This window comes from Spermophilus citellus, assembly GCF_964194105.1.
Source record: "Spermophilus citellus genome assembly, chromosome: 10".
In the NCBI taxonomy this organism is placed as follows: domain Eukaryota; kingdom Metazoa; phylum Chordata; class Mammalia; order Rodentia; family Sciuridae; genus Spermophilus; species Spermophilus citellus.
The window spans coordinates 2,098,878-2,243,056 of NC_138197.1; the positions used below are offsets into that span (position 1 = coordinate 2,098,878).

The 144,179-nt window shown below is 37.0% G+C and overlaps 1 pseudogene across 1 annotated transcript; it reads left to right on the forward strand.

Annotated features, from left to right (window-relative positions):
• The first annotated feature begins 141,121 nt into the window (after positions 1-141,121).
• Positions 141,122-142,312, forward strand: LOC308658610 (N-acetyllactosaminide beta-1,3-N-acetylglucosaminyltransferase 2-like; annotated as a pseudogene). Its single transcript has one exon. The product of its transcript is annotated as an N-acetyllactosaminide beta-1,3-N-acetylglucosaminyltransferase 2-like (transcript).
• The last annotated feature ends 1,867 nt before the right edge of the window (positions 142,313-144,179 follow it).

The window sequence follows — 144,179 nt, forward strand, 5'->3', positions numbered from 1 at the left end:
AAGCCTCTTATTTTCTTTCTTCAAAGCATCAGTGGTGTTCGACCTCAGCCACCCAATTTCACAATCCTTATAATTACCATTTTACCTATTACTACTCAACTGTCCAAGGCAGTGCACAAGTAGGAGCACATCTTTCTACCTGCATCCCATCCAGTTGACTACAGGTGAGAGTCTTTCTAACTACCGTATACCACAGACCATCAGTACCCGACCCACCACTAGTGACGGCTCCTTCTTCCACAGTAGGTTCTAAGTGACCCACCTCTAGAAGTCCACCCTTAGAGTCAACTTCTTTGGATTACTTTTGATACTAATTGTCTTAGCTTAAGTTTTCTAGAAGTAGAGCCTGAGACAGAGGGTCATGTACCCTTATTTACTGAGAGAATGCACTTGAGGAAAGCACTTGTAAGTGCATGAAAGTGCATTCTGCACTTGTAAGTGCAGAATGGCACAAGAAGAGTTAAGACAGAATGTGACTCCAAGTAAAGTCCAGTGTTGGTCTGTTCTTTGAGAGCACTAGAGTGTTATCTAACTCAGAGCACTGTCCAATTTTGAGGTAATTGAGCTGCACTTAACAGGTTATTTGTTGAAGACCACTGATAGAGAAGAGGAAATCTTTTTTCTTTGCATACAAAAGAAGAACAAATACTAGCTAGAAGAAAGTCTTTTTGGGTGGCCCATGGTATGGGTTGAAGTAGATAATAAATTAAGACCAAAAAGACAAACACAAAATCAGTCCTTTCTACTACAGACACCATAACGTCTGGCATGGTATTTGTGATGTCAACTATGAACCCCATCACTTGCTAGCTGTATGACTCTGAGCATATTATTTAGCTTTCCTGAGCCTTCGTTTCATCAAATGAAAACTTACAGATGAGAAAGATATATTATTGCAATGAAATTATATAAACAAAACATGTGAAGGGTTTCAAAAATCAATATCATTGTCACTATTTTTCAAGTCAATTTTGAAGTAAAAAAAAATGTTTTCTCTAAGAAGGAAAAACACATGAAAACTAACTTCTTTCTTCATAATCCTTTGCAAATAAAGAAAAACTTCTAAAGAAGGTAGATAGAGGAGTTAGATTTGTTAATATGAATCAACTAACTCAACTGATCAATTCTTTTTAACTAATTCCTATGAAAACTGATATCTAATACTCATGAATTTTTCTGGAAGGTTGGTTTCAGAACCCTATAGAAAATGTGTGTCTGAGTTCTGGCTATGAAATTTGATTGACTTCACATATGATGGATGCTCAAGCTAAAGAAAACTAGCTTCATATTCTCTGAGACAAGATATCCAGCAGCTAAAAGAAATGGTGAAATTCCTGTTGACACACTGCAATAAGTTAAGAGCTAGAAGAAGAAGCAGATGTGGATGTGGTAAAATGGGAAAATCACTGGGCAGAAATCCAGTAGACCTGGGATCTAGGTTCCAACCTAGCCACATTGAGGCCCTACGATACATGGAATATGGCGGACGGGGGATGTTGAAGTTAGACATACCTGGGATTGAATCCTAGGTAGACTACTTTATAGCTGCATTACTTAGGAAAAGTCCAATCTAATTGTTCTGTGCCTCAGAGCCTTCATCTTGAAAATGAAGGAGATGGGATAATTCTCAATCTTGACTCTACATTATAATCAGCAAGGATTTTTTTTATTTTAAATTTTTATATGTGTTTTAGAAATACTGGCCCTACTCCAGACCAACTGAATCAGAATTGCTGGGGTGATATCTGGGCATCTGTTTAACTAAAGAAAGTAGATGATAAAGAATTTGTTAATATGAATTATATATTAGATATTAGATAAAAGTAGATATTAGATTTGTTAATATGAATCAACGAATTCAACTGATCAACTGTTTTTTTAAACTAATTTCTGTGAAAACTGATATCTACTACTCATGAATTTTTCCAGAAGGTTGGTTTCAGATTCCTATAGAAAATGAGTGTCTGAGTTCTGGCTATGAATTTTGATTGACTTCAAATGGGATTCAGATGCATAATGAAGGCAGAGATCCACTGGCCAGATCATCTCCCACTACTGACCCTGCTGCCTGCAACACCTTGTCCTAGGCTTCAAAATGGGTAATTGTACTGTGGGATCCATCCCCCAAACAAGGACAGAAAAAGTTTACCCTCTGAATTATTTTATGCTTTCAGTGGCATGATCACATCCCTGAGTTCACACGCGAGGGAAATAAAGAAGTCTTTGCAGCTGATTGGAAAACAGTATTATTCTGTCTTAGATAGAAGGTTGACAGGGCCAGTGGAATTTTTCTTATGATCTTTGCCATGTGTACATTATAGGAAGATGCTCAGCTGATTTCAAAACAGAAAACTCACTTGAAGTTTTTTATCTCAGAATGAAGACCACAGAGTGCCTGTTTCCAGGGTGCTAGGATTTCTTTTCTCTCTTCCTCTCCCACTTTCTTTCCTTCTCTCTCTCTCTCTTTCTCTCTCTCTCTCTCTCTCTCTCTCTCTCTCTCTCTCTCTTTCTTTTTCTTTCCTCCCTGAAATTATTTCCTCAAAACTACTATCATTTGTCTATGTGTGACCATTTGGAAAAGGTAGACAGCCGTATATTCTTTTATATCTTCCTAACTTCCTACCCATCTGGTAGTGGACTTTTTTCTGCTTAAGAAGAGAATCTTCAACTCTGACCAAGAAAACTGGGTGCCAGGAGACCCTTCTACTCATGGCCTATGGAGCACCCATCCACCAAGTTATCTATAACATATCTCAGGGTTTTAAGCTAACAACACGAGCTGTAACGGGTGATAAAGTCAAAGAAATGCTCGAAATAGCAGCACTGGAAATCTTGACAAATTAATTTTCTGAGGACATCTACTTGGAGAGAAAACAGTATGAATTCCAAAGCTATTTTTAATGAGAATAATTTTGACTTCTTCTTTTTTTTTTTACTCAAAATATAAGTAACTTTGAAACTCTACCATAAGGAGTCATGGTTTAGATGAAACTTCCAAGATGGTTCTGTCTTACAGTTATTTTTATTTGAGTAAATAAGAGTCTCTTTAAATGAGTCAACAAAACTGCTTACAGGGCTTGGTTTAGCATCCAAGTTGCTTCTCTATTTTGACTTTTCCTCTCTCTGGCTAAAAAAAAAAAAAAAAAATTCTTACAAAAGGCTAGAAGGCAGGTAAAGTGTTTTAGGAAGAGACAGCCTAAGCAGAAAAGAAAGCTAAAATTAGCTCAATTTAGTTAATATTTAACACTTTGCATTTTCATGCAGCAGGTTGAAAATTTAACATCCATCCATGGTTAGGAAAACCAACAATTTTTGTTTAATATTTTAGTGTCTGAAACCACTTAGCAGTAAGGGAAAGGCCTGTTATGAAATGTGTTTAGTTATAAAAGACGAGGCCAAATTTCCACTCTTAAGAAAAGCAGTCACTCACTGGTCATTCACAGAGACACAAGTGCAAGCCACCAGCCCCAGAAGGTCATTGTGAAACTTCTAGGGGTAAGGATTATTTCCCTTGCCCTTTCCTTTATTGACCTTATTTTCAGTAAAGGGGCTCCCAGTTCCTACAAGCTGTTCCCTCGTGAAGCCTGAATCTCCTCTCTGAGGCCCTGATGGATGAGGATGGATATTTGGGAGGCCTAGGACTGGCCCTCACAGCACCTGTCCAAGTCCTTGTCTAGGTGACTGCTCTGATCTGCAACTCAGCCCACCGGTCTTAGCTCTAGCACCTGCTCTGCTATCTCCTAGACTTCCACCTAACACATGATTTCTTAATTTGGGAGTTTAGATATGTGAATGGATGGAATTACTTAGCTCGTAAGCCCTCCCAAAGGGTCTGCTTTAAGCCCCAAAATGGACACTTTAAGAGCTCATTCTTCTTTCTGCTTCATTTTGTCTTTCCTCATATTTGCTTTTTGTCCTTGATTCCTGCCCTAAAGCTCCTAAAACCCCTGGAATTTTCTGAGTGGCAGAGTGTCTTTTGTTATACCCAAGGGGCCCCTTTTAACCATAGCTCAGTTTATGTTAGTGAAGTGATTCATGGAAGGGCCTGGGCGAAGGCTATTATCTTTAGGATGGAGATTGTTTACCAGAATAAAACAATAACTACCATGATTAAAGAGTTAAAGCTATCAGCTCCTCTCCCTTGGGGGATAGAACTAGAGATTGAGCACCATCAATATCAATAACCAATAATCAATCAATCATGTCTACGGAACTAACCCTTGATTTAAAAACTCAGAATGACAAAGTTTGTGGAGCTTCCTGGTCAGTGTGGTTAAACCTATTATTCATCAAGGATACATTCCAAGAACCCCTGTGGATGCCTGAAACTAGAGATAGTACCGAATCCTATATATCATGTTTTATTCCCTAAATGTATACATACCTACCAATGATAGAGTTTAGTTTAGAAATCAGACACAGTAAAAGCTCAATAATTATAATGGAGTAGAACAAGTATAACAATTGTAAAGTTATGTGAATGTGGTCTGTCTCTTTCAAAATACCTCAGTATGTTGTAATCACCCTTCTTTTGTGATCATGTGAACTGATTTAGAGGGAACAATTTTCTGCTTCTCTTTGGCATATCTGAATTGTCAACATCACCATTATTGTGCTTTGAGGCTATTATTAATTAAAATTGGGATTACTTTAATACAAGTCAAGCAATACTGTGGCAATCAATCTGATAACCAAGATAGCTAAATGTCTTACAGGCAAGTAGCATATACAATGTGGATACACTGGACCAAACAATGATTTATGTCCCAGGATGGATGGGATAGGATAGAGAATTATATAAAATATGATCAATTTAAGTCTCATGAGTTGTTTATTTCTGGAAGTTTCCATTTAATACTTTTGAACTGACATTGACCACAGGACTGAAACTGCAGATTAAGTGGGAGTACTGCAGTTACGTTAAAGTTCTGGGAGAATGGGATCCCAAAGAGGGCACGGAAGCCCTATACCATCTTTCTCTCAATATCTTCCCTTGTGCATCTCTTTTATTTGGCTATTGATGAGCTCTATCCTTTACAATAAACCTGTAATAATAAGTAAAGCACTTTGCTGAGTTCTGTGAATTATTCTAATGAATTATTGAGTCTAAGTTTAGGGGTAAGAGTTGTAGAAAATCCTGATTTGTAGTCATCTAGGACAAAAGAGCAAGTAGCTTAAAGACCCCATTTGTTGCTGGCATGTAAAGTTAGGACAGTCTTGTGGAACTGAACTCTTTAATCTGTGGGGTCTTCACTAACTCTGGGTAGTATCAGAGATGAATTGAACAGTAGGACACCCAGTTACTGTCAGAGAATTGATGGTGGAAGGACTGGGAAGGTCTATCCAACTCACTGCCTTAGAGTTCATGTTATTGCTATGGAGTGAGCTAAGGAGAAATGGGATTTCCAGCGAACAATACAAGCTGTTTTGGCCACTTAAGTGAAAGCACACTTCAAAGTGTTGCTTGATCGATTCATTGCCTTGGAATATCTACTTTGTGAGAAACCGATGTGAGAACCAAGTCCCTGCCACGATGCCCACATTCTTGGCTTTGGGACAAAGAAAAAAATCATGCCTTGGAACAATGTCTAACATGTTGGGGCTGAGGCTAGTGAAGGCTTAGTTATGCCTTGAGGGCTCTGTCACCGCTTTGATGCTGTGATTCGTTCATTGGTCTTAGTCGGTTCCACTATTTATACACTAGTGTCAAAGTCACCAAGAATAACCACAAAGGCTTCCACCCTTCGTCCATAAGACAGACATTAGAAGGTCAAGTAAGACTCACTGGTGGTTTTTTTTTTTAATATAAGGAAAGAAAGACACAGGGACAATATGCTGCAGATTTATTGGGTCCCTTTGTCCCTCAGAGAGTGTGATAGGATAGGCATGACATGCCATGAATTCTGCATTCCCTGAAAGCTGATCACGTATTTTCCAGGGATTTATATATTCATAGTTGTTTTGCATCCAGCTCCTGATCCTCCTGATTTCTGTTTTAGTGTATATATCCAGATATAGAAATCAATTTCATTTTCTGTACCAGGCTGGGGGAATAAAGAAAAAAGTATTTGTTTTATTTTAGTGTTTCAAGTGCATATTTATGTCAGTTTCTTCTTACAGTAACAAATTATCTGCCACAGGATACTTATGAAATAAAGAGAGGTTTGCTTTGACTTAGTTTCAAAAGTGGACACCCCTATTGGTTTGGGCCTCTGGTAGGGATGGTGACAGCAATGGTGAGAGCAGCCAGGAAGCAGAGAGAGGATGGGTGGGTCCCGTAGTCCCATTGAAGGACACATCCTGAGTGACCTCAGTGCCTCTCATAAGGCCCCAGCTCTTAATCTACAGCACTTCCCAACACAGTCACATGAGGCTTTTTGGGAGACACTCAATTCATACCCAAATCAGAGTAATATTCTACTGAAATTATGGTGGTCCTGGGAAGGTGTTACATCATTTGCTTTTATCTCTTTTACATCTTTTTTTTATCATCACCCCCCTCCACTGTTCTCTCTCCGCCACACTCATTTCCTCCCAATTTGACCTCAGAGACTGTTTATATTACTATTATAAGGTAAATCAAAGAAATAATCAGTGACAAGAATTTTTTAAATGAAGTATGATATTATTCTGTAGTTTACATTTTAAAAATATTTTTGTATGTGGAATATAGCAAATGCATAATTGCCTTGGTGTCTTTGGGAATTGAGAGTATTTGTAGAGTCAAAAATCATGCAGATGTAAGATTAATACAGGTTCAATAAAAAACCTTATTGTTTAGCGCTTAAATGAGAAATATGGTTGTAAACTCATGATGCATTTTAGCCTAAAAATATGTTCCCTATCTCTGTCTAAATATGTTCCTTATCTCAGGACTACAAAAAAATGAAAAAAAAAAAAAAAACCATGAGGAACAAACACTCAAATGGAGGATTTTAAATATCTTTCCTAATAAGTGAAAAATAGATCATTTTACAACTGAGGTAGAAAAAATGCAATGCAAGCTTGATAGAGTTATTTCAGAAAGCAAGAAAGCTATCAAAACTATGAAGGATATGGCATAAAGATTCAGTCTGTAAGTTAGTCACAGTTGACCCAAAAAGTAGGAATGTCATAGCCAGAAAGTAAAGAACGGATGACAAGTTTTGAATGTCACAGTTTGTGTCACATAATAATTTAGTGATTCTAGATAAAGGGACAGCAAACATTTTCTGTCAAGAATGAGAAAGTAAATATTTTAGTCATTGTAAGGCATGCTACAGCTGGTCAACTCCATTTATAGTGCAAAAGCAGCCAATGAAAATATGTAAATTGTGGGTAGGGCCATGTTCCAATAAAACTTTATTTACCAAAACAAACAGTTGTCCAAACTTGCTTATTGGGTTTCTCCAACCTCGACTGAGGTCATGATTATCAGTGGCTGCTGACATCACCCAAAGGACATTAAGTCCCTCCTAATAGAAGCATATACAATCTTCTGTGAGTTAGAGTTGAGGAGGAGAAAATCAAATCTGAATTTAAATCTGTCTCTAAATCTAAATTCTAAATTTCATGGAATTCAATAGACATCTGTGTTACTTTGTTTTGCATTTCTACAACAAAGTACCTGAGCCTGGGTACTTTTAAAAATAGAACTCTATATATAGCTTATAATTCCTGAGGTTCAAGAGCATGGTGCCAAGGAAGAACCCCCAGCTCTGTCACAATGTGGCAAAGAGATAAAGGGAACTGACTGCATCCAGATGGGGCCAACTGCATGGGGTGTTCCAGCTTTATAACAACCCACTCTTGTGAGGCAAACCTAGTCCTGTGAGAGTTCAGACTCCCATGAGATAATGTTAATCCATTCAGGAGGTGGAACCCAATGATGTAATTACTTTCCACTAGGCCCTACCTCACACAACCTTGGGGGACAAAATCACACCCTATCCAAACTAGAGTGGTATTAAACACCACATGGATGCAACCCACAAGATATAAACTGAGGCAAGTCTCACAGGAAAAGAGGCCCAGCCTCCTCAACACATGCATTGGAGGAGAGAGAGAGAGAGAGAGAGAGAGAGAGAGAGAGAGAGAGAGAGAGAGAAGGGGAGAGAAAGGGAGAAGGATGATTTATAAATAAGAGTCTTCATAGCCCTAACAGTCAATAAAAATAAAATATAGAGTATTGCCCTTCAAAATTCTAAACTCTTGACTATTATGTGGAGCACTGTAACTAAAACAACTTCACTCCTAGTTATGACTACCAAAGAACACCAAAGTTCTTTTTCAGTGATGCTGCCTCCTCAATAGAAAGCAACTAGAAGATATAATTAATCCAGTTCCTTTAGAAAAGAAAAATTCCCCAGGAAGCAGCAAAGAGGTAAGTAATCCCAGAACACTCAGGAGGGTTAAACTCTGATTGCATTCTGTCATTAACATTCCACTGTTTGTTTTATTCAACACACATCTTCCTAATAGGATGCACAGAAAATAGCTTTATGGTCAGACAAAATGTAAATATCTTAACAATCTGTGTCAACAAATAAGAACACTGGAAATCATCTGAAAATGCTTTATTTTGTGGACAACATTTAGTAAACTGGTTACTTAATGATTACTTTCTCTTTGGCTATATTTCCACATAAAATAATCACTGTCTTGTAGAATGTATAATTGTTTTTTGAAGGATGCACAATTAGCAGGCTGTTAACCCCTTGAAAAAAAGTAGTTGCTAACATATACATTTTTTTTTCTTGTTTAGATTAATTTCTCACCAGAGAACCATAAAATACCCCCAATCAACTATGAATCTTAGTCTGTGGTAAACTGAACTATCCACAGCCATTCTCAAGCCTGAAATATATTTTAGTTTTCTGTAGATCAGAATTAAATTACTGTCTCAGTAATAAAAATAAATTTGTTAATTAGTTTACTTAATCAAATTGGATTGAACTCTGTCCCTAGGAAGCATACACCTGGAAACAGTCTGAAGACATTTGATGATTGGAGCTCATCACCTGAAGGCAACTTTTCCCACATTTTGTCAGGGAATAATTATTTAGGCTCTTCTTCAAACTTCAGAAGGGAGTCTCTGTGTAGTCCACAGCAATATGTTATAGAACTAGAAATCTAGAATGTTGTAATCAAAATTGGGCTGAACACTAGGCTGGGTCCAGCAACCAGATAAGAAGTTAGCAAAGTAATTGACCAGGGAGGAGAAATAAATAGACAAACTTATATGCTTCACTGGGTCTATGGAAAAAGGAATAAAAAGAATTGTTTAACCCTGACCAAAATGTGAGCTTAACTCTTTCCCATATTCCCCAGGTTGTGAGAGATGGTAGAAATTCTACCACTCTCCAATTTTATTACAATATGCACCCTTTTCTCTAACGGCACACTCCCCAAATAAAATTTTTGGGGTTTCTAGTCATATGTCTTCTCCCTCCATCTACAATGACTGGCTTCAAGTTTCAGATTTCCGCTTTCCCACATGCAAGCAAAAAAGCACCTTGTGCAGGAAGCATTGAAGAGAGATCAACCATGAGAAAGAAGTTGCCTCGATATTTAGTCTTCAGGGCTGTTGCTGAGATCCTGGATCTTCTGCTAAGACCCTATGCCTATATTGTCTCTAATTTGACCTGTGTGTTTTATTTTGTGTTTCTCAGCACTTTGGCTCAACTTCCTGCCTTTCTTTCTCCTGTTTTCTTGAGCTCTGATGCCTGACCTCTATGAACCACTGAACTTACACTTACCTAGAATGTGTCTGTTTCTCTTTCCTGAGCCTTTGTTGTGGAACTTGATACCCAGTGCTGAGATGCTTACTTGACCTTACCTGACTTAAGTGACCTCTCTAGACATTACCTTTCCCTGTCATTCATGCTTGTCAGTGATTGAATACCTGGAAAAAAGTATTGGGAAAAGATGAATCGACAGTTATTGACTCAACATTCAAGTTAAGCATAACAAAACAGCATGTTGGAGTCTGCTTTAAAATTAGCTTCTGCTGAATATGCATGGATATTATAATAAACTATAAAAGTTGGGGGGGTAATGCAGATACTCTTAGTCACCTTAAGTGAGCAAGTCTTGACAGAAACTCTGACAGAAGGACTATGGTGAAGGTGGTTTAGCAGATGAGCTATTAGATTGAAGAGATGGTTACTAAACGATTGTCTTTAGGTGTGGCTATATGTCAACCCAGTGACTTTGTGAGAGGTTATCTAGCTTCTCTAACCCTCAGTTTCCTTATCTGTAGAATGAGGATAAAGTTAGTATCCACCTGTGTTTTCAAAGAAAGATACTTGATCTTCTTCCCCAGTTCCTGGTTCAGAGCTCCTAAAACCCTGGGGATTTCCTGGTTGACAGGAGCATCTTGTTATAATGACATGATTCTCAGCAGAACCTGGATAGCGTCGGGCCTGTCTCCAGAAAGACCAAGCCTTTGTTAGAAACTTGGAACTTTTAGCTCAGCTTCCCTACTTCTGGGAAAGAGAGAGGGACTAGGAAGCTAATCATCAATGGCTAATTTTTTAATTGGTCATGTCTACATAATGAAACTTCTATTAAATCCTCTAAACAGTCCAGAGAGCTTCTGAGTTGGGAAACATTGAGGTATGATGAAGGTGATACACTCAGAGAGGACAAGAAAACTGTGACCTTTCTCCTATTCTTTGCCCCTTGCACTCTTCCATTTGGCTCCTTCTGAGTTGTATCCTTAATAATACACCAACAGTAATAAGTACAGTGAATCATTAACATAAATAGAGCCTGAGTTCTTTGAGTCATATTAGCAAATCATGGAACCTGGGGAGGGGTCTTTGGGAACCCTCAGAATTTATAATCTATTAGTTAGAAGTATAAGTGACAGCCTGGGACTTGTGGCTGGTGTCAGTGGAATATGACAAGATATGGCAGGACTGCCTATGCCCTTCATTTAGGGGATTTGATGCCACTGCTGGGTAAATATTGTCCTATTTGAATTGGATTTTAGGGCTCCCAGTTGGTGTTGAAGAGTTGGAGGAGTGGTGTTGGAAAAGACACTACACATTTGGTGTCAGAAGAACTTAAGTTCATTTCCAGCAACCAGATAATGCTCACAAACTGCTTAGAATAATGCCTGGGTCTTGGCAGTTACTGTATAAATTGTTAATGTTGTGCTACCGTTATTACTACTATTGAATGAGATTGACATGCCATTATGAAGATTAAAAAACTCAACCTGAACCAAGATGTGAATGCTTAGCTGCTCATATCTGCATGCAAATTTTCTTTAGGACTTTGGAGATTTGTTTGATCATTAGTTTATATTTTGGAATCAGAATATTTTCTAAATTACATACTCAATTGTTATTAAAAATACCATTAAACTTTATGCTTTATGACAATAGTCAAGAAAAATTTTAAAAATTCAGAAAAATACCTTTCAAGCTAGAAAATTTCTAGCACATATATTTTATTCACAAATCATGTATATATATCATGCCAACCACAAAACCTAATAGTAATAATTCCTGTCCAAATTATTTAGATATAAGGTAAAAAGAAGTTCTCCTTTCTTCTGTCATCTAAATATATTGTTTGGCATTCCATCTGGAGGGAGTGCATCCCATTTTCAGAACGCTATTAAGCCAAACAAGAGCCCTCGTCAGTGCTATGTGTGTATGTATGTGGGGGGAGGGGGTGGGTACATGACCTGGATGAGCCTGAGCTGACCTTCAGGGGCTAACACTCTCTGAACACCTAGACCACCAATCACTCTCAACGATCTGTATGAATGAGCTGATCTCTTTGGGAAGAGGTGACCTGCAAGGGGCAAATTTGTATTTGGTTTCTTGAAAAGAAGATAGAAAAACAGAGAGTAAAATGTGTGTCTATTAATATAACTCAAAGAAGTAGATGTCAGTCCTACAGGGAATGTTGAGAGATTTTCAATCTCCAGTAAGTCTCAGGGATCACAGGATACGGCTGAGCATGGGGGACCTAAGACAATATCCAAATAGAGACTTTGCATTCCTGAAGAAAGTAGAAGGACTAGAAAACTCACCAAGTGGTTCTAGGAGCAATTTACATGTACAAACAGAATGGAACAGGAGAACTTGTGAGTGTTTACCCAGTATGCATCCCAGAGAACTTCCAAAATGACTTGGTTGGAGATGGCCTTAAATTCCATGTTGGAGCAATGAAACATAATAAGAGAGCCAGATTTACATAGTCATTGAGATCCTAGTACCTCCTTCATTTTTCATTCTTATTCTCTAGCTTGGCTTCTAAGGCCAAGTCCTCAGGGTATAGTGGGTCGTCCATGGCTCAGACAAATGTGGATAGAAGCATCTGGAGTTACCAGGCTGGTAACTGTTTTCCAACCATGCAGCTTTCAAAGGGCAAATTTATATTCCACATGACCACAAACTTAAGGCACTCTTTCCTGTGCTAAGGAGAAATATCAGCGGTGATAAGTTTCTTAAATGGCCATACCTGAGGATGCAAACTGGACATATGTAGATGGCCATGAGTTGACCAACAGAGTGTTTTAAAATTTGAGTGGAAATATAGTTAGCCTCCTTTATCTATGAAGGATACATTCCAAGATGCCCAGTGTAAGCCTGAAACAGAGAATATTATTGGACACCATATACTATGTTCCTATACACACAAGTGTATGATAGAGTTTAATTTATAAATTAGATACAGTAAGAGATGAACAATAACTAATAACAAAATAGATCAATTATAACAATATCCTCTTTTAAAAAGTTATGCAAATGTGGTCTCCTACTGATTACTAAATGCAAAGTGGATGGGTAGCATATAAAATGTGGATACAGTGCATAAAGGGATGATCATGTCCTGGGTGATACGGAACAAGAAAGTATATGATACAATCTACTACTCAGAATAGTACACAATTTAAAACTTATGAATGATTCATGTCTGGAATTTCCCATTTATATTTTTGTACCATGGAACAAGTCACTCCAAATCTCTGAGTCTCAGTTTTTTCAAGAGTAAACTGAGAGAATCAAATTAGCTCTTCTTCTAAAAACACACCTCTCTGTTTTTCCTAATGTGCTGTTCTCTCAGACTTCTTGATGGTTGGTCAGTGGGCTCTTTGGCAAAATGCGAACCTGCTGATAGGAGTCAGGCCCTGGCTTTTCATTTCTGCTTTGCCACTTGTTTACAATGTGGCTTTGCACAAAAATGTTTTGCCTCTTACAAACTGTAAAGAAAATAAGGGGACTGTATTGGATGATCTACAAAGAACCTTCTGACTCTTTTCTTTCAGTGTTCCATTTTTCTACACGTAAGAGAAGCATTTTGTTAATGAGGACCACTGCATCTGAAGAGCATTACTCTTCCATGACACTGATCTGGAATTTATTCTGTGTACAGATCTTGAAATGCTTTAGTAGGATTTGTGCTATTTTTGTTTTCTGGCACAAGACTTTATACAAAAAGTAATTGCCTGTGAGAATTTACACAACCTATTCTTTATGTCTCCAGAAGCCTTGGAATTCAGGATCCTCCACAAAGTTAGGATAGAATCCTTTGAAATGAGATCTATTGTGACCCAATAAATGGGTGGTATCAGCAAAGAGGGAGTCCTTTAGAATGAGGTGAGGTGGCCAAGTGTGGATTCTCTTGATGAGCAGTTTGCAGAAAGACCTTGAAGAGGTTGTTACCCAGGCAATCCACACCATGTCCTCTTAATAGAGAATAGTGTGTTAGCTTCTTAACAGAGAATATTTTTTTCTTCTCTCTCCATCAAAATATCTGGTCCCTGAGGAAGCTAAGTATAATTTATGTAACTCTGACACACAATGTATAAGAAGCATGCCATGTGATAGGACAGTGGTAGGCTTTGGATATTATTTGTCCCTCAAGGGATCCTGTGTGGGAGGCTTGGTCCCCAGTGTGGTGTTAAGGTGGTAGAACCTTTGAGAGGCAGGGCCTAGCAGGAGGTGATTAGGTAACTGAGGGCATCAGCCTTGGAAGGGATTAATAGTGGTCTCTCAGAGTGAGTTAGTTCTTGAGAAAATTAGTAAATTGGTTGTTATAAAAATGTTAACTTGACTCCTGAATCTCTCTAAGCTCCTCTCTTGGATTCCCACTATAAGGCCATTTGCTATGTTGTTATGTAGCCAAAGGGGACTTTCACCAGAGCTGAGAAGAAGCCGATGTGTGCTCTTAAACTCCAGACTGTGACCTAAAGAGAGCTCTTTCATTTGTAATGTTTTCCAGGCCTCATGGATTTTGTTATAGCCACAAAATATGGACAAATATATCTGAGAACCCCGATTCCATAGTAAAAGTAATAAAAAAATAGATTTCCCCATATGGAAAACAAAGGTTTATCATGAGGACAAAGAGTGGCTATTACCAAAGTTATAGCATCATATATAATTACACACAATAACATGGCCTCTAGCTTTCTTATCATAAAGTGATGCTGAATCTCCAAGGGCACACTTCTCCCTAATTTATAAAAAAGATAGCCATCATCTCTGGGGTCCTCTCCTCAAGGCCTTACCTGTGGCCCATGTCACCTCTTTCCATGGACATGGAGAAACTTGAGCCACTCAGGAACTGCAACGATATTTATAAATTGAGAGCCAGGACCATAAGCCCAGCTTTGCCATAGCTGGGTAATCATGCTGAGGGCGGAACTGAGAATAAGGAAGAGGAATGGGATAGAGAAGAGAGAGCCAAAAGGAGGGACTCTGAATTCTCAATTGTCACTGTTAAGCTCTAAGAAGGCAATTCCAGGTAATGCACAGACTTCAACAATGAACCTGGAGCCTTTCTATGGAAGGAAGTAGGCTTAATGGGCAGGAGCAAGTACCTAAGAGTACAAGAACAGAAATGCAGACAAGGAAGGACAACTTATCAAGAGACAGGGGTTTAAGAAGAGCCTTCAGGCAGGTGGGTGGGGCCATTTATAGGATCTCGAGTTGCTCCAAGTGGGACCTAGTATGCTTCCCGATGCTTCCTGGTTAACCATTCCATCAGTCACATCAGCAATCAAATCCAAGCTTCATGCTTCATGCAGCAACTATTGACCAAGTGCATATAACATGTCAGGCCCTACTCTGGATTCTGGGGATAATGCAATACACAAGACGAACAATGCATTTGGTCTCAAGAACATTGCATTCTACCGATGATGTGAGAAAATAGAGGAAAAAAAGGAATACCCAGGATTGTTTAAAATCTCAGCATGTTTTGGGTGCAGTGGAACACACCCGTAATCCCAGTGACTTGGGAGGCTGAGACAAGAGGATCATAAGTTTGAGACCAGCCTCAGCAACCTAGAGAGGCCTAAAGAAACTTACTGAGCTCCTGTCTTAAAATAAAGTAAAAAAGGGCTGGGAATGTGGCTGGATTCAACCCCCGGTGCCATAAACAAACAAACCAAAATCTCAGCACGCCCTATGAAGATATAAAAATGTCATCATATACTGAAGAATGGCTAAGGGAGGATAAAAGCTTTTCTCCTGAGCACTAATGACATTTGCCAACTTCATAATATTAACAAACCACAGTCATCGCTCAGTATTCACAGGGGATTGGATACCACTGTGGATACCCAAACCCAGGGATGCTGAAGTCTCTTCTATAAAATGGCATGATGTCCGAATAACCTACAGAATTCTTCTGCATACTTTAAATAATCTCTCAATTACTTATCATATCTAATACAATAAATGTGACAGGAAAATTAGTTGTGATGATGTATTATTTAGGGAATAATGACAAGAAAAAATCTATGTTCAGTACAGATGCAAATATTTAAAATGATTTTGATCTGGAGTTGGTTGAATCTGTGCATGGAGAACACATGGATAAGGAGGGTCAACTCTACTTAACTCTGTGGGCCCATGGTCCTATCTGTAAAATAATATTCATAAATACCACATATCTCAAAGGGTTGATAGAGAAGATATGCTGAGAGGACATGTACTTAGCATAATGATGGGTCATGTCCCTAATCTCCATCATGTGGGATTAGGCCCCAACTTCCTTAATAAGACTCCTATAATGCAAGAATTAAAATCAAGAATCAATAAATGGGAAGGACTCAATCTAAAAAGTTTCTTCTCAGCAAAAGAAACAATCTGTGAGGTGAACAGAGAGCCTACATCCTGGGAGCAAATCTTTACCTCTCACACATCAGATAGAGCACTAATCTCTAGAGTATATAAAGAACTCAAAGAGCTGAACACACACACACACACACACACACACACACACACACACACACACACACAACATATAATCCAATCAATAAATGGACCAAGGACCTGAACAGACATTTCTCAGAAAAGGACATACAATCAATCAACAAATATATGAAAAAATGTTCATCATCGCTAGCAATTAGAGAAATGCAAATCAAAATCACTCTAAAATTTCATCTCACTCCAGTCAGAATGGCAGCTATTATGAACACAAACAATAATAAGTGTTAGTGAGGATGTTGGGGGGGGGGAAGGTACACTCATACACTGCTGGTAGGACTGCAAATTCATGCAGCCAATATGGAAAGCAGTACAGAGATTTCTTGGAAAATTGGAAATGGAACCACCATTTGACCCAGCTATCTCTCTCCTCGCTCTATATCCAAAGGACTTAAAAACACCATACTACAGGGACACAGTCACATCAATGTTTACAGCGGCACAATTCACAATAGCTAAACTGTGGAACCAAACTAGATGCCCTTCAATAGCTGAGTGGATAAAAAAAATGTGCCATATATACACAATGGAATATTACTCAGCAATAAAAGAGAATAAAATCATTGCACTTGCAGGTAAATGGATGGAATTGGAGAAGATAATGCTAAGTGAAGTTAGCCAATCCCCAAAAAACCAAATGCTGAATGTTTTCTCAGATATAAGGAGGCTGATTCATAGTGGGGTAGGGAGAGGGAACATAGGAGGAATAGATGAACTCTAGATAGGGCAGAGTAGTGGGATGGGAAGGGAGGGGGCATGGGGTTATAAATGGTGGTGGAATATCATGGTCATTATTATCCCAAGTACAATTTGCATGAAGACACAAATTGGTGTGAATATACTGTGTATACAACCAGAGACATGAAAAATTATGCTCTATATGTGTAATAAGAATTGTAATGCATTCCGCTGTCATATATAAATAATAATAATAAAAAAACAATGGGCCATGTCTCTGCAGCCCCAAGCTTACTGAAACTCTAGTCAAGCTTGACAGCGACCAGAAGGACAAACAGAAGTCATGCTGCTGATCTAAATCCTGTGCAGATTCCTGATCCTAAGAGATAATAACCCTAAGAGATAATAACCACTGTTGTCTTAAGCCACTGAGTCTAAGGTAATGCGTTATGTAGCGGCAAAAACCCTCCTGTTTAGAAAGAGCTTTCCTTTCATTAAATTTCCCAAGAAGAGTAAAACTCTTCCGGGAGGGTTTATTGCTAATACAGTGTATTAATAAATATATTAATAGAAAAATTGAGGACAAGTAAGGACAAGGGAGCAAAAGACTTCCATGAAAAGACAGATCATTGCAGCTCCTAAGAACATGGCATGCCTCACCATGTAGGGAAGGACCAAGGTGGGTTGGGAGACAGGGGACTAGGGAACTATGAGCTAGAGCCTTTGCTTTGGTTTCTGCAGGAAGCAACAGGTGAACAAGGATAAGCACACTTAGGATTGGCTAGTTTGAATAATTTCTGTGAGCTTTGGGGTAGAGTGGTAGAGGGCCTGTATCTATTTTTTTTTTTGGCTGGTGCCTGGTTCCAGGATGAGTAAGTTCAGGAAATGTTAGTCCTAACAGTAGGGCCATAAAGGAGCTGTTGGTGTGTAGGCTCTGGGTTGGCTGGTTTGCATTTGAAAAGTGGGCAAGCTATTTACTACTTCTAGGAATGGACTAGCTCTAAGAGGAATATTCTTTTCAGGGTCAGCAAGACCCAACTATCAAAGTATTGGGGTACAGAAAATTAAAGATACGGTTAATCTAGATCCTACCCCATATTCCAGAAGAAGGCATGTCTGAACCTCATGTTGCTGAGTTCCCATGTGTCTGGGACATGAATTCAGGATCCAACTGTGGCTTCTGGGATGTGAGGAGGAAAATATGCTAGAGAAAAGGGAACTCTGGTTCTGAGAGTGATTTTCTTCCCTTAAAAAAGAGAAGCTGGGTATAGTGACTCACACCTGTCATTTCAGCTACTCAGGAGGCTGAAGAGGAAGATTATCAATTTGAGGCCAGTCTCAGCAATTTAATGAGATCTTATCTGGGGGAAAAAAAGAGGGGGGTGGCGCTGGATATGTAGCTCAGTGGTAGAGCATCCCTGGGTTGAATTCCTAGTTATTCACACACACACACACACACACACACACACACACACACACACACACACAACTCTCCCCTCCCTTCCTGCTTTGAACAATGTCAGTTATCAGGTGAGGACTTCAAGTTTAGAGATGCCACCTTAATTTGCCACCACAAGAGGACAACCATGAGAATCATAAAGAAGTCAACCTGAAACCCCACATCATTGAGCTCCTGATAACTCTGGAATCCTGCTGTTTAAGCAAAATGTCTTCTTTTTCCTTGTTTGGTTACTTTCAGGCAAAATTCTACATTGGCCAGCAATCAATGGCACCCTGAGAAAAATCATGTGGCTTTAATTCCTAGGCTCCTCCGCTAACTACTGCGCTTGGAAGGGTAGGGGAGGTGGAGTTACTGAGTTACCTTGCCCCTACGGTAAAGAAATGACTTGAAACTTCATGGCTGAGAACTGCCAATTTGCAGAGCATGAGGAAGAGCTTAGGTAGGTGGGGGTTCAGTTAAGTAAAGAGAGACAGATGTGGAGCGACTAAGATGCTGGCAGCCCTGAAATCAAGAGTCTAATTCAATATGCTGCCTCGGGCAGGGGCTGCATGCTGGTATCCACGCCTGGTGTTCACTGTGCTGGGGCATATGGAAGCTGTGAGGACGTGTTTCATGTGGTCTATGGATGCATTGCACACAGCTCAGTGGGAACATATAGGATTCATATGGGAATGTTCTGAGGGTCCCCCGCAGCATTTGCTAGTGAAATGGAGGAGTCCAAGCAACATGAAATAGAAGGAACACAAAGACAGGGGATGTTTAATGTGTTATTTTAATTGGTGAAACAAGGACACGGGATGGATGATTTCAACCTCCTGAAAAGGGATGGGATGCCTGTTGCCTCAACCCCATAGGCTGTGTCGAGTGTGTGTTTGGATAGATCTCCAATCTCTTTATCACGTGCATTTATTTGAAGCTGTTATTTTGTGTAAAGTAAAATATTGTTATCTTGAAACTACAAACTGTCAGCAAAAAAAAAATTATTTTTTTATTTCCAGGAGAAGGGCAAATAAAAGCAGAATCAGATTAGAAAAAGAGAAAACAGGAAAAAAAAAGCAATATAATTCGGATGCCTATGTCTAGATCATGGTCACAATTCTGCCTGGACCAAGTCGTATGATCTTGATGGTTTTGTATGAAGGTGGTTGGGTGGTGAGATGTTTTTCCCACATGTTGGAGGATTTTCTTACCATTCTCCCTGTTGAAGCTGTTGGGTTATTTCCATCCTGTTTCTGTGTGTATGGACTCCCCACCTCTCTCTCTCTCACGTTACCCTTGATTACCTACCTCATTTATCCCTTCCTTCCTCATGCTTATTTGTTAATATGTGCCAGACACACGCAGAGGAAACACAGTAATAGATAAAACAGGCATCGTTTCCAATGTGAAGTGATGGTTTTGGTCCCACTTGACCCAATAATTTTTGCTGCTGTATCATAAACACAAACACAAAAAAACTACCATAATCACTATTCTAACTATAATTTCTTGGTAGTAGAACTCCCAGCCCCTCACCCCTCTCTACTTTCTGGGTACTGTACTTTCTGTTTCTACTTTGACTGGAAAGTTCTAGAAATGGAGGAGTTCAGATAACACTGGAATGCCACTGCACGATCTGTTAGTAAACACACCCACACAAACACACACATAGATGAAACTTTTAGTTTTTTAAAACTCCCTTCTCCCCATTACACACTATGCTTCTCTGCAGCCTTTTGGCCATATGTACCACATGATCTAGGAATCAGTGTTGGGTAAATGGCAGCTCAAACATGTGTCATGGACTTCCTATTGGAGAGGCAGAGTAAGTCCTCAGAAAGGGGTGGGTATCTGGACTATAGTGAGGGGGAGGGAGTAAAGACATAAAATGCCTTTTGATTTTTCTTCTTTCTCCCCAGGATGGAGCTTTGGGGGATGGGGAGGCAATGTGGAGGAAAAATCCACATAAGGAGTATGAGAATTCAACCTCCAAGGGGAAAGCCAGGGATAGCCATGGGGCTCAGGAGGAACCATGTGCTCTGCCAGCTGCCACACCCAACAGAGCATGGCTGTCAAAAGGGGAGGCTGAGGGTGAGGTGGAGGCCAGAAGTGGCACTTGCCACCTCTCTTCAGAGCTCATGCACTGGGTATGGAGAAACCCCTCTGCAACAATAGAACATCATCACGGAAGTCAGAAGACCCTGTAAAAGGTATAAGGATGCAGAAAGCAGAAAGGTAGAAGGCCAGCAGTCCTGTCATGGGGCCAACTTGGCTTGGTGCCTGGGGATCCAACTAAAGAAGCTGAGGGTGAACCTCCCAAACCAAAGAGTGGAGAGAAGAGCAGGTTCCTTGTCCTCAATGGAACAAAGGTGGACCTAAGTCATCCAGAAAGAACATAGACCCTGAAAATAAGACTGGGAATATATCATCTACCACACCCACCAAAGAGAGAGCCAGAGGCAATTCCATAGAGATGGAAACAGAGTCAGCTCCAGGACCGGGGTGTACGTGAGAATGTACACTCCACTGCTGTCACAGGGTGACTTGGGCCACCAAAGATACCCAGATGCCATCTGAGGAAAGAGTCCAAGGAGGAAGAAAGAAATATGAAATAGTAGATATTTATTTGAAAGAAACAAGGATCCTCTAAGAACTAAACTCAGAAGACACTAAAATGCTATTAAGTGGTAAGTCTGTCTTGCCATATGCACCACATGACCTAGGAATCAGTGTTGGGTAAATGGCAGCTCTTGAGTTCTGCCTTTAGACAATGGAGTAGACCTGAGGAGATCTCATGCTTTTTTTTTAATTGTCTGAGTAGAATGTTAAATTTCAATGATGCTTCACATAGAACGATGGTCCCAGACTTAGAAGAGTTGAACCCTGATTTTTCAACTCTACGCTGGGTGAAAGTGATACACATTTAGTAGAAATCGTACCTCAATTTTTGAAATGTTGATCTTTTCTGGGTTAGCAATATGGAGTGCCATACTCTCTCAAGATGTTGGGCAGGGCAGTGAGCCAAAGTCCCAGTGAGCCATGCAATCACAAGGGAAAATAACTAATTCTCTACAGTGTGTTCTGTTGCTAAGCTATGGTATTTGGTAGTTTGGGTATATTAAATGCATCCTCAACTTCCAATGAGTTTAGAGGACATAACCCCACCTTAAGTTGAGGATGGCCTGTAATCAGTGAATGCAAACTAACTAGAGTTGGGCACTTCAAGTGGTGACCTTGAGCAGCTTCCCGGTGATGCTGACATTGCTAAACAGGGGACCATACTTTGATGGTCACTTTCATAAAGCTTTTCAGCTGGGCCTGTTTCTAGAGATGAGAAGGCCTGCATTGGGCAGCCTGAAAGCAAGGCAGATCATCCCTCACCTGTGACTTCTCCAGAGATCACCTCTCCTATTAATTAGGCTCAACTGCAGAACTGAGGCATTAAGGACCCTTAAAGAGTTCAGTCTAGTTGCATTTCAACCCAGAATCTGTGACTAAAAATGGCAATGATGACAAATGACCTCCATCCTAAATTCCCAGGTCTGTTCTGCCTTTTCTATCCTACCAGTGTTGAAAAAATAAAGAAACCGGACTTGTGTCTTATCCATAAATACACAGAATACAAAAGTCACCTGATCTCCTCAAGTTCATTGTCCACTATGTCAGTTTTTCCTTTGTGGTAAGAATCAGAAATGTAGTTGTTTTTACCAGAACATGGTAAACGAGTTCGATTATTAATACCTCAAAGAAACGATGTTCTTTAGGATCATTGGATATCTGGGATGCCAGACTTTGGGGGAAGAATAAGACGCAGCTCACATCCCCGGATGTGAGAGGAGACAAGAGAGGGACTGCAGAACCCCCCATGTGCAGATGGGAGGGGGTGTCTTAGTCTATGTGTACCACAAAAACAGAATATCTCAAACTGGGTAATTCATAAAGAATGGAGATATTTTATTACTCACAGTCTGGAGCCTGGGAAGCCCGAGATCAAGGCACTGGTGGGTTTGATTGTCCAGTCTCTGCTTCCAAGATGGAACATTAAACTGGGGTTGGGGATAGAGGGAATCATCCATTACATTCATCCAGATCTGAAATTGGGCATGTATCTACTTAAACTGAAGAATAACTAAATCATTTAATGGAATTAATGAGGAGAGAAGATCTTTGGGAGCCAGATGATAATGATGTGCCTAGTTTCCTGGATACATAAGAAGGGGATGATTTACTCTGAAAGGATCAAGTAATTAGAAAAAGCTGTGTTAATTTCAGGCTCCCTTAGAAACACCAGGGGGTGAAGCCCATCAGTGGGTAGAATCAGGGGAAAACAAGGACATTGGTGGATAGAATGAGTGATAATGGAGAAATGTTAATTGATCTTACCTGGAGGCCCAGAGAAGAGAAAGTCTCAAATGGAGAGGCAATTTGTCAGAGAATGAAGGTAGCTGAGATGGTTGCTCATCTTTTTATTCTCTCATGTCTCGTGGACTCTTTTGTCCACGAAGGGACAGATTGAGGATAAGAGTCCATTTAAAGATGACACACCGATGGTTTTTAAAACATGAAATGCACCTGGTGCCATACTGGATCTGTCACTGGGGGAGAGAGGTAGGTATCCCATCAAAATAAAATAAAATAGTAAATAAAATAAAATAGTTCATGCATATACAGCAAGGAGAAGAAACTAACCACTCAAATAAAGTACACTGTGTTTTAAGTGGCAGTGCAGTTGAACATGAAGGCAATGGAGCATGTTGTTGATCAGTCTCCTCGTTCTAATCAATTAAGACAGTTGACGGAATCAAATTTGTCATCAGCCATTTGGTATGCTCATCACTTTATCCCATTGGATCCGTTCTTCATGAATCTGGTTAACTGTTCAGGACTCTACAAATAACTAAATAGATGCCCTGTCCTTCATTCAGTTTTTCACCTCTATATTCATCTCTATAAGAGAAAGTGGGTCTAACAAATTGCACAGAGCTGTGGAACATGGAGGAATATTTGGTAATGATGATTACCTCCACGAAGACTGCGGTAACATGTGTCCAGTCGTAATTATTATCATTAGCCCAGAAAAGTAATTTCAAGGTTAGGACCATCCATTAGGCTAAGAAAGAGTTTATCTAATGAGCCCTATCTTGTGAGAATGAGAAAAGCAGCCCTTGCGTGTGCAGCAGGCTGGCCTCTCGAGGCCTTGATCCTGTGAGGACCTCTCGTGGTAATAGGAATAGCCCAACTGACCCATCTGCAGGCCTACTCCTGGTGGTCTCTGACTGGAGGCTATTGACACTGGTTATATAGAAAATAAAGGAATAATTCATTCAAATGCCAAAACCCTTCTAAATAACTATTTAGGGCCACACTAGGGAAAAAACATCTGGATTCGTGAATGAATGTTTGCTTCTGTGTCAGGCTCGAGAGGAGTGGCTGCCCTTTCCCACTCCTTCGGATTCTGTAGCCATGTTTGTAGAAGCTTCTACTTACCTATCCACATTTGTATAGCTTGTCGTAAATGCGGTGCAGTTCAACAGAAATAGTTGGTTTGTGATTTTATTCTAGTGTTGGCTTCACAGACACCCTACTGAGCTTCTCCATGCTCAGACTCCAAACTTGAGAGAGATCCTTTCCATGTATGTTATGTGTACATTGAAATACTCACCACCCACCCCTTTAGCAAATTCTGTCTTGAAAGTATACCCCCAAATATGGCTAAATGCTCCCTTCCCTTAGAGTCTACTTTCCATACAGAAGGTGATAGGTCAAGGCCTGCTAGGTAATATCCCTTTTCTGCTTAAAAAGACTTCCTATTTTATTTTGGATTAAATTTCAAATTTCACCATTGGTGACAAGGTACTCCATACACTTGCTGTTGGCTATATCTGTGCACTCATGACCTTCACATCTGTCTTCCTTGGTCATTCTGTTCTAGCCACACACGTCTGCAAACACACATATACATGCACACATGCACATACACACACACACACACACACACACACACACACTTCAGACTGTTCCTGGGACCGTGAGCATTATCTCATTTTAAGGACCTTTGCTTGCTGTTTCTTCAGCCTGTAGATAGCAGAGACTCACTATCTCACCACTTCCTGTTTCCACTGATTTATTAACCAAGGGAACAGCAACTAGTATGGGTTGAGTATCCCTTATCTTCAGTGCTTAGAACTGGACCATCTTCTTTCAGATGCTACAAGGATCTCTTAGGATCTACACAGGGCTTACCTTTTGGTATATTTGGTAGAAGTGCCAGTGGTCAATACCACCAAGGAATACTTGCTGCAGTCTGGCTGCAGCAAACTAACCGGGGGGTGAGTGACGAGAAACTTGTGAAAATTGATGCAGTGGGAGCCACTTTATTACGGGACAGAGAGGTATATATACATAACTGAATACACAGCTTAACTTAATTAACATAAACCAGATACAGCAGCCAACCAATAAGGAATCATCATCTTAATGATTACACACAGCTTAACTCAATTGGCATAATCTAGACACAGCAGTCAGTCATTAAGGAATCTCCATTTTCTTAATGGCTTGCTGGCGTTACTTCTCAAACCACTCCTTCTGGCAAAGTGCCAGGCGCCATCTTGACTTGTCTGTGGCTCTCAACAAATACTGACTTTCTAATGACAACATCTTTAAAGAACTTAAAGATTACCTTAAAGATCATCTCGCCCAACCATTTGACTCTATGCAAGATGGAATGAAAGGAAGTTCATAGGTCAAATGTACTGTCTGAGTCACCCAGCTAAGAGTATCAGATTGGGGTCTACAACCCAGTTTTCCTGATACTTCATGTAGTTATTTCTCCACCTGGTCAAATTTGCTAAATATGAAGTAACATTTTTATTTATCGGAACAAATCAACTTAATTAGCATTACTTGATATGTAATTTATGACTACATTTTAGAGAATCATATCTTGAAAGTTTCATTATTATTCTTGACATATTATTTACTTATGTATTCAATAAACATTTTTTATTTCTGCCTAAACTTTTCAACCTCCTATATACATATTCAATAAATTTTAAACAGGTAACCATCTGTAAGGGAGCTCAGATATGTACATAAATAATGATTCCAAGCAAAAATTTTAGGGAGGTAGTTAATAGTTCTAAATCGACCATATGTGAGCAGAATGAGACTTAAGGACATAGAGGAGTGGCAAGTTTCTTCTGAATGTGAAACTAAAAAAAGATGACATTTGGACAGAAGGAGTGACCAGGATTTGGACAGGGAGAAGAGAAGAGCAATTCCCTCCTCTCAGAGGGAGGACATAAGTAGAAGCAAAGTGTTCTAAAACATACAGGTAGAGCATCCCTAATTTGAAAATCTGAAATCCAAAATGCTCCAAAATTCAAAACTTTCTGAATACCAGTGATGCTCAAAAATTTGGGATTTTGGAATATTTCAAATTTCAACTTCAGATTAGGAATGCTCAATTGGCAAAATCTATACAAATATCGTCCAAATTTGAAAAACTCTGAAATCTGAAATAGATCTGGTTCTCAGCATTGAGGATAAAGAATACTCCTTCTATACCAACTACTATTTCAGCGGAAACAGGAAATGGTGAAACCAAGTCTCTGCCATCTACACTGGACGCCCCCCTCCAGAGACTCACCTTACTTAGGACTTGCTTCAGGGAACTCTAGCAGGAATTTAGTTTCACAAATTATTCCCTTAGCCCTCAAACTGACCTTGTCTTAAACTCCTGGAAATAGTTGATATGCTGATCTCAGGATTGTTATGAATTCTAATTTACATAAAGAGTCAAATAACACACTTAAGTGATTTAGTTACAGAAAGGCTAAGACCTACTATTTCTAGTCAAGAGAAAAGTGCACCCCACTCACCTTACTTAGAGCCATTTGTTTTAGTCAGCTTCCCCCGCCCCACTGTGACTGAAGGATCTGACTAGAACAACTATAGAGGAAGAGTTTATTTGAGGGCTAACGGTTTCAGAGGTCTTTGTCCATAGAAAGCCGGCTTCATTTCTCAAGGATCAAGATGAGGATGAACATCATGGCGGAGTGTGTGACAGCAGCTCATATCATGGTGGTCAAGAAGCAGAGAAAGACTCCACTCCCCAGATACAAATATACACAAGAAAGCCAAGCCCCAATTCCCATGTACTCCAGCCACACCCTACCACTTCAGCTAATCCCATCAATGGAATTTTACTCAGCATTAAAAAAGAAGAAAATCATGGCATTTGCAGGTAAATAGATGGCATTGGAGAAGATAATGCTAAGTGAAATTAGCCAATCCCCCAAAAAACAAAAGCCAAACATTTTCTCTGATTTAAGGGGGGTGACTCATAGAGGGGTAGGGAGGGGGAGCTTGGGAGGATAAGATAAATTCTAGATAGGGAAGAGGGGTGGGAGGGAAAGGGAGGGGGCAGGGGATTAGCAAGGATGGTGGAATGTATAGACATCATTATACAAAGTACATGTATGAAGACTTGAATTGGGTGTCAACGTACTTTATATACAAACAGAGATATTAAAAGTTGTAATTAAAAATTGTAATGCAAAAAAGTACATGTATAAAGGCATAATTTGGCGTGAACATACTTTATATGCAGTGATAAGAAAAAGTGTGCTCTATATGTGTAGTAAGAATTGTAATGCATTCCACTGTTATATATTTTAAAAAAATAGTAAAAACAATCAATCAATCAATTTATCACTGATTAGGTTAAGGCTATAATCCAATCATTTCTCCTCCAAACCTTCTTGCATTGTCTTACAGGTGAGCATGTGCCTGTCTGGCTGGGTAGGGGAAAAAGAAATATCTTTCTTTCCCATCATGGGTTCATGACTGAGAGCCCTATAACAAAGGTCAGGTAAACCACAGAAAAGCATACAAATTTATTTCATCTAAGTTTTACATGACATGGGAACCTTCAAAAACAAAAGTTCAAAATAGTAGGGAGACCTGTGTATTTTTGTGCTTAGGTTTAATGCAAAATGGTCATGGGCAAGCATAATTGGACAAAATGCTATAATCTAGATAATAAACTGGGTGATTAGGCAAAGTCTATTTGTTCAGGTTTTTATCTGTGCCCTGAAGTCTTCAGAGATAAGGATTTTATTCCTTTTCTACAGGTGTGGGGTGGGCATCTTTCAAATAAGGGTCTTTATGATCTGCTTCAGGGGAAGGTCAGAAAATGATTCCTATGTTATATGAGCTGCCTCAAGGGAGAAGGGTGAACAGGAGGTGAGAGGACCTTCTGAAATACCAGGGTGCAATATTTTGAGGCAGTGTATCTGAACACCATTGTACCATTGGCTTCCTCTTTCCATGCATGTATTTTTGTTATTGTTGTTGTTGTTTTACCCAAATACATGTTGCTGGAATCCTCTCCAGTATCCCAAGAGAGGAATAAGATTAGCCATTGTGTTTTTTTTCTGATCCCTGGTGGCTGGCTGTTTTCTGTGTATAGCCACATCTGTTGAGGTTACCACCATCTTCTTGTGTTGATTTCCATCTTAGTTGGGCTTCTTTTCTTAGCCATGGCTTCTCCCTGCAGTATGCCTTCTGTTGTGCTCTGTTACAACAGCCCAGTATCCACTGCTGGATTTCTATTGCTGTAACAAATACCAGAGATAACCAACTTATAATGAGAAAAGGCTTATTTTTGGCTCAAAATATTGAAGGTTCTAGTTCATGATCAATGACCCTATTCCTTTTGGGCCGGTGGCAGGTGTATGTGATAGAGAAAAGCCACCCACCCCAGGGCCAGGGAACAGAAGAGAGAATGAGAAAGGGCCCAGGGACCCATTATTCCTTGAAAGGGCATGATACCAGTGAACTAAAATCTTCCCAGTGAGCCCCACCTTTCAAAGGTTCCACTGTTTCCCAGGAGTGACATCCTAGGTACCAAGACTTTAGTGGATGGGCCTTTGGGGGACATTTATCCAAACCATAGCAATATGACTATTGATATACAGTGGCTTTTATTTCTAGAGCTTAATTTTCTCCTTGGCATTAGTGTTTTCCCATTGCATCTACCAAGGTGCTACCCAGCCTTAGAAAGCACGTGCAGAGGTTGAGAACTCTGGTTTACAACACAGCAGGGAAGCTTCATGCAGACCCAACCTGAAGCCTTGTCCACCTGGACAAATGGTTGCAAATCAAAGAAGGACTGCAAATTGAGTTTCTCTTTCAGATTGTCTAATCTACCTGCTTCAGTTATCTTAGCAGTTACTTGTGGGCCCTTTCTCTGTTTTGATTTTGCCCCTTTTAATAAATCAGAAGAAATGTGTGTCTTGCATACAGATCACAAACCTAGGGCAAATAAAGGGGGGGAAGAAAAAGTTGAAATCCTTTGGAGTTTCAGAAGTTCAATTCTCGATGCTTAACTGAAGTTGATATCTCAGTGGCACAGACAATAAGGAAATTATGAGGAAGGAGTTGGGATCATTTCTCTTCATGTAATATGTTCCATCATTCCAGACGTGGGACATCTGCGAAAACTTTAGTTAACAAATATACCACCCATGGTAACTTGAATGTTTTTAGAGTTTTACTCTTTTGAGAAAAGTAATGGGTAAATGACTACAGTATTTGAAAAACTATATATATTTCATATGTATGTGAAAAAGAAACATATCAAGGGTATAAAAGCTCTACATTATTCAACCTATTTCAATGCACCTGGGTGAAGTTAATTGAAATAATTGTCAAATTGAAAATTTGGGGCCAGGTGCAATGGTGCATGCCCATAATTCCAGTGGCTCAAGAGGCTGAGGCATGCCGATTGTGGGTTCAAAGCCAGCCTCAGGAAGGGTGAGGTGCTGAGCAACTCAGTGAGACCCTGTCTCTAAATAAAGCACAAAAAAGGCTGAGAATGTGGCTCAGTGGTTCAGTGCTCCTGAATTCAATCTCTAATACCCGTCCCCGCCCCCCCAAAAAAAATAAGAAAAAAGAAAATTTGGGGCTTAATGGATTAAACAATTTCTGGGCACCCTTCTAAACTCTGCAGACATACACCAAGACTTTTATATCTATGTTTCTTTCCCTTTCTGTGTTTTATAAGAAAATGTTCCTTAAGATCTATAACAGTATCTGATGTGTACTCATTGGACAATAGCATTCTGCAATTCTGTTAGGGAAGTAGGGACAAGAGGATTTAGCAATATCTCCTTTTTTGTATGTTTTTTACATTGTTCCTAGAAGAAATTAAACATGTGCCCAAGTCAGTTAAGCAGGGATGAATAAGTGTCACAGAGAGGTCCATGCTTGCTGTAGCTCATGGCTATGGTCTGAATTTGGTTTGTCTACCCTGGACTCCAAGGCCACAGTGCTGGAGAGATAGACTTAGTGGGAAGTGTTGTGGCATAAGAGTTCCATCTTCATGAATGGAATGATTTGTTTTTGTTTTTTTAATTCTCCCAGGAGTGGGTTTGCTATCAGGGATTGGTCCACCTTTCTCTCTTTGTCTTGCATTTGCTACCCTTCAACTTTCCTGCCATGCTAGGGTGCTATTCTATTGATATTCTAACAATTATCTCACTAGATACAGCCACCCAACCTTGGATTTCTCAGCCTTCAAAGCCAGGAACTAAAATAATTCTTTTTTAATTAATTACCCAGTTTTCGATATTCTGTTGTAGCAATTAAAAAAAATTGCGGATTTTTTTTTCAGAATCCCTGTGCTCTCCCTTAGGTTAGGAGCCACAGCACCCTCTAAAGTATGAAGGGACACATGATTCTGCTCTGATCCACAATGCTCCGTGACAAGGAAATTGGGAAAAGACTGGGAATTTCAATGCTGAAGAGATTTTCATGTCCAAATCAAACTTGTAAACTCCTGACATTCAAAATTCATTTTTTTTGCCTTACACTGCCTACCTGTTTAAAAGTGGGCAAGTCTCTAATTGAATAATACACTAAAAAACACTTCTAATTTTCAGTGTGTTTAGTATCAGTGGGGTTGTTTACAACTGCATTTTTCAGAGGAACAGGTCACTAAACTACACCTATGAATTGAGAAGACAGCTCTTCCCCCTCCTGCAGCTTCTCCCTGACCTAGTGGAAGGAAAGGGATACACGTAGACCCCTGTACCAGAGGCAGATGAGTCCTGCTTATTAGGCACAGGTCATTTAGCAGTGCTTGACTAGACATTGCAATCTGCATGAATGATAAAAACACAAACAAACAAAAGAATAAGACTTAAACAAACCAGTACCAATATAGTAGAAATGCAGTCTCACTCCATATTCCATTTCTTTCTTATTTATGGTAATTAATAAACATGGAGTCCTGTGCACTAAAGGGCATGGAGGTAGATTTCATTCATCTGCTCTGGTGTGAGATGGCTCTGTACAGCCCTACGGGGCCCAAGTACCAATCTCAGAGTCTTTCCAGGTAGACCAGTTGACTCAGTTTATGTGTATAGACTTCCATCAGGATGAAAACTTCCCTTCATATGTATTGGGTATGGTCAGACCTGCCATGGAGGCAAGCAGAAGTTTCTTCTCCCATTCACACCAAAGGGTTTCTGGATTGGAGACTCCAGCAGCTGTCACTCCTTGAAATTCTAGTATCAGCAAATTGTATGTAATCAAGGGGAAAATATTATTGGTCATTTTTTTTTTTTTGGCCTGGCTCTATTGGTGATTTGCCATAGTCAAATTCTAAAATGCTGCATTTCCAACCATGTCCGGAAGCACTTTTAGCTGTTTCAAAATTTCTTTAAAATAATAATACTGAAAAAAAAGATCACACTAGATTCTTATGCCCCTACTCCCTCCCCTTTGGACTCAAGGTCTCCCCCGACACACACACACACCCCAACCCCCAGTTGCTGCTGCTCTGAGATAAGCCTGTGGTATTTTCCCTGCCATTCCCCAATCATACATTATCATAAGAAAGTGCCAGGCATCCATCAGCCCACAGCCCCTGATTTATGCTCAAAGTTCGGATTATCTATTCTGCTCCAAATCCCTTCAAACAGCCAACCTCAAAGAGAATCATATCCACCAGATAAAATTCAAATATAGTTCCATGCAGTAGAATGACAGGCAGGATTTTTTTTTAATCTCCAAACTGCTTCAACCTCCTCATTTTGTCAAGAATTGTTCTTTATCCACGGTGCAGGACATGCCAAGCAACCTGATTGTCCTTCTTGCATTTTTCTAGCTGGGTTCTGTGTGGGGTGCCTTTATGGGTCGGCTCCTGGGGAAGTAATCATTGTTCACCTGTGTAGTTCCCTGCATGCAGCAAGTGACAACAAAGTCTAGCTCAACCCAGAGCAAGGCAGAGGACAAATATTAGGGTATATGGATCAGTCTGACTTAACAACCAGTTGCTAACTTTGACAGGGCATAAATGATTGAAACCCAAGATGGAAGAGCCATCTCTTCATGCTGGGGTCAAATCAGCGACTACATTAAATTGAATGCCCTCTAAATCCAATCTTCCGGTTCATTCAGTCAGCAAATATTTATGGAATGCCTCATGTGCAAGGAAGAAGTAGATCACTGAGGAGCTTGATATCTAGGAAGAAAAAAGCGTATGTGAGTTATTGAATAAAAATATGGCACACTGGGAAATGGTTATGTTATGTGCATATACAAACATGAAGCCAACTATTATCTACAATTATAAAACACCAAACCAAAACCAAAACAACATGCATGGCAGAGAGTTCTAGTCCAAGAGGAGAGTCCAAGCCTCATGAATGCAAGCCCTCTGCCCATCTCCCCTGCCAAATTCATAGTGAATTGACCAAAGAATCTAACATATGCTTAAGGGGGAAATCTACAACACTCCTTAACTAAACAAGGATTGTACCTGCTATCAGAAACTGGGGTTTCTTGAAAATAAAAGGCATATAAAGCTAGATGGAAATAAGAGCTTGCAAACATGCAGGTAACACACTGGAAGGGGAAAAAATGCACTAAAAGAGGAAAAAGAAGAGGAAATTCTACTGGGCAAAATAATGGTTCAATTAGCCACAGAGCGATTGGCTGGAGGTAAAGGAGAAAGCAGAATCTTACTGATACCCCTGACCACACACTGAGATCAGGACCTGCTTTTTGGGGCTTCAGAAATCTTGGATATTCTGAGAATGCTGGCATAATAAGAAAGGGAAAACAGGGCTCAAATGTGCTATGCTCCTAGGTGGTACCTTGGCACTTGAGAAAACAGCAGAAGTTGGGGGGCTGTACTCACCTTCCTCCCATTTTCCACTGAGACAGATCATAAAACCTAGGAATCACTCTCTGACCTTGCCCTACCCTTTTCCCCTTGAAGCAAGTCAAAAGACTTTTATCCCAGAGATGCCCTCCCCGCACCCAGAAGAATGAAGCATCCTTGTCTCCATAGACACAGGGGCACGGAGAAGAATCTGAACTAACAGACCTCGCCAAGTTTCCCCAGCACTGCCATTGGTTCATGGCCCCTTTTGTCCTATCATAATTTTCTCTCCATGACTGACAATTTTGACATCAAAATTAGCATTAAAAATAAACAGGATTACCTATTTCTTTGGGTCTTCACTTTCATGTGAAGACTCCCATGTCACATACGACTCATATGAAATGTCGTTTTGCTATAAAGACTCTTATGGATACAAGGATTGCAGCCACTATCAGAAACTATTATCTACAATTATAATGCACCATAACCAAAACCAAAACAACATGGCAGAGAGTTCTAGTCCACGAGGAGAGTCTGAGCCTAATGAATGTGCTCTCTCTATGGTTTGGATATGAGGTATCCCCAAAAGCTCATACATGAGACAATGCAAGACAGTTTAGAAGTGAAAGGATTGGGTTAAGAGAGCCTTCATTTAACTGGTACATTCATCCTCTTGAACGGAATCCCTGGATGGTAACTAAGCAGGTGAGGTATGGCTGGAGGAGGCGAGTCATTGGGGGTATGCCCTTGGGGCTTATATTTTGTTTCTGTTGGGTGTAGCTCTCTCTCTGCTTCCTGACTATAACATCCTTAGCTGCTTTCCTCCATCATGTCCTTTATCCCTGATGATCTGCCTCACCTCTGGCACCCAATAACATAGTCAGCCATCTATGGCCCCGTGACTTCTGAAACTGTGAGCGCCAAATAAACTTTCCCTCCTCTCTAAAGTTGTTCTTGTAAGGTCTTTTGGTCACAGCAGTGACAAAGCCAAGTAAACAACAGAGACCACATTTATATATCTAGGATGGAAAGGAAAAATGATTCTTTTCGTCATCTAGGCACTGGAAAAAAACTAGTTCCTCCTTTCCAAAAAGGGAAGAGGTGATATTTTCTTTCTCCTCCCATCTCTTATTTCCACCTACAGTCTGACAGAGTAAACCTAGAGAAAATCCACTGTCCCTTTGCACTTTCTCTGGGCTTGAGAGATTTGAATAGTAGTCCCACACACTCTGCATCTATCCCACGTCTCAGAATCTAGAGAAAAAGAGCACCAAATGGACAGCACTCAGTAGGTAGTATTTCAAAATCTAGAGAGCAATTAGAAGGTACAAGATGCTAGTGTTCTATTTGAAACAGATTTTCGGAAAGAAACACAGATAGGGCACAGGGGTGGGAGGGGAAAGGAGGAGGCATGGGGTTAGCAAGGATGGTGGAATGTGATGGTCATTATCATCCAATGTACATGTATGAAGACACGAATTGGTGTGAATATACTTTGTATACAACCAGAGATATAAAAAATTGTGCTCTCTCTATATAATATGAATTGCAATGCATTCTGCTGTCATATATATCAAATTAGAATAAAAAATTTAAAAAAAAACTCACAATTTTAAAAATGTATAATTCTCATAGGATTTTAGATGAAATAATTATTCTAAAACAGTAGCAAACCTACTAACTTTTTCTCTTCCATACTAGAGACAATAGAAGGTTGCTTTTCTTGCCACAAATAGAGAAATATAAGTTCACCTTGGGGGGCTCTTTATATTTAAAGGTTATACCAATGAAAGAATAAAAACATTCTCTAAAATTTTAATCTGCTAAGTGTTAGGTATGGATATGTGGTATCCCCCTAAACCTCCTGTGTGAGACAATGCAAGAATGGTCAGAGGTAAAATGATTAGGTTATGAAAGATGCAACCTAATCAATGGCTTAATCCACTAATATGGACTAACCAGCAGCTGATTATAAGCACTGGGTGTGACTGGAGGAAGTGGGTCGCTGGGGCATGCCGTTGGCGTTATACTTTGTCCCTGGTGAGTGGGGCTCTCTGTTTCCTAACTGCCATGTCCTGAGCTGCTATTCTCTGCCACACCTTTCTGCCATGATGTTCTGCCTTACTTTAGGCCCAGAGCAATGGATGGGCTGTCCATAGACCAAAACCTCTGAAACCAAAAGCCAAATAAATTTTTCCTCCTCTAATTGTTCTTGTCAGGTCTTTTGGTGACAGTGATGAAAAAGCTGACTAAAACATTAAGTTTGATAAATTATAAGGCCCTGCATTCCCTTATCCCCAGCTTAGTTCAGAACAGTGGTTGAAGTTTGCCTCCCTGAACACTTCTTTTTCACAACTCCCACTGATGTTGATCAAACCAATGACATGAAGAAAATTGAATATCACCACTTACCGTGAAAGGGGTGACTCTCCTATTGGCTGGAATCCCACAGGGATTCAGCATGTGTAAGCAAAGTTGAGAGGTCACAGAGAGAGCAGACCAAACCAACTCAAGAATAATTAAAGGGAAGCTCTTTGAGGGTGAAGATACAACTTCATTTTCCAGCCGTAGCATCCAATGACTTTGAATTAATCTCTAACCTCATGTGCAAAAACATAGCAAAGCTGAGATTCTACAGCCCACACTCACACAGAAACTGATGGAGTGGGCTCTGGCTGAGCCACTGACTGTGGAGCGGGGACTCCATGAAAATGGGCCTCACCCATGGCAAAGAGAACTCTGCCCCAACTAATTGCCAAAAGGGCAAGTTGCTCGTGTATAAAGAAAGCATTGGATAGAGTACTCCCTGAAGATGCTTCCCAAGATGAACAGAGACTGCCTTCTCTAAGAAGGAACATCCAGAAAATTATCACCAGACATGAGAACAGAAGGGAATCGAAAATGTCCCCTACTCTTTCCTGCTACCCTGATGAAAGAGTTTCAAAAAACAATAGAAAAAAAAATGACCAAAATATTTATTTGGAATAAGTTTAAATTTGCAGAATGGACATACAGGTAATACCAAGTCTTCTTACATACATAATTGGGTTTTTAACAGTTTGTCCATTAAATCCCTGATTGTTCCAAGATTTAATGCAGGGGACTGTACTGTATTTATTCATCACATCTCTTTAGTCTCCATTAGTTAATTTTTTTTGTCTTCCAAGACTTTAAAAGTGTTTTTGAGGTTACTATAGTGTAGATAAGTATCTCCCAAGGGCCTATGTGTTAAAAGCATGGTCCTCCGTATGGTGCTATTGGGAGATGGCGGAAGGTGGAACCTAGTGGGAGGGCCTTAGATCATTTGGGTGAGCCTTCTAGGAGGACGGTGAGACCCCAGACTTTTCTTCTTCCTCTCTCTTTTGTCTTCCTCACCGTAATGTGAGTGGTTTTCTCTGAACCACATTCCCTGCCATAGTCATCCAACACATAAAGAGGCCCAAAGCAATGGATCTGCCCAATCCTGAACTGGAAACTCCCAAATTGTGAGTCAAAATACAACTGTTAACTTTAAAGTTAATTACCTCAGGTATTTTGTTAGAGTGATGGAAAGCTAACTAACAGAAGAGTACTTGGTATTTACATAATCATTAATTTGTGTTTATCTGATGTTTTGCTCAAGGTAAGACTAAGGATATGGGTGTTTGGGGAAGAATATCCCACAGGTTGAGTGCGCTCATCATCAGGTCCTATCAGAAGGTACATAATATCATGTGATTTCCCACTTGTGAATTAATTTTGATCACCTGGCTAACTTACTGGGTCGTCGGATTTCTCCACTGTAAAGGTGGTAGTTTTCATTTTTATATTCTAGCCTTTGGAAGTGAGAATTGAGTATCGAAGTTCAGTTTATGCTTGAGAGAGGGAAATGGACATTGAATTTTACCTCCCAGAGAGAGTATATATGCATTTATTTGGAATTATTCTGCAAAATAATTTTGGACTTTTCCCCCATTTGCTTAATTAATTTATTTATATAATTATAGACTCAAGTATAATTATATAAATAAATTGGATTATAATCCAATACTACTATATTTATTGGTTGCTCAAATTGTTTGTTTCAATTTTGATCCTTTGGGATTTTTTCAAGTGGGTTCTTCTATCCTTTAAATGTGCCTCCATCTCTACTTTTTTTTAGTAGCTCCTTTTTTTCCATCACTACAAGATATTCCAGATTCATCTTGTGTTTTCCCTTCCTGAATTTAAGAACAATCTACTTGCCCAAGGACTCCATGTCCCTTTTGCTAGAGAATGGTATTTAAAAACCAACGTCTATGTATTGGATGTGTCTGTTGCTACTAAGGTATCACTGTTTTTAAGTCCTCTTAGTGAAGAGAGCTAGTATGTGTATATATGCATCTCTGGTTATTTGTGTCTTTCTTCTGTGCATGTGTATGCATTAAGCTAACTTCAGCTCATACTAATGTATAATCCAAGGTCATCTGGTTCATTCCTTCTTTTCCTCCTTGATGATTTGTAATTTCTCTCTCCAACAGTTAAAAACTGGTTTCCATTTGCTTATCTTTTCAACCCCAGTATATAAGTAAAATAATTTCAGAATTGTTAGCCTGAATCTTCATGAAAACTATTTTATCAACTAAAGGACAAGTGTTTGAATACAATTCCTTTTGTCTGCAACCTTACAGTCTCCAGTCAACACACTGTTTTCCAAAGCAATTTGGACTTCCTTGTTTTCCCCTGCCCCTTCAATAAGTTTAATGTTACATACCTAGGATAGTTAAAGTTGATTGACTCAGTTTACATCACATTCTGGATATCTCAACACACATGTTTATGTTTCTTAATATGCATATGTTAAAGTTCTCTTTTAAGATTTATAGTTCTTTGGGGCTTTCTTTTGTTTGTTTTATTGTGTGCTAGTGGAATTGCCATTACCAGGGATTGAATTTAGGGGCATTCCACCACTTCCCAGTCCTATTTTTGTATTTTATTTAGAGACATGGTCTCACTGAGTTGTATAGCACTTCACTTTTGCTAAGGCAGGCTTTGTACTCTTGATCTTCCTGCCTCTGCCTCCTAAGCCACTGGGATTACAGGTGTGTGCCACCACATCCAGCAGTTCTTTGGGTTTTGAGAAATGCACAGAGTAAGATATTTACCACTCCAATACCATACAGAATGGCTCCATTACCCTAAATTTCCCCTCTGCATTCCCAGTGTAGTCAAACTTTCCTTTTCCCCAATCTCTGGCCACTACCAATCTGTATTATGTTCTTATAGTTTTATCTTTTTCATAATGTCCTATAGATGGAGCCATATAATGTGTTGACTTTGAGTTCCAGTTTCTTTTGCTTAGTTAAATGCCAATATTGTTTCACAAATTGTAACAAATATACCATATGAATGTAAATTGTTAAAAATAAAGCATACTGGCCAGGTGCTGAGGCACAGGCCTATAATCCCAGCAGCTCAGGAGGCTGAGACAGGAGGATCACAAGTTCAAAGCCAGCCTCAGCAGAAGCTAGGCACTAAGCAACTCAGTGAGGCCCTGTCTCTAAATCAAATACAAAGTAGAGCTGGGGATGTGGCTCAGTGGCCGAGTGCCCCTGAGTTCAATCCCTGGTACTCTCCACCAATAAAAAAGCATACTAGGTATGGAATGTGTGAGAATTCTTTGCACTAACTTTAGTTTTTAAATAAGCCTAAGATTTTAAAATTAAAGGTGTATTAAAACACTAAGAAATTTTTCAAAGGTTGCATTCTGTAGGGTTTGTCAAATGACTTGCACATAAAATGACAGAACACAAGTAACTCAAATTTGATTTCTTCATTTTCACAAGCATTGTGCTGCTATTGTTTATATTTTTATGCAGAAAAATATTCTTCAAAAGTCAGTACCATACTGACAATAAGCACACCTGATATGTTAGTGATATCAATTTTTAGCTCTAAGAAAACCACTAAAATTTTTTGAAAAAAAAAATTTAGATAATTTTTATTAAGAGGGGAAAATGAAATTTAAGAAGCCAGTTTTAAGAGAAAAGGTAGAAAATCAGAAAAAAAAGAAAGCAAGAAAACAGAAGCAATAGAATGCCAAATTTCAAATTGGTACATGGGAAGAAAAGCAAAAATAGCAGACTTATCACTAATATTGTTATGATTCATAAGCTAAAGATACATGCTATGACCCCACCGCAAAAACTAAGAGAAAGAAATATAGGTGAAAAGTACTCAGTTCAATGGAAGACAGGGAGCAAGGAAACGTAGATCAAAGAATAGATAAAAGAATGGAAAACAACAAAATAAGAAGGTAGATTCAAACCTAAACATATCCATTATTATACATCTAAAAGACAGATTGTAAGGTCAGAGGCAAAGTAAAAATATACAATATATTTAAATATAATGGAAATGAATACAAAACTAAAATGATGACACAACTACTGGATAAAATCAACATCAAAACAAAAGCTTCTACCCAGAGTCAAAGAAACATTTCATAATGCTAAATCCATCAATTCATAACTGGTATGAACACATCTGGATAACTCATCATTATTCAGAAATTTTACAATACATATCTAAATCATTCATACATTAAAACAGAATTTTTTTAAAAAATTAAAAAAATTCTTGAACTGAATGATAGTGAATCATAGCATGTACAAATTTGTAGAAACCAGGTTTAAGAAAAAATAAAAGGGAAATGTATGTCTTGAAAGGTAAACAGTAATAACATGGAAATCTCCAAAATTAATTAATCTTGAACATAACCTCTAAAATCTACACAAAATAAGTTCCATGAAAATTTAATACAGAAGAAAATAATAAAGTGAGAATGGATATCAATGAAGTAGAAAATTTTCAAGAGGGGAAAATGAAACTAGTAATCTGAATAGATCAACAAAATTGATAATTATATAGTGACTAGTAAAGAAATAAAGAGTTATGAAATGAACTTTCAATATGAAAAATGAGATGTCATTACTATAGACATTACAAGCATAAATGAAAAGTTAGGAATTATGAAAACTTCATGATAATATGTTTAACAACATAGGTGAAATGAGAAAATTTCTTAAAAGATATAAATTATTCAAATGAAAGAGAAATAAAATATTCTTATGTCCACTAAAGGTAATAGTAATTTGTAATTAGACTCTTTTCACACATAAAAGTTCTAGACCCAGTTGGCTTCCCTGGTGAATTCTACCATGTACTTAAGGAAAGAATTAGACTAATCTTATACCAATTCTGTAAGAAAATAAATGATAAGAACATGTATAATAACTAATTTCACAAGACCAATTTTACCCCGATTCCAAAACCAAATAATAAGATATCTAAGGTAAAATTAAATACTACCATCCTTCATAAGTGTAACTTTCTCAACAAAACATTAACAAATTGAGTATAGCAATATATAAACAAGATTGTAAACCATAATCAAGTGTGATTGCTATCCTAGTAATTCTAAGTTGGCTTAACATTCAAACATCCAAAGAATGGCAACAATACAAATTATGTTCCATGGATGAATAGATAAACAAATTGTAATGCATTCATACAATAAAATAATACTAAGCAATGAAAATGAACAAACTATTTATACAGACAAGGGCAATTAAATGGCCTTAAGAAAATTATACTGAGTGCAAAAAGATTCAAAAGTTATACAGTTTTTAAATTTCATTTATAAAATATTATTGAAATGGCAAAATTATAGCAGTGAATGAGAATAATTGTTGCCAGGAGTTAGGTTCAGAGGAGGGTATAACAGATGGTAACACAAAAGAGGTTTTTGTGGTGTTGGTACAGTTATGTATCCTGATTGTAATGATGATTTAAAACACATCTATATATATGATAACATTTCATGAACTTTTACCACACACTGAAATAATTTAAAAATGAGTAAAATTCAAATAAGATCCATAGCTGAATCAGCATTATTTTTTGCTTGTTTTATCATTTTTTTTTGTTTTGCTTTGACTCTATTCATGCCACTTCATGTATCTTAAGTTATTTCAAAATAAAAAAATATTAAAAGCAGAAAGATACATTGAATTTAAAAGAAACCAGTTACAATAAAATGCAGCCATCAAAATATTAAAACAAATGTATGATGTTTTTAACATCAGTCTAATTCACCATTATTAGCCCAATAATGGAATAAAAATCATCTTGTCATCTCAGTAGAAGCAGATGAATTATTTGACAGTATCCAACACTCATTGGTGATAAAAAAAATCTCAGCAGAGAAAGAAGTGTCCTTAAAATGATCAATGATATCTATTAAAAAGCTGCCGCTAACATAATCTTAAGATAAAAAGACTGAAAGTAACTTGAGTTTGGCAGTGAGGTCAGATGCACATGCTCCTTGCTACATCAGGGCAAGATGCTCTCTTTTGCTAAACAATGTACTAGAAGTCTATCTAAGCCAGTGCACCATCACTAGAAAAAGAAAAAGACATACAGATGAAAAAGGAAGAAGTAATACTCTTTTCTTCTAAAAGACATTATTATGCATGAAATCCTAATAAATCTACAAAAAAACTAGTAGAATTAATAAGATCCAAGGATGTAAGGTAAATATACAGCAAAATCTATTGTATTTTTTTCTTACATGGGTAACACATTATCAGAAGTTGAAACATAGAAAACTATTTACGAAAGCATATAAGAATAGTTAGCAATGAACTTAATAACAAATTTAATGCCGGTATATAAAAATCTTTAAAATATTACTGAAAGAAATTTAAAATAATCCACATAAATGGAGAGACTTACTATATTCATGGATCAGAAATTCAATATTGTTAATATGTTAATTTCCCCCAATTTTTTCTTATGTCTGACACAATCCTAATTGATTTCCAATAGTATTTTCTAAAGAAACTAATGAGCTGATAAGAAAATTTTTAAGGGATTACAAGACCAAAAATAACCAAAATAATTAGGAATACTGAGAATAAGTTGTAGATGGAAAACCAAGAAAGAGATTAAAGACCTAAATATGACTATCAACCAAACCATGCTTGATTTTTATGTAATACTCCACATCATAACGGCAGAATATACTTTCTTTTCAAATAATCATAGGGCTGGGGATATAGCTCAGTTGGTAGAGTGCTTACCTCACATGCACAAGGCCCTGGGTTTAATACCCAACACTGCCAAAAAAAAGTATTTCAAATAAGCATAAAATATTTAGCAATATAGAATCTATTCTAGGCTAGACAGTAGTCTCAATAAATTTCTGATGGAATTCAAGTATATTCTTTGGCTACAACAGAATTACATTAGAAATTAGTAATAGGAAGATATCTGGAAAATTTATCAAAACAAAACGACACAATTCTAAATAACCTATGAGTCAAACAAAAAGTCAAAAGCGAAATTATATACACTTTGAACAACAAAATTTTTATAAAGCTGAGACTTGAATATCAAAATTTTTATAAAGCTGAGACAGTTAAACTATTTTGACAGTGAGAATACTACTACTGAGAATTTCAGTGCCCTGTTCAAAGTCACATGACTCTAGTCTGCCACAGTTGGAATTCCTTCTCTAGCCATGGTGCCAATCCAATATTGAAATCACATCTGATATCCTATACAACTGATATATACCTGCTGGTAGAACCCACCACACTTATGAGCAATAGAAGCAGCTCCTTTTTATGGACCAATATCTATGACAGCAACATCTTCTGAAGCACTCTAGCTGTATTGATTCATGTGTTACTTGCCAGCCCTCTCTGAGCATTGAACTATACCTATCATCATTCGATCAATGAGTAACTCAAGTGTCAAGAACATAAGTAACAAACCCAGGCAGTTAGTTTAGGTTCAGCCATGTAAAACCAAGAGTCCACTTTCAGAGTATACTAAATTGGTTCCAAACTGTAGAGGAGGGAGGGTCAGAGAAATTTCATTTTTAATGCTGTAACACTGGTTCACGTTATGCTTTGAATATAGCCCCTTGCTGCTCTGCCACCTCAACTTCTTTTTAAAACAAACAGATTTATTTCTCTTTCTGTTTCTCTCCCCCTCCCTAATCTCTCACCCCTAATATTCCCCTCCTTAAATTGGGGGAGGGGGGGACAGGATTGCTTTTCTTTCCCATCCTAGGCAGAGTTATCTGTCCTTAAGCATAGACTGTGTCTTCAATATTGGATTAGCACCAGGGACAAGGACCCAGCTTTCAGTAACAATGGAACTAGTGTTATCATTTGACAAAATAAATTAAATATGTGATAATCTTAAAATCACATTTAACATATGCGAATTTATAACATAAATTAAAATTTTACATATGTATAACTAGCTGACATGAAAATGAGATCTATCAAAAAAAGTTTTGTAAATCAATATAATTGATCATATTAAAATTTAAGCATTACTACCTCAAAAAATAAAAAGATTTTTTTTAGTTAAAAGATTAATAGCCATCATATATAAATAGAACTTCTAAAACAATAAAAGAGCACTCAAATCATTCTTACATAAACACAGGCCTTGCATAAATACAAAATGACAGAGGAGTTCTAAAAGTCTACTAGATATATACCAAAAGAGAAGAGGACAGAGAAATGCTAGTGAAGAAACAAATGCAATTTTTTTTTAAAAAATTCTTTTGTCAATTGTTATATGGTAAAGACAATTTTTGTTTGTTTATTTTAAGTAAATCTTCTGCTTTTGTTCTTTTACTCAATTATTTGATGAGAGGAAAGGAAAATTGAAGAACTGTTAATAATATAATTTTTCCATTGTTTAAATTGGCAACCTATGTTTTAAAAGCCTAAAAAATAATTGGACATGGTGGTGGACACCTGTAATTCTAGCAGTTCAGGTGGCTAAAGCAGGAGCATCATACTTTCAAAGCTAGCCTCAGCAACTTAGTGAGGCCCTAAGTAACTTAGTGATACATTGTTTCAAAATTAAAAAATAAACATAAAAAGGGATGGGGACTTAGCTCAGTGATAAAGTGTCCCTGGGTTCAATCCCTAATAACAAAAATAAAAAATATATATTTATAGTTTTCCTCCCAGTAATAATAATTTTATGAATTTTTAATGAAAAAATAATCAGAGCTGAACATCAAGCTTTGCAAGGAGAGATGGTCTTGGTAACATGTATGATTTTTTTTTAAAAAGGAATGATCTATATGTCTAAAGATTGGTTAAACATTATTGAATATGTATAGGCATTAAAAGTTGCCAGGTTTCTGATCTTGAGACTAAAAGGCTCAGGGGTTGCTCTAGTTCAACTGGGCTAACTGGGCTGCACGAAATAACCACACAAGAGACACAATTACCTTTTTCTTTGGGGTCACTGTGATGGCTCCTCTGACCTTAAGGGTCCGCAGAAAGAGAGAGAGAGAGAGAGAGAGAGAGAGAGAGAGAGAGAGAGAGCACGTGCTGACCCCTTTTATTGAGGAAAAGCTATTCAAATGAGGCAAAGGGTCAGGTTTCAGGGGCCTGAGTCTGTCTTCATGATGTCCACTGTCAGCAGGTTGACTGACACCTGGGTAGGCCACACCCAAGGGCACAGTAAGAGAAGGGGACACAAGGTACTTCCATGGAAGATTCTATCCTAAACAGGGGAAGGGGTTAGATTACAAAGGAACAAGTGAGCATAGCTTCATCCATGGGGCTATATCAAGACACACCCATGCATGAAACACCGACCCTCGCACCCAAGAAGGGTGGGGAAAGCTCTGCCACATTTCTGTGACTGAGCGCCTCAACACCCAGCTGGGGAGTGTGACTCAGTCAAGTGCAAGGTTGGTCTCCCACAAAAAGTCATATTTTAGGGCTGGGGGCATGGCTCAGTTGGTACAGTGCTTGCCTCAAATACACAAAGCCCTGGGTTCAATCCCCAGCAGCACACACACACAAAAAGTCTTATTTTAAAACAATTTTTAGGAATTACTAAGGAGTGGAAAAATACTGAGGCAACATTGTAAAAACTCAACTTACTTAAACATGACATAATTGTATATGATTAAAGTAAAAAGGAAAAACATTTATAGATTAAATGATAGGCAAAGCTCTATCATTAAAGTTTTATTAAGACCTTTATTTTTTATTTATTCATTTTTATGTGGTGCTGAGGATCACTATCATTAAAGTTTTAGCAATGTTTATTTCTTATTTGTGATAATTTGGGGTATTATTACTTTCCAAATTTTCTACCACACCCTTTATTATTATTCTAGTGGGCATGGAAGAAAGAATGTTCTTTCTGAAAATTCCCATTCAGTCCATGCCCTCCCCCTAGGAATGGGAAGTGTTTCTTTCCTTCATCATCTCATTAGCTTGAAAACATAAAACACTTGCCACTTGATTATTTTGCCATTCCTGTCTCCAGCAGATCAAACTTGATCATACATTGACAATGATCTTGTAGGAGTAAAACTAATGCCTATGGCCCCTGCCACATGCTAGAGTTTTCTAGAATTTCTGGGAAATTGAAACAGTGGCAATTTAATGACTTCTCTAGGCTCATGAGTTCCTTTGAGCAGATTTGTGACGTGTGTTGATTGGCAGCTAGGATTGGTGTGCTAAGAGCCACTGATACAACCGTGGGGATGCAGACAAAGAAAAAAAAAATGACTACGCCTGCCTCCAGGTCCCATGTCAATCCAAGCAGGCATTTTCGATAGTGGGTTATATAGGTCAAGGGAAGAAACATAACGTCCCTTACAGATTCTTCTAATGCATAACCGATGTATCCATTTTTGAAACTGTAAGAGTTTTGAACAATTTCTTCTCTGGATGAAGTGGTAACAAGACGGACAGATGGGTACCACTGAATCTCAGAGGGCAAAGTGCCACAACAAGATCTTCATCGATTTGCTAAGTGTGTTTAGTGACAGGCCCTCTGGCAACCAATCAGAATGAGAAATGGAATCTATTAGTGAAGTTGTTAAAGCATCCCTGATCTCTGAGGATGACAGCCTTGTGTCTGCCTTTCTCTGCAAACATTAAATCATTCGCACATAAGGGAGAGGGGGGCAGGGAAGGGGGCAAGAAAATGCACACAATGCTAGGGGAAAAAAAAAAACCTGAACAGTGATTGCTTTATTTTGGAGATGACATTGAGAACACCAGAAGTTCCAGTTAGAAACACATGGAGATTTATTTTTATGAGTTTTCAGCCTCAGGAATTATTTATAGGGCAACTCCTGAAACAAAGTAATAATTCACTGTGGACCATGGGACTGTGTCTATGTTCCAAAGCCTTGAGAATAAAATATTCATTTTTTTATTATGTCTACAGCTATGAACATGAATGGTAAAACTTAGTGACCAGTAGCAACTCTGTCATATTAATTCCTAGGCTCACCAGCCCCCAAATTAATACCCCTTCACCTGTATGCCTAGAGCTTCCTGGCTTCACCTATCTTAACTTTCTGGCATTGCTTCTCCTTGTACTCTGCATCACATCTAGTCAAAAACATAATTTTGGATTGGATGAAAAATAAAAGCACAGTCCTTCCATGTAATTAAACAGTGCCACAGATCTTTGTACCAAACCAGAATGACGAAGCATGTATCAGTAAATCAGGCTCATAGGCAATCAGCAAATCCATAGCATTAGTTGGTCACGCTGAGATGGCATTTGACTATGACTGAGAAACCTCACTACCAGACAATGACAAAAGCATTTATCACTTGTCGGTGCCTAAGTCTCCGAACACTAGCCATCTCCAGACTTGTATGCCTGTCATGAACTTCTAGAACTGGCCTCTCAGAGTGTAGTTGTGATTTTTAGGAATTTCATTTATCCAGTAATTCTCAGATCATCCAAGTTTTCCAGGTGAAAAAATAAATGAATTATACTATTTCCATCAGAGACAGTTTCCAAATATAGCTTTCCAATTATGATTTCCTTCAAATCACTTCATGTTTTGAATAACCATTATTTTGGTAAAGATTGCACAATATCTGCATTGTATGGGTGGGCTCTTCCAGGCTAGCATTCCAAGAGCTGGATATATTTCATTTACATGTTGCTATTCATTTTTGTTAAATGTGCACTTCTAGTCCTTATTGCTGAGTTGCATTTTATTCTCAATTCATAAAAATGGATCCATCATTCGAAAGCCAACCTTTGATCATAAAAGTAATGATAAAAAGAGCTCTGCCTACATAAAGTACTACTAGGCTACATTTTGAGTTTTCATTACCCACATAAAAGACTTCTTTCTACTACTAAGTCTGAATTCCAAATTTCTTTTCAGATAAGGAGCCTTGCCTTCCTCACCCTCAATATGAGCAGCTACATTTACAGTTTGAAGTTCTATGTCTGTTCAAACTCAAACCGTCATCTTTAGCCTTGACCATAGTAGATTTCTGTGTTTTTTGTGTTTTTTTCTTCCATGCCTGCATTTGGGAGTTTTTCCCTAAGAGATCTCTAGTGTAAAAGCCATGTTTTCTCCAGCAAGGAGAAAAAAAAGCTACATGTGTGGTATGTGGGTGCTGTTGTACACGCAGAGTAAAACATTTAGAAGGATGTGTCTTCTTCTGTTCAGTGCTGTTAGAATACCTGAGACTGGGTAATTTATAAAGAACAGAAGTTGACTCGATCTGGAGATCTAGTTGCACTGTCAGGTTCAGTGAGGTGAGGGCTGCTCTCTGCTTCCAAGATGGTACCCATTGCTGTCTCCTCACATGGTGGAAGGCAGAAAGGCAAGCTAGCTGGACACGTATGAAGCCTCTTTTACAAGGGCCTCAATCATATTCACAAGGAAGGAAACACTCCTGACTTAATCCCCTCTTAAAGGCCCCACTTCTTAATATTATTACACTGACCATTGAGTCTTAACACTTGAATTTTGAAAGGAACATGCAAACCATAGCAGGTGAGACATAGGTCCATTACCAGTAGTTAGCTTCATGGAGTTGGACTGGGAGAGAGACTTTTCACTCTATTTTTGGCATTACTATTTTAATATATTTGTTCATTTGTTGGAACTTGACTGGGCCCCTGCTGTATGCTGGGCATGTGCTAAACATCAAGACAGATACAGGTCCCTGCTCTCAGTGAGTTATATGTCAGTGGGAAAGGAAAAGAGTAAACCCATAAACAAATAAGTGCATTCAACAGATACACATTGGAAACTGTGTGGCCAGGAAAATTATTAGTCCACAGGGACCTGGTAGAGAGAGTTGATCAAAATGGCATTTCACAGACGATGACATTTAAAATGATTCTGCTTTGTGGAGAGGAGGCAATATCTTTCCAGGGAGAAGGATAATCCAAAGAGATGGAAGATCCAGTACAGAGCCTGGAAAGGAAAATTATTGGGGTGTGTTGAGAACCACAGGGTCCAGTGTCTGGGAAGTTAGAAGCAAAGGGAAAGACCTAAGATGAGCTGTAGAGGTGGGTCAGGTGTAGTGCCCACCCAATCTGTTCACACTTGAACAGTTAGAATTTTACTCCAAAAGGGGGCTGGGGATATAGCTCAGTTGGTAGAGTGCTTGCCTTGCATGCACAAGGCCCTGGGTTCGATCCCCAGCACCACCACCAAAAAAAAAAAAATTCACTCCAAAAAAATATTTCTTTTTAAAAAGTGCTTTTGAAGAAAAATGAGAATGCCTCCCAGCCTCAGTGGTGACTTTAGACTTGAAGCATTTGTATTGATACCCTCATTCCTCCAGAGGGATCTTTGCAGAGGAGAGGTACAGACCAAAACCAAGAGAGGCAATAGAGCTTCCATTTCATGTTTTGAAATCCAAGTAAAGAACTTCAGCTGGCAGTGGAGCTGTGGACTCCTCCAGGGCAGGAATTAGTTTGTTCATCCACTAGTGGTCTCTGATCACTACTGCCCCTGAGCACAGTAGATGCTTTATAAGTGTTGTCTGAACTAAATGTGCACAGGCATGATACTTTCTGACCAATTTAGGGATATGAGGCCCATTATGATGCTGATTTCAGCTGGAGGTTGAATTCTTTTATTTATTTGTGTTCCGACTTCCTGAACACCAGGTGTTCAAACTGATTATAACTCTTCTTCCCTATGAACCCCGTTGGAGCCACCCAGGTAATTTATATGAATGATTTTCTTGTTCATCCATTGACTGAATGACTATAGAGCTTTATGGGGAAATCAGTGCTAGTTCTACATGAGAAGCTTGGAAAAGTACAAGGCTGTGGGGGGGATGCTGGGTCCCAGGCTCAGCTTAATCGTCACTGTTTTACAGCACCTTGCCCACATAAGGGCAGTGGTGGCCTCAGAGCCCATAGCATGAATCCTGATGGTGTGAGGCCTGTAGAGTTGGAAGCTCTCTTTCTGACACAGAAGGACTCTAAACCCATTTGAGGGCAGTGCAGCCAGACAGGAGTGACAGTCACCCAAGTCAAGTACAATTTGAAAATAAAGAAAATGCTACTTTCTCTTTACAGAAGCTGATTGTAATATGGAAAAGGCGAAATCAACTCTTCTAAACAAGCCAGAAAGTGTGCTAGGGTTTGCTCTACCATGTTACAGACTGCATGGGCTCTCTCTCATCCAGTGAAAGAGGTCCATGGAGCAGAGTACAGGCTGCAGAGTCGCTATTCAAGACCTCCGGAGACCAAGCATGAAGCAGGTCTTATTTTATTGTGCAGTTACCATGTAGATATACTCAGGCAGTAGCTAAACAGGTTACAGGCAGCCACCAATGCAATTTCTGCTAACTGCCCTTGAAGCAACCAATCGAGGAGTGGGCCGTGGAGCAATCACAGGGACTACAACACATGGCCTCACGCCCAGGGCTGTGCCTATGGGGTAAGCAGCCTGCTGCTCATACACCTAGCATGAGGGGAGTGGCCTGCCACTCAGACACCCTTAAAGTATGCCACGTATGCAGTACTCCTTGCACTTGTCCCCACAACAGACTTGCACACTTGGTGGTAAGGTTTTCTGTCACTGACCCCCTCTGTGAACTTCTGCCGGTCACCAAAACACTTGGAGTACTGGCTTCTTCAATTCTAAAAGAAAAATTTTCACTGCTGTCTGTGTCCTTGAGAGAGTTGCAGTCATCAGCATGACAAAATGTCCAGCAGGTTCCTGTGACCCACAGAGCATGGTTTCACGCAGGTATCTCTCTCAGGTAAAAGAATAAAGGGACTTTGTTCATATAAAAACAGAGCAGCATGGCATCCCTTGCTCCTTAGGGAAGGAGCTCAGGGAAGGGGAATTGCATCTCACGCCATAAGAGCAACTATTTCAGCCCTCACTGAAGGCTGAAGCATCCATTGACCCACAGGGGCTCTGCCACGTGCTTAAGGCAAAAAAGACAAATCCTCTAACTTCTAGAAGTTCACTGGGTCATAGGGGCTCAGGAAATGTACAAGAAGAGATGGATAATGACATGGGTTTGCTTGTTCCAAAGGCAGTAGGAATGGAGACAAGGAACAGCCTCGTGGAGGAGCTGAACACATGTAGGGGCCCAGAGGGAAACCAAGACAGAAAGGAGAAGAATGGCCAGCACTGGAACTGACATTCCAAGTGGTGGAGCAGGCACATCTTGGAGCAATCCTTTAGTGGAAGCCAAGGCATCAGAAGTTGAGTTGTGAGGACTGAGATTGGCTAGATGAGTGGGGGTGAGATGGTGGAGGGCCTTGAATGCCACAGAAAGATGTCTTGATTTTGTCCTGTGCATAAATGGAAATGACTTTTTTGTTTGTTTCTGATCAAAGGGGGTGATATATGTAAAGTCTTGTGTTTGGGAGAGAAAAGTCGGAATAAATAATAGAGCCGTGGTAGGAGAGAATCTAGCTTGGAAATGGATAAGACAAATAATTGGATTGGGAAAGAAAAAAAATCCAAAGCATGTGCTCAGAGAAATCACCTCAATTTGCTGATAATTTAAGATGGATTAAGATTCCCACATGACAAGGAGGGAAGAAGCCAAGGATAGAAGAAAGCACTGGACTGTGAAGCCTGGGTCACTAAAAGTCCTGGCACGTTGGCAGGAACTGGGCAAAGGCTGAGAGGGAGAGAGACTGCCGAGGAGATGTGTCTGAGATATGTGCCAGCTAACAAGTCAAAGACAGCTGCTTAAACTAGAACCTGAAACCCAAGACAGTCACTCTCTGACCTTCTTCCTCCTCCCCTGAAGACAGGGGTCCTGCCCTATACCTGGAAGGAAGGGATGTCACATAGGTTGAGAAGAACCTGAACAAACAGGACTTGCTGAATCTGACCCTACACACACACACACACACACACACACACACACACACACACACACACACTTTACTACCATTAGATCATGCTCTTATGTTCTCCAGTCAGAATTTCAAATGACTACTCAAAACATAGTTTTCCCTGGGTCTTTGGATCTTCATTTCTGGAGATCCTTGTGCCATGCAAACCTTAAACTAGGTTAATTTGTCATGTTTTTCTCTTGTTCATTTATATATTGTTATATATACAAATATATATATTGCCAGGAACCTGTTGATGAGTAAGGAAAAGTTTTTTTTGTTTTTTTTTTTCTCCCTGACAGATAAGAGGAAAAAGAAGAACGCATTCTACACAAAGATAAGGATTTATGAGAAGGTGCACAAGTAGACTTTCTATGTCAGGAACAAAAAGAGAAAACAGGACAAAGGGAATTATAAACATCCAAGTCAAGGTCTTTTGTTATGCCAGATTCATGGGACCCCAATAGACCTCCAGGAGCCGAATCCGATGCAATCACACAAGAGTCTTTATTGCAAGCTCGAGCCTGGACTCACAACCGTTCCCGACACAGTGGTCCCAGGGAGTGAGTCCTGGTCCTTTGTTCAGTGAAATTTTTATAGGTTTTGGGGGGATACTCTATGCATCACAACATCACACAGCAAATCATTCCATACCACGGGAAAATCAAACAACAACTCTTAACATTGATTAGGACATTCACTGGCAGGAACAAGTTGGGTAGGGGTGATTGGTTAGTACAAGAAGGGGATACCTTTGAACTGATTGGTTTAGGCCACGAGGGGTGTACGTGGTAAACTACATGGTTTCCCAACATGTTATCAACCACCATAAACTACTGGGGGGTCATCTGGCATTCCCATTATTTTCCCTGTCTCATGCTGATTGGTGGTTGCTAGGGGGTTGCTATGGGTCCTCACCTAGCCTGACTGAGTCAGGGACACCTGACGCTGCAGATCTCTCCTGTTATTTACAGACAAACAACTCAGCAGGGTGGGTATGTGCCTAGGAGTGCTCTGTGGGTTTTTCCAAGGACAAGGGTCACGCCCCCCCCTCCTTGGTCAGGCTTTGAGGTAGAACCTTTTTTAAAAAATGGAGTCACATCAGTTGCTCACTTTTAACAGAGTGACTCAGAGAATCTGTTGCTCTTTTAAGGAGATATCTGTGCTGTCTCCAGACATGAGAGGGACCTATAAAGGAGAAAGATTGGATTTGATACAGCTCCCAGAAGAAGCTGAGTCCCAGAAGAATGAAGAGAGCACTTGGGTCCCTCTCAGCAGAACCTGGCACATGGTCCACACAAGACACCCAGGAAGATGCTGTTAAACCCAGGAACACAGTCATCAAAGCATTTCCTCATTCTCAATCAGGCCAAGGAAAGAAAATTGTTTCCTGTTTATTTTTCCCTAAAGTGTCTTTCTTTGCTTCGCAAGGTTAACACAAAACAGGGAGAAAATGGGACTACTGGTTTACCCACATTAACCTGTAGTTAATCCCGTCCTGACCCAGAAAATGAAAATCACTTTATTTCCAACTGTCTTCTGCATGCAGGAACTTATTCTCTCTAAACACCTGGTTCCACTTCTTCCTAAAGGAAAAAACACAAAACCCACTTTGTGTGAATTTGGTTGCCACTGTAATGCCAGATTTGTGGGACCCCAATAGACCTCCAGGAGCCGAATCCGATGCAATCACACAAGAGTCTTTATTGCAAGCTCAAACCTGGATTCACAACCCTTTCTGATGCAGTGGTCCCAGGGAGTGAATCCTGGACCTTTGTTCAGTGAGATTTTATAGGTTTTGGGGGGATACTCTATGTGTCACAACATCACACAGCAAATTATTCCACACCACGGGAAAATCAAACAACTCTTAACATTGATTAGCACATTCACTGGAGGGAACAAGTTGGGTAGGGATGATAGGTTAGTACAAGAGGGGGATTTGTTTGAACTGATTGGTTTAGGCCACGAGGGGTGTACGTGCTAAACTCCATGGTTTCCCAACATGTTATCAACCACCATAAACTACTGGGGGGTCATCTGGCATCCCAGGTATTTTCCCTGTCTCATGCTGATTGGTGGCTGCTAGGGGGTTGCTATGGGTCCTCACCTAGCCTAACTGAGTCAGGGACACCTGGAGCTGCAGATCTCTCCTGTTATTTGCAGACAAACAACTCAGCAGGGTGGGTATGTGCCTAGGAACTCTCTGTGGGTTTTTCCAAGGACAAGGGTCATGCCCCCCCTCCTTGGTCAGGCTTTGAGGTAGAAGCTTTTTTCAAAAATGGAGTCACATCAGTTTCTCACTACCTCCAGCTTTATCCCTGGTTTTCTGCTTCCTTTAAGAGTCATGGGTCTGTAACAAACAGACCAAGTCTACTCCCACCTCTTTCTGACCTCTCTTTCCCCTTATCCCTGAGAATCATGACTCCCACCTTCAGCTCTACTGAAACTGCTTTGGGACACTTCTCATCCCCCTTATCAAATATTGCCAACACCCTTCCTTGGATAAGACACCGTCCTAGGTCATTTTGTAGTAATCAGAATGTTATCTTTAGTCCCCAGACTTCAGGACTGTCAGTGATCTCTCAAGGGTGATGTTCTCTAGCCACTTAGCAACTCTCCAAGTCAGGGTAGCAGTTCTCAAGTTCTTCAAGTCAGGGTAGCAGGGGCTGTGACAAAGCAGATTGCTGGTCCCCACCTTCAGAGTTTTTGTTCACAAGATCTGAGTAGATCTGCTCAGATTGTGCAAGTCAGATGTTCCTAAGGTATGCTGCTGTAACTAACAGGTCCAAGGCCCACTATTCCAGAACCACTGCTCAAATACAAGAAAGGTGTCTTCAGGCAATTTCCTCACTGAACAAACATCACAGTGTTCCCTGGTTGGGGCCTGTCCCACCCAGTCAGGGCAGCTGCTGCTGTCCTTGCATGCTGGTTCTTGGAACTTCCCTGGAAAGAATTCAAGCAAAACACAGAGTAGTACACAAAAGGTTAATAGAGTGAGAAGTGAGGGTGGAGTATATCAGATAAGCTGCACAGGTCATCTAGAGGAGAGCACATTATGGTACTCACAGAGCTGGAGTTTTTAAGGAAATTGAGTGTCCCCTGTTTTTGTCTCAATTTCCGCTTAATGAATTCATTGTAGAGTTCCCCTGTTTGGGCCTCTATTTCCCCCTGGTCCCATTAATTAGTTTATTACCCTTTGAATGGCCTCACTGGTGTTTTCTTTGAGTGTCTTGATGTTTGGGGTATCAGAGTGATTGGGGGTTGTGGCATAGTTTTGGTAATAAGAAAAGGTAGAAAGGGTCATGGAGACTTGGTTACAAAAGATAATGACAGCATGGCTGGAAAACTATAGTTTTTCTTCATTAAGGCTGGGGAGGTTTTGACCTACCCGGTCCCCATCTTCCAGGTACATTGTCCATTAGAAAGGCTTCCTATGCTGCTTTTAAGTTGCCCTTCATTGTCCTTCCCCTACCTACTTGTTCATGGCTGACTAACCTCCCTAACAATGCTATGTACTTCCACAAACCTAGGTGTATAGACTACTATACTCCTAGAACAAGTGTGTGTGTGTGTGTGTGTGTGTGTGTGTGTGTGTGTGTGTGTGTAATAGCTCAAGGGACATGGTAAACAAAACAACAGGAGATTAAGAAATCAATCACAAGAGAAAATAATGTGATCATGAGACCTGGGAAACGTGAGATGCATGAGATTTCTGCCCACATAAACACTACATTGCCGCAGTCCAGCTGGGCAAAATAACCGAGAGGTGACAAGCAACTTGTGAAGGTTGAAGCGGGAACTGCTTTATTGCGGAAACAGCTGAGGTATATATATCTAACTGATTTACATAAAGCATGATTCAATCATCATCATCCAATCATAGCATTGCTCCCCTACAGATATAGCAATCAGCCAATAAGGAATCCCCACCATCTTGATGGCTCGGTGGCTTTGCCTCACAAGCCACTCCTCCTGGCAAACTGCCAGGCGCCATCTTGACTTGGTGGTGGCCTCCAACACTACATCCTGTTTTACAGCAAACATTTTTTACATGTAGAAGGAATACAGTAAAATAATGATAAAAGTATAATATAGCAAATACATAAACCAGTAATATTACTGTGTGTTATCATCACCAATCATTAAGTACCATGCATAACCACATGTGCTGTACTTTTTTTTTTTTTTTACAACTAGAACATGGTAGGGTGGTTTACACAGCATCACCACAGACACATGGGTAATGGCTTGGCCTGTGGTGTTCCCATGGCTATGATGTCACCAAGCAATAGGAATTCTTCAGCTCCATTTACCGGACCACCCTTGTCTATGCAGTGCACCTTTGACCAAAGCATCATTAAACAACACATGACCTTAGTTGTCAACTCAGGCTGAGCATTAAAATTAACTGGGACTGAGATGCTTTAAAAATGCAAAGTCCCCACACCAGACCAATTAATAAGAATCTAGGATGGAGCTTAGGCTGTTCCTGTGGTTTTAATGTGGTATCTCTGCATTTCAAGGTTGAGTCTCTGCATTTGTCTCTGTCCCTGGTCCCACTTCATTATGTCAACCTCTATTGTGTCTAGCTCAATCCCTTGGGATTTTTGCCCTTCAAACTTGATATTCTCTCCCTTCACATGGAAAAGTGTGAGACCTGTCCAAATGCAATGGGTGCAGAGAAGGTCAGTTTTGAAAGATCGTCAGGATCTGGAGATAACTCTACTAATGACCAACAAAATGTGGGCACTGGAAGAGAAAAATAATTCATTCATTTAGTAGTAGATATAGAAACCATATTCGCTGCCCTTCCCTAATCCTGGGAAGACCACAGTCAACATCTGCCCCTTAGTTTTACACAAAAACTATGCCAAGACCCCTGTCCACCAGATGGACAACAGTTTACTAATTCACTCAGGGATCAGAAGACATAACCTCCCTTGATATCTTGCCAAAAAAGTAATTTAGGTCTATGTGGAAACAAGATTTTGTTTTGTTTGTTTCACAAAAAAAAAAAATTCTTAGAGACTTCATTTCCTTTCTTTTCTTTATTCTCATGATAATCCAAACATCAGTGATGATACCACATTCATTATTTGCATTTTGGTATCTCTTTGCATTCTCTCCACTCACATTCACATATAAACAGCCTTTTCTTTTCTGTTACCATTTTTTTCACTCTTTGCATTCAAAGTAGTCATGTGTTCCAGGAATGCTAGATAAACAGATATTGATATCTATCCAAAAAAACTCATTGCAACAACAGATTAGGCCATGAGAAGGCACTTGATAAATTCAGCAGTCACAACCATTGCTTAAATAAACAGAACCATGTCCAGCTCCCCAAGCAAGATAAACATTGTCATCAAAGCCTGAAGTCTAGCTTCATATGAAAATTCAAAGTAGTAATCAATCTCATTAAAACCATATGAAAACAGGGACTCATACAAGCATCATTTGTATTTAACGTTGTTTTGGAGATTCTAGTTAATGTAATAATGAAAAATAGAAAAAAAACTGAGTGGTTTAAATTTGAAAACAAAACGAAGAATATATTTTTATGTATGAATTATATAACCATGTTATTGAAACCCCCAAGTGAACATAACCATAATTTTAAAAAACTTAATAGTTAATAATACCATAGTTATCACAATCATAGCTTTAAAAAAACCATTAGAATTAAAGAATTAACGTTGGTTTTTAAAATGCTTTAATAATTACACAAAAATGCAAAAGTCATCTTTTGTACTAGCAGAAGTTATTTAGAATTGAAAAGATAGCATAAAAATTTCATCAATGGTTAATCCTGATATTAGAAACCATAATGCCAAAGAATTGATTAAAAACTCTACTTGGAAAATACAATGAAAATCATTTAAAAAACTAAATAAATGCATGAGAAAACTTAATATCACAAAAAATCAATCCTTTACAATATTCATTAATTTTATAAAATTCATAGAGTTCTTTAATGGAAGTGAACACTACCATTTTAAATTTTATAACAAAATGTCAATGTGTAAGAGTTCCTAAAACAATGCATAGAAAAGAGGAGAAGAGAGATTATAAATGAAACTAATGCAATCAAAACAGCATGGTACTTATACAAGAATGCTCAAGGAACTCTTAGAAGAGTTCAGAAATAAATCCAAATATATATAGGAACTTGATATATGATGAAGGTGGTATTTAAATTCAATCATGAAAGAATGGTTTATTTTATAAATGAGACTGAAATAATTGGCTATTAATCTGGAACAAAACAACATTAGTCCTCTACTTCAGATCACATACAAAAATAAACTTTAGATGGATTAATCTAATATCAAAATAAAGCACTAAAGGTTGTTGAGAGAAATTGGAGGAGAATATCTATACAGACATGGGGTGGGAAAGTCTTTATTAAATAAGAGAGGACCCCAGAAGTTATTAAAAGCAAAAAAAGAACCTAAATAATTTTATTTCAAAAATCCAAAAAACGTTTAAATGGCAAAAAGGACCATAAATAAAGTCTAGTGGCCTGTGATAGATTGGAAAAAGTATTTCCCAGTATAGCTGAAAAATCCAAGGGTTAACATCCCTGTTATACAAAGAAAGATAAATTGCTTCAAAATCAGATAACCAACTGACAAACAAGCCTGGCATAACTAAGAGGAACTATATCCAAAATGCAGAGAGCCAATAAATAAATGAAAAGATGCTCAGTCCTACTAGTGAAAGGGCAAATGTAAATCAAAACAAACAGGGATGGAGATGTGGCTCAGAGGTAGAGTGTGAGTCTAGTATGGGCCAGGCCCTGGGTTCAATCCCCAGCACTGTAAAAAAATAAATGTTTTAAAGTAAATAAGACATTTTTCTTCATCACTCTTGGAATTGAAAAAAAATGTAAACAATAGTGAGAAGAAAGAAGAGGATGACAATGACCATCTGAATTACATATCCATGGCATTCCTGTAAGGAGCCACCACTGTTCTAAACATTTCACAAATAATAGCTCAGTTTAATCCTATCAACAACTCATGAGGCAGGCACTACTACTATCCCCAATTTATAGATTAGGAAAGTATACTGTTTCATTACACATGAAACAATACCACCCTTACCACGTGCAAAGTTCTCTATTGTTCTCAAAGTGCTATTAACTCTTCTACTCCATTACTTCACCTAAAAATTGCTGGACACATTTTTATTGTAAAAGTTTAAAAGTTCTTATCTAAAATGTGAAAAATCCAACCAAATTGATTTTATGTCCCACAAATAGGTAAACCCACAGTTTGAAAAACATTGGCCTCTAGAGAGGTACTCATAAAATATTAAAGCATAAGAGCAAGTTTCTGAGTGACGTATATATTTAGACCTCATTTATAGAAGAAGAAAACAGAAAGATGCCTGCTGTATATATGTACTTTCTAAAGACTTGTGTGTGTGTGTGTTTGTGTGTGTGTGTATGTATGTGTGTGTGTGTATGTATGTGTGTGTGCATGTAGAAAAAAATGTGAACAGAGCCATATATAACTATGTGTTGATTACTTCAGGAGGTTGGGTGTACTGGGAGAGAGCATTTGGGATTTTTTTTAGTATATCTGTATTTTTGTTTGTCATTCTACAAAAAGAATGCTTTGGGAGTTTTTAAGAAGGATTCAATAGACTAGAACAAAAGAGTTTTCTAATCTGTTAACTTCTGTGCTCTGGGATAAAACCCAAGCTTTCCTAACTTTATTACATCTCATGCTTGAATGGCCCTTATCAGCATTTAACTCCCATTTATTAAAAAATAAATAAATAAATATTTTGATCCCATTTATAAGACCTACTGGGAGAAGGATAAAACTGGTTGTCTTCTTATCAGGGGAGAAGGGTACGTGTTCTCATCCAAAGGAATAGTGTAACTGAATGATTGAGATCTCTGTGGGAAAATACTGAAGAGGAACCACAGAAGATCTTTACAGGAGACAGGCATAGTTCCTTTTGAGTGAAGTTACATTCATCCATTCATTCCACACAAACCTGATTTGATCTATTTGACCTCTCTGGTATGTCAAAACAGCCACCTCTCTACATTTTGCAACTAATTTTTAAAGGTTTCTCCTATAAACCAGAAGGTTTAGTATCTCTTTTAGGCCTTCCCCCCATTGTATTGTTCAAAATCTCCTGAGTAATTGTTTGGTTCAAGAGAGAAGACCTACCACAGGAGATAGTTAATTTAAAAAAAAAAAAAAGGAAGCCAACACAGATGAAAGCATATCCAATAAGTGGGGAGGGAAGAAAAGAAGGAGAGACAGAATGTGATAATATTGTCCACTGGACCCCCACATCCATCCATGCATAAAACCAAATGCTTGCAGTTTTCAGTTTTATGATCCAATTCATTTTGGCATAGACTAGTTAAAATTGAGTTTCTAGGAGGTACAACTGATAGAGTACTGATTACTACTCTCCTATTCCTAGGGAGAACTTAAGAAGCCACATTCTATCCATGGTGAACTTTAAAGAACAGTAACAAGGTAGCAGACCTGCAGGCAGGCATGAATAAAATCCAGGAGACCAAACCAAACCATAGGAGTCTAAGGAGCAGAGGAACCCCGAGGGGCTCCAAGCCTGTAGAGGCTCTCATTTTCTTGCAATCCCTCTCTTGGTTTTGCAGTAACCAGTAGCCTCTCTTAGATGCAAAGGCATCCAAAATTTGTTTGTCAGAGAGAGAGAAAGAACTGTAGAGAAAGCAAAATACCTATCCCAAGGTAAAGGAAAACAGAAGAGGCGTAAGATTCTAAGAAGGCAGAAGCAGGGCTACTAGCCAAAATCTTTAGAAGCTTGTCTCTCACCCTTGGTGATCCTCAGTGGAAGTGAGGAGAGCAGCCCAACTTCTCTTGAAGGTTTAAGATTGTCACTTTCACCTTTCCTACCTCCTTCCTCTCTTCTTCCCTCTCCTTTCCCCTCTTCTCAGCACATTGACTTTGTATATTCTCAAGTGTGGGAAGCTCACCATAATAGTATGTATGTAAGGTGGCTTACCAATGTCTTTTTGGCATCAGAATTGATTATTTTCTTCATTCATTTCTCATATCTGGGGAATTTGATGAATATCAATGTAGTTAAGAATTGGTGGTGTTGGAATCTAACTGCAAAGGATTTGAGAAGTGACAAGAAATTGAGAATGGGATATCAGTGATGTTTGGGTATAAGGGGAAGGAAAGAGATCAGTAGAAGAGTGATCAATACTGTAAGATTTTATTCTACTCATTGGGGAAAAAAGACCCAACTTTCTCTAGTTTCAACGATGAAAGGAATCTAGTGGGACTCTTTAAATGGTCACTATTTTCCTTTCTGGGGTATTCAGTCTTAGATGGTATTGTCAGCAGACTCAAAAGGCATCCATAAGTCTACCAAGGCAGGTGGCAGGCTTGGTTAGGTGTAAGGAGTTTATATACCCCCCATTATTTATCTGTTGAGATACTGGCGGAATTAGGATAATTTCCTAATTTAGAGTTGTCTTTTGACATCAGAACTCAAAAGTGAAATGATAAACTATACCCTAGGAAACTAACTCACTATGGCTATATCCCAAGATCCTCTTAGATCCCTGGAAATCATCCCATTTCCAAAGAAAATTGCCCAACTAGGCTAGAAGTGCATATGCTTCCATGACATCTATAGCCAGGGGTGTGTAGAAGGCTATGAGAGGAGATATTTTGCTTTTGAAGGACAGGCTCTGGATTAGGTCAGAATATTTTAATCACATGTGCACAAGAAAATCCCAAGTTATCCAATCATGTCCATCATTCCATGCAACTTTGTTAAACACAATCAATGTAAATCAGGTTAAAAATGTGCTTTTCCATCAATTCAAGTACTTAATAGACTTTCCATGTGCAGAGGAGAGCAGTGAGACCACAGACTTAACAGTAACAACAAAAAATACATAGAAATTCAGTGTTTAACTTTCGTGTCCCAATGAGAGAGAGAGATCATAATATTATCATAATAATAGAGCGTAAATATATTTTATTAAAAGAGGTATGTACAACATGCTATGGAAATACAGGGAGAAGAGGGAAAAATGTAATTTGGTTTCACAGAATTGGTAATAGATAAATGCCAGTTACCTGAATTCGGTGTGATGAAACAAGAACCCGCCTGGGATATGACAGAACTTAACACTAGGTTGCATCTGTTACTGACTAACTGCATGATATGGCAGAAACAAACTTCACCAAAAAATTGATGTGTGTCTTATGGAGATCTTTGGCTCTGTGGTGTGGGTGTTTGAGTGTGTGTGAATGTTAACTACCAATGCATCTGCTATGCAGAAAAACATTTGTACTCAGAGACAGCTGAGAGGAAGAACCAAACACAAGCTCTCTTTATCTTTTTTGTGCATGTTTCCAAACACAGCACAATTTCCCTGTCTTATTTGATTAAATTGATCTTAAACAGACTGTGATTTAGAGAGAGAAAAGAAAACCAAGTACTTCTAGCATTTTCAAGCCATTAATCTTGATTAAAAGATAGTCTTTATATCCCAACAAGCCTGTCTTATGTAAATGTGAATGCAGAATAAGGTCTCCATCTTAAGCAAAGGATGATCACTATTTTTAAGAATTCATTATAAAATCTGAGTTGAAAGGTTGTCTTAGAATCACACAAAGAATTTTCAAACAGACCTATTTTTGTGATAACACAAAACCAAGACCAACCAGCCAAGAAATGAAACACTCATAACCCCTCATTACCTTCTTTCCCTCTCTTCACAGTTTAAAACCATGCTATCTGTTTTTCTCACCTTCTTTTTGTGTTCCAACCCTCCTACAACCAGATTGTACCTCCTCCACTCTTCCAAAACTACGTCTTCCTGGATTGTCAATCCCTTGCTCATTTCAAAGTCTATGGAGGCCCTTTGTCCTCACTCTGCATGAGAAAGTTCCATAGTTTGACACAGTCCTCTCTTCCATGGGCATCCGGGACATTAATCTCAGGTCTTACTGTTTTCATAGTGTTTTCTAGCTCCTAATCATGTGCCAAGAGCTCTGCTAAGAATCTTACATATACTCTTATTTAAATAACCCCAACCAAAGCAGGAACTATGGGTTAAAATTGCTCTTTTATAGAGGGAAAAAAAAAACAACCTTGGAGAACCTTGCTCAGGGTCTCTAATGTGGAACATAGTTAGGCTGGTTCCCAAGAAGACACTCATGTTTAAGAGGACAAGGAGCATCAGCCCTAACTTACTTTATCAGTTGGCTACTTTCTTTTTCATTCTGACCTTTTCCCCTTTAAATGAATTTTTTTCCACGTAAGCACCTTAAACAGGACATAGAAAATTCTTGCACATAATCCTTTCATGTCAAGTACCAGGTAAGTTTTTTCTATACCTTTCCTCAGGTAATCAGCAAAACGAGGCTATGAGAGAGTTACTGTTATTATCCCTGTTTTTCAGTTAAGGAAATGATGGTTGAGATATATTACTTCACACCACAGAATTTTCTTATCTGCCTTTGTTTGCCTCCTGCATTCAATGGTCTCCTTCCTTGGTCCTTCCTGCATGCTGTACTTAGGAAGATCTCAACCATGCACATAGTTTCGACCCCACACTGTGGACCCCAACTCTGTATCTCTTGCCTTTTGTGAGTCCAAAACTATTTATCTATCGTAACAAGTCTCCACTTTCATAATCTGAGGTCATCTCAGCTAAAAGAAAAAAGAAAAGACCACAGATGTTGAAATTTTCCTCCAAAACTTACAGATCTTCCCCCTTTCTTTCTTCTCCCAAGGAATAGCACCATCAGTTTTGCCATTAGTTTTGATGGAAAAGTCATTGTAATTTCATCCTATCTCCCTCACCCTTCTCATCAATCTGGTCCTCAAATTCTCTTAGCTCTACTTTACCACAGGTTGCATCTACCCCTCTCTCCTCCTGACTCACAGTGCCTTCAGTTCACCCACGATCTCATCATTTCTTGTCAGGATTCCCTAAATGACCTTCTGACTGGTCTCCCTATATCCAATATTAGATGCCTCTGATATTGACATCCACAGTGTGTTCGTCCCCCTGACACTTAAACTCTGAAGTGGCACAACTGGTTATTTTCCTAATCTGCGCCTCATCTGTTCGCTGACTGAACAGTAGCTGTCAGTTTTTGCAGAGTTGACTATTCCTCAGACTCATGGTGCACGATATCCCAGACCACAGCCTATTGATCCATGGAATTCCCCTTCCATATTTCAGGGTTGTCATGGAATGCAGTTGATCTAATCAGGATGATAGGGTAAATTCAGCCTTCAGTTAAAGCTGACATTTCAGAAGAGACTGGAGATCTAGGCAATTAAAATAAAAATCCAGAAAAAAAAACAGGTGTATCTGTCAAAACATCTGGGGAGCCTTTCAATCCTCTGTGTCTAAAAATAACATTGTTTTTAAGAAAGAATGGTGAAGACAGAAATCACATTCATCTTAAACTACACCAAGTCGGTCCACAGGAAATTCCCATTTTTGTGGATCAGAGGTGTAGAATGTTGGCATTCCATATTTCAACCCGATAAATGTCCATCTCTCCAATTCTCTTTTAAGTTCCTTAAAAACAAGGGCCCATTTTGTGTTGCTTGAGCCCAGCAGTGTGTCTCTCTAGTAGTTTAGTAAATGCTGATCAAATTGGAATTGAATGGATAAGCACAATATGACATCGTGCTTCACAAATAAGGCTCTATATTTTCCTCCTTTTCTTTGACTCACCTCCTTAGCTCTTTCTTGTCCATAAAACTGTACATGTAAGAATTACCAAGATCTTCTTTTCATTTAAGACACTTCTCTTATGATCTCCCACAGATTTGTCTATACTCACAACACACACACACACACACACACACACACACACACACACACACAAATCCCAATGTCTCCAGTTCCAATTGCTTTCCCAAATTTTGCACTGAAATCTCCAATTTCCTGTAGGGCATCCTAGGTAGACAGCATCTCTCTGAAGACATCTCTAGTCATACTTATCAGATATCTCTTCCTCGGCACAAGCATTCCTCACAATTCTCCTTTTACAGCATATCTTGGTTAATAGCACTATATCATCCCAGTGCAGAGACTCAAAATGTTCTCATTATTTTAATTACTGCTAAATTGTGCCTCCACCCTCAATGTTTCTGAACCATTTTTTCCTACACCCATTGCCAATTTCCCAGTTTACTGACAACACTCTCTTCCCAATTCTACATAGGTCTATCCTACATCTAGAGTAATTCTTTAAACATACATTTTTACCATAGACTTTCTCAAAAGCCTTCAGTGGTTCTCCGCGATATAATGCATATGGTGTAAACACTGAGAAGAGATTGTCAGGGTAGAAGAACGATCAACATGAAAAAAAGTTACTCAGGGTATAGTTAAGAGCTGCAAGCCAGATTTTATATGAGGAAAGAAATGGGAGCAATATTAACTAAACCAAAGGAAAGCAGCAATGTTGAGAATGGAATTAATGAGGGTTCCTTTCAATGCTTCAGAAATCACCCCATCTAAGTCAGAAAATGACATCTGTCAGATTTGCCGTATCAGATGACTAGCATTATAGTGATTATGTTTGAGAGTCTATTTCCACTAAATAATAGAGAAACAAAGCAGAAAAAATAACTTTAAGAGTTTTGTTATCAGCATTTTATGCAGTGGCAATAGTCTTGCATTGATTATTCCAAAGAAAAACGAAAGTGTAGACAATTTTGCTACTGAGAAACAGGCCAAATATTTAGAACTGGAATAGAAAATTTATTTCTGACTATTGAAAACTTAGAATATTTCTGAGTAGTTGTTCCAGGAATGCATTTTGATATTCCGTCAAGCAGAATTAGTATTCCCCAACATCAAGATGGCATAGAGCTACTTCAAATGTTTTAAAAATAAATGAAGCATACATCAACCAATTGACTAAAATCATTGGACTTATTATGTTTCAATTCCTAAGTCTTCTTGGGTATACAGAAGAGAACAACCTGGTTTTTAAAATATTCACCCTTTTAAAACAACATATCACCCACATCAGCCCAATCATATATCAACTTCCAAAGTAATTATACATAGAATATAAATTAGGGTGTTCTTTTTGGTAGTACTCATGAAAATATTTAAAATGTAGAACAGGTGCTATTATAAGAATTACCTCAATACATTTGAACCTTAAGACATTTAAACAAAATGTTATTATTTCCCACAATCTACCCAATTCCCAATCTTTTAAAAGGGTTGGTGGTTTTAACATTAAATATTATCACAGCGAGGTACCATAAATGTCCAAATTCTGCTTACATTCCTCACCATGCATGAATGCTCAGGGAAGGCATTCTACTCCTAATAATGTGAGTAAATGTGTTATTAATTCACCCAACCCAGAAACTCCTTATTTAAGGCCATCTGGTAAAACCCAGATTGACAATATGCTTAGAAAACTTCAAGGTCTAAGAGGGATTTCCACTCTTCTCCAGTTGAACCTAGACTCTGCATGGAGGAGGAAGTCCAGGAGAGAGGTATTACAACAGTCTTAAATTTATGCTCCAGTAATGCAGGGTGGGATTCTGTCCACCCCTCAAAGGCCCCGAATTCCTCTAGGTCCTCTTATTCACACAGCCCATGATCCAGCTACTGGGACAAGAAATACTACCATTCAGAGGAGACACAGAGAGTGGCAGAAAATAACACTCTCAGGTATGACTTTTTAATGTGATTTAACTCTGTGCACTAGGCAATGTGTCTCAATAATTGCCACAGACTCTGAGCAGTCAAATGAGCATAGTTGGGGGCAGTCAGGGTGTGACTGAGCAAAGACAATGTGACACAAGAAGAGGGGGCCGTTCTACCCATTCACCCACCCACCCTTCTGTGGGTGTGTCATTTTAAGTGTCTGACCACACAGTACACGTGCTTCTTGGCATTTTGCCTGACCTTTGGGCTCCGTTTCTCCCATGATGCTTTGTTTCCCAAGCCAAAAGACCATTTCTGCCCACTTGTGCCCTTGCTCAATGTGATACTTAACAGCCCCAGTCTCCCCTGCTGCAGAACAATGCCTGGTCATTCTGAGAAGGCAGAGACCTATACCTCCTCTTCTAGCCCTTTGTCACCATGTGCAACTCTGGAAAGATGTTTCTTTTTCCAATTACAAGCCTGCTGATATAAAGAAGAGAGAAGTATGAAAAGTAAAACATGACCATCTCTCACCCCTGTATCTCCTCTTCACATCAAAACATCCTTCGATATGTGACGTGTTGTCTTCCAGATATTTCTCTGAAAGAAAGAGGGTGAGAGAAAGAGAGAGAGATGGAAAAGGGGAGAGAGAGAAGAGAGAGAATTAGAGAGAATGTTATTCTTTCTTACAAACCTAGTATTCTATAATTAATTTTTATATGGTTAGAAAATATATGGTTATCATTCATGTCAGTTCATAGACAGCTTTCTTGATTACTTTATAAAAAACAGTATGTGGGATATCATCAAGTGATACAATAAGAGTTTAGTTCAAAAGACAGACTGAACAAATACACATGTATACATTGCCTTTCAAATATACCATAAGAAATTTGTGTGTGTGCAAACATATATAGATTTGAATATTTGAAATAGTTATATATATACATATAGTATTTGTAGTTATACAAATACATATAGTATTTGTATGTCTATATCTAAATAGATCACTTAAATCATGCTGCCTAAATCTCTAAGAAAACAAGAAAGTTTATAGCAGAATAGGCAATACAAATAATCCCTAGTAAATTAAAAAAAATGTGGGGGAGTATAAAAATTGATGGGGAAATCCAAAAAACCTCACATTTTCATAACACAGCAAATATAACAATAGAAATGATCCCCTGGCAGTACTGGGATATTTCATTTTCAAAGTACATTTTTTTAAAGCTATAATTATCAGGATTGTCTTCTTCTTTCATTTCAGGGTTCTCCTTACCTATTAGGGAGTCCTGAGCCCAGTATGAGCTGCTAGATTATAATTTCCAAGATAAATGCAGAAAATGGACCTCAGGTGGGAAAGTTTGCTAGAGATACGGGAGTGGGTCACTCAGAGAGATGCCTACAGCCATCTAAGATCATTTCAGACCTCCACAACAGACCCAAGGATGTTTAGAGTTGGAGGGGAAAAATAGAACTGCCACCCAGGAAATTATTAAACCAAAGATTCCCACCTCCAGAATGGAGCTCTCCTAAACTATGGCAATTATGGGTAGATACCTCATTCTACACCCACATCCTTGAAGAGAATCTTGCCTCTGAGCAAGTTCAACCCAGGTACCAAACTGGCAGTCATGTTTTCCATTCAAGGAGCCTATAAGCAAGGAAACACGACCAAAGGAAAATCAAAACAGCACTTTGCTAATAGATAAGCAGACTTAATAACCTTCCATTTAGAGCTGCCTGGTGGAACCGAGGTCAGAAAACTACATCTCAGCTGCAGCAGACGATTCTGGTGTGCACCCATAGTCCCTCTGAGGAAAGGCATTTACCTGACTCACCTGGATGGCTTCCTTCTGCAAATTCCCATAATATCCAAATATGGTTTTCTCTGCCTGCAGGAGGATCATCAGCCTTTGCACAGGGAAGATTAGAAGAGCCAGGAAGTGACCCCCATGGAAGCAGCCCCCATAAATAATACCATGAATAGGCATTATTAACACAAAATGCCACAGCAGGCTCCTCAGCCATCAGATATGTGCTGTGATTACACCCTCACAGAGGTGCCTAGGAAAGAGCACAGAGCACCAGTATTCACAGAAGCACCCTGCTCATGAGCACACCTGGGCCCTGTATTGTTTTCCTTCCCCTCCTGTTTATTCTCACTTCCCCAACCCCTCCATGTGGTTCCTGGGATCACCTCCAAAATAAAGACTTCTTGCACCTGAGTCCTTATCACAAAATCTCCTTCTGAGGGATTCAAACCTAAGACTATAGTCCTTCATGTCTTCTTTATTTGTAATTTTTCTTCTTTTGAAAATATGTGAAAGTCAGAAAAACATGTATTTGTCCAGGGAAATTTTTTATTTTCAGAAGTCTTCAGAAATGTTAAAAATAACTAACTAAATAAATAAAAACAAAAGTAACCTTTGTGGATTTTTTTTAAGTATCTGACTATAAATGTGGCCCATTTAATCTTCCTAGGAGGCAAACTGATGACTACCAATTAATTAAAAATAAAAGCGTTGAGACCCCAAAGCTCACATAAGCAGGAAACCCAGGATCTCCTTCTTGAGCTCCTCTTTCTAACCCTCTCATGTATTGTCCCAAATCCTCAGGCCCAGAGAAAATAAGAAAGTATGACCAGTCCCCTAAGAGGACCCAGCCTGAGTTTTCTGTTGTTCTTATTGCTGCCAACAAAACTAGTTCTTTCAAACTTGTTCTGCCCTGAGAGAAGAATCCAAGCCCTGAGTCAAGCCTTCAGTGACTCAGTTCCCAGTGCTACGTTCCTGAAGGCACTATACCCAAACTCAGCCTTGGGACCCAACCATAGAAAGCCATTCGGGTGTTGAGGAAAGTCACAGGCATCTGCTGTGAAGAGACTGTCTGCATTTTCCTTGGGCCAGTGTGGAACTGGAAGTATCTCTTGATCAACATTAATGTGCAGTGTCATGCAGTCCCAGACACATGAGTGAATGAATGGAAAACTCCTGAATGTATAAATGTTAAAATAAGGGTGTTGGGTCCATCTGGTGAAACTGAGGTTCATTTTCCTTTTGCTTTCCATATTTTCTAAATATCTTCCATGAAAATCATAGCTTTTATCACCAGATTTTTTTAAATGCTATGAATTAATTTCAAAATCAAACAAAGAGAAACTGCCACTGATGTCCACTTAACATTAAAATGTTCCATCATTTAACAAATGTACATTGAGTGTTTGTTTGTTTTTTAATACTCGAGGTATTTCTTTGAAACTAAAAATATATAAATGAACAGGACAGACAAAATGAAACTCCTCTGGGATATTATAGTCTACTGAGAGAGACAGGTGCTAAAACAAGTCAGCAAATAAGTACAGAATGTAAAGTCAGGACATCATGGGTGGGTGACTCATACCATGCAGAAGAACACTGAATCAGGATAAGGCATACACAGAGGCCCAGAGTTGTAGGACATGAGCAAACTCGTAGTGCCTTGGTCCACTTGGGCCACTATAACAAAGTACCATAGACTGAGTGGCAAATAAATAATAGAAATTTGTCCCCACAGTTCTAGAGCTTGGAAGTCTGAGGTCAGGGTGCAGCATGGTTCGATTCTGGTGAGGGTTCTCTATCTGGTTTTCAGACAGCTGACTTCTCCTTGTATCCTCACATAGCAGAAGGAGAACAACAGAGCTCTCTGGACCTCTTTTTAATCTTATTCATGAGGGTCCCACCCTCGTGACCTAATTACCTACCAAGACTCTACCTCCTAATACTATTATATTGGGTGTTAGGATTTCAAAATATAAATTCAGTCCAAGCAGGTAGCTCTTGACCCCTGAATAAGACTATTCAGAAACTATCCAATACAAAAGAGTTGTGGTATCCTTCTTCATTTTTTTGCATGAAAATTACACTAAACATTGGAAAGAAATTTATCTTTATCTTGCATTTGAGGCAAACTCTAATATTAATCTTATTAATACTACATATAGAATTTTCTGAAATTAGATCAATTTATTAATTAGAAACTTTTCCCAATTAATTTCAGATTTTATATAACATGTCCTCTATTGTAATTATTCTGAGGTTTCCCCTGTTCTCTTCTGCCTTCTACTTTCTGAACCACCCTAAACACCCTGTAACATGTAACAGCAGGCTACACAATCAGTGTATGTTGCTGTGGCCACAGGGACCACTGGCCATGACTTTGTATGGGGGGATGAGTACCGTTCTTCATGGAATAGCTCAGGTCAGGCAGGCCAGCCTGGAATTCAGAGGTTAGGACTCAGTGATCCCTTTTCACCAAGTTGGGTAGGAGTCACTTACAAAATACCTGTTTCCTAAATGTGCACCTCTGTTGAATGTTTTTAATTTTTTTTGTATTTGAGTCAAAACTTTAGTATTAATCTTATTAATACTACATATAGAATTTTCTAAAATTAGATCAATTTATTAGTTAGAAATTTTTTCCAATTAATTTCAGGTTTTAATTAGTTATATATGAATTTTTTATTAAAGCAAAATATTTGACTCACCATAAAATAAGAATCCACAACATGTTTACCCTTGTCCTTTGGAAATGGCCAGATCAAACTTCATCTTCTTCCCAGGTCTTCTTGACTGTTTCCAAGTAGAGAGTCCTAGGAGTCCCCTTTGGTAGTTCATCTACTGTGGCCCAGAGGCACACTGTCTGCATTTGCACAACAGCTCTCAGAGGTGCCTTGGAGGACAAAGGAGGCAGGATTGAGTAAGAAGCCAAGAAAACTATTGAACGCTCTTGAAAACACTCTTTTTTTTTTTTAAAGAGAGAGTGAGAGAAAGAGAGGGAGAGAGAGAGAATTTTAATATTTATTTTTTAGTTATCGGCGGACACAACATCTTTGTATGTGGTGCTGAGGATCGAACCCGGGCCGCACGCATGCCAGGCGAGCGCGCTACCACTTGAGCCACATCCCCAGCCCTTGAAAACACTCTTAATGAGACACCATAGGATACTGCAGAAATTACTGCACAGAAAGCATTCAGATGGTTGAACTAGAACCACTGCTGTAAAACAATTATTCCAAAATCTTTAAAGAAAATAGTACTAGAATTTATTTATTTATTTACTTACTTACTTACTTACTTACTTACTTACTTATTGGTACCAGGGACTGAACTCTGAATCACTTAACCACTGAGCCACATCCCCAGTCCTTTTTGTATTTTATTTAGAGACAGGGTCTCACTGAGTTGCTTAGGGCCTCGCTAAGTTGCTGAGGCTGGCTTTGTACTGGTGATCCTCCTGCCTCAGCCTTATTGCACCCAGCAACACTGCTAGAATTTAACAGAAAACTTCCATGTTTAGCAGTTGAAAATTCTAAACTTGACTGGAGTGAAATCACTATCATTTAGCTTTGGAAAAGGAGTAGAAAATGATTGTTTAGCACAGCCCCTCAGCCCCACTGCAACAACCAGAGAAACAGTCTTGGTTTTCTCTAGCAAGGCAGAGGGAAGCTGGGTATTGAGTATGGCCAGGCTTGGGTTACCCAAAGTTAAGAGTTGGGAAGATCCAAAAACACTGGAGCTACCAAGTCCATGCATGAAATCAGGGCTCTTTTATCCACAGCAGTGGATATTTACTTCTATTTACTATTTACTTCTATTTTAAACAGTTCTATTAAGAAGACTGATTATATGGCTTTTCAACCTACAGATTGGAAGAGGCAAGTAAGAAAATGGGGCAAGGATACTTTTAAAAGAGGAAATACTGATTTTAAACAAAATGATGCATTTAAAAAAGTGACAGGTATGTGTTAGAGAAAAAAATAAATTTTTTCAAAAGCAAACAAGAAACTCACAAGCAAAACAATTCAGGTTTATGTAGTGAAGAAGTAAAATAGTGTAATCCCTTTACCTACTTCTGAAGATACCACAATAATTGATATTCACCATGCACTTCCAATAGTCAATAGCAAAAGCACTTATGTTCAGAATTCATGAGGAATGAAGTGGAGGAAATATGTGTGTTATAGTTTAGACATGAGGAGTCACCTAAAAACCCCTATGTTTCTGCAGGAAGGTTCAGAGGTAAAAGGATTGAAGTTTGAGAGTTGGAACCTAATCAGTCCAACCTAGTTTGAAAGGATTGACTGGGAGGTAGCTGTAGGGAGGTGAGGTATCTCTGCAGGAGGTAGGTCACTGGGGTTTTCTCTGGGAAAGTTCATCTTCCTTGCATCCCCAAGGAATTTTCAGGATGCCACAAGGTGATCAGCTTTCCTCTGCTGCAGTTTTGAGTCACACTGTTCTGTCTCACCTTGGGCCCAGAGTAATAAACTCAACCTACCATGGACTACAAACTCTGGAACCCTGAGCCAAGATAAACTTTCCCTCTCAAATTTGTATTTTGGTTATGGCGAAGCAAACCTGACTAATACAATATATTGGACGATTCCCCATCAAAAGCGGTCAGTTGGGGGATACTTGGCTGCAAAGGAGAACAAAAGAATCTGGGTGCCATGGACTTGGTCTATGTCTTCATTAGGGTGCTTGTTATAAAGATGTATGCATCTGGCAATTCACCAAACTCCACACTAACGGAGGTTCATCATATAATATGAAAGTTATACTGTCATGTAATTGATTTAGAAAGTGAAAAGAAAGTTCAGTTCAAATTTGGCATTTACAAGAGGTAGCTAGTTTGTAACCCAATAATATACCCAATGGCCTAGTTCTGTAGTGACAAGGGGTTACTTGCATTAACTCAAGATTCATACATAGTGTCAGCCACTGTAGTGAGTCTTGAGAACAAGTTTAGTGGTTAAAAGGCATATTACTCTTCTTTCAAAGCTCAACACCATTAGAAAAAGGTGTTTGGTGGATTAAAGACCAGAATCTCTGCCACAGAGTCTACTTATTTCTCACTTCTGCTCTTGGGTTTGACCTTGACTATTTCCTGAATTTGGAATAAACCCCTCTTTTTCTAACATCATTTTAAATGGGAATCGTCATCGCACCTCCAACAAGGAAAAATCCAAGGGAGCAGAGTAGAATTTCCTCTCAATCTTGGAGAAATAAACAGGATTTGTCACAAGCTGTCAGAATGTAGAACCTTGGAATCACCTGTTGGGCATGAGAGGAGACAGAGCATTGAAGACAGGCTGCAATTTCCCAGAGTTGCTCAAGAAAAATTGTCCCAACACTAAATTCAGATAGTCTCTGATTTACAATTTTTCCACTTTGCAATGGTGTGAAAGCAATTCACCTTCAGTGGAACTAGGAAACTTGAAGTTGGATCTTTCCCAGGGGCTAGGAAGTCCTATCCTCTCCAGAGTGCTGGCCAGTGTCCCTGAGCTGCAGCTGTTGGTCAACCCCACAGCCACAAGGGAAAACAACTGACATGCTACTATGTAGCTAAGGTGCGATGCTCAGGAAGGTAGGGGGATTAAAGCCATTTTCGATTTACACTAATTTTCAAATTATGACAGGTTTATCTGAATGTAACCCCGTTATTAGTCAGGGAGCATCTATAATCTGAACTACCCTATGAAACTCTGTCAAAAGTATAAAAGTAGGAACAGATTTAGAAGAATGGAAAAAATAACATTTTGTCCAGAACTGGGACCATATCAAGGTTTTTTCCTATGTTTGTTAAGTGAATTAAGAAAATACAAGCTAAAGCTTTTATAGCTGCTTCATAATAGAACAGCTTAGCTTCAAAGCTGACTCTGGCACAAAGGACAAAATGAAATGACTCTCTAAAGTGAGCAGAGCTCAAAGCCCTATGTGCTTTCTCTCTGCCTAACCCACTCCCTGCCCTCAGCCTCATCATAATTCCAAAAGGTTGACATGCCTAGCAAAGGGCACCTGGGAATTTGTTCATCTTGGGAACTGTAGTCCCAGAACTAACCCTTACCTGGTGTTAACCTTGGCCTGTGCTGTATAAAAACATGTCAGTCATCATCCCAGAAGAAAACAGGATCTAACTCAGGTGGTAATTATCCTAAAGGAGGGACTTGGAGCAGAGCTTTGGACACATCTCAGGATGTGAAAGATGGTGGGGATAAAAGATGGTGAGACACCCAGACACTAATGTGACACCCTATGACCCTCAGGCCAAGACTCAGCAGATGCAAATAAAATATAAGACATCCGGTTAAGTTTGAATTTTAGATAAGCAGTGAATAATTTTTTTTTATCCCAAGTATATCCCAGATACAGTCAGCCGTCATTATTCAAGGACTATTGATTTTAAGACCTCCCACAGATACCAAAATTCATGGATGCTCAAGTACCTCCTATTAGATGGCATAGTTTTTGTATTTAACCAATGTACATCCACCGGTATAGTTTAAATCATCTTAGATTACTTATAGTAACTAATACTATGTAAATGCTTTGTCCTATGATAGCATTTATGGAGTAATAACTAGGAAAAAAATGTCTGGGTCTGTATGTGTACAATACAGATTCATTTTTAGAAGTATTTTTGATCTGTGATAATTAGTTCGGTCTGTACAGACAGAACCTACAGATGTGGAGGGCCAACTGCATTGCACGTACTTGTACTAAACAATTATTAGTCGCTTATCTGAAATTTAAATTTAACAGGATGTTTTATACTTCATCTGGCAGCGCAGTGTGGTTGGAGCTGAGGAGGAGGGGCAGCCTGACAGGAACCTGGTCACCAAAACACACAGGCCAGAAAGGAGTCCACAGCAGCAAAGAGCAAGGAAGAAAAAGCAGAACTCGCTTTCCTTTGGTCCTCCACTCTCCTGCTGGCTCCTCACAATGGCTGAACACAGTTAGAAACCGATGGACGAGAGATCCTGATGGGAACTGGAGGTTATGGCTAACATTTAAAACTGGTTTCATAGAAGGCAAGTGTTTAAAAAATTGCCACCTCCAAACACTTCTCCAATAGCAACAGTGCCCAAGTTTTATAAGGATATGTCTACACGTCCACAGGAAGATGCTTCCTCTGAATGAGGAGGTGTTCAGTTCACAGGAAGCTGAAGAAGTTATTATAATGAAGGAGGGTGATAAATTGTCTCTTGGACAGGTAAAAACTACTTGTTTTGCACCTGGGAACTATCTCAAGAGAAAAACAAGTCATTCCCTCAGCCACATTTTTTTTTTTATTCGCCAGAAGATAAAAATCAAACACCATGCCAGATTTAATTTGTGACCAGAGTTGAAAGAATCAAGTATTTTTGACACTTCTTTTTTTTTAAATAGTGATAAGTATAACTAAATTCCTTCATCATTTCTAATCTCTTTGCTGTCTCCAAGATCAAGCTGTAGGTTAAAGATAGTGAAGAGGAGGAGGAGGTGGCTAAGATTGAAATAATCTACAGAAATTTAATTTAAGGAAGTGGGTGGGGCATGGGGTAGGAAAGTTTGGGGAAAGATCTGAGCAGGCAGTGGTTTTATCCTCAGTTCTTCCTCATCTCATCATGCCCTCTCTTGCAGGTTTCACGTTGGAGATTCAACCAACCACAGATAGAAAATATTTTTTTTAATTTACATCTATGTAAACATGTACAAACTCTTCCTCATCATTACTCCCTAAACAAATTCAATATGGCAACTATTTACATGTCGTTTGCACTGCATTAGGTATTTTAGGTAATCTAGAGTTGATTGAAAGCATATCAGAGGGGCTGGAGTTGTGGCTCAGTGGTAGAGCACTTGCCTAGCATGTGTGAGGCACTGGGTTCAATTCTTACTACCACATATAAATAAATAAAATAAAGGTTCATTGACAACTAAAAAAAAATTTGAAAAAAAGAAAAAGAAAGCATATCAGAGAGTGTGTGTAGGTTGTATAAAGGACTTCCACATCCATGAATTTTGGTGTCTGTGGGACAATTCTGGGACTAATCCCCTATGGATACTGAGGGACAACTATACCTCTATCTCACTGTACAAGTCACTTAACCTCCCCAGGCCCGTTGTTTTTTCTTTTCTATAATAAGATTACTTTTGAGCGTTTTTGTGATCTTAGAGTTTGAATTCCATGTAGTTTTGAAATACACACACACACACACACACACACACACACACACACACTCACACATACATACCAATAATCCCGTGGGACTATGTAAGAAGAGTATATAGAAATCATATCCAACTGCATTAACAAAAGATGGCTTGCTTCACTAGCTGAGGTTTTTTTTTCTTCTGGCTTAAAAAGGAGTCACCACTATTACAAGAAAATTGATAGAAAGGGGATCCTTCCTGAATACTACAACAAGATAAAGAAACAAGTTTGCAGCCACTTGTAGTGGCTCACACCTGAAATCCCAGTGACTGGAGAGGCTCAGGCAAGGAGAGAAAGTTCTAGATCATTGGCAATTTAGGGAGACTCTGTCTCAAAATGAAAAGGGTTTGGGATATAGCTCAATGGTAGGAGTAAGCATGGGCAATGCCCTGGCTTCTAACTCCAGAAAGCACCAAAAGCAATCACCACAACAACAAAAATTCAAATACTCCACATAAGTTCAAAAAGGGATTTATTTCACCAAACCAAATATCCCCAATTTCAAATCCTCAGAGGACCCAGTCAATGGTTCAAGGAAAAAGAGAATGAAATGGGAAAAATCCTTGTAGCACATGGTCCATCCTCAGGAAAGCCTCTATTCTTAGTTTTAGCTCATTTATTACTGTTATACGTTTTTACCTACCGACTTCATCCATTGAATTGCGATTCTTTGTGTTCCATGGTCACCAAGTACAAAGCAAGTGTTCTAGATCATTTGCACAAGAATATAAGACTTTAATCTGAACCCCTCCAGGAGCAGGTCCCTCAGAACCTGGAAGGAGCATCCTAGTGCAGATGCCCCTTCACTTACCATGAGGTTCCTTCCTGATAACCCCATTAAAAACTGGGAATATAATAAGTGGAAAATGCATTTTATCTATCTAACCTACCACACACCATGGTTTAGCAACACAGCACACAGTAACTGTCTGTCATTTCCCCTGGTAGGAAGAGGAAGCTCCAGCTCACTGACACTGCCCAGCATCAAAGAGAGGATGGGACCAATATCATCAGCCCAAGACAAGACCAAAATTCAAAAGTTGAATTCAAAAGTGGTTTCTGTTGAATTCATATCAGTTTCACAACATCAAAAAGGCAAAAAAAATAGTAAGTAGAACCAGTTATGAGTATGAGATCCAGTGTACTTTGCACAGCTTAAAAGAACCAAAGAAATGAATAACCATCTCAATTGTCCTGCATCTGAACTGCACCATTGCGAAGTAGAAATCCGACCCTTGTTTTTCTGTCCTGGCTGAGTTCTAAATTCCAAGACTGTCCTCCGAGATCTCTAATTGCATTGCCTGGTAAGTCCCCATACTCCGGAGCTAGCTTACTGGAACCATGGGTTAGAGCGAGAATCGCCTACGTTCTTTAGAACTATGTTCCTTAGTAAAGAGAGAACAACAATGGATTCCTGTGCATAAACTTTGGTATTCAGATGATTCCACAGAAAGATCACAATCAAAAAGAAATGGTTCCAAATGGAAATCATCCTACAGTGTCCCAATGCAATAGTAGTATTCTTCCAGTCTTTGATATTTTCAAGGAATTATGAGGATCCAAGAGGCGATTCCATGAAGCCACAGGGAAGGACCCAGAGGGCTGTGCAAACCAGGTCCCGCCAGCATTTCTCTTTGGTTCCCATCTATAAAATTGCCCAATCTAAATAGACAGCTGCTGTTCAAGTTCTTAAAATGCTGTGTGGAGAGAGATGTGGGGCTGCCTCAGGCCTGCTCACCCAGCAGTGAGTCTGATGAGAAACACAGTCAAAAGAACAGACTGAAAAGCCAAATACCTGTCAGACTCTTTCACACTCCAGTGTTGCCAGAAGGTCTATAAAAATGTCATTGTCTCTCAGCTGCCGGTGATTATATTACCCTTTACATTGGCTGTTGGTAATAAAAAAAAAGCAAATATCATTTTTTTGCACTGTTCTGGCCTTCCTCTGGCCTTTTTCAAACAATAATAGACTAAATATAAAGAGACAGAAGTCATTACTTGGCTCTTTAGTGCCAAGGAAAATGAATAATTAAGGAAACATTACTTGAAAGAAATTTACACAGTTGCTTTCAAGTTAGAACCAAATAAGAGCTCTTTAAAAATACATCATTTCCCCCTTTATCTTAACATGGCATTTGTACTCTGGCCTAATATATTATGGTTGCTACTGTTTAGATCTTACCAGGAAAAAAAATGCTTTTAGTTTCCATTATCCTATTATAAGTCCCAAATCAAACAGAGACGCGGAGGAGAGGTGAGGAGGGTGGGGAGGTAGGGGCTGTTCTGTTTGTACAGATTCCTTCACATCTGGTCGAGCAGCCAATATTTAATTTCCTCCACTTGAGACAGCAATTCCCAAACACGGTTCTCTTAACTCCCCTGGAACATCAGTCTCAGCCTCAGAATCCTAGTTAACTGTTTAATATGTGCCCGACTTTGTTCTTTAAAATTGTCAAGAAGAAACATGTGCAGGTGACACTGTTCAAGGAGCAGCATTGGAAATCATGCTAGGCAAGGCTGGTTCTTGTTGGACAAGAGCCCTCCCTGCTCTCAGCTCACTGTCTTTCCCTCTCTCCATCTTTCTCCCTGGCCCCCATTGGGATCATTAGGCTGCCTTTGGCAAGGGAGTTAGCACTAGGTCCAAAGGAATGCACTAAACACTTTGCCTAGGTAATCATTCTGACCCTTTAGAATAAACATGGCAGGAACCATAGCACAGGAATTCTAGGACTTGGAGCAACTCTGCATAGTAGAAATAGGCAGCCTGAGCCTTTACACATGGCCTGCCCGTGGTGGCTTCCAGGAACGGAGACAATTTGAGGTTTGGGGGAGTCTTCAGCTTCCCTGATCTTATGAGGCAACAATCAGACAAACAGGGCCCCTCAGAGGGTACAAATGCAATCATGTTGGTAGATAAGGTCTTTCAAGAGGTGATTTTATTAAAATAAGGTCAATCCAATTATGGGTGTGCTTATAAAAAGAGGAAGAGATATTAGGGATACATGTGCACAGAGAGACCATATGAGCCCGGTGCGGTGACGCATGCCTGCAATCCCAGCAGTTTGGGAGGCTGAGGCAGGAGGATCCCCAGTTCAAAGCTAGCCTCAACAAAAGCTAAGCAACTCAGTGAGACCCTGTCTCTAAATAATATACCAAATAGGGCTGGGGATGTGGCTCAGTGCCCCTAAGTTCAATCCCTTGTACACACACACACAAAAGGAAAAGACCATACAAAGAGCCATCTACATGCCACGGAGAAAGGTCTCATGAGACACCAAACACTACTGCACCTTAATCTTGGACTTCCAGCTTTAGTGAGAAAATAAATTTCTATTGTATAAGCTCCCCAGTCTGTGGTGTTTTGTTATAGAGGCCCTAGTAGACTAATACACTGGGTCAATCCTTAAACCCTTCCTGAAAAATTATCATGTTAGTTTCTTCGAGCTGTCATAAAAAATTATATACTAGGTCATTTAGAAAAATAAAAATGTAATGTCTCACAGTTCTGGGGGCCAAAAGGCCAAGACCAAGGTATATCAAGGCCCTTGCCAAGGGCCATAAGGGAGAATCTGTTCCATGTCTCTCTTCCAGGTCCTGGTGGTTCACTGAAGAGCTCTGTTGTTCTTGGTTGTAGATAACATCACCCCAACTCTGTCTTCATCTTCAAATAGCATTTTCCCTATGAACTTGTCCATCTCTGTGTCCAGATTTACCCTTGGTATAAGGACACAGGGAATATTAAATTAGGGTTTGCCTTAATGAGCACTCTTTATTTTTTCAGTGCTGGGGATGAAACCCAGGGACTTGAGCATGCTAGTCTAGGCAAGTGCTGAGCCGCTGGGCTACATACCAGCTCCATCTTTTCCTTTTAGGATAATTGACTAGCACAATTTGTATGTATTTCCAACATACAACATGATGTTTTGTTAGGACTTCAACACGTTTTTGAAGGTCACAGTTCCATCCACAGCTTCTACCTATAGAAGTATCTTTATTTCTCAAACACTAATCCCAGATAATTCTTTATGAGTGAGCAAAGAAAAGACCATCACCATCCCTGCTTCTAACCCTTTCTAATATAATCATTAATGGTTTAAGTTCTTTTATCAGGGGACAGAAACTTTCTGGGTCTAATAAGAAAGAGAGTTTCCAGTGCAGGTGGGTCCCTGAGCATCTTTGCTGTGGTACACAGGCTGAAGAGTGCAGCATTTCCCGACAGAAGTGTTACTGGTGACAGCCAGAAGGAGGAGGAGGAGGAGGGAATTGAAAGTATACTGGGAGTTGCTGAGATTTGCATGTGTTGATTCTGATCCATGTGTTTTTGTTGTTGTTCTATGGACTTGGCCTTGGCACCCAGGGGGAGAGAGCGGTGTTTTGTTTCAAAGGAGCCTCCAATGAGCTTGTGTGGTCACCTGCAACAGAGAAAATCAGAAGACAGCAGCAGATCCAGGAAGAAAGACTGACAGAGTCTTTAAAAGCCACCTTGACTTGTTTGCCTTGCCCAGAGGTGATTCATTATACATTATCACAGGAAAAGGCACCTGTTTCGGAAATGCTCTTCAGTGAACTACATCCATTTGTGTTTTTATGGAGTCAATCCAGGTGATTAAGGCAGAGGGAGGACTTTGTGTAAAGAGAAAAATCTACAAAGCACTTTCATTCCACACGCGTATTTGCTCTTTCAAAGCAAATTCAGCAGGAAATCCAAGTCAGCGATGCAAACCTTTACAGTTAATTTGATCCCAGGGGCATATTGGGGACCATTATCCCAGAAGCCTACACACGAAAATCCCATTATTTGAAATATTTTCATTGTATTTCTGTTTTAACTCTAGGCTGTGCAAGGAGAATTTAAGAGTAAATAGGAAGGAAGTGGAGAATAGTAGGAAGTAATTTTGGGGTGCTTCCTGCCAGCCAAGAAGGACACCAGCTTAGCAGAGTTTGAAGGATGTTATTTTGGGAGCTAGTTTAAAACTCACGTGTAGCAACAAGTCATGACTGTGTGTGTGTGTATGTGTGTGTGTGTGAGAGAGAGAAGAGAGAGAGAGAGAGAGAGAGAGAGAGAGAGAGAGAGAGAGAGAGAGATATGAATTTGTGCTCTGGGAAGTGCCAGCTCACAAATTCATTCTCACTAGCTAACCCATGATTCTGAAGCTCTTCATTTCAGGAGCACCCATTGTTCATAACACTTCTGGATTTTTGAAGTCTGCACAGGAATTCACACAGCTGCAAATGACTCCTTGGCTAGAAATTTAAAAAGAGACCAAATATCAGAAAAGTACATTTTTTTTTTAAAGAGAGAGAGAGAGAGAGAGAGAATTTTTAATATTTATTTTTTAGTTCTCGGCGGACATAACATCTTTGTTGGTATGTGGTGCTGAGGATCGAACCCAGGCCGCACGCATGCCAGGCGAGCGCGCTACCGCTTGAGCCACATCCCCAGCCCTGAAAAGTACATTATTTTAAAGGCACTCGATCTCTTTTCTGTTCTGTCTGGCTCTTCTTCAACTCTTCAGCATGTCAAGTTACATGTCCTACACTTGGTAACTTTTTTCTTGTATCCATCTCTACTCGAGGATGCCCTTGAATGGACTAATGAGCATCATCAGCCTGCTTCCTCCTGCCTTCTCTTCCCTGGTTTGTTAGAGAACCTTATGTACCAAGTGCCTCTCTGCCCCGCACACAATGCAGACTCATTTTTGAGAAAGGTTCCAGCTTGTTCTGTTCAACTCATAGATGAGATTGCAGCTCTTGCACAGCCACACAGAAAGCAGAGGAGACCAGGGTGGTGACCATATAGCCATTGGGTCCTCACAGGCCATTCACACTTGTTGGTAGCCCTTGCTCTAGCACAACTGAAGTTTCAGGGTAGTGGTGCCCTGCATCTTTTGAAAAAGTGAACTCTCTGTTCTGCTCTCATGTGCATTGTGTCCATGTCTGGTTTAGCCCAAAAGAGTGGGACTCCCCCCGCCCCAGGTTCCCTGTTTCAACTCACTTCTTCTCTAAGGTGTTACCCAAAACAGATATCCTGAAAGCACTTCTGGAGTTCTGCATGATTTACTCTTCCTAACACAGAAAGTCATAAAAGAAAAACTGCTCAAGGAATCATTACATCATCGTTATCATCATCCCCATCATTATTGTAGGCATAGTCATCGTCATGGTTACCATATAACCCATCAGGCTGATTAATTCACTGTCATGGCCATTGTTAACCAGCTTTGAGGGTTATCGTAGTGCCCCACGAAGACTTCCTGGGGAGCAGCCCAGCCATTAACCATGGAAAGTACCACCTCAGGGGAACACACAAAAGAAGCAAAGTAGAAGTACCAAATTATGTTGATCTCCTGTGTGCAAACACAAATATGTGACCAAAAAAATCACACTGCACCCATAAAAAACAATTAAAGCAAAAATGTCATTCAACACAAAAGTTGTTTTATAAAAGATAAATGGGAACCCATACAATGAAATCTATGCACTGATAGAAAAGAGAACTTATCTTACAATTGCAAAAGTAAATCCATTATATGTTAATAAGTTAATACAATGTGTTTCATGAAAATAACAATTTTCCCAAAAACAATAATAATTTGAGAAGAGTGGCACTGTTTCACATTTTTGCAAATATGTTGATTGTTCAGCATCATACAAGTCATCTGGATTCTCAGATTGGCTTCTATATTTAACTGGTTGCCATATCATATGCCAGATAGATCAGAAAGCTTCTGGAAAACTCCATTGCATACTTACGAAAGAATGAGAGGAAAAATCCAAATAAAAATTTTGTATCATTGTGAAAATAGTCACAGCTTCATGGATTTCTTGAAAGGATCTTAGGGAGCCCCAGGGGTCCACTGATCACACTTGGAGAACTTCAGCTCCCACAATTCATAAAAATAACTTCTATACATAGTAAGAGAAGTTATCAGAATTTTTTTTTTTACTTTGAAAGAGATATACAGGGGTTTATAACATTAGTATAATCCTTGCATGTTAGGATGTCATAGCAGAGAAATTTAAATGTACATCCTCATTAAATGATGAAATACTGGGGTTGTTAAAATGCACAAATCATCTATCTTCATGAAACAGAAAGTTCGTAGCAGCTGCACAAAACCTTAGATTCTTTAATTTGCCTTCTAACTTATATCCTATCTTCTTTCTAAATCTTTGAACCTTTCAGATAAACAAGGAGATCAAAATTGACATAAGGCAGTAGATAAAAATAATAATTGTAGCTATCTCTTAGAGGTGTTATGAAGATTAAATAAATTAATACTTGTAAAGTGCTTAGAATAGGGCCTGACACACAACCAAGTGGCTGTTATATATATTTTTATTGGTGCATTGTAATTATATATAATGATGAGATCAGTTGTTACATATTCATACATGCACATATAATTTAGTCAATTGCATTTGGAAGTATCTTTAAGATGTTGTACATGGTAGAGACACAAATTAAAGAACAATGCAGACAGCATGATCCCATGGATGCTAAATATCTAAAACTGTTTGAGGAAAGGGAGGGAAGTGAAAAGAAAAATTATACTTCTCTATTTGTGCAGTTTTTAAAAAATGAGAAGAAAAATTCTCCCCCTTGGGAAGCTTCGAGTCAATGGGGGACATATTTTGAACTAGTTGTCCACCTGTATTATACAAGCTAGTAGATCGTGAGGTCACTGGAGGGAGAGCTGGGGGTTGTCCCTGAGACCTGCCTGCAAAGGTCAGGGATGGACGGGGGCTTTGAGAAATGGGTAAGACTTGGGAAGATGGAGGGAAAGGAGGGAGGTGAACAGGCAAAGCATCTTCCATTGCTACTGATGTGAGAGGAGCTGAGCAAGGACAAACCCATAGGAAAACAGTAAGAGTATGTCTCCTACAAGATTCTCAGAGAAAAGTTAATTTGAAAACAAAATGGTGCAATCAAAACAAGAATGTAAATGGACTCCTATTATCAGCTTTTTTATCATTGTGACTAAAATACCTGACTAAAATATAACCCCCAGCTCCCCTTCCGGTGACATCACAGCCTACCAGCTCATATACTACAGGTGGACAACTAGTTCAAAATATGTCCCCCATTGACCGGTATTTAACAACTTAGAGGAGGAAAAGTTTATTTGGGGTCCATGCTTTCAGAGGCTCAGTCCATGGTTGGTGGACTCCATTGCTCTAGAGTAGGCAGAACATCATGGTGGAAGGGCTTGGTGGAGGAAGGCTACCTAGCTCATGGCAGCTGGAAAGCAGAGAGAGAGCATTCAAGGAGTCAAGGACAAAATGTAATCCCCAAGAACATGACCCAGTGTCCTACATCTCCTAGCCATACCCCTACCCTATAGTTATCAGCCAGTAGTTCATTTAAATTACTAACTTATCAAGTGATTATGTGACAGTCTTCATAATCTAGTGGTTTCACCTCTAGAATAGAGTGACATCAGATATCATGTTTCCAATACATGTGCTTTTGGGGGACACTTTATATTCCAAATACCCATTTTCTTCACCTCTGTCACAGGGGGTTATATACATTTTCTCCTGGTGATAAATAATTTTCCAAGGTTTGCCTTCTGGCAGTTAATATAAACTTAGTGAAACGTATATTTGTGGAAATAATAGGAATGTGCATGACATTTCTTAAAACAAAGTAAAATGTTGCATTGCCCTTAATATAAATAAAAATCTATGTAAAACAAAGAAGAAAAGCAGAACAAAGTGCAAGGAGTATATTTTAATTCTTAATTGACTTGTGATATTTTTCTTTTTTTTTATTTCTGAGAGGGGTGCTGGGGATTAAACCCAGGGATGCTTAACCACCAAGTCACATTCCCACATTCCCAGCCCTTTTTAATTTTTTTTATTTTGAGACAAGGTCTCACTAAGTTGCTGTGAACTTGCAATCCTCCTGCCTCAGCCTCCCAAACTGCTGGGATTACAGGCATGAGCCACATGTCCCGCTCTTGTGATCATTTTCTGGATCATCATCCATTCTCTTGCTCCACTAATTATAACTAGTACTCCTTTAAACAGAAGCCCTTTAATTCTGTATTAATCTGTTCTTTCTAATGAAGAATAGACTGTGCATCACCTTTAATTGCCCTAGACAGATTCCTACTTTTAGCTATAATGCGCTGCCCCAAACCTCCTACTTAGAGGCTCTTCCTGGTTCTGAGAACTTTCAAGTGCCTCTCAGTGACTTCCTGGTTGTAATAAAAGCATGCAACTCCCAGGGTACCTCAGCTGCACACAATTAATCCCCTACTGGTCTGCGCTGAATGAATGATTCAGCAACCTTTCAAAGGGCTTCGCTAATCCTTACACACAGCCAACATGTGCTACAACAAAGTGAATCCAACATGCAACATCAAGAAATACAACAGATTTATCCACAAGGGGGATGAAAGAGCATAAGCAAATGTACAGGAACAAGACACATTGAGCAAAGAGTAGGAACTGTGCCTTCAGGAGGTTGAAACCTCTCCTTTACCCAGCTCAGGCAAGACCTCACAATTCACAACCCCAATTCTAGTCTCCATGAACATCTGCTGCTTTGGAAGTCAATATTAATCTTAGGGGGAACAAGTACTGTGATCAGATCAGTTTGAGAAACAGAGTTCAAAGCCAAGTTAGGTTTTGTTCCTATTGCAGGGCTTTTCAGAATCTTTTATTATTTATTGCTAATCGGTCCTTCACACCCTTTATTCTGCTTTTTCTAATGTTAGCAACTCTATACGAACAAGTTATATTTGTCAAACCCAAGAAGTTAACATTGGTTGATTACTTTTAACTAAACACAGTTTTGGATTTTACCAGTTGTTTTACTCATGTTCTTTTGTTGTTGTTGTTCCCAGATCCAAGCCAAAGCCATCTCTTTGATGTGGCTGTTTTAACCCTGAGTTTGATAAATCCTAAAAACAAAACATCTTTTAGGTACAAAACAGACTTTCTCAGCTCACCCTAACCACACACCTCCTATCACCCTGAGTCCATCTTTGAAACTCACGCCATTCCTCAGCCATCATTCCCCAAGGTCATGGAATGGGAGATACAGATGCAAGATGGTGTGCACATTAACTGGAAAGACTTTTTAAGGCCACATGATTTTTACATTTTGGCGTGACTGTTTTTATGCAATATCTGCTACCCAGAGTCCCCCAATCAACCGAATCAGAATTTCCTGCTATGCTAAACTTCACGCACATCACCAACAAGGAATATTCTTTGAGTTTCGCCAGCAGAGGATGTAGATTATAGAGAATCACACACTTGCTCTCCCCCAGTGGATTTGCAGTGGAGCATCCTGCATGGTTAAGGATGCAGGAGTGAGTGTGTGCCTAAGATTAGGCTGCAGAGCTCTTGATTGGGATTAAAAGTTCAGGCAATGGTCACAAAATAGTTTTCATCCATGTGAGCTATCTGGGGAGTAAGCCAGCCACCTCAATCCCATTAACATTAAGCTCTAATAAGCCTGTCCAACTAGGTAAAGGGAAACTGTAAAAACGATTTCCCTGATTATCCCAGACTAAATGTACACCACTGTGCTTCATCAGCACCCTCCATAAACCTTGATCTTGGCACGGGTCCCACTGTCTTATAACTTCTGAGTGTGTACCAGTGATTTGATTTTAGACCAATGGGGGACAAGGAATACATATATGAATAAACAATCCATTGGGGTTCCCTCTTTCAAGAACAGGGGGAAAGGAACCATGTTACAAAGTCCTGAAACCCAAATCCACCTTTTATCTTGGCCCCTCCAACTTGGTGATTAAAATATGGTGAGAGGGGCGGGGAAAAAAACATGTAAAACATTACTGTTTGAAGTATGACCCTGAAGGTTTTCAAAGCCAGTTTTTCCAGAAGCCTAACTGATTGGCACAGTCTCAAACCTCTGTAGGTAATTTATAGTCCCAGGCTAAATCGATAGCCTTGCCAAGAAGCTGCACATGCAAATCTTATCATTCCTAATAGACTTGGAACTCTTCCTGTGTGGAATCCCAGGGAAGTGCTTGGAGAAACACCCAGGCCACAAAAAGCACTCCTCCTTTCTCTGAGGAAGAGGAACATTGGGATAGAAGACATCAGAAGATCCTCCCTTCCTTCTCAGGATGTCTGAGATGTACATCAGGGTGCTGGAGATGTACCCTTCTAGGACTTAGAATTTAATCCGCTGCCTTGGTGCCACATATCCCAAAGCAACACTTTTCTTTATTAAACTGATGGACAGTTATCTTCAGAGGGCTTTCTGGAGAGGCTGCCAATCTAATCCCTTAGTCACACTCATGAGACTGATGAAGATGATTCTTAGGATCTGTCTTTAACTTCTCTGCAACACCCCTCTTTTTGTAGTAGAGCACCTGAATCGTTGCACACCTGATCATTGATGAGGATGTCGATGATTTATTTTGCGATTGTTTCGAGACATCTCAGCGTCCAAACTCTCTGCAGCAGTTAGATTGCATGTGGACAACATGGTCGTGGACTCGGATCACTGGTGCAGACCCAGAAGTTCTCAGACAATTGTAAACTGGATGGGTGCCAAGGTCAAGGTTGACATGGGATGCTGAGGAAACACTGAGGTGTGCACTCAGCCTGTCCAATAAATACTTCCCTGATTATTTATTGGACAGCTACAATAATAATACCATCCAATAAATAATCAGGGAAGCCTTTTTAAAGTTTTGTCCTCAAAATAGTAAGTCACCTAGGAAATCAAGGAGGGGAGAATATTCTAGACCAAGGGCAGAGCCTGTGGAATGACAAAGAGGAGAGAAGAATATATGTGTTTGGAGAGTAGGGTAAGTGTGATGGTTAGAGGTAAACAGAGGCAGGCATAAAGGTCAGGGCTGAAAGTCAGAGTGTCTTGTCAGTCAGGCAAAGGAATTTGGATCTCACCACAGGGTCTTTAAGAACGGAAAGGCTTTGACATGGCCAGATTAGCCCTTGGGGTCCATCACTCCACCAGCAGTTTAGAAAATGCACTGGAAGAAGGTAACACTGGAGACAAGGGGAGCAGAAAGAGGGCAATTTGTCTCTCCAAAAGGCAGATCAGTGATTAAGAGAGGGAAAGAATGAGTGTGAATCCTGGGATCTTTTGCACTACGCTTAGGAATGGAGCAAACCCCTCCCTGAGCTCATGCTTACCTGGGAATAGGCTCAGTGGGGCTAGGGAAACCCACATGGGGGTACTGGCCTCAGGGTTGAAAGCTCTAACTCAGATTAGATCCTTTCCCAAGAACCCATTCCTATGAGATGCTGTAGCCCTGTCTCCTTGAGACGTCTGGTCACAATAATGGCTATGGTATTGGGTTCCCTACAATTTAGGAAAACATCAGCCATTTGGTCCTTCTGACCATGATATGTGCTGAGAACCTCTAGGGAGCTGGAGATGTACCCTTCTGGGACTCAGAATTTAATCCCCTGCCCTGGTGCCCACATACCCCTTAAGGACTGGTCTTTCAAGCCAGTCCTTACTTACCATCCCAAGTAAGAAGCGTTGGGGAAACTGTAGAACAGCTGGTCAAAGTCAAGTAAGTCCTACAGCTAAGAGGGACATGTGCTGTTCATCAGCACCACATGTTTCCTAGAGAGCCACGTCCAATCGGCCTGCTCCCCCACTTCCCACCATCACCAGTGCCACCCATGTGTGGACAAGTGTTCCAGGATCAGTGGGAGATTGTAAAAGCAATAAAAAGACATGGCCCCCTCCTAGAAAACGTATCATCTAGTTTGGAGAAGCAAAATATTCACAGATGTACAAAAAGGCTTAAAAACAAATTTACAGAGAAACCTAACAGAAAGCATAAGTGGGGGTAAACCACTTCCTGAGTGGAAACCCACCACGGAAACATGCACACCCAGCGCAGGGCCAAGGGAGCTTCTCTGTCTAATTCAAGCACTTATTTTTGTTTAGAGCCTACCTTGTTCTAGAAAGTTTTTTTCAAAATTGATAAGAATATATACGCCGATGCAAATAAAACTAGAAATAAACAAGAGGAAAACTAGAAACAAGGACAGTAAGAACACAGAAGTACTAAACATAAGTCAAAACTGTCTTACAGTTCTGCTTCGAATTTAGGTCTTCTTTTGCCTGGTGAAAAAATAAAAGCATGATCTGTTATGCAGTCCTCATGGTACGGTATCAGGGAGACAATGAGTTCTAAAACCTTGATTGATCAAAGGGTAGTCTTTGGAACATTGGCCTTAGCATTAAGCTAGTTAGATAGGAAAAATTCAAGTCAACTCCAGACCTACTGAATAAGAATTTTCATTTTACAAAGAGCCCAGGAAACTCAGATGCATGTTAAACTTTGAGAAGAATTGTGCTAAAAGTCATCCTTCGCCTGGAATTTTATACAAGAGATCTTGAGTAACTTTAAAAGAGGTAATCTGGCTAGAGAAGGCCTGTGATCCCAGCAGCTCGGGAGCCTGAGGCAGGAGGATCAGGAGTTCAAAGCCAGCCTCAGCAACAGTGAGGCACTAAGCAATCAGTGAGACCCTGTCCCTAAATAAAATATAAAATTGGGTTGGGGATGTGGCTCAGAGGTTGAGTGCCCCTGAGTTCAATCCCTAGTACCCTCCCCACCAAAAAAATAAAATAAAACAAAGAGGTAATCTAACTACAGTGGGGTTTGTTTGTTTGTTTGTTTGTTGTTTTACAACAAATGTGCCAAGTGATTGAATATGTCTGTTTTCTACAGCAATTTTTGAAATGACAAAGAGCATAATAATAAAATCAATATAAGGCAAAGAGTTCTTAGACATATGACATAATTTGTAAAAGAAAATTTTGGATAAATTGGATTTCATCAAAGTTGGATTTCATCAAAATTTAAAATTTCTACTCTGTGAAAGACACTGCTAAAAAGATGAAAGAAAAGGGACAGTCTAGGAGAAAATATTTGCAAACAGTGTAGTATGAAAAGACTAGTATGTAAAATAAAGAGTCCTTAAAACTCAGATGTGAAAAAAAAAGAAAAAACTAAGTCAATTAGAAAAGAAGCAAAAGATACCAATGGGCATTCACCCAAAGGTGAGATAACAGACAGGAAATAAGCCCCCCAAAATGTTCAAACTCACCAGGTGCATTGGCACACACCTATAATACCAGCAGTTTAGGAGACCCAGGCAGGAAGATAGCAAGTTCAAAGCCAGCTTCAGCCTTTGTACAAAGGCAGTCCTTTGTAGTGATGGAAAAGTAACACACACACACACACACACACACACACACTCACACACACATACTCACACATCTATGTAAAACTGGCAAAAATTGAATAAGATCGTCAGTTTAGTTAACAACACTTTACCAAATCTTAATTTCCTGGTTTTGATGTTATATCATGGTCATAAAATATGTCACCATTGAGGAAACCTAGGTGATAGGCTCATAGTTGACTCCCTGTGACATTCGTGCAACTCCCTGTGACTCTATATTTATTTCAAAATTAAAAGTTACCCCCCAAAAAAGCTAAATCTAAAAGCAATTAGGCCAAAACCCATGAAAATGTGATCTAAGGGTTCTCAGTAAACCAGCTCTCCAAGGAAAACACAGCAAAAAAAAAAAAAAAAAACTCCCACTAATTGATGAGTGGCTAATCTCAGGCTACCACCAGGATAAAGACTGGTGCTCAGAACTCCTGAATTTACAATAACTGGCTCTCAGAAGCCAATGTGAACCAGCTCCAGCACACTGGTATCTCCTGATAATCAGATTTGGTCCTTGAACCAACCTTCCTCAAATTCACCTGATGGAATTATTAAACATTTATATCCCTGAGCTCCAAGGCAGAACTACTGGATCAGAATTCTAAAAGGTTCCAAAGGGAACATGCATTTACAAGTTCTTTGGATTATCTTTATGATCATCAAGAGTTAAACTCTATTAATCAGGAATAAATGGTCAGCATACCTGTTTAGTGACCTTGAAGCATCCAATAGTAAAAAGAATAGAAAACCAACTTCCTCTATATTCAAGGGAGCAGATGGAGACTTGAAATTCAGCATGGGATTTTTTTAAAATTTGTTTTAATTAGTTATACATGACAGCAGCATGCATTTCGATTCATAATACACAAATGGAGCACAATTTTTCATGTCTCTTGTTGTATACAAAGTAAAGTCACACCATTTGTATCTTCATACATGTACCTGGGGTGATGATGTCCATCTCATTCCACCATCTTCCCCACCCCCATGCCTCCTCCATTCTCCTCTCTCCCCTTTGCCCTATCCAAAGTTCCTCCATTCCTCCCCACCTCCCCCATTATGGATCAGAATCCACTTATCAGATCTGCATGTTACCAACAATTAAAATGAGGCACAAAGGCTGACCACTTTGGGGACTATGGAAGCCAAAGTCTTCTGAACTAAGAATGATCACTGCTATTTTCCATAAATAGTGTCTGTCTCCAACAAGAGCTTCACTGTGCTTTTTATTTAATCCTGCTAAGAAAAAACAAGATTATATTAAACTATTATTGATAAGAACTTTTAAAAAAGTGTCTGAAGTGGGGCACAGTGGTACACACCTGTAATCCCAGCAGCTTAGGAGGCAGAGGCAGGAGGATTGCAAGTTCAAAGCCAGCCTCAGAAATTTAGCAAGGCGCTAAGCAACTCAGTGAGACCCTGTCTCTAATAAAGTACAGAATAGGACTAGGGATGTGGCTCAGTGACCAAGTGCCCCTGAATTCAATCCCTGGTACCCCCAAAAAATATATTTGACATTTATTTTATTTTATTTTTAACTTATTTTAATGACAAATAATTTTATATTTTAATGGGGTACAGTGTGATATTTTGATACATGTATTTGTTATAGAAAGGTTCAAGCACACTAAGTGACATACTCATCACCTCAGCCATATATCCATTTGGGGGGTAAGAATGTTTAAAATTTATATTAGCAATATATAATACACTATTTAAATATACAAGATGTTGCACATTTGTATGTGTCTATAGTTTATTATCTCTTTGGAATTTGTTTATGAAAACATAAACATCTATATTTATTTAAATATATATACAACATATTATATATCTCTATATATTTATGGGTACTTATTATCTTCGTAGAATTTTGCAAATATAAATGTATTGATAATACACAACACATTATTATGAACTCCGGCCACCATGTAGTGCAATAGATCACTAAAACATTCTGTAGTCTAATAAAAATTTTGTATCCTGTGATCAACATCTCCCCTTTTCTCACTCTCCTGCCCCAGGTTCAGGTAACCATCCTTCTGCTTGATAATATTTCTTTTTTAACATGTGTTTTAATCCAGTGGTTCCCAAAACTAAATGGATAATGGAATCACCAGAAGGGCTATAAGAAATACTGATGTCTGGTCAGTATATATATTGCTAATATAAATTTTGAACATTCTTATCCCCCAAATGGATATATGGGTGAGGTGATGAGTATGTCAATTAGTGTGCTTGAACCTTTCTAAAACATATACATGTATCAAAACATCACACTATACCCCATTAAAATATAAAATTATTTGTCATTAAAATAAATTTAAAATAAAATAAATAAAAATAAATGTCAGACACGTGTTGTTGTTGTTGTTGTTGTTGTTGTTGTTGTTTTTGAGGGAGGGGGAGTAACCAGGAATTGAACTCAGAGATTCTGATTTCATTGCAGTGGGAGGTGGCTAAGACACTAGGAATCAAAACTCTCCAGGTGATGCTAATGTGCGGCCGTGACTGAGAACCGCTGCCCATTCTCCCTTGAATGTGGTTAGTTGCTCTGCTTTGTTTTTGCAAAATCAAAATCAAGTCCCTCTGGGGAACATTCAACCTCCAAACCATGGTACTGAGTCTGGAAATCAGAGGTACAAATTTGGTGCACACATTCATTAATCTGAACAGATGCTTAAAAAAAATATATCTACCTAAGACAGCCCTTTGGTTTTTGTCTAGATCTTCACAACATCTCTGAGTAGTAGTCTGGGAAAAAGAGAGAGAGAGAGAGAGAGAGAGAGAGAGAGAGAGAGAGAGAGAGAGAGAGATAGTACTGAATCACCATGTATTCTTTGACCCTTTGTAAGAGATGTCAAATGTCAGATGTCATTGTCCCTAAATAACTATTATAAAAGCCCATAAGGTTTCCTTTAGTCTTAGTTGAAGCCAGCCAGTACTACCAAAATTAAGAATATTTATATGAAAATAGAGGTTTGAGGCTCCAACTTACACTACAGCTCACACTCCCTCATGGAAGCAGCTTGTTGGGCCCCTTACCTGGATTACCTGTTTACTAGGACTCACCCCTATCACTCCCAGTTCACTCAACAGTACATCTGGTCTAACGCACTCCTTTCTATTACCTACCTGGTCTGTCGCATGCCTCTGAGCTTCCTGCATTCTTCATGGGAAATTTCACTGCAGAATTCAGCCCAGCATTACATTGAGTAGCATGAGAGCCAATATACCAAGCACCAGGCATAAGACAATTTTCCCGGTTCTACACTTTTTCAAAACTCTTGCTCATATCAACATTGATCTACCAAGCCTGTTCCAGGATCCTCTATATTTACAACACCCAGAGGGTCAAATCCCAGTTGCAGTGACAAACTTCAATTGCTGGAGCAGATTTTAAAATTTACTTTGAGATGCTTACATGTGCCACTCCTGGGCTGATTTATCACCAGGCCTTGGCATCTAATGGCCCTTGGTGATTAATACCAGTCATTTGTTCAAAGTTAACAGCCCCAGAGTGACAGCCATAGATAAATTAACAACATTAGAAAAACACTAAAGCCAGCATTTATAGAGTGGGTCATTGAAGAATATGATAGCAATATAGATCGGCTCTGCTTAGAATATACTATTAATGAATTTTGTATGTTGAAGTCATTTTACCCAGTACCTTTTTAATTGTTCTGAAGTTGTCCATATTTATCTTGATTAAAAAACAAGCCAACTCCTGAAGACATTAATGGGTTTTATGTGCTTAGAAGTGAATATTATAAGCAGATGGAGGAAGTCAGTGAAGGTGGGGGAGAGAGAGCTGGGCATTGTATTTCCATCCAAGCAGTTTGTTACAATGAATCCAAGGTGTTGAGTAATGGGCTGCTATAAATTAGAGAACTGTTTACCTCCTAATGTCTACCAAAGAAATGTAGCCAAATTTGGGCTTTGCCTTCTCTCTGCTCATTCCTGCACCTTGTTAAAGAGACTGGGGGCAGGCCAGTGCTCTGAATCCTGTTCTTGATTGTTACAAGGAGTAGCTTCTTTTTGGACTTTGTTATCTTAGTAGGAATATTTAAACTTCCCCTGTGAGGGATCACAGAGAGCAGAGGGCTCATTTTGCAAGAGCAAATGTTAATTGATTCCATTGAGCTTGGATAAAGCAGTAACATCACTTAGAAAGTTGTAGGAATTGAAAGAACCCAATTCCCACATTCTATGGATGAGGAAATTGTGACCCCAGGGATGAAACACACTGAGTTAGTGAGGTGGGGTGTGTGGGTGGGAGTCTCAGCTGCTCACAGATCTCTCCTCCCTCAGTGTACCAATATTTGCCCACTCCATAGGAAGGGGGAGGAGGCAGAATTAACTTTATGGCAACCTTTTGGTAGTTACCTGATATAGAAAGATGAGACAATAAAAAGTGCATTCCATGAATTTCCGCAATGCATCTCTTTTCAGAAGGGAACTACCAGGTCATATAGATAAGTTGCAGTCATGTATTTACTAGAACTTTCTGAACTGGTTGTTTTGAGATCCACCAAATCCAGGTTTTATCCCTTGTTTGCTCCAATTATAAATAGCCACCTACTGTCTAAGAAGTAAGCCAAATGGGCTGTGGCTCAGCAGTAGAGCACTCGTCTAGCATGTGTGAGACCCTGGGTTCGATCCTCAGCACCACATATAAATAAATAAAGATATTGTGTCTGACTACAACTAAAAAATAAATATTTAAAAACAAAAAAGAAGTAAGCCAATGCTGAAATTGCTCAAAAGAGGGCCTGTGTCTTTTTCTTAGATGGCAAACACTGCTTAAAATATCTTCTGTTACTGGCTCCATAACTTTGAGTGGCAAATTTTCGGAATCTGTGTCTCCACCAACAGCCACAGAACAAGGGATTTAACTTAGGAGATCATTATACATGATCATTGGTGGACCACCACCCATGGACTGATAGCAGCTATCATAGGAAGAGGCTTTTAGCAGGGTCACTGAGCAGTATGGAAGAGAGTCTTGGAACAAAGAACTTGACCAAGGTCCCACAATGTGCTTACGTGGGCATGGGGGAGACAACAGTAACCAGATCTCCACTGCTCTTCACAATGGGCTCTGGCAGAGGCTCCTACATTTTGTGTGAGGCCTTACTTGCCAAAGCATCAAGAAGTAGGGGGAATGGTAGGAAAAGCACAGAGGAAAAAGCAAACTCTCCTCCCACCTCACTGGTTAACTGTCCTGGTGGAACTTTGGGTGCGTCTCTGCAACTCCTAGTAAAATGCATGGCTACCTAAGACAGTGGCTGAGCCTCTGGAGATTTCCTAATGTGGAAACAATCACTTCCCATCCCTCAAGCAAACTCAGAGACCCTCAGGAGCAAGGACAAGGTTGGAGTGAGATAACAGAGCAGACACTGGGCTGCTTAGAAAGTAGCCAAGCCGAGCCCTTGCTTACTGTTAAATTGCATGTGGCCTGAGGCTACCTGGGTACCTTGAGTCCCTATTTAATGAAGTATAATGACCATGTAATGCGGATAATGGGCCTCACTCAAACACACCTGATGGCTAACTGAAAGATGTAAATGAGCACCATTAAGGCCTATTTTAAATGTAAAAGACCTTGAAGCCCACTTGTGGGAACACCTTCAACAAAGTCCTTTGTCCCAGGGGTGATTCCTGATTGAATTTGAAGAAAAAAGGATGGGTCATAGAAAGAATGAAAGTGAACCCTTATGGTAGTCAGGATGCCTTTTGCAAAGCCTATTCTAAATGCATTATGCTTTGTGTTCTGCCCAAAACCATCAGTAAACTTCTAAGATGGCACACAAAAATGAGTTTGTTTTTTTTCTGGTATCATTCTTCATACCACATGGTGGGCGTTCTATTTCTTCTTACTTAAATAGATTTTTTTTCTTCAAAATTTATGAGATAAGCACCCAGATTCAATCTCCAAACTGAGAAATTTTGGTTCATCTCAAAACTCCACTTTCAAAACTATTAATCATTTTCCCATGTTTTATTTCAAATGTATGCATCATTTATAATGTTTTTCTTCGAGAACTGGAAGGCATTTTTAAAAGATTTTAATTTATCATTCTGAGATTTTCACATGAGAAAAAAGCAGAATAAAATTAGGTGACATTAAAAAGAATGAATCTCTCCTAAATGAGGTTTATGTGTCCCAATTAAGGATTTTGAAAAACTGTAATGGGTCATCAATTGAGGGTTTATTTATTAATTTGTTTGTTTGTTTATTTATTTATGGTCAGACAATCTGGGGTTGTGGCTCAGTGATAGAGCACTCACCTAGCACATGCAAGGTCCTGGGTTCAATCCTCAGCACCACATAAAAATAAGTAAATAAAAAAAATAAATAACCCACAGAAACATTCCAAATATTTCAGAAAACTCTTTTATTCTGGTGTGGCAGGAAAAAAAAGTGGGACTAACTTGAATTTAAATTATATGCAATTTCAATCTCTCTCTCTCTCTCTCTCTCTCTCTCTCTCTCTCTCTCTGTACTGGGGATTGACCCCAGGGCCTCATGCTCAGAAGGCGAGCACTCTACAAGCTGAGCTATTTACTCAGCCCCATTTTTTGGGGGGGAGGCCAGGGATTGAAGTCAGGGGCACTCTACCACTGAGCCACATCCCTACCCCTATTTTGTATTTTACTTAGAGACAGGGTTTCACTGAGTTGCTTAGTGCCTCACCATTGATGAGACTGGGTTTGAATTCATGATCCTTATGAGCCACATTCCTAAGCCCTCTCTCCACTTTTTTAAATTTTCTGACTGTCTTGCTAAGTTGCTTGAAACCACACTAAATTGCTGAGGCTGAATTTCAACTTCTGAAATTACTCAGCTTCCCAATGTGCTTCGATTACAAGCATGGACCATCATTTCATGTTTACAGTGCATTTTTTAACCTATATTTACCTTATGTATGCAATATGTCTTTGTAACTGAATATTTGTTTATGTGTTAACACTCATGTATTGCATCCTGTTGTTAAATGACAGATATCACAGTGTTCCACTTGACTAAATGTTCTATGTAAGAGTAAAACATACTGTTGAGTGAATAATACTCTAGCATCTGTTAATACTGTTACACATTTTAATCAAACTGAATGTGGAATACAATTTGCATAAGTCAGATCATTATTTTTTTCTGTTTGTATTTATGGTGAAATAAAGAGTTATAAGAAGGATATAGATATAGGAAAATAAGCTCCAGGTTTTCATATCTTGATTTATAAATTTTAAAATTTTAACTTTTTAACATTTTATCATTTCCTAGTGATTTAAATAGACGGAATTTCCACAAACTTAAGGGTAGCTCTTACAGGAGAGAAGAGCTTTATCTTTCTTGTGTGCATAATGGCCTTCTAGACTTCATCCTCATTGGAGACATTTTATTTTTCTGTGACTGAGGTCAATAATCAGTGTTTTCATGTACATTATTAAATTCTGACATCCTTGTTATTCTATAGATAGTGTTATTTCAAGGCAAGAATTGGAGAAATGGATGTGGAGTCAAGGTTGAGTGAGGCCTTATACTTATGACAAAATAATCAATGAGCTATATTTTATATTCTCATTTTCTGAGGACAAAGTACTAAGAGGTAAACTGAGAAGGTTGTATGTAAAGATTAAGTTTCTTCTTATAAAATGTTGGCTTTTCAGGTACAATAGGGCAAAAGCTTCTTATGCACAGAATCCATACAAAAATATGGAAATCCAGTCAGATGATGACCAATTTCTGTTAATGTCATCACTGAAATGTATACATATGCCATTATATTTATCATTTGGATGGCTTATATTACACATATTTCACATAACTACTTTTTTTTCCTTTATCAAAAATACTAAGAGAAGGCTGAGGTTGTGGCTCAGAGGTAGAGCCCTTGCCTAACATGCATGAGGCGCTGGGTTTGATCCTCAGCACCACATAAAATAAAATATTGTGTCCACCTATAACTAAAAAATAAATATAAAAAATTTTAAAAATACTAAGAGAAATTAAATATCACCCTATCAGAGAGTAATGTTAAAAGTGAGTGATCTTTAAAAATTAGGGTAGTTATAAAAGGGAAGGAAAATCAACAACAAAAACAACAACTAGTTCTAAAACAAACACATTAAGTGAAAACCAAAAAATCATATCTATGTCACATATTTCAAGGGAAACTATGTGACATAGTTTATGATGATAGATATAATATTTTAAAATCAAGTCCATGAATGCTGGGTATTACTAAATCTCTTCTAAATTTGATCAAATAAAGAGTCTGACTGCACTCATACTCATGGGTAGCTTAAATAGCTACGTAGATGGACAGAAACTGAATGAAAGAGAAGGCATTTTAGAAAAAAAATTTTTTTTCTTGTTAAAAATATTTGTATCATTTTTTAAATATATTTTAACACAGAAATACTATCTCATCAAATAAATTATGTTATAAATATCAAACTTGAAAACATTTTTGTCATGTTAATTTTAATGACAAAATTCTCAAAAATTTCCATTGTTATGTTTTAAGTAGTTGTAAATATTCTATAAAAGGAGGTGCCTGAGGAATCTCAGAAGACCAGAAAAAGAAATCCTAGTTGTAGTTTTTACTAATCTTTGTTTTAAAGGAAAATTACTACTTGCATAATGAACCATCAATCACAAGTTCAAAAATCATAATTTGGGTGTTAGAAATTCTGAAAATATTCTCTACTTAACCCATAAGGGAACAACAGGAAAGTATGTGTTATAATGATACAAACAATGAATTTATTAAAAAATAAAATAAAAGATGCAAGCTAATATCCAACTCAAGCAGACATTCACCAATTCATTTCAACTCCATCTCAATTTATTTTGGTATAAAAGAAGATAAGTGAAATGTGCTCTGCCTTCTACAGAGTTGTGGAGGCTACATCAAAGAGTGTGTAGACTGCTTAAATATACTAGAGATGAAAGGTACTGTTGTTAAATAGCATACCGGAACTCAATATAATTCTGGGATAATCTATAATAATTATGAAATCAATATTTTCTATTGACTAATCAACTTTTGTTTTTTTTAAACAACAGTGTGATAAAACAGAATAAAACATTTTTAAAGTACACTGATAACTAGTTTATAGATAAAGGTCTTGTTAAACACATTTGTATGAGAGCTATAACTGTTGTTTTCATTATGTGTCGTCTCTCATGTCATACTGAATGAATCAATTCTGAATTCTAATTCATTCCAGAAAAACAGAAGCATATACTGCTATTGCACAAAAAATATAATTAATCATACAAACCAAGATTCTTTTGATAGTGAATGAAAGAATAAAATATAATTATGATTATATTTTAAAATATTTATTTGAATTATTAATTCAAAAACTTATTTGAATTATTAATAATTGTTTTATTATGTTGGTGTACTTATGAAATATTTCTATTGGAAATTATTTTTGAGTTTAATTTTAAAAATTGTAAGATTGTATATTCAGATATTTATATGAAAGTATAATTTATAATGATTCATTATTGGCACATAAACCTGCATCTTAATCATTTTCTTACCCACAAATGTCTCTTATACTATACGGATAATCTTGAAACATTTTTTTTTCTAATACAGTCTTATTGCTATTATTTTTATATATCTTATTAGTCTATACATGGCCTAAATTTTTAAATAAACCTGAAAGCAGTATTCTTTAATCCTTAATTGCAGGACTAATTGACTCTTCTTTGTAGATCTTATTTTAATTTAAATACTCCTAATATAGATATTGACATACTTGTGAAGAGAGAATTAAGGATAGGCAATTAGTGTAGAATAGGTGATGGGGTTGGATTGAGAAAATGGAGGCTGATTTGAGTCCGGGAAAGGGCAAGGGAAACAGCCCGTGGGAGATTGGAAGGTTCCTGTCTCCAGAGCCCTTTGAAACTAACCCTTCCCCAGAAGTTGTTAATTAAGCAAATCAGGAGGAGACAGAGCTACTAATCAAGGCCCCTGGGGCTGCTGAGCCCTTCCTGCCTAGCACTCCTCCTTGGCCTCTCCAGCCCACCTGCTCTCCATCTGGCCATTCCACCAACACCTCACAGTCACTGTGCAGGATGAAAGGAAATGAACAAGGTAAGGGAGAAGAATGCAGGAGAACAAGGGAAACTTAAGACATATAAAAGGTACCGGACTTCCTACTACCAGAGATTCTGCCTTGTCTGTTTCACTATCCTTTAATGAAGCTTCTTACTTTGTACTTGCTTGCCTTGGAGCTTCTCTGGTGTTATACATCAACCTTGAAGAAAAAGGACGTGTAGGTAACTGGTAACCGGTGGTATCCCTTGGTAAGCTTGGGAAAGATTCTACCAAATGGAGGATATCTCAAGCCAAAGTTTTTCATTTTAAAAAATATGTAAATATATCAGCTTTATTTCTTTTGTTTGTTTGTTTAAGGTATTCTGTTTTTCTCCCATATGGAGTCCTTTTCTATTACGGTTTAGATCTGAAATGTCCCCCAAGAGCCCATGTGCCTAGGGCTTAGTTTCTAAGAGGTGAGGTCTTTGGTAGGTGATTACTCTTGAGGGCTCCAACCTCTCAATCACTTAATTCATTGTGGAATTCATACCTTAATGGGCTATTGGGAAATGGTAGAAACTTTAGGAGTCTGGGCTCAGTTAGAAGAAGTATGTCACTGGACAAACCTTGGGAGGTTGATTTGTCTGAGCTTCTTCCTTCCTTTCTGATTCCTGGCCACCCTTAAGTGAGAAGCTCTGTTTTACCACATGCTTCCTACCATGATGTTCTCCCTCCTCATAGGCCCAGAAACAATCACTCTTCAAATTTAACATTTCATTTTAATATCACAAATTTTATTTTGTGCCAGGCATTGATTTTAAACTTCTTTTCAGTAGAGTTTATGCTTTATATGAGTCTTTTTCTTAAGTTTTAAATTTATTCATTTTTTTCTGTGTATCTTTACATTTACTATATTCACTTGTGGTTTCTGCTCCTATTTTCAACTGGAGAAAGTCTTCTAAATAGCTAAATTATCTGCTGATATTTTTGTAGTATTCTTTATTCTTTTTTCATGTAAGAAAGAATTTACCAGAAAGTTTGGTATAGTGTGTGAGGTCTCTATTTTACTTCTTAAAAATTATTAGCTAAATATTTCACTGTGGCTATATTTATCATTTACTTTCAGATATATTGTATATTAATTTTTATGATCATATATATTTTTGTTCTATTGTAGCTTATTGATTTGTTTGCATATGACTGTGATCACAATGTGTAGTTTTCACCACTGGATATTCTCTAAACCACCTGAGTTAAGTTTGAAATAATACTAAGATTTTGAAGAGGAGATATATAAAAGTTATTTCCAAAGGTGTGATTAGAGGAATCTTCTAGTGATATGGACATGACAGCTATTACTGTGAGATCAGTTGACTCCTTAGGTGGGGGTTATTGAGAGGGTGGTAGAATTGAATGCATACTTTATTTAATTACTAGTTAAATTTACATTTTTAGTCATAATCCTGAATAGATAATTAATATATTAGAGATTGAAGGTTAAGGTAAGGTGAAATGAATCCAATCATTGCCCAGGAAATTTTATATCTAATTCTATGTTGCAGTTAGGTAATAAGTAATCAAACAGAAAATTCCAAGTGGGAAGAGAAGGAGCTAATTCTGAACTTTAATTAAAGTAAAACCTCAAAAATTAAAAATTGACTGTGCTAAGATTTAGTATAGTTTTAAAAAGGGCCATGTCTTTAGCTCAAGATAACATGTGAGCAAGCAGGATTACCCACTAAAACTAATCTCATGTTTCTTTTATATGAAAGCAAATCCTAAATCAATTCTGTTTTAAAAGAATTGATCTGGGATCAGGATTAAATATAAATGCTGAATCAACATTCAAGATAACAAACTATATTGGAGACCTTCCTAATGCAGATTGACAGTCAGTAAATGAATGTGACATGATTGATCCTAGTACTTGTCCCAAGAATTATTCATTCATGACAAAAGAACATCCACAGAAGAATTCTTTCTCCTTTTCCTTCTATCTTAAAATTATTTCTACTGTTCTAAAATTTATGTTTTCTAAAGGTTCCATTTTTTTTTATTCTAAGTACAATTCCTAGAAACCTGAAAGTTTAGAGAAATCTGTAAATTTAATTATCTGAAAAAAGAATTTCCTGGGAAGTAAGCAAACTAGAAATGATTAATGTTAGAGAATATTATTTTGGAGATATTCTCTCAATGATTTTATAGGGTAATGTTGGAATTTTTTTTCAAATCTGAAGTTTAAAATAGTTTTATATTTATAATTTATTGTGTCTGTCTGTCTGTCTCTCTCTCTCTCTCTCTCTCTCTCTCTCTCTCTCTCTCTCTCTCTCTGCTTCTCTCTACCAGGGATTGAACCCAAGACTACTCAACCACTGAGCCACATCCCCAGTGTTTTTAATATTTTAATTTGAGACAGGGTCTTGCTCATTTGATTAGGGCCTAAACTAAACTGCTGAGACTGGATTTGAAATTTTGATCTTCCTGCCTCAGCCTCAAGAGCTACTGTGATTACAGGTATGTCTCACTGCTGGGCTCTTATTGCCTCTTAAGAATAACACTTTTATTTTTGGTTGCACTGCTACTCATTTACAATTTCCCTATCTTCAAGCAAGTATACTTTTAATTGTGTTTCCAGAATGCACTTGTTTCCCAAATAACACTGATAGTTCTATAGAACTTTTCACTTCAGCTCTTCAGTGATCTCTGACCTTGCAAAGGGAGTTTCCCAAATAACACTTATAATTCTATAGAACTTTTCATTTCTGCTCCTCAGTGACCTCTGACCTTGCCTTTATTAAGTCAGCAATCTGTGTATCTTGACTAGTATGCAGATTGCTGACTTAATAAATAGAGCAGGCCTCCTTCCACCCACTCATCTGAAGCTGAATTTATGTCTTATACAGACTCTTGACATTCAGGCTTACTGGTGTTTGTCAGTTTGAACTTGGGCTTGCCTTGTTCCCTGTATGGTGTAAGGTCATCTTATTCCTTTAAAATTGGTTTTGTGTAGCCCCAAACTTGTATTGGAAAGGTAAACATCCTACAATGTTTTATATTGTGTTATTCTATTTCAAAGAAAGGATGTCATATCTAGTTAAAATAATCTTATTTCTTTTTCTCTTTTCTCTCTTTCAATTTCTTTGTGGGTTTTCAATATGAAAGACTAATGTTTCTACTAGGCTGCTTCTTCCATAGGATTAGAAGTGTTACCAAAAACTCAGCCCTTGTTCCCAATGCCAATCCAATAATGAGGACATGGTTTTGAGAAAAAAGGTAAAGATGTTTTATTACTTTGTGAGCAAAGGAGAATCAGAGGTGACTCCTTTCCAAGGCTGGGATTCTGCCCATCCAGGGGAGCAGGCTCTACTTAGAGAGGTGAATCAAAGCTACATTCCATGTGTGTTCTCTGTCAGAATTTTAATTTACTTGTTAATTTGGAAGATGGTCATTTCTGAGCTCTTCTGCTATATGGAAAAGTCTGACTTCCTTTCTTCTGGTTTTCAAGGACAGATAACTCCTGCAGGTGATGAGGAAGAAAGGTTTCCCCCAGATTAGGGAGGGGGAGAGATGAGGGAGGAGGAGGGAGAGAGAAAGATAAAGAACATGACTTTCTAATAAAAAGTTTCAGTGGCAGAGTAGCAAGGGATATATTCAAAGCATGGAGTGCATCACTGTTCTAGACATAAGTTTGGAAGTCTATTTTTGTCAGCCGCTCCCAAGTAATGCGAACCTAAGTAATTTAATGCGAACCTAAAAGTACCCCTTATGCTGGGTACTTTTTCTCTGTATATGAAAGATCTCTTTGATTTGCATAGTCAGAAGTATGGAATCATTTTATCATTAATAGATTTTAAGAATACCTGACCATGGCCAATGTTTAGTCCAATATTTCCCAATCTTATTTTTATTGGTATTAATTCACTGGAATTTTACTGTTAATACCAATTACACCAATTATCAGTACCATTAATACCAATGCTTGGCTATTCCTTTCTTTGACTCCATCATTTCATTTCTCAGTTAGTTCTTGATGTAATGGGATGTTACATTGTCACTAATAAATTACCACTAATAAATCCCAATATGAAAAAATAACCCTCAATCTCATAGATATATAGCCTTATAACCATGTTAACATATTTTCTTTCTTAACCTACTATATGAAATGACTATAATTGAACATGTTAATACAAAAATGCATATATTCTATTCCTTCAATTTTCAAAATGTGTATGGAGATATTCATTACCTCAATGTAGCTTAAAAATTGTAGAGTGGCCAATCTTCAGCTTTTCTGATAGGAGGAAGAAGAATTGAAAGACATAAGATATGTAAAGAAAAAAGAAAATAAAAATAAATCAACTTATAGAAGATACAATATATTGAAAAACTTTTCAGGATTTGATTTACAGATTTGGTTTGAACTGAATCTATGCTGTTAGATTCCTTATATCTGTACCCAATTTCTCTACTTAAGTTAGGTATAAATACCTTGAAACAAATATGGAATTATAGAAATAATTCTGCTCATACCAGATACTGTCTTGTTAACAATCTAAATATCCACAAGTGAGAGTCCTAGATAATAAAGTAATTGTGTTGTTAATTGTTTTGAGAAAACTCCAATGATTACTGGTTCCACTGGTTTAAATTACCACCAACAATAGACAAGGGTTCCAGTTTCTCAACACTTTCTGTTACCAATGAGTTTTTCTTTTTTATTCTTTTGTTTATTTATTTGCTTATTGTTACTGGGGATTAAACCCAGGAGTGCTTAACAACTGAGCTACATCTCCAGCTCCCCTTCCTTCCTTCCTTCCTTCCTTCCATCCATCCATCCTTCCTTCCTTTCTTTCTTTCTTTCTTTCTTTCTTTCTTTCTTTCTTTCTTTCTTTCTTTCTTTCTTTCTTTCTTTCTTTCTTTCTAAAATTTGAGACAGTCTCACTAAGTTGCTTAGGGCCTCACTAAGTTGCTGATACTGCCATGAAACTTGTCATACTCCTACATTATCCTACCAAGTCATTAAGTTTACAAGCCTGTGCCTCATGTTTAGTGATTCTTTTTCTTTCTTTTCTTTTTTTTTTCTCTAGTGACCATCCTAAAATGGATGAGAAGATACCTTGTGTTTTTAATTGGCATTTCCCTTTTATTGGTCATACTAGGCATATTTTCAAATGATTTTGGGCAATTTATATGTCCCTTTTGAAGAAATGTTTATTCAAGTCCTTTGTTGATTATTTGATTTTTGTTATAGTAATACATCACATACTTCTGATATAACGCTTTGTCAAATAGACAGTTTGCAAGTATTTTTTTTCTCATTTGTTGTTGTTGTGATTGTTCCTACAGAGCTTTTCACTTTGATATAGTCTCACTTATGTATTTTTACTTCATGTACTTTTGGTGTTGCAGTCAAGAAATCATTTCCAAGACCAGTGTCATAAGAGTTGTACCCTGTGTTTTTGTATAGGAATTTTCCATTTCCATTTCTGAAGATTAAGTTTTCGGTATATTTTTAGGTGAAAATCTAATTCCATTGCATGTTTAAGTTGTTTTCCCAACACTCTTGTTGAAGAGACTATGCTCTTCCCATTTTGTTCTTGGCATTATTGTTGAAGATCTATTGTACATGTATGGGTAGGTTATTTCTGAGCTCTCTATTCTGTTGTCTTAGATTATTTATCAGTCTTTTGGGCAACACCATATTGTCTTCTTAAATACAGTTATGAAACATGTCTTGAAATCAGGAAGTGTAATGTTCTCCAACTGTACCTTTGCTGAACACTTACAATTTGTTTAGGAAAGAAAGAAAGAAATCAATGAATATAATTAATACCCTTTCAAAAATGAACCCAAAGTGCCTTTGTGATATGTCTGCCATCAATGAAGCTCCTCAGGAGACTCGGGCACTGAAGCTGACAGCACTAGCTTCTAGAAATGTGAGAAATAAATTCCTGTTTATAAACCACTGCATCTACATACTTTTTTGTTTTTTATAACAGCATAAACAGACTACGACATTATTCTTACGATCGATTTGTATTTTTGGTTTTATATGAATTAAAGATTTTTTTCTATTTCTGTAAAATGGCCATTTAAATTTTAATTGGGATTGCATTGAATGTGTGAATTATGTTTGTCAGCATTGATTTTGATGAGATTTTTGCACCCATGCTCATTAAAGACCTGTAGTTTTATTTCCTTCTAGTATCTTTGTCTGTCTTTGATAACAGAATTATGTTGGTCTCATAAAATAAGTTTGGAAATGATTTCTCTCCTTCAGTATTTTTTGAAAAACTTTGAGAAATATTAACTTTAATTCTTATATAGATGTTTAGTAGAATTTGCCAGTCAATTCTTGGGCTTTTCTCTTAGAAGTTTTTCAATACTAATTCAATCCCTTCCTATATATGTTATATGTGTATGTGTGTGTGTGTGTGTGTGTATGTATATATGTGTGTATATATATATATATATATATATATATATATATGTGTGTGTGTGTGTGTGTGTGTGTATATATATATGTGTATATATATGTGTGTATATATATATATATATGTATATATGTGTATATATACACACATATGTATGTATACATACATATGTATGTATATGTATATACATATATATATTTCACCCCCGCCCCCCACGTACTTCATTCTTGATAGTGGCTTGTTTTTAGAGATTTGTCCATTTTTTCTAGGTTATCCAATGTGTTGTTATGTAGTTGATCATAATGGTCTCATGATCTTTTATGTTTATGTAGCTTCAGATTCAAGGACGCCACTTTCATTTCTTGCTTTACTTATTTGGAATTTATCTTTTCTTGTAAAACACATATAGATGTGCTGAATTCTCTGTTCTTGATTATCTAAAGAAGTCTTTTCTGCTTTTTTTGCTGGCTATACTATTCTTGGTTGACTGTCTTCACTAGCATTTTGAATATGTAGTCTCATTCTTTTCTGTCTTACCAGGTTTATCTTTATGAGGCATTTTTTCTCTTGCTATTTTCAAAATCTCTTTGGTTTTGAATTTTGACAATGTGATTATTAGATATCTTGGATATCTATTTCATTTTCCAGATTTGGGTGGTATTATTTCTCCCATAATTGTTCCAATTAATGGTACAATGAGTCTTAAAATATCTTTCTTCTCTTTCATTGTTTTCCTTTTTGTTCCTCAACTGAGTAGTTTTCAATTACCTATCTTTGGGTTTGTTGATTTTCTTTTACTTGAAAATATCTGTTGTTGAACCTCTCCTGTACTGTTTTCTTCAGTTACAGATTTCTGATTTCTATTATTTTTTTCATCTCTGCTAACATTATCACTTTGTTCCTCTATAAGTAATCTTGACCTCATTGAGTATCTTTTTTGATAGTTATTTGAATTTTCTTCCAGATAAATCGTTCATCTACATTTCATGTCAGTTGTTGGAGATTTGGTTTCTTCCATTGTTTAGAGTGAGTTTTCCTGTTTCTTCATTGTCCTTGACCCTTTGTGTTGGTATTTGCTTATTAGAGACATTAAAAGAAATGTCCATCTTTCCTAGACTTCATAGATTTTTAAAATACAAAAGAAATCCTTTGCCAATCAGTTTACCCAGAATTTCTGGTGATCTCTAAAATCTTCTTTGTGAATGCTTCTTCTCTGGATTGATGTTTTAAATTCTCAAAGGAATTTTACTAAATCGTTTTCAGTTGTATATGAATCTTGTTCCCTCTAGTGTCCATTGGCTGTACCATTAGTTTGGTCATGTAAGTTATGAGTTAATTCAAAGCCTTTGCATTTGTTCTTAATGATCCTCAGGCATCTAAAGTATATGGGATCCATAGATGAAGACCAAAACAGATGAGATAAATACTAGTCCTTTGGAAAGCCCCCACAAAATTTGAAATATTGGATGATTGGTGCCCCAGTCTCCCTTTAAATTGTGTAGTGATTTATGAGTTTTTGCACATTACTCTTCATTGACTCAGGTAGGAGTTGTGTCAAGTGAGTGCCTACATGGTAGTGTAAACCACAATCTCTGTTATCACTGACTAATTATATCCTTCCTGTCAGCACTTAGATATAGAGAAAGTATAAATCAGTTCCTAGAGAAGCTCTAGAAAAGTCAGAATGTTGGACATATAGCCCAGTTCTTTCCTTTAGTCCTGATAAAGAAGTTGGAACTGGGTATTCCTTTTCAATATTGTGAAGTTGTTCTTAACAGGGATTATGGTGAGAATGGGTGTCAAATTCTCTTACTATCTTTAATGTGTCTGGTTTATTACTTGCCTAAGATGAAGAAACGTCTCAATTTATTTCTAGATTATTTATAAAGGGAATTGTTCTATGTACTGATGTTGAAATAGTTGTATACATTGAGGGAAGGAGAATAGAGAGTTTCCTATTTTTGCCATCTTTCTGGTGTCATCTCTATAGGAGTATTTTGCATTTCTCATCATAATTACTGAGAGATCTTGCAATAAGCATTCCCCTATTTTTATTGCATTAAACCAAAATTGGGTGTAAAGAGCTATGGCAGCAATTGTATAGCATTTATTATAGATAGTTTAGAGAAATTTAAACATGTAAGTCTTAATGAAATCAAGATAGTTAATTGAGATGTATACTAGCAGATGTGCCATTTAATTCTTCATTATGTGAAAAGAAGGTATGTGTGTATCTTATGGCTTATAAGCATGACATCTAAATAACTGATTTCTGATCTTAATTTTCTTACTCCTAGTAACATAATTCAGAATTATTTGTGCTATAAACTACAGAAATATTGAAAACAAAAGCATGAAGAACACACTTAATCCACAGAGAACCATGCAGTCTTCCTATATTTTACATTTCCTAGCTCTGAGATTAATGAGGAGCATTACATATAGGTTCTTGGTCTTCAACATGTATCAATACAGGACTATTACCCCAGTGATTTTGCCGAGCAATGATTTTTACCCTAAGGTACATGTAGTAAATTCTGGAGACATTTTTGGTTGTCACAACTTAGAGTTTTGTGAGTTAATAGCGTATAGTAGTTGATAGCCAGAGATACTGCTAAACATCTTATAATGCACAAAACAGCATCTACAACAAGAATTATCTAGTCCCAAATGTTTATAGCATTGAAGTTGAGAAACTATGCTTTAGCCTAATGACAATAAATTTTGGACTGAAGGGGAGAAACTGAAATTTCACAAGTTCTAATGTGACTTTCACTAAGATTTGTCATCTGCAATTGCCATTTCTGCATTTAGGCAGCTGGTAAACTTTAATCTCTGTTACTGGCTACTACTATTGATCTGTTTGTTATGTAACTTTCAAATACTGGTTGCATTCTGCATCTTTTATCTAAATAAACTTCTGCTTTACAAGGATTTTTTTTCTCTGTTTAGTCATCATGTCAATCTGAAACTAGTATTAATGCTTTTCAATATGGTGAAAATTGGTGTCCACAGTGAAATTGAGACCCTGTCCCTGAGTCAATTATAGTTAAGTGAGAAAAGATACAAGGTAACAAATGGAACAAAAAACATATTTTAAAATCCATATGGTTTGTGAACCATTCAGAGTCTGAGATGCAACATCATAGAATGTGCGATGTGAGCAGGAATATTTTTCGTATAAATCCTATAATACCTGAAGATAATAAATAGAAAGAGTATTATAATAGAAAGAAAAAACAAATAAAAATTTGCAATTTTCTGACTACTCTTATCTTCTCTAGAGGAAAAATATTTAACAAAAAAAAGGCATTGATACAGCTCTATTTATAGTATATAAAATTTATGCATTCTGTAATTTACGGCATGATATTCCTAGATACTGTAATAAGGGACCATTAATGGATAACTTTTTGTTAACTTATTTATTTGTGTGTGTGTGTGTATGTGTGTGTATGTGAAGTATATAGAAGCATATGAGTTTGCAGTGGTGAAAGGGGAAGTGTTGATGATATAAATATTTTAATATGACTTTATTTGGGAGAAATGTGGTTATTATTCAAGTATTTAAAGCTATTATGAATATTATGAGTACATACACTGGCATATTCCAGAAACTAGAGTTGAGAATGCATATTTTACAGTATTAGGAAACTCTGTATTTTACAAAGCCAAGAACTGTGGTAAATGTTCAGGATCCCTAAACAATAAGATAATATTAAATTTTTATGTTAATATATGGTTTCTTGGTATCTACTCTTGTATAATAATGTCAATTGACTGATAGGAAAGGTAGACAGGAGCTGCAAATTTAAGGATTTTCCTATTATTTATGCTGCCAGTCTTTGGGATGGACCAACATAAAGTATTTTCTGTGAGCTGAAGGAGAAACTGAGGCAATTATTTGTCTTTTTTGTATCAATCACTAGGATGGTCATGGGAGAAAAGAGAAGGATAAATTACTCTTTTGAATGCAAAGAAAGAGCTTCTGCCAGAAACTCAAAATGTGTACCACAGTTGTCATTACCAATCTTCATAATCTTATGACTGATGATGTTATATATGTCAGCTACGGAAACATTTTCTGACTGGAGCTTTTGGCACAACTCAGAAGCTGAGCCTTAGTGCCAGTTTTGGTCTTTAAAAGCAATTAATATCTGATAAAGCTACTCTGCTCATGATTCCATTTTATAATTAAAAACCTTCTATTGGGCAGAGGTTAAAAATGCAATCATTACTGAAGAACATCAATTCCCTTCAAGATCTGTGATTTTAATAATATTCTGGATGATATAAAAAGTTCAAATATGAGCTCAGTAAATTTATTGATTAAATATAACTGGAAAATTCAAAATTATGTAAATCAGAACCATATTAACAGAATTAATTTTATCTATGAAAACAACAAATTTTATATGATTTGTATATAGAATACAGAATACCATATCCTATACATATTATATTCAATTTTTTTATGTTTACACTATATGCTATATCTATTCACTGGATTACTGGAAAGAATTTCACTGATATTATAACTTATTTTAAATAATTCTGAATGTGTTTCTTAAAAAATCTTATTTAACTGCAAATTGTCAAATTAATTTAAAACTCATAAAAATTATTACCTAATATGTATCAATAAATTAAAATCACCAGTGGTCCAAGTACTGACCACTTCAGATCCAGGATCCACACAAAACCATGAATTGAGTTACTGATTTCTTAATGTGTGCTTGGACAAAGAATTATAAATGGTAAAAGGTCGAATTCCTAGGAAGTCATATTTATTTTATTTTATTAGAGAAAACTGTATTTATAATGTGTCAGGTTTTTTAAAAAAATTTAAAAAATTGATTATGAAGTGGAGGCAGTTTAATGAATTTGATTATATAAAATAAAGAAATAATTTATATAATAATAATTTTACAGTGCCTTTTTTAAAGGATTTGAATTTGAATGTGAATATGCTAATACATTAAACATAAGAACTTAGTAGAGATTAAAAAAGTGAAAGAAATAGATTTTCAAACAAGTGGAGAGACAGAAGATAGAAGACACCCACCCATTTAAAATTCAGTTTATAAGAATATAAACTTTCTTCTTAGGAACAGGTCAAAAGTAATTTTAAGTCATAGAAAGATTCATGAAATTGAATCTTTTTTAATCTTAATGGTGTTTTGAAGTTTATTATAAAACTATATATGAATTACTTACTTTTACAGAGACTTTTTTTTGTTTCTCACTGACTGTGCATGCTATTTGACTTCCTTGGGCTAAGAGGACATTGCAAATGACACCAACAGAGAACTGATGAGGGTTGTGTAATGGTTCTTGATGCTTAGAACCACAATGTACATGCAAAGCCACAGTTAGCCAAGACTACAGTCTCTCCTGTACCAGAAGCTGAGGGAAGATGCATGAGTCACCCCCAGGTGACCTCAGTTGAGCCTGGACTTGACCAGAAGAATAGCCAGGCTAAACTTCCAGATTGCAAAATTATGACCCAAACAAGTGGTTATTTCTCTAAATTTTAACTACACAACAAAAAGCTAAATTGTATAAACATTAAAATGTTTTCTGAATGTGGTTTGGATACAAATGATCTGTAATATCTTATTGCATGTTCATATACTCCAGAGATGCTTATGAAAAAAAATGGTAAGAATAATCTGGCACTTTGATTTTTTTTTATTGAGATAAGAGCCTATAAGCATTTTAACAATAGCACAGCTCTTCAAAAGAAATATTTCTGTTTGTACAGTCAAAAATATTGTCTGAAAATACTGGGCTGGCTCCTCTCCATCTGGAAATCATTCATCAAATTGTACTTTTGTTTGCATAAAGGAATCTCTTTTTCATCTTTGTTTGGAGCAGAAAGAAACTAGTATGTCACAGCACACCTTGATGTTAATTTCTGCCAGCAGCTACATGTGGAATAGTCTGACTAATTGTGAAGGACTCTATACTCTTTGAAAACAGACTGCTATTGATAAGAGTCATGAGTTGTTAAAAACACTTTGCATTGGCTTTTTGTAGTTTAGGGCCATTAATGATAAATGCAACAGATAATTGGATTCTTTTAGAAAGAGTCAAGGAACAGAGGGGAAAAGAAGATAACAATTTTATTTTGCATGGTACCTGAAATACACAGTATGATGTGATTGCAAAAGTTTTAGAAATGAAGAAACCAGAGAAAAGATCCAAATATTGAATAATGCATGTGATGCCATAACATCCTGTATGTGGAAAACTCAATTTTGTACAGGGTTAAATTTTTTGTCTTATATGAGATGAAAAAATTCACCCATCTTCATATCTACCAATCAATAATATTTACCAATTAATTAAGCAGAGTAGTATAGTAAATATCTGATTATAATCACAGCCAGTATTCAACATAATTGTTAAGAAAAATGATTTTATGATAAAATTAATAAAGTACGTTTGTTCACCTCTTATGTGTATGATTTGGATGATTTTAAAAATTTATTAATGCTGTGGAGCTGGGGTTGTAGCTCAGTAGTGAGTGCTTGCCTAGCATGTGTGAGGCACTGGGTTCAATTCTCAGCACCACATACAAATAAATAACAATAAAGTCTATCATCAACTAAAAAAGAATTTTAAAAAAACTTATTAATACTTTTTTAATATCTGAAAAATGGAACACAAGCTTTTTATATAAAATTCTTAGAAATAGTATTATATATGCAATTGTCTTAGCATGTTTCCTTGTGCCAAAAAAAATCACTGAATTAAAGTTTTTCTCTTGGGGAAGCATTGTTGATAACTATTGTATTCCCATATTTTAAAAAAAGTTCAATGATTAATTTAAGATGGATATCATCATTACAAATATTTATATTTCATATATATAATTTTTAAAAAATTAAGTGTTGCATATAAGTATTAGTAAAGATGTTATGATTATTAAAATCAGTTTTAAAATTGCTTCATAATTTTTATTTTAATTAAATTTCAAAGTAAAAAAAGTTATATTTTTTTCTATCAGTAATCCTTTCACATTTTTCTTAAGGTAAAGTAATAAAGTAGAATATCTGTACCGATACATTAAGCATATAAAGGGAACTAGTGCTGCTCATTCTGAAATTTGGACAAGACTCCTGGTTAGTTTGAAAAATTATAACTCCTAGCCAAACGTCTATTTGTCATTTCTATTATATTGCAGTCACAGACCTATTCGAATATTTGAAATGTGCCAACAATTTTAGGTTTTGAAAGTTAGAGATGTCTGAAAGATAGGAGGAAGAGAGAAATGAATATGTAGCATGCAAACACAGTGGAGGTAAAGCATTATAGTTGCCTCACAACAGCTTGTCAAAACCAACAGTGCACACTTCCCCAAATTCAGTTCTATGGTTTAAATTTAGTAGTTTAAAAATAGCTGTAATAAGAGTATTCACACATGAAAATTGACAAATGCTACAAACCAGTAGGAGCAAACATGGACCCCCAAAGAACTGTTAGTTCTAAATGGAATCTTCTCTGGAAATTTCTCTTTGGTCATAGATACCTATGGAGTGATCAAGGGAAAATCCAAATCCTTGGTTAGACAGTTTTCTTTAGCTAAAGTAAGGTGAAGGCAGCTGGCTTTCCTTTGCTTCATCTGTACTGATTCACAGGACAGAACAGAAATGAAGTAGCTTGAGTCAAGTGAAGGGACTGATTAGTTGCTTATAGAGCTAGGATTATCCAAAGAGGGACCCTCCGTTGAATTTTGAAACACATTGGAACCATAGCCACTATTTAGGGTGACACCAGCAACAGCATAAAGAATATGAATGCCTTATCTTTTACATGCTCTTGTCAAAGTCTTTCCTTTGTTGACACCAGTTGGAAGCCAGTTTTTAAAGGGGCTTGTAATACTAACTTTAATCAAGCATTAGCCTCCTCCTCTATACTGCAATACAGATCAGACTAAGAGTAGAGTGAGAAAATGCCTGGAAGCAAACAATTTGTCTGCATAGAATACCTGAAAGAATTTACCAAAAAGGAACACTGAGAATACACAGTGAGATATTCAAGTTAGAACAACAGTGTCTTTATGTACCACAGAACAGGCAATTTACCAACATGATCTAGTGTGTGGACTCTGGCGAAATCATGAGCTATGAATGTATATGTATATATGTGAAAATGTGTGACCTGAAATAACTACTTAAACAATTTCATTTTCAAAGCACTCTTAATATGAAATTCCTCCTCAATTACCCTTACAACTATCAGTGAGTCTAACCCTAAAAGAGGTATTCTAATTTTGTGATGGCTGGGAAGCCACAAATTTTGATGGAATGACTGCAGCAAATCAGTAAAAAATTGCCCCTTAAAAAACAAATTCACCCTTAAACTGCAGGACCAATTTACTGTGTTGTTCAACCAACACCATAGAGTGTATGTGTAAAGATGACTTAGTGGAATGCAGTCTCATCCCAAGGTATGGAGTTCAGCAATGATGAAGAAATTTGAAAATTAGTGATTGATGGCAGATCAGATAGTTTCACGGGTACAAGAAAGATGCCTTTGGGGGTTGCAACAAGTACTCTTATTTATGGTAGAGTAAGTACACATAGGTTAACATTTTTAGAGAACAGTGTTTGATCCAGTATTAAAATACAGGAAAATAAAATTTGACTAGTATAATTTATTATCTTTCCCAAATGCTAAAGAAGTCATTAACATCACAGGTTATATCATAAAGGTTAAAAAAGTGAATCAAGATGTGTGCACAGTGGCACACATCAGCAGCTCATGAGGCAGAGCCAGGAGGATCACAAGTCAAAGCCAGTCTCAGGAACTTACAGATGCACTGTCTCAAAATAAAAAAAAATAAAATGATGGGGAATTGTGGCTTAATAATTAAATTTCTCTGGGTTCAATCCCTGGTATCAAAATAAAAATAAAGCAAATCAAGATAAAAATCTAAAAATAATGTTTCCTAAAATTTTGACATCTCTTTTTGGTTTTGGTTTTGGTATCTTAGAAAACTTTTGCTATGTATGATATACTTGAAATTTAATAATGCAAATAATTGCTACCCTGTGCTCATAAGATACACATGTGTTCACACACAAGATAAAATAATTCTTTGCCTCTGAAGTTCTTACGTTTTATAAGCTAAATATAAGCTATAAATATAAGTAACAATTTAATGTAATCAATTTTTATTGTTGTATGAGCTGGAGCACGACAAACTAATTATTATATATGCTTACATTTAAGGATATGACTAATCTTAATAGAGAATCAAAATGGAAGTGTGGTATTTTATTTGTTAAACAATAAGAGCCAGATGGTTGGGATTAAACATTTACTCTTGGGTATTGAATGTAATATCAAGGAAGAGGAAAGACAAACCTGTGTCTCTTAAAGAAAAAGCAAGGTTGAAAAACACAACAGAGAGGGACAGTCTACTTAAGAGACCACTTATTACCTATTTGTGTTGAGTGTTCCAATAAAATGTTCAGGATTAAATTAACCTCCTAGCTGGGGAAAAAAAGGACACAAAACAATCTTTAAAATAAAAATGGACAGGGGCTGGGGTTGTGGCTCAGTGGTAGACCTTGCCTAGTATCTGAGAGGCCTTGGGTTCGATCTTCAGCACCACATAAAAATAAATAAATAAAATAAAGGTATTGTGTCCAATCAACTAAAAAATAAAACATAAAAATGGACAGAAATAGTGCAGGTAACCAAGATTACATTTCTCTCAAAAAGTGTTTCACCCTTTGAAGAGACAAATAGTTCACTTTTTTTTCCTCTAAATTTGAATCCCAGTATACTGTGTTGATACATGCTCTAATTCCCCACTAAAAGTGACCTTTTATTCAAGTTCTGATGTGAGCAGGAAGGTTATATATGGAGCCATTGTCTAAATTGGTATTTCCAAGTTTTTAGATCAATTTTAACTGATATTTTGTGATCAGCATTTTGTCTAAAATAGTAGCTATTAGGAGTTATTAAGTCTAAAGTTATTTAGATTTTTGCCTACCATATTTTATGACATAAATATAAATATTTAGGCTTTCAGGAAAATGATCTTCACACAAAACTACATGTCATTTCACTGTTCTGGCTTTGCCCCTCATACAAGTCAGTGCCACCTAATTTCCTGAGTTCCAATGTTGTCTTAGAGGCACTTCTAAAGATCCAGTTTCTTTCCCACCATGAAATGCATGATAAGTGCAATTTTAAGATACACTCTTTGCCTTTTCATTTTAGTTTGATATTTATATACAAAGAAATATAAAGTAAATCATGCTTAGCAGAGTTTTGAAATAAATACAATTCCAGTTCATGCTACATTTGAAAAAGGAAGCACACTTTATTAGTTTTATTCTGTACCTTTCATCAAGGATTTTGTTAGAGAAAGGATTGTTTTACAGTGTCATCATCTCATAAACGTCTTTGTCAACTTGGTGTCAGTACCAAGCCCCTGGTATGGTGAAACACAAAGGAAGGAAGAGATTCCACTCTACCCCACCCCATCCACCTGCAGAATTGATAGAAATACAGACAAATTAGGTCTAAAACCCTGGAAAGGGATGGAGAAAGGAGTCATATTTAGGTAATTGAGAGGAACCCATGTGATAGATGCTATGGTGTGCCATCTCATGGCTGATTCAAACTCTAGCATTTCTTCCTTCAGCTGTTAAGTCCTTCCTGCAATACTATTCCCTATTGAAAAGAGTTCCTAGCTTAAGGTTGTTCCCATCTCTGGGATGGTTAATTTAACTGGGAATACAAAAATCTCTTTTACCTTTTCTCAATTAAGGAAAAGTCTAAAGTATTATCCCAGGTCAAGTGAGACTGGAAGAGCTATGACCTTTATTAGTTCTTAATAGAAGTTCAATTTCTTTCTTTGCTCAGTCTTTCCCCTTCCTCTGAGAGTTCACTAGTATGTTTTTTTTAAGTTATTCTCTCCATCAGAGTAAATTTTCTATGTCACCTAACCTACCTAAGTATAGGAAAAGGGAACCAAACAATTCATTCTGAAGTGGCGGAGGAAGAGAATGGATTTAAAATATTTCTCACTTTGAGGTTTTGAACTAAATCATTTCGTTTGTGCTAGAAACCCATTCTGAAAATCTATTAGTGAAATAATATTTTGAGTGAATTTATTTACTTTGTAAATGTCATTAATTGTATATTCCAGTACTATATGAAAAGAGAAACTTTGGTTGCCAGAAGATGGTACATTTGTTGGATTACATACATTTCAAAAAACCAGTCATTGTCAAATACAAACAATAGAATTTGGACAATGGGTAGAATAAAACATGTAGTTAAATATTCCATTAAATACCTTTGAGAAAAGTTATCAATAATCCATTTATCAACATTATTCTGTGACTATTTAATAAAGATAAATGAGTAAGTATATAGCCCTTAAGGTTGTATAATTTAGGATAAGAGATAAATTATGAATAAATAATACAAGGCATTAGGCTGGGAGATATTATGAAACATATTAACAGAAATGAAGTCGGAGGAAAGAACAATTAATTCTTGCTTAGAGGTTGATGTTTCAAGGATTGATATATGAACACAGTAGTAAATAAGATTAGAGGGAAAGAAAAATGTCTAATTGGATGTTGGGTAAACGTTTTCATATTAACTTAAAATTAATTAAAAATGAGAAATGAAGATCTGCTATACATTTCTACTGAGTGACAGATGAAATTAGGGAGAACAGAGTCTTAGATCTGAAACAAGATTAGACGTGTGACTTTAACAGTATGTACATGCTTTCAAAATTGGGAAGTTCTAATACAGTTTGCCATTCCCACTTCACAGAATATTGATGAACTGGCATAAGTAAGAGCAGGGATTCCATTCACACCATTCTGACCCATTGCATTATTTTCAATGGGGAAGGGAAGAGAGGGAATAGGACAACTGTATTCTAAAAAAACCTGGCAATGGTTTCATTGTTTCCTTCAATTCCTTTCATTTAAATTTCCCTTTCCTTTTCCATCTATAAGCCTTGAGCTACATCTTAAAAATTAAAGTAGGTGTCCAAGATAATGGTGGCACTTGATTATTCTTTTGGTGTGCAATTTAGCAAGAATTTTTGAAATTCTCTTACAAGTCTAACCGTATCTCCAGCACCTAGTATAATGTCCAGTGCACTACAGACATTCTGTCAATAAGAAGCTCAATTGGTTAAGTTTGTCATGGGACTATCCACCAAAGATAAGTATTTAGTAAAATGGCATTGGGAGCTGGTGCAGCAGAAGATGCATGTCTTGCTCCCCTATTGAGATGCAATAGGACTGCTGCCAGAAATGCACACAAAATAGAACCTGCTTAATTTCAAATTTGTCTGCCCCTTCTTCAAAATGTGTTCGTAGAATTGTGTCCTTGGCACTAAGAAAACTGTGCCTACTGAGCAGCATAAGGAAAAGCAGTTCCTGATCTAATTGTCTGCTATAAAAAAGCTTTGGAGAAGAATGAGGAAGAACAGTTTGTGGTAAAGCCTTCCAAAACTTAGGTATCCCCTGGTTTCCTTGAGAAAGCATTTCAGAAGATCATTTGTCTACCATCAGCATGAGCTAGGGGGCTTAACAATGGTCTTAGAATGGGTTATCTTCTTTTCTTGAAGAGTTCAAATATTTTCATTAACACCTAACTCCTAAAATATTTTATCATATTTTATATAAAACAAATATCATTATTGACATGAAATATGTCCCATTTATACTTAACAGACATACAATAAGTATAACCATGTCAAATTAATGTTGTTATTTATTCTGCTTAAATTTAATGCCATAATAGATGAGAAAACTCTTTCATCTTGTATATAATTTCTTGATTTTTAAATAGGTATTTGCCTATCCACATAAATACAATAAACTTACCTGCCAAATTATGAGAAAAACAGAAACTCAATATATGGAACCTTAAAACAAAAAGCAAAAAAAAATGTGTAATGATGGATAAAACATTTCCAGAACTACTATGCATTATAATTGACACATTAAAAATATGAGAACTAGATTAGAATATGCATATTCCAACCCCTTATATGATCCTAAGACACAGACCCAGGATCCCATCCCAAGCAAAATTGAAAGCAACCATTCTAAAATTAAGAACAGTAGTAGTTTAATAGCTCACAATAATGCCTCTTTGGAACAAGGCAATTAACTAGTACATCCAATGAAAACTGCCATGGGAATTTAGGTAGGTAAAGTTTAATTAACTAAATTAGAAGTAATGAAAATGCTACACTTAAACAGTAGTAAGATTGCATGGAGATTTGATATACTATGGTGGTTTGTTGTCCATTTGAACTCCTACTACATACAATTAAAAGACATTTCCTCTAAAAAAAGATCAAGGGATTTTATCAGGGAAAATTGCTGCTGCTTGCCAGCTCTCTTCCTAATGAGCTCTAAAATGCTGATATTGTACGTGTGCCAATTGGCCCCATTTTGTCTTCAGGCAGGTGGTTGATGCCATGCTCTGTCACTCCTATCTGGATAATAACAGTGTGGCAGTAGAAAGTCACATTGTCCTTTCAATCTGGTCCCAGTTCGAACTCTTACAGCTAGTAAATCTCCAGTAGGTCCAACAAAACTGACATTCAGGATCTAGTTAGACAGTGAAAGACAAGATATTAAATTAATTCTATCCCTAGGCATTCCAACCAAGATTTAGTAAAATAAAGATTCATTGTCTAGTTATTCTTGAGGCTAACAATTAAAATATTAAATTTAAATTATACTCTTGAAGCTTACTTTTTAATAAAACTCATAATAAAAATGCATGCATTTGTGTAGAGGCCATGTTATAAAATGTGTAGCAAAGATTTTGCTATATTTATGTTTTCAATTGAAAATAATTTCATTTAAAATTTTATCCATTAGGTAAATTGTCAAAAATATAGGCCACATAATCATTATAAGCAGAATTTCAGCCATCCATCATCTTCCTCCTTAAATGTAATTAAAAACACAGAATAAAGACTAAGTTTGGAGAAATTAATATTGTCTTAATATTGAGATATTTTCCAAAAGTATTTCTTCACATTATACTCATAACATATCTAACCACACAGAGTGTGTTCCTAGAGGAGGCTGTTTATCTGTGGATGAACTGAAGAAAAGTCAGGACAACATCATAGAAATTCACTACTTATGTGTTGCTTAAAAATGCAGGAAACATGACAAATAAAACAAAGGGGAAATCAATATATTATTGTTATATTTTCATTTAAAAAATTTGTTTGTTTGTTTTTAATTTAGGCTACATTCAGTGAATCTCCTTTATATTTCAGTTGAGTCATATCATATAATCCTCAAATATTGCCCAAGACTAAATAAATATGATATAATTGCTTTAAAGGAGAAAATTGAGTGACTCTGTGATTTCTATCTGAAAATGTTTTTTGTTGTGATCAGCATTAATATGTTTATTGTCCTCCCCAATGTGGTGTTAAACACTGAGACCCAAAAGCCCAGTCTTATAATGTACTGTGACTCAATGCCTTATCCTGCCTGAAGCATGGTAACTAACCTTCAAGAAAGATTAGTTAAAGAAAAAAAGAGTACTCACATTATCATTCAAAATGATAGTCTAACTTACTGAAGATTAAGTAACTAATTCATTTTTTTGTTTCCTAATTGCATTTTCGTTTCCTTATTTGAATATATTAACATTGTCATTATGATTCACAAAATCATAATTTGTAACATTAATAGAAACATTATGAAGGACAATCATAATATTACTTTAATTCTTTACTAAATATTAAGAAAAAATAAAACAGTAATCAAAATTTTAAATCTGTTATAAACTCAAATTTATAGATAGTTTCACAGAAGTATTTTAAACCATATATATATATATATATATATATATATATATATTTTAGTTATAGTCGGACACAATTTCTTTCTTTATTGTTGAGAGCCACAGCCGAAGGGGCCCCAGCAAACTTCCAGCTGCCAGCAAACTTCTAGCTGCCAACTGATTGGCTCCTCTGTGGTGATGCTCATTGGGCTGTTTCCCCGCCCTTTCAGACCACGGAGCTGCTCATTGGGGGACTATTTTTGGCTCCACCCACGTGACCCAGCCAATGGGCCTCAAGATCCGGAGGAGTGGGGGAGGTTAAGAGGCTTGTGGGAAACCCGTGGTGGCAGTTGGGCTCTGAGGGTTTTCCTGAAGAGCTGTGTCATTTGGCATGTGTGTTCTAAAAACAAAGTTCGTTTCTTTTGACAAGTGGCTCCTGAATTGTGCCCAGCCAGACTGCCCGTAGTCTATTTTTCATTATTCAACTTGATATCTTTGTAACTTGAAGGCAAACTTAGAGCTATTTGTTGTTAGTATAATTATAAACTATAGTATTTAGTTCTATAGAATCACATACTTCAAAAATTGGTATAGTATAAATCTGTAACATTATGAGGAAACAAAAATAACATTTAGGTAGCTAATTATTCTCTTTCAAAAATAGAGAATGTCTAAAAAATACACAACAAAGCTGCTCATCAAAATGTAATTAAGACAGGCACAGCATGTTAAATGTGCCAATGTTTACAAAAACAAAAATAATATTATTGCCAATTTCAAACACTGTATTTTATCCTTTCCCTTGTGATGTAATAATAGGATGTGTATCTCCATTAATATATGTTAAAACATTAGAAAGCTACATGAAAGTAGAAAACAGGAGTGCTAGCTCTTGAGCCAGATGATCTGGATTTGAGTCCTGCCTCAGTCACTTCCAAATTGTGTGACCTTGGAAAAATTGCTTTGGTACTTCTTGCTTCTATTTTCTTATTTGTTAAGCAATATTCATAACCTGATAATATTTCTGATATTCAAATAGGATTTTTATACAGCTGAGAAAACTATATATATATATATATATATATATATATATATATATATATATATACTGATGAATGAAAACAGATCCTGATCTCAAACTCAACAACAAAAAAGTCAATCAAAATGGATAAAAGATTTAGGCAAAAGACCAGTAAATTTACAATGACTAGAAGAAAAGATAGGGGAAATACTTCAAGATACAGGTTCAACCACTGACTTCTTGAATAGGAACCTTATATCTCATGAAATAATCTTAAATATCAATAAACAGGATAGAATCATATTAAAAATCTCCAACATTAACAACATGAAGAGACAAGTCTACAGAATAGGAGAAAATTTTCACTAGCTAAAATTCTGACACAAATTAATATCTAAAATATGAAAAGAACACATAATAAACAAAATTAAAAATGAATAAAAAATAAAACAAAAAAATCCAATCAATTAGTTGTCAAGAAATTATAAATTGATAATGTACTGATATTTCACCTCACTTCACTTGTAATGGCAACTACAAAACTATAATGTCCCCAGAAAGAATATGGGAGAAAAAGAACTCTTAGACATTTTAGGGAAGAATATACATTAGAAAAGCCATTATGTGATAGTCCTGTGATTCTTGTCTTTAAGTCTATTGATGTGCTAAATACATTCATTGATTACCATATTTCAGACCAAATTTGCATCCATGGGATGAAGCCCACTTGATCATGGTGTGTTATCTTTTTAATATGTTTTTGTATGTGATTTACCAGCATTTTATTAAGAATTTTTGCATCTGTTTTCATCAGGGATATTGGTCTGAACTTTTCTTTGTTTGGTTTTGGTATCAGAATGATACTAACTTCATAGAATGAGTTTGGAAGGGTCCCCTCCTTTTCTATTTCATGTAATTATTTGGGGAGGATTGGTATAAATTTTCTCCCAAGGTTTGGTGGAACTTGGCTGAGAATCCATCTGATCCTGCCTGGGCTTTTCTTTGTTGGTAGGCTTTTGATAATATCTTCAATTTCATTTCTGAAGATTGATCTGCTTAAATTTTCTATGTCCTCCTGATTCAATTTGGATAGGTCATATGTCTCAAGAAATTTGTTGATATCTTCATGATTTTTTTATTTTATTGGAGTATAGATTTTCAAAATAGTTTCTGATTATCATCTGTATTTTAATAGTGGCCATGGTGATATGCTGAAACTTTCACAGTTGAATAATAGAAACTGGAAAGGGGCAAAAGGATTAAGAGAGAAACACAAACATTTATAAAGAGAAAGCTGGGAACAGTGGGACACAGTCCTCTGATGAATGAACAATGACCCAGAACTAGTATGGAACATTTATTACTTAGGTTTTATCATCAAAAGGTTATTTTGGGGAAAGTTTTGCAAAGCAGACAGGCTCGAAGGTTGCAGCACTTGAGAGATATTGTGACTGTCTTGTTATGCTAGGAATTCTCTATGTGGGGCAGCTAATGTCTGAGCCCAAGGTCAAGACTGATGTAGTTCTGTGCCTTTGCATTGAGCTTCCACAGGCAGAGCAACATCATAGCAACTGTGCAATCTTATCTTGTACCTTTGCACAGAAAGTTCCCAGAGCAGCACAGCCACAGACATGAGGTAGTCCAAGAACATGACACAAGCCATTGTTCTCCACATTCCAAATTTTATAAATTTGAGTCTCTCTCTCTCTCTGTGTGTGTGTGTGTGTGTGTGTGTGTGTGTGTGTGTTTTCTTGGCTAAGGGTTTCTCAATTTAACTTATTTTTTCAAGGAAACATTTTTTTGCATTGATTTTTTTGATGATTTTTGTTATTGTTTCAATTTCATTGATCTCAGTTCTGGTTTTAATTATTTCTCAATTTCTACTGCTTTTGGCATTGATTTGTTCTTCTTTTTCTAGGTCTTTGAAATGTAATTTTAGGTTATTTAATTGATGACTTTTTATTTTTTTAAATGAATGTGCTCAGTGCAATGAATGTTCCTCTTAGAACTCATAGTGTTCAAGAGATTTTGATACATTGTGTTATTTTTTATTTACCCCTAAATATTTTTATATGTTATTCCTGATTTCTTCTGTTATTCATTGGTCATTAAACAGCATATTATTTAGTCTCCAGGTGTTTGAGTAGCTTCTGTTTTTTTTCTAATATCTTTGATTTCTATTTTTTTTCCATTGGGATCTGAGAATGCAAGGTATTATCTTTATTTTGTTTTCTTGAAAACGGTGTTTTGTGGTTTAAGATATGGTCTATTTTAGGAAAGGTCATGTGTACTGCAGATAAGAAAATGTATTCAGTCATTGATGGATAAAATATTCTATATATGTTGGTTAAGATTAAATTATTAATTGTATCAGTTCTATACCTACTTTATTTAGTTTTTTTAAGAGGATCTATCCAGTGATGAGAGAAGCAAATTAAATTCATCCAGTGATACTGTTTTGTAGTGTATTTGATTCTTGAAATGAACTAGTGATTGTTTGATGTATGTGGATGCTAAATGTTTATGATTGTTATAACTTGTTCATGTATAATTCCCTTAAGCTGTATAAAATGGTCTTCATGTCCCATTTGATTAACTTTGACTTGAGGTTCACATTATCTGATATGAGGATAGAAACACTTGTTTACTAGTTACATGTGAGGGATATTCTTTTTCCCATCCTTTCCTTTAATCTGTGGATGTCTTTGACAAAATTTGGCATCTACTTAGGGTCAAAACACTAGAAAAACTAGGGATACTAGAAACATACCTCAAAATTATAAAATCTACATATGTTAATTCAAAGCCAACATCATAATAAATAGAGAAAAATCAAAATCATTCATTTTAAAAACTGGAACAGAACAAGGATGCCCTCTTTCACCACTTCTATTGAACATATTCCTTGAAACCCTAGCTGGAGAAATTAGTCAAAAGAAAGGGATATTAAGAGAAAAAAAGAGCTTAAACTATTCCTATTTGCTAATTTATGATACTATATTTAGAAGAACCAAAAAATGCATCAGAAACTTCTTGAACACATAGATGAATTCAACTAAGTACCAGCATATAAAATTAATACCTGTAAATCAATTGCATTCCTATATACAATGAAAAATCAACTGAAAGAGAAATTAGAAATACTGTCCCATTCACAATAGCCTCAAAAAAATAGCAAATCAACTTAGCAAAAAAGGTGAAAGACCTCTACAGTGAAAACTAAAGAGCCCTGAAGAATAATAATGAAGAAGACCTTCACAGATAGAAATATCTACCATGTTCTTGGATGGACAAAATTAATATTGTCAAAATGACCATACTACCAAAAGCACTATACAGATTTAATGAAATTACCATTAAAATTCCAATGAAGTTCTTCTTAGAGATAGAAAGAGAAGTTATGCAATTCATTTGGAAAAATAAGAGGTAAAGAATAGACAAAAAAGTCTTTAGTGAGAAAATTAATGCAGAAGGCATCACTATACCAGAACTTAAATTATACTCCAGCACTATAGTAACAAAAACAGCATGGTATTGAAACCAGAACAGACATGAAGATCAAGAGAACAGAATAAAAGACATAACCTCATAAATACAATTATCTCATACTAAGTCACTAAAAACATTCATTGGAGAAAAGAGAGCCTCTTCAACAAATGGTACTGATAAAATTGGAAATCCATAGTTAACAAAATGAAATTAAGCCCCTGTCTCTCACACTTCACAAAAATCAACTTAAAATGGACCAAGAATCTGAGCATTAGACCAGAGACACTGTGTCTACAAGAAGAAAGAGTAGGTCAACCTCTACATCATGTCAGCTTAGGAACTGACTTCCTAAAAAATGATTCCAAAAGTTCAAGAAGGAAAATCAATCACAATAAATGGGATGGCATCAAAGTAAAAATATTCTTCACAGAATAGGAAGAGAATATGAAGATTCTTCGCAATCAAGAATGGAAAGACAGAGCCAACAAAATAAGATAAAATCTTTTCTACCTACTCCTCAGATAGATATTAATCTCAAGGACATACAAATAACTCAAAAACTTAATACAAAAAGAATAAATAACCCAAGAAATAAATGGGCAAAATAATTATACTGCACTTCATCAAAGAAATATAAATATTCAACAAATATATGAAAAAAATTTCAACATCTCTAGTAATTAGAGAAATGAAAATTAAAACTACACTGAGATTCCATCTCACTTCAGTCAGAATGGCAATTATCAAGAATTCAAGTGACAATTCATGTTGGCAATGATGTGGGAGAAAAGGTTCACTCATACCTTGCTGTTGGGAATGCAAACTGATACAACCACTATGGAAAGCTGTATGGAAATTTCTCAAGAAACTAACAATGGAACTACCATTTGACCCAGCTATTCCACTCCTCGGTTTATATCCAAAGGACTTAAAAACAGCATACTACAATGATTCAGCCACATTAATGTTGAGAGCAGCTAAGTTTACAGTAGTTAATGTATAAAACCAACCTGGGTGCCCTTCAACAGACAAATGGATAAAGAAAATGTCATACACATACACACACACAGCAGTGTTTATTAAGCCATAAAGAAGAAACAAATTATGTCCTTCACAAGAAAATTGATGGAACTATAGAGCATCATGTTAAGGGAAATAAGCCTCACACAGAAAAACAGTTACTAAATATTTTATCTAATATGTGGAAGTTGTAGGCAAATACAGGAAATGAGGAGTCATAATAAAATCAGAAGAAATACTATTAATTAGGTTAGAGGAAGGACTTTGGGGAGAGATGAGGGAAGAGTGGCTAAAACACTGGAGAGTGAAATTGAACAAATTGTTTTTTTAATGTATTTAGATATATGTCATAATGAAACCAATTTTTTTGTATAATTAACATGAATAGATTAAAAACATATAAAAGTAAATGATTATCAAAAAAATAAGCAGCAGACAAATGGTGAAAAATAAAGCACACAGAAATAGATTTGCATGTATAAGTTACATAATTAATGATAGAGTATTAGGGAAAGGATAGTTTCTTCAATAAATGCAAAGAACTCACAACACATTAAGAAGGTAAACACATATGATAAATAATAAAACTTGGAGAAAATACTTTCATAAAGCTGAGGGAGTAAAAAAATATCTTAGAGACTACAAAATCAGGAAAATATAGAAAAAGTAAAAATTATACATAAATGTGTGTACATATATATGTATACATATCTATATTTGTACATATATATTCAGAATTTCTCTGAACAAGGAATACAGAGTGGAAGACGATATATCTAATGAATGTGTTTTCATTAGCTTTGCATTGCTGTGACCAATACACCCAACAAGAACAACTTAAATGAGAAAATTTTTATATTTTAACTCTCAAGTTAAAAAGTTGTTCAGAAGTTCTGTCTACCATTGGCCAACTCCATAGGTTTGTGTCCCAAATGAGGCAGAACTTCATGATAAAAGGGCATAGGGGATGAAAGAACTCAGGACATGACAACCAGAAAGCATAGAGAGAGAGAGAGAGAGCTCCCATCACCAGGAATAAAATATAAACCCAAAGGCACATCCCCAATGACATACTTTCCCCCACCCCCTTTAACAACCTACCTGCCTACCATTACCACCCAGTTAATCCATATCACTGTATTAATCCACTGCTCAGGTTATTGCTTTTATAAACTAATCATTTCTCCTCAGAATATTATTGCATTGTTTCAAAAATGAGCTTCTAGGGGTCACCTCATATCTAAACCACAATATCATAAAACCAGCACAATGCTTGAATATATATAAAGATATTTTCTTAAACAATAAGAGAACAATAATGATCCAAGAGAAATGTAGGTAAGATACTTAAACATTGACTTCATTAAAGAATATCCAAATGGTTAATCACTACATTAATTAGTTTATTTCTGAGAAATTAATTACATTTGTAGGTCTATTGAGTGCCTTGAGTCTCTGAGTATTCAATTTTTTTCAGACATTTTTTTTTGTTTCCATCCTTCAGATTAGATAATTTCCACTGTCTGATCAAGTTCACTGATTCATTTTTTTAGTAATCTGTAATCTGATATTAAGATCATCTAATTAACTTCTAAAAATCTAGATGTGGAATTTTCAGTTTTAGATTTTTCTTTTGATTGGCTTATATGGCCACTTCTTAGCTCAGGATATCTGTTTTTATTATATGAAATAATTAATTTTTATGCATATATATTTATAATAACTTTATCAAATCATTGTCTGAATAGACAAATATTTCTGAATAATACAAATACTAAGAACTAAATATACACTGAAGCATGACACAAAAATGAAACTTACAAAAATACATATAAAATGGTAATTTCCCAGACACTCAATAAGAAAAGTAATATAAATAAGTGTTCAAACTCACTTTATAAAAGAAACATTATATAATTTAACCTGACTAAATAGTTATATGGAAAAAATAATCCTTTAATCTCTGAGAATGGTCTTGAGATGGACTCTCTACAAGTCAGGTGGTTCTCCTATTTATAAAGTGTTTGGCCCATGCTATTGGCCGGTTCCTATAGCCATTCTGTAGGCATGCAGACAAATAAACTACCTGAGAATCATCTTTTACACTAATTAAATCAAAGGGAAGGAGTCACACATGAAAAAAGCTGGCTAACTAGGACCACCCCCAAAATCCATGAGCATGACCATTACAATGATCACAGTAAATGCATGTTGTACAGAAACAATAGTAAGTGGTTCAGATTTTCAAGTCAGATGTAAGGAAAGTAAGATGTAATTATTTTTTTCCTATGAAAAGCTCATTTTATGTAATAAAACAACAAATGTTTAAAGGTGAAAGAATTGAAAAAGTTGTGCCATGCTTATATCAAAATAAAGGAAGGAAGGTAGACAGCTATGTAATAACAAACAAGAGCCAGGTGCAGTGGTGCAAGCCTATAATCCCAAAAGCTCGGGAGGCTGTGGCAGAAGCCAGCCTCAGCACCAATGAGGCACTAAGAAACTCAACAAGACTCTGTCTCTAAATAAAATACATATAGGACTGGGTATGTGGCTCAGTGGTTGAATACCCCTGAGTTCAATGCCTAGTACCAAAGTAAATAAATAAATAATATAACAGAAAAGGTAATTTTTAGCAACAGATATTAGCATGAATTGAGATTATTTTATAATGATAAGGGACATTTTTTCAGAATTAACTGATATTCCTTAAGATCACTGCATTTATAATAGAAACCTGAAGTGCATGAAACATAAACTGAAGGTACTCTAAGCAGACATAGACCGATTCACAAATCCAGTCAGAGATTTTGATATACCTGTCTTAAAAATTGATGGAACAGATCGAGATTCAGTAAATACAGAGGAGACTTGAGCAATACCATTAACCAACTTGACAGAATTGAAATTTATGGAGTACTCCACATAAAAAGCCTGAGAATATATTCTATTCCAGATCACACTGGACAAATACTAAGATAGACTACTTACTGGAGAATAAAACTGTTGTCAATAAAGTTCAAAGAATTCAAGCCATAAAGTATGTTCTCTCACTTCAATGAAATTGAGAAATCAATGACAGAAATATTTCTGCAAAATTGCTGACTATTTGGAAATTAAATAACACACTCCCAAATAACCTATGTGTATTTGTTTGCTAAGGTTAATGTGTCATGTTATGTTTGAAGAAAAGAAGGATAATAAAACAAAATGTCCCTGAAGTGCACCCTCTTTATTCTCTAGAACCTAGCAAAGTTAAAAAAAAAACACATAAGATCTTAACTAGATGAGAATGTGCAGGTAAATATTATCTCAAAAGATACTGACTTCCTTTTACATGTGTTGGGAATTTGAACGAATTAGTGCTATCTATCCATATAAAGCTAGTTTCCTTTTGTAAATTTTATATTCTAATTTGTTATATATGACAGCAGAATGTGTTAGAATTCATATTACACACAGAGGGCACAATTTTTCATATCTCTGGTTGTATACAAAGTATATTCACACCATTCGTGTCTTCATATATGTACTTAGGGTAATAATGTCCATCTCATTCCACATATTTTTTACCCCCTTGCACCCCCCTTTTCCCTCCCTCCCCTTTGCCCTGTCTAGAGTTCATCTAATCTTCTCATGCAGTGGGAAAATTCCCAACCCCAGTATAAATCAGCCCCCTTATATCAGATAAAACATTTAGCATTTGGTTTTTGAGAATTGGCTAACTTCACTTAGCATTATATTCTTCAACTCCATCCATTTATGTGTAAATTCCATGGTTTTATTCTCTTTTATCATTGAGTAATATTCCATTGTGTATATATACCACATTTCTTTATCCATTTATCTACTGAGGGGCATCTAGGTTGGTTCCACAGTTTAGCTATTGTGAATTGTGTTTCAATAAACATCCATGTGGCTGTGTCCGTATAGTATGCTGTTTCTAAGTCTTTTGGGTATAGACCAAGGAGTAGGATAGCTAGGTCAAAATGTGGTTCCACTCCCAGTTTTTCAAGGAATATCCATACTGCTATAAATCTGGTTTCTTATATGTATGGTAAGTTCTTTGGGATGTTGCTCATGCAATAGGGCAAATGGCACTATATGTTAGGTTACTAAGTTACAGAAGATGTCGCTACTTCTGTAACTTGGTAACCTAACATAAAAACTCCCTCTCTGTGGTAACTGGTGTGGAATTGAGGGCACTGTGGAAAGAAGAGGCACTGTATAAAAATAGTCACCACTGGATGAGGTGGTATGAGGCATGTAGAAGTTATTTTCTGGAGTAACATGGTAAGCTACAGGAATGTAACAAGAAGAAGCACCATGAGGAACAGAGATGCTCTCAGTCCCATCTCCACTGGACCTTCTCCATAAGCATTTTGTTGTTGTTGTTAGTAAGCCTGATGTCTCACATTTCATTTCCAGGTGGTCCTTTGGCCACCTTTCCACTGCTCTGGCACAACTTGGCTATGGACAGTAGAACTGTCATACAAAGTAACACAGATTTGTCTCTTAAACAACAGGAATCAATTTTCTCTAACTTCTGGAGGCTAAAATGTAAGCTCAAGATGTTGGTAAGTCTGGTTTCTTCTGAGGCCTGGGTATGACTTATGGAGTCTACTTCTCAAGGTGTCTCTTATCATCTTTTCTCTGTGCAAATAAGTTTGTTGCATGTGAGTATCCAAATTTCTCTTTCCTCAAAAAGACAACCTTAAAATTGGATTATAACCCACCATTTTGATACCATTAACCTTAATTACCTCTTTTTTTATTTTTTATTCTGATTTGTTATATATGACAGTGAAATGCATTACAATTCATATTACACATATAGAGAACAATTTTTCATCTCTGGTTGTATACAAAGTATATTTACACTATTTGTGTCTTCATATATGTACCTGGGATAATGATGTCCATCTCATTCCACTATCATTTCTAACCCCATGCCCCCTCCCATCCCCTCCCACCTCTTTGTCCTATCTAGAGTTCATCTATTCCTCCCATGCTCCTCTCCCTAACCCACTGTGAGCCTGAGGCTTATGGTTTTAATGAATCATAATAATGGCCAATATTTATCAGGTGGTTTGTATGTGCCCAATACTGTTAAAACACTTCATGAACTAGATTTCTTTTTAAAGTCATGTTTGTTGAGATATAATTTATATATGGTATGATTTGCCCTATTTAGTTTTATATGAATTTTGACAACACAAATATAAAAAATGACTATATACACACACACACATATATATGGATACATAGTACTACAGTTAAGATACAGAATATGTTACCTTGTTCTTCTTTACTTCTTTAAAAAACAAATAGAGAAATTAATTTTATTATATTTTAATTATCCCAATGAATTACCAAAATAATTTGCAAAGAAAATAATTGTTATTAAAGTATTTCATGTTCATTTTGTTTGTCCTAGTAATTCTTTGGAATCTAATGTCTATTTTTTAACACATAGCCCACCTCAGTTAAGACTATACACATTTCAAATATTCAGTAGCCTCATGTAAACAATGGTTGTCATATTGGCTCCTTTCTTTCTTAATCTTTCATCTTTTAGTGAGACATATGCTGGAAGCTGCATGATAAGTCCCCTTGTTATGTAGTTTCTTGTTTAGTTCCATCAGAAAGGGACACCAAAGAGATGAATTTCGAATACACAAGAGTAAAGCAAGGTACTTTATTCCTCCCTATAAGCCTCTAAAGACTATGAGTTGGTTTCTTCATGCTTTTAGTGGGATTAACTTCAGTTAGGCCACCTTCTCCTACAAGGTTTTCATAATGACTCTTCTTCTTTCACCTCCTACTTCTCCAAGTGTATGGAAGAAAAGGGGCTTCACAAAATGTGTTGGTTTCCCTCAAACTTGCCCTTATAAATACCTTATTAAACAATTTCTACCTTGATTTATCTTTTTCATCCTTGAATCTTGAATACTGTTTTTTAATCATAAGAAAGTAAAATGTAACTCATCTCATATCACAGGCAATGTATATACACATACCAGATTAATTATATATTAAAATATATAGCATGTAAAATGCAAAAACTTTTAAAGAAAATATTTGTGTAACATTGTGAGGAGAAATGGAAAACAAAAATATATACAAAATAAACAAAAACCTGAAAAATTAGATATTGCAGGTAAAATTTTTATGTGTAAAAATCTATCAAAAAATGGTTGAAAGAAACATAAATTGTATTACTGGTCATTTTGTTTATTTTTGATATTTAGCTTTACTTGGTTTCTCCTTTGGTTGGTTTTTCCTTTATTGTAATTCTTCTCTTTGCAGATTTTCATTGTTGCTTTTCATTTCCTCCTTGTGGAATATTTTGCCAAGAATGTTCTAAAGTGGAGGCTTTCTTGCTGTACATTCTATTAGTTTTTGTTTATCATGGAAAGTTTTTATTTCATTGTCAAATTTGAAGCTTACTTTTGCTGAATGTAAGATTCTTGGTTGGCTTCCATTATCTTTAGGTAATGGAAGCCATTCTTGGTATATGTTGTTCCAGGATCTCCTGGTTTTGAGGGTATGGGTTGAAAATCTGCTGAGATCCAAATTAGTCTTCCCTTTTAGGTAATCTGATTTTTCTCTCTTGTTGCCTTTAAAATTCTATCCTTATTCTGTATGCTAGGCATTTTCATTATAATGTGTCTTGGGGTAGATCTGTTGTAATTTTGTACATTTGGTGTCCTATATGCCTCTTGTATTTGATTTTCCAATTCATTCTTCATGGTTGGGAACTTTTATGAAATTATTTTATTGAAGATGTTGTGCATTTCTTTAGTTTGAATCTATGAAACTTCCTCTATTCAATATATCTTAAATTAGGTCTTTTGATGGTATCCCATAATTCTCGAATATTCTGTTCATGTTTTTTTTTAACCATCTTCACTGTGAGGTCAACATTATTTTCAAGATTATATATTTTGCCTTCATTGTCTGAGGTCCTGTCCTCCAAGTGACCTAGTCTGTTGGTGATACTATCTATTGAGGTTTTTTTTTTTTTTGCATTGGCTTATTGTTTCTTACAATTCATGGATTTCTAGGTTTTTTGTTTGTTTTTCAGTATCACTATCTCTTTATTGAAGTAATCTCTTTCAACCTGCATTTGTTGTTGGTGTGATCAAAGGTCGCCTGTATTTGTTCTCTTATCTCTTTGCTAGAGTGATTGATTTTTGCGTTATCTGCTCACTTAGGTCATTCTTTAATTCTCAAATTATTTTAGTTATGTATATTCTGAACTCCTTTTCTGACACTTCATCTACTGTGCTATCTATGGATTCTATCATTGTAGTATCTTGGTTTGTTTGGAGCACTTTCCTCCCTTAATTTTTTTATGATGTTGATGGGTCATTCTCTCTTGCAATGTAGATCCAAGGTATTACAGCTTCTGACCTATTGTCTTACAGTGTCCCCATAGGTTACCAATACCTCACTTTTAATGGAAATATCAATATTACAACAATCAATGTACACAACTTGCAGCCATATATCAGTTAGTTTCTATTTTTACATTTACAGTTTCATCACTATACTCAGAAATGATGAGTTTGGCTATCTTCTACCATATAGTCAACAGGTTTGTGTATAATGGTTTATAATTTCTAATGTCAGAAAGTGGGGCTGAGGTGTTTGCTGAGATATTTATGAAGTAGGATGTGAGAATATGGAGTTATTAGATAATATAACATTTGAGAGGGTAATCATAAGAAGTTGGCTGTTAATAGGAGAAACAAGAGATAGGCAACCCCATGCAAGACTCCCTGTTACCTCAGCAACAGGTTAACTGTTAGCACCTCTAGTAGAGAAACCCACAGCATGGCTAGGCCCCACAGGGATCTTGGTGATAGCTTACCATGTCCTTATTGTTGTCCCTTCATAGAAGTGGCAATATCCCAGTTTTGTGGTGGTGGCAGCCTGAAGCATATATGTATCTTGAAACTGGGCTGTGGAGCCAAGCTTTGGTGAATAAGAAACCCCAGTGTGGGGTGGCTCTCTGCACTGATGCAGGGTGGGCCTCTCCTCCAGATCTCTGGAACACTAATTATCTCTTTAAAGACCTTTTTTTCCCTAATAGCAGTCACATTCTAAGGTGCCAGAAGTTAAGGCTTTAACACAAAAATTTTAGTTGGACACAATTCAGTTCATAGCACTATGCATCTCAATTTAATAAATAAACTATTAAACATTCTTAAGAAATAACTAAAGCAATACTTAGTATAGAATTCATAACACTGAATATCTGTATTAGAAAAGAAGAAAAGGCAACAACCTCAACTTCCAGCTGAAGTTAACATAGAAAGAAGAGTACAAGATACACCAAGTCATCAGAAAATAAACTTGGAAATACTAAAAAGTATGGTGATGATCAACACATGTAAAGGACAAAAATGATGTAGAAAATCAATTTGGAAAATAAAGTCTATTTTTGAACAATGATAATTTCATCATAAATCTCTAGTTAGACTAAACAAGTAAAGAAGATACAAATTACCAAGATCAATGCTTCAATAGCAATGGTTCAATATTCAATGTTCTCTAATTCATTGTTCATGTTGACTTCATAGAACATAAACAGCAGTCCAACTGTGTATTTTACTAAGTAGGGATTTTAATTTATAAATTTTAAAAACAGAAAACCAAAAACAAGCAAGAAATGAGCAAAAAATTTGAAGAGACACTTCTTAAAGGAGGCTATGCAGATAGAAAATAAGCATATGAAAACATGATCACCATTGCTAGCCATTAGGAAAAAGAGGAAAACCAAAAATATTTATTAATATAAATATGTTAGAATGACTAAAATGAAAGAGTTTCTGTAACAAGTATTAGAGTTTTTACAATAACTAGAGAAATGTGAAAACAACTCAAATGTCTATCAAAAGAAGAATTAATATGTATACTCTGGGATTTTTTGTGCCTATACATGTGTGTATATGTGTATTTTGTTAAGGACAAATAAAGATTTGCATAGACATTCTGTAAAGGAAATTATGAAGATGAAAAAATCAGCCTGTGAAAACATAATTAGCATTGCTAGTGTGTGTGTATGGGAAATGAAATATTTTTCATTGCAAAGAGTAAATGAATTTGACATAGATAACAAGAATAATTTTTGAAAGAGATTATGATGAGTTCAGGAAGCCAGAACAACAACAACAAGAATTAACACTGTATTATTTCATTTCATAAATGTCTAGACTATGTAAACAAATAAAATAAGTACATAACATAATGTAAAAAATTCACATTATTAGTAGCAGATTGGTAGTTTACAGAGACGAGGATTTTGAAGAGCAAGGTCAGATGCAATGAAAAGGGGTATTAGGCTATGTCAAAACTTACCAAATCCTAAACATACAGTGTGCAAATTCTTTTTCAATGATACCCCACCTATTAAAGCTGTTAAAAGCACTTCGGTGATGTAAGGAATGTGAATTGAAAAGAAGTACTAAGAATATTGCTCTTTTATTCAAAACTCAAGAGCAGGCAAACAACATCTGCTTGTTGTGGGAAGATGTAGGTCTAGAATTAATGAGAAATTGTGTTGGAGAACTTTTGAAGTTATTTTGTGTTCCATAGCTTTATAGGATATTGATTTAGTTTCTACATTGACAAAAACTCATTGATTATTAAAATTAGAAAATCTAGATTTTAGTTATTTATATCTTTATATTAAAAAGAACAGATAGAGTGCTGGGGCTGTAAATCACTGTTAGAGTGCTTGCATTGCAAGAGTGAGATGCTGGGTTTGATTCTTAACAGCACATGAAAATAAATAAATAAAAGTATTGTGTTCATCTACAAATAAAAAAAATATTCTCAAAAAAGAACAGAAATAGGGGGCTGGGGTTATGGCTCAGCAGTGGAGTGCTTGCCTAGAATGTGTGAGGCCCAGGGTTTGATCCTCAGAATCACATAAAAATAAATAAAATAAATGTATTGTGTCCAACTACAGCTAAAAAATAAACATTTTTTTTAAAAAGAATAGAAATATACAGAAAATGTAGTTTATGATATTCATACAAAAATGTTTAGGAGTTTATGTTGATACACCATCAGTGACATACTTTGAATTGAATTAAAAAGTTAAGATGGGTTAATGAATGGTGATAAGGGCTGATTGGTGGATAGATATGTTTTGATTCAAATAATATAAAATATTAATTATACAACATATAATTATGTGGACATGTGGACATTAATTAAATAGTTCTTTGCAATATATCAAATGTAAATTTTTTAAGTTAAAATGTATAGAAAACATTGTAATGAGATGAGACTGCATGCTTATAATGTCTTAAAGCCACATTCTGCAATACAATTTAAAGCCTCATAGATTGATAATTAAGAACATAAGTTGATAATACATTAGAAAAACTCCTGAATTTTCTAGAAAAAATGAATATGTACAGTGTGTCATAACAATTTCACCTGTAAATACATATACTACACAAATTCTTCATTTTACATAATAGCCTTTAACTTGAAACAACTTAAATTTTCATCTACTGTAGATTGAATACATATATTGTGGTCCCTTCATTTAAAACACAATTATACACCAATGAATGGAATATACAACAGCTAAACAAAATTCAAGATGGTTTATGCAAGAATAAGTGTTGCCAAAATTGGAGCCAAATTTAAAAGTTTAAGCATCTGTGTAATTCCACTTGTATGATGTTACAATCAGGCAAAACTAATCTATGACTTTAAAAATCAGTTAGTAGTGAAGGAGGATGCAAAGATTGTTTAAATCATAAAGCATGCTTGTTAGGCAAAATTTTATTTATTGATCTTGGTATTGTTTACATAGATGGGTTTATTTGATGATAATACCTTGAGCTGCATAATCGTTATCTATGTAACTTTTGTGTATCAGTCATACTTTAGTGATATTACACAATATATAGGTATTTTCCAAGCATTAGACAGAAAATAGTCCCTTAAGAAAACAATATATGTTTTAGATATTTTAATGGCATGTATTAGTAAGATGTGAGTATATATATACAGATTTTTGACAGATACTTAAGAAAAAATATGTATATATAAATATATATATATAAATATATATATGTAAATATATATAAATATATATATGTAAATATATATAAATATATATATAAATATATATATATAAATTAAGACAATTTGGTAATAAAACAGTCAATAACAATAAAATAGTTGACTGATTCTAAAGAAAAAGGAGAAAGGAAATCAGTAATGTTGCCCAAAGTGACAACTGACCCATGAAGAGCAATAAGGACAAATACAGATAAATAGTAAAGGATTAAGCAAAAACCAGTCTGCAAAGACTCCTTGAGATAACAACACAGAGACTGTAATAAATTGTTACCAATAATTTTCATAGAATATGCAAATTAATTGGAAATACAATAATCACACAACTAGTGGGATATTCTCATGAGAACTATGCAATAAATCTTGCCACAATGCTCATTAAGAATTTTATAATCTTTGATGGAAAGACCTGAAGACACAACTATTTGAACATATGCTAAAAACATGCATCATAAGTTAAGAATGAGTGCATTTTTAAAAAAGAATGGAAAGTCACCAAATAAATAACTTAAAATTATATTTCAAAGCTCTAGAAAATGAAAAACAAATCAACACTAAAAGCAGTAGAAGACAGGAAATAATCAATTGAATTGAAACAAACAAACAAAAAACATTAAATATACAAAATGGAAACTCTTTGAAAGAATAAATACAATAAAAAAAAAGTCCTTAACCAACCTAATGAAGAAAAAGAGAACTCAAGTCCCTAAAATTCATGATGTAAAAGGAAATATCACCAAGGATACTACTGAAATATGGGCAATTATCAGAAACTATTTTGAAAATCTATACTCCAATAAAATAGAAAACCATGAAGAAATTGACAAATTTCTTGAGACCTACTCAAATTCAATAACGAGGATATAGAAAATTTAGATTGATCAATTTCCAGAAATGAAGTTAAAGACATAATCAAAAGCCAATCAACAAAAGAAAGCCCAGGACAAGATGAATTTCAGCCAAGTACTACCAGGCCTTCAAAAAATAACTTACTCTAAACTTCTTCAAATTATTTCATAAAATAGAAAAAAAAGGAAACCTTCCAAACTCATTCTATGAAGCTAGTATCACCCTAATACCAAAACTAGGCAAAGATACATCAAGGAAAGAAAAGTTCAGACTAAAAATCCCTGATGAACATAGATGCAAAAATCTTAATAAAATACAGGTAAATTACATATAAAAACATATTAAAAGATAATGCCCATGAACAAGTGTGGTTTATTCCAGAGATGCTGGTTCAACATATGGCAATCTATAAATGTAATTCATCACATCAATATACTTAAATTATTCCATTCACAATAGCCTCAAAAAATGAAATAGTTGGGAATCAATTTAACAAAGAGGTGAAGGATCTCTCCAATGATAATTATAGAACATTTAAGAAAAAAATTGAATACCTACAAAGATGGAAAGATTCCCCATGTTCTTGGATAGACAGAATTAATAATGTCAAAAGCACTATACAGATTTAATGCAATCCCCATTAAATTTCAATGATATTTTTCTTAGAGATAGAAAGAGAAGTTATGAAATTCATTTGGAAAAATAAGAGACCCAGAATAGCTAAGACAATTTTTAGTGAGAAAATTTTTTTTATATAATTTTTTTTATTGGTTGTTCAAAACATTACATAGTTCTTGATATATCATATTTCACACTTTGATTCAAGTGGGTTATGAACTCCCATTTTTACCCCGTATACAGATTGCAATTAATGCAGGAGGCAAGACTATACCAGACCCTAAATTATACTCCAGAGCTATAGTAACAAAAACAGCATGGTATTATCATCAGAAAAAAACATAAAGGCCAACAGAACAGTATAGAACAAACAAAGACATACCCAAATAAATACAGTTATCTCATACTAGACAAATGTGCCATGAACATGCATTTGAGGAAAGAAAGCCTCTTCAACGAATGGTGCTGGGAAAACTATAAATCCATATGTCGCAAAATAAATTAAACCCCTATCTCACTCTGCACAAAACTCAACTCAAAGTGGATCAAGGATCTAGGCATTAGTCCAGAGATGCTGTCCCTACTACAAGAAAAAGTAGGCCCCAATCTCCATTATGTCATCTTTAGGAACTGACTTCCTCAATAAAACTCCTAAATTACAAGAAGTAAAATTAATAACAAGAAATTGGATTGTATCAAACAAAAAGCTTTTCACAGTAAAAAAAAACAATCAAGAATATGAATAGAGACCAGACAAAATGGGTGAAAATTTTTGCCATCTGCACCTCAGATAGAACATTAATCTTTAGACTAAACAAAGAACTCAAAACACACCAAAAGAACAAATAACTCAGTCTATAAATTGGCAAAGGAACTAAAGAGGCAATTCACAGAGAAACAACTATGAATAGTCAACAAATATACAAAAAGTGTTCAACATTTCTAGCAATTAGAGAAATGCAAATTAAAACTACACTGAGATTCTACCTCACTCCAGTCAGAATGGCAATTGTCAAGAATACAAGTACCAATAAATGCTGGTGAGGATGTGGGGAAAATTATTCACTCATACATTGCTAGTGGAACTGGAAATTGATGCAAACATTATGGAAAGCAATATAGAAAGTCCTCAGAAACCTTGGAATTGAAACACCATTTGACCCACTTATACCACTCTTCATTTTATACCCAAAGGACTTAAAATCAGCATACTACAGTGATGCAGCCACATCAAAGTTTATCATGGCTCAATTCAGAGTAGCTAAGCTATGGAACCAACCTGGGTGTTCTTCAATAGATGAATGGATAAAGAAAATGTGGCATATATAACTAATGGAATATTAGAAATAAGTTTATGGCATTTGCTTGAAATTGGGTGGAACTGGAGAATATCATATTAATGAGCCAGTCCCCCAAAACCAAAGGCTGAATGTTCTCTCTGATATGTGGAAGCTAATCCATAAAAAGGGAGGGTAGAGAGAGGAAGTAAAGTGATTGATTGGATTAGACAAAGGGGTATGAAAGGAAGGGAGAAGGGATGAGAATAAAAAGTAAAGCAGACAGACCATGGCGGGCCAGCTTGAGGGATGCAAATCTCTGAGCCAGCTGCTGAGTGGCCTGGCCCAGGATGCTTTCCATGGAGCACCGGGACATCATGGAGGAGCTGTTAAAGAGCCAGCTGCATCTGGAGGTGTCAGCTGGGGAATTCCATCCCTTTTTGGCAAAGTTGAGGGGGATTCTTAAGTTGATTGCATCTGCAGATATGGATTTCAACCAGCTGGAGGCATTATTGACTGCTCAAACCAAAAACCAAGGTGGAATAACATCTTACCAGGCTGCTGTTATTTCCAAATTCTGGAAGAGCAACAAAACAAAGATTCAAGAGAGCCTCATGAACCAGAGCCATTGGGACAATGGACTTCGGGGCCTGAGCTGGAGAGTTGATGCCAAGTCTCAGTCAAGTCACTCATCTCAAATACACACCCCTGTTGCCATAATAGAGCTAGAATTTGGGAAAAGTGGACAGCAATTCCCTCACCTGGGCCTGTGCCAGAGTGGACCACTGAGCTGTTGGAAAAAACCCCAGAGGAAAGCCAGCAACCTCAGATATAAGAAATGAGCGTTGGATGTCGAAGAATAAAGTTGTTGGGTATCCTGATGATGGCAAATACCTTCATTTATTTGATTGTGGAAGTCTCCAAAAGCAGCAGTCAAGAAAAAAATGGAAAGGGCGAAGTAATAATACCCAAAGAAAAGTTCTGGAAGATATATAGCTTACCTCCCCAGGTGTACTGGAACAGAGAACAAGAAAAGCTGAACAAGCAGTACAATTCCCATTTTGAGCATGTTGGCCAACCAGACAGGGGATGTATATGGGTCGTCAAATATAAGTCATCTGAATTATTGTGAACCTGACCTGAGGGTCATGTCAGTCGTGACACATTTTAATAATTTGCCAGACAGATTTAAAGACTTTCTCCTGTACTTGAGATGTCGAAATTATTCACTGGTTATAGATCAACCGAATAAATGTGCAAAGAAGCCCTTCTTATTGCTGGCAATTAAGTCCCTCACTCCACATTTCACCAGAAGGAGAGCAATTCTGGAGTCCTGCGGCAAAGAAACCAACCAGGGGAACCAGACAGTGGTGCAAGTCTTCTTGCTGGGCCAGACTCCCCCAGAGGACAAATTTCTGACATGCTGAAATTTCAGAGTGAGAAGCACCAAGACATTCTTATGTGGAACTATAGAGACACTTTTTTCAACCTGTCTCTAAAGGAAGTGCTATTTCTCAGGTGGGTGAGCACTTCCTGCCCAGACACTGAGTTTGTCTTTAAGGGTGATGACGATGATGTTTTTGTGAACACTCATCACATTCTGAATTACTTGAATAGCTTTCCCAAGCACAAAGCCAAAGATTTGTTTATAGGTGATGTGATCCACAATGCTGGCCCTCATCGAAACAAGAACCTGAAGTACTACATCCCAGAGGTGGTTTTCTCTGGGGTCTGCCCTCCTTATGCAGGGGGAAGGGGATTCCTCTATTCTGGCCACCTGGCCCTGAGGCTGTACAACATAACTGACCAGGTCCATCTCTACCCCATTGATGATGTTTATACTGGAATGTGCCTTCAGAAACTTGACCTCGTTCCAGAGAAACACAAAGGCTTCAGGACATTTTATATTGAGGAGAAAAACAAGAATAACATCTGCTCTTATGTAGATCTGATGATAGTACATAGTAGAAAACCTCAAGAGATAATTGATATTTGGTCTCAGTTGCAAAGTGCTCATTTAAAGTGCTAAAATATATACAGGCTAAATTTTATATAGAAAGACATATCTTCCATAGTTCCCATGTTGTTTTCTCACATTAGGGTAATTTCTGTGTTAAACCATCAGAATTACCTTTAAAGGTAGTGTACATATGAGGCACTCCAAATGCTTTAGTTTGGCACTTTTGTGACTAGGGAAAGCAGATGATGATAATTTTAATGGAAAATATGGCAGGATGATTGGTTCTCAACTTTCCTACTGGATAGTGGTCATTATTTAAATTTATCCTCCCTTCTCATCTGAAATCGTAAGTTCCTAGAATGTGATTATTGTAAGTTATTTTTAATTGTTCTGCTATATTTATTCCTACTTCCATTATCATGATGGATTTATCCATAATTTGGGTGTTTAGGAACCTAATGGCTACCACAACTTTATTATTCATGACTCAGTGGTTTTGTGAAATGGAATTATATTTATTTTCATGAAATTTGGGTGAATTTTTAAAATTATCTAGAAAATGTACTTCAGTCAAAATTTTCTGCCACCCCACAGTATTTTCCTGTGTTAATTTAATCAGTTAATTTTGCAAAATGAGAATCATATGTGACATATTCAGTTTATCTTCTTGTGGTCTCATGGTCATAGGAGAGAGTGAGTTTAATTTCTCTTGTGTTTGGTTTTCTAGGTGGGATCATAATAATGATCTGATTTTAGTATTGTTGAATATAATGGTTATGGTTTCATAATGGCAAACTGGAAATTGGATTGCCCGTGACAACCATATGGGTTTATGAATTTTCACTGTGGATCAGGAAAGCATAGTGACTTTTGAACTTGGAAGTGAAAGGTTTTAAGTTGTAGGCTTTTTCTTGCCTGGTCTGTCAGTTTGAAACTCCAGGATTCTATTCTTGCCATATTTTCACATGTTGCTTATGCAAAATTATTATTCTGAGTAGCAATTACTTCCCTTTATCAGTGTAGAAGTGCCTGTGTTTTTATTTATTGTTCAGATCAAAGACCAAAACATTTTCTTAAATATATTTTGTGTAATATTTTATTTGTATACAGTATTGTTGGTGATATATTTAACTAGAGCATGATATTTTAAATGTTAAGGTAAAACATATGTTAAATAAAGCTAATGGTTATTTTTGAATTTTAAAATTTGGGTTTTTGGGTGGAGTATGAACTACTAGAGTTTAAAATTCTGCCAAACTATTGCTTATATGTACTATTTATAACATACTTTCTTGAAATATTTTTGTGTTTTTAGAGATAAGAATTCTTATTATATGCAATACTAGGGACTGTAAAAAAAGTGGAAATAAAGTCACCCTATTTAAAAAAAAAGAAAAGAAAGCAGAATGAATTGGACAAAATTTCCTATGCTTATATATGAATACACAACCAGTTTAACTTCACATCATGTACAACCAAAAGAATGGGATCCTAATTGGAATAGGCAGCACTCCATGTGTGTATAATATGTCAAAATACATTGTCTTTTCATGTGTATCTATCATGTATACCTAAACACAACAAATAAAAAAATTAATGGCAATGTCAACAATAACTTCTAGGTGTTAAATATTTCTCAAAGTTATCCTTAAAAATAGATACTATTCTCTCAACTTAGAGCATTTAGGCAACATGCTTAAGATTAGGAAGCCAAAATTTTTATATGTGTCTTTCTTACACTAATAACTTTATTGTGTGGTTTTACATATTCCTATCTTCTTTAAAAATTTCAAAACATTTTTGTTTGATTTTGTTCTATACAAAATTTAATATTTGTGTTGTAATTAAAAAAATAAATTTGTGAAAGTATATACATGATTTTACTTTCTTTCAACATGTTTGCATGGAAAGGTAAAAGATCAGAGTACCCTTTTTT